At 44.3% G+C, this 141,433-nt stretch overlaps 2 protein-coding genes and 1 long non-coding RNA gene across 11 annotated transcripts; 1 reads left to right on the top strand and 2 right to left on the bottom strand.

Annotated features, from left to right (window-relative positions):
• Positions 1 to 48,253: 48,253 nt before the first annotated feature.
• On the bottom strand, positions 48,254 to 72,992 carry COQ2 (coenzyme Q2, polyprenyltransferase). 5 transcript variants are annotated; one of them, XR_007137566.1, is made up of 8 exons: positions 72,703 to 72,972; positions 67,070 to 67,236; positions 60,762 to 60,883; positions 59,335 to 59,420; positions 58,063 to 58,196; positions 56,588 to 56,776; positions 51,319 to 51,625; positions 48,254 to 49,542 (listed from the first exon to the last, which is right to left on the bottom strand). XR_007137566.1 is itself a non-coding variant. In XM_047799282.1 (7 exons), exons 1-7 carry the CDS (start codon positions 72,953 to 72,955, stop codon positions 53,687 to 53,689), a joined length of 1,116 nt encoding a protein of 371 aa, XP_047655238.1. In that variant the 5' UTR covers positions 72,956 to 72,992; the 3' UTR covers positions 53,278 to 53,686. The 5 variants fall into 5 exon arrangements, 2 of the variants coding, with proteins under 2 accessions (XP_047655238.1, XP_047655239.1); XR_007137568.1 differs by having other exon boundaries at positions 48,254 to 48,369; XR_007137567.1 differs by lacking the exon at positions 48,254 to 49,542 and adding an exon at positions 50,400 to 51,114.
• A 26-nt stretch (positions 72,993 to 73,018) lies between these two features.
• Positions 73,019 to 89,778, top strand: LOC125138045 (uncharacterized). The gene is made up of 4 exons (XR_007137569.1): positions 73,019 to 73,165; positions 75,370 to 75,710; positions 86,126 to 86,271; positions 89,138 to 89,778. It is a non-coding gene; the product is annotated as an uncharacterized LOC125138045 (long non-coding RNA).
• HPSE (heparanase) lies at positions 82,817 to 121,392 on the bottom strand. 5 transcript variants are annotated; one of them, XR_007137565.1, is made up of 13 exons: positions 121,063 to 121,390; positions 108,075 to 108,220; positions 105,730 to 105,855; positions 99,513 to 99,686; positions 97,704 to 97,872; positions 97,344 to 97,391; positions 96,765 to 96,858; positions 96,247 to 96,353; positions 94,977 to 95,091; positions 91,206 to 91,324; positions 89,892 to 90,038; positions 87,322 to 87,468; positions 84,321 to 84,381 (listed from the first exon to the last, which is right to left on the bottom strand). XR_007137565.1 is itself a non-coding variant. In XM_047799278.1 (12 exons), exons 1-12 carry the CDS (start codon positions 121,284 to 121,286, stop codon positions 84,222 to 84,224), a joined length of 1,629 nt encoding a protein of 542 aa, XP_047655234.1. In that variant the 5' UTR covers positions 121,287 to 121,389; the 3' UTR covers positions 82,817 to 84,221. The 5 variants fall into 5 exon arrangements, 4 of the variants coding, with proteins under 4 accessions (XP_047655234.1, XP_047655236.1, XP_047655235.1 ...); XM_047799278.1 differs by lacking the exon at positions 87,322 to 87,468 and having other exon boundaries at positions 82,817 to 84,381; positions 121,063 to 121,389; XM_047799280.1 differs by lacking the exons at positions 87,322 to 87,468; positions 121,063 to 121,390 and adding an exon at positions 111,872 to 112,720 and having other exon boundaries at positions 82,817 to 84,381.
• Positions 121,393 to 141,433: the final 20,041 nt, after the last annotated feature.

The raw sequence follows: 141,433 nt of genomic DNA, 5'->3' as shown, positions 1-141,433 counted from the left end.
TAGAGAGATGCAAATCAAAACCACTCTGAGGTACCACCTTACACCAGCCAGAATGGCCATCATCCAAAAGTCTACAAACAGTAAGTGCAGGAGAGGCTGTAGAGAAAAAGGAACCCTATGACACTGTTGGTGGGATTGTAAATTGGTGCAACCACTGTGGAAAGCAGTATGGAGATGCCTCAGAAAACTCAAAATAGAACTACCATTGGATCCAGCAATCCTACTCCTGGGCATCTACCCAGAGAAAACCACGACTCGCAAAGACACATGTACTCCGATGTTCACTGCAGCACTCTTTGCAATAGCCAAGCCATGGAAACAACCTAAATGTCCATCGACAGAGGAGTGGATCAAGAAGATGTGGTACATATACACAATGGAATATTACTCAGTCATTAAAAAGAATGAAATACCAGCATTTTTTGCAGCATAGATGGATCTAGAAACTATCATGCTAAGTGAAGTCAGCCATACAATGAGACACCAACATCCAATGCTTTCACTGACATGTGGAATCTGAAAAAAGGACAGACGGAACTTCTTTGCAGAACAGATGCTGACTCACAGACATTGAAAAACTTATGGTCTCCAGAGGAGACAGTTTGGGGGTGGGAGGATGTGCTTGGGCTGTGGGATGGAAATCCTGTGAAATCAGATTGTTATGATCATTATACAACTACAGATGTGATCAATTCATTTGAGTAATAAAAAAAAAGACGGAAAAAAATAGTCTCTGGGTTTCTAAAGGAGGGAATTGTTAATACTGAAACCCTTGCTATTTCTATTAGGGGTTTGGCTCTAGGTCCCCTTGCCCCATGAAGCAAGAAGACAAAAGGCATGTGAATCCAGCAGAGTAACTTGAATGGAGCTGAAAACTTTATCACAGAAAGCCACGCGTATGTATTCTACCCCACAGGTCTGCAGTCGTTGCTAGAGAAGTTTCCAGTTACTAAACTTTTGTTCAAAACACAAGTACTGTTAATAACACTGAATTATATCCTTGAACGGTGCTAAGAGACTAGATCTTAAATGTCTTCACCAACAACAAGAAACGGTAGTCATGTGATCTGATGGAAAGGTTAGCTACAGGTGGCAGTCCTTTCCACTACGTAAGCGTATCAAATCAACAGGTTGTACACTCTCAACACACACAGTGTCAGATGTCAGTTATATCTCAATAAAGCTGGGGAAAAGAAACAAGTCCTCAGTGCTGTAATGAATCTCGGTTCAATTTCCTTGATTTGCCTCCGGAGAAACCGTCAGAGTTAATTTGGGTCCATGCATTTTTGTGCATTTAGTCATGTTCACACACTGTTTCATAGTGTGCGCTCTCATTTTTCTAAGCTTAGCTTTCAGTTGGGGAATATGAAATATTTGGATATTTTATTCCTATTAGCGTCTATGGATCAGTGCTTATATGTATCCTAAGAATTCCAGAGGTAAGAGCAACTAAGCTTTATATACAATCTGTCATAAACTAAAATGCAGTATCTTTATCTCTTGGGGGGGTCTTACCCTCTTTCTTTAGTGTATGGTGGAGACTTCCAATGATTACATTTTTAAATATCATGGGGAGTTCCTGTCGCGGCTCAGTGGAAATGAATCCGACTAGTATCCATGAGGATGGGGGTTCAATCCCTGGCCTCCCTAAAAAGCAAAAATAAATAAATAAATATTACGGTAAAAATACAGATAACTTAAAACTTACCAACTCACCTATTATTAAGTGCACGGTACAGGAGAATCAGATTTATTCACATTTTGTGCCATCAATCTCCAGAATTTTTCATCGCACAAAACTGAAGCTCTACACCCATCAAGCGACGACTCCCCGTTCCCCCTCCTCCTCAGCCCCTGGCAACCACCCCGAGGATAACTTTTCTTATTGGGCCAGTTTCCTAGAAGTTCTGCCTGAGCAGCTGTGCTTATCACATCCCTGGGAAATCGGAATCTATTTACCCATGGAAATTAGGGTGTCATTTGGCTAATTCAGAGGATTAGTGATTAGATATAATTCTATGCCAAGAGGAAAGAAAATTCAAGGGTGGATTCATAAACACTAAAAGGCAGAGTTGGGATACAGGCAAAGCAATTTAATTCCCGGGCATTAGTCACATGCCTTGTGCATGAAGGAGTGAGTGGGTTCAACAGCTGGAGGACGCGTAGAGGTCATTCAGGTCAGGCAGTCACTCATTCAGCAAAGATGTATTCAAAACAGTGAGGCCCAACCCTGACCTCGCACTTGGCACTGAGTAAGCTCCCTGGCCTCAAGCAGCTTGCAGTCAAGTAGTCTGGACAAGAGAAGGCAGGTAATAAGCATGTGTTTATTTGCTGCCCCTTCCATGTATTCCCACATGCTACGGATATCCTTTTTACCTCGAATAAACTGAGTTTGATGGCAAACCTGGAGATAGCTGTGTCTGTAATCTAAAAATTACTTTTTTGGAGTTCCTGTTGTGGCTCAGCGGTAACGAACCCAACAATACCCATGAGGATGCGGGTTCGATCCCTGGCCTCACTCAGTGGGTTAAGGATCTGGTGTTGCTGTGAGCTGTGGTGTATGTAGGTCACAGACATGGCTCGGATCCCAAGTGTCTATGGCGTAGGCCGGCAGCTACAGCTCCAATTCGACCCCTAGCCTGGGAACTTCCACATGCCTCAGATGCAACCCTAAAAAGCAAAAAAATAAATGAATAAATAAACACAATTTCTCGTTTTCCACTGTCTTTTTTGCATCAATGCTGAAACGTTCACCACTTAACTGTTTGGCTGATGTGCTCTGAATGTCTACTAAGCACTTACAAATCCACAATCACGTTTGCTCCTTAGAAATGCCCCGGAGGAGGCTATTACTATTATCACTCTTATTTTGCAGAAGCTCAGAAAGCCTGGGTGACTTCCAGAGTCACAAAGCTAGAACAGGTAGAGTCAAGATGGGACTCAGTTGCTCTGATGAAACTCAGTGCTCTCTTGACTCCCTGTACCTTAAGCACAGCTGGAAGGCTGTCAGCCACTTGGGCATCAGTTCAGATATTTATGGAGCCCTTGCTGTGCCAGGCGTCTGGGATAGTGCAGCGAATGTGATCCAAGCGAGCCAGTCCTGTCCTCAGCTCATATCGTGGCCAGAGAAGACAATGACAGACAATCCCAAATGCTAAGCATTGCAAAGCGGGTGCTTTGGGAGAGTAAACCGCAAGAAATCTCACCTAGGCTGGGGTAGGGCAGGAGGTGGGGGAGTCATGCGTGGGCAGGAGTCACAGACAAGTACTTTCTTTCTGAAAATAAAGCTTCAGACCCTGCCCTTAATTGCTGTTGGCTGCAACCAGACACATTCACGCTTGTTTTGTTTTGTGGGCGAATCCAGTTACTACCCAGGTGGGTTCAACTGAATTGTGGGTAGTAAAACCAACCCCACCCAGACCAGTGAAACTGGTTTTAGCGTTTTCACATCCTGTGAAATAAACACCCTGTGAGATATCTGTTTAAACACTCTCATTTTGGAGAAAAAAAAAATGAAAATGAGCTCCGGTGAGAAAGTGGCACTTGACCCATCACCTATTCTGTTAGTGCCACTTTAAGCAAGGGAAAGACATTTCCTCTTTGTGGGGAAAAAACTGCTGTTTGACCTGATGCAAGTCTTGAAAAACTGACCTCTGCATTGCTCTCTTCCCTCAAGTTAACACAATCAAAGGACAAGTTGACAGGAAAGTATTACCAGGAAATCGTTGCAAAAGTCAATAGTAGCACTAGAAGGAATTCACTTGTGTTTTAAAAAAAAGGGTGGGGGACATGTTTCTTCAGCTATTTGCATTCTGGATGTAGTTCCTCAGTGTTCATTTTAATACACGGTATGACCTTTAACCATTGTCACTGGACATTTGCCAGGATTAGAATATGCTAGACACCCAGGGTGGTTCACGCCACCCACTCCGAGATAATAAGGATGCAACAGAGACTTTATTCTTGCCATGCTTCTACAGATTCTAGCCTAAGACTCCAAGAATTTTGCTTTCTGGACTTTCTGGGGCTGCCTCAATTTTGGACAATTCAGTTCCTGCTCAAACCACAGCTCCTCGGAGACAAGGGACCCCCCTTGTCTCATATGTTGCTGTATATCTGTCTCCAATGGAGTGTTTGCATGTTGCACATAATTAGCAGATTATTTATGTAGAGGAGGAAATAATTTCCTCTACTCTTCTAGGTTCTTTTGGACAGTCTACTAATTAAATTGACCTAAGACAGATTAACAGGAAAAAAACAAATCTAATTATATTTGTACAGGAGCCTGACAAAGACAGTGAGACCCAAGGACAAGCCAGGCAACTGCGGCTTATGTGTCATCCTGAGCTAAGGAATGGGATGGGGCCTGGGGCTTCAAAGGGGGAGACGGTCACTCACAGGATGGTAAGAGCAGATGTTTGGTCATTAGATGTATGTCATAAAAGTCACCTTTGATAATAACTCTTTGTCTGGACCAGGCTCCCTAACTAAATTCTTTTAATGGGGAGGTAAATCTTCCTCTTGAGTCTGCTGGGTCTGGATTGTCTTCAGCTTAAAATAATCCACATGCCAGAGGGGCACATTTTGGGGAGTCTTGGTTGTACGTCTGACAGTACAGAAATCACGGTCACCACAGCGATGAGAGACATTTAGCAAAGCCAGAGATGCTGGAGTGTCCGTGAAGAATCACCGCTTCATTCATTTGCTAACCCACTGATACCCTGCATCAACAGTTGGTGAATACTCCTGGTGCCGCCTACTATTGCTGGTGCCCTGGGTACAGACATGGAGAAAACAGGCAAAAATTCCTGCCCTTGTAGAGTCTGTGCAGCCCTGTCCAGCAGGCAGGACAGATACATATGAAAACTAAGCACATGGTATAATAGATAGAAGGAGACGATATGAGAAAAAATTAAGTAGTGGAGGGGGCTAGGAAGTATTGGAGGGGTCTGTTTGTGGTTTTGGACAGAGTCCTCAGGGCAGGTATTTTTGAGCAGACATCTCAAGTAGTTTTGGAGGGAGCCTTTGGGGCAGACAGACTGCAGGTTCAAGGTGGGGTTGTGCCTGGCACTTTTGAAGAAGGGCAAAGAGGTCAGGGTGGCTTGAGCAGTGAGAAGAGCAGGAGATAACTGGGAACAGATCCTGTAAGGGTTTCACAGGTCTTCCCCAGAGTAGGAGTAGAATCAGAGCTGCACACTGGCCTACACCACAGCCACGGGAACGCAGGATCCGAGTCACCTCTGTGAGCTACACCACAGCTCACGACAACACCGGATCTTTAACCCTCTGAGCAAGGCCAGGGATTTAATCCGCAACCTCATGGTTACTAGCTGGGGTTCATATCCACTGAGCCACAGTGGGAACTCCTAATCCTTTTTTTTTGGCCACACTAGCAGCATGCAGAAGTTCCCAGGCCAGGGACTGAACCTGCACCACAGCAGCCACCCGAGCCATTGCAGTGACAACGTCAGATACTTAACCCACTGAACCACATGGGAAACTCAACCTTTATATAACATTTATTAGACGTGAGCACTATTCTAAGTACTTTTGGTATATCTACTCATTTATTTCCTATATCAGCTTCATGAGATAAGTCGCAGTCTCGTTTACACAAATGAGGAAACTGTGGTTCTAAAAAACCGAGCCATCTCTCTGTGGTCACACAACCTAATGAGACTCACTCAATTCAAACCCAGGCAGTTTGGCCGGGGCCCATTTACTTTTCCAGGACACACAGTGAGACTGCATTTTCCAGCCTCGCTTGCTGGTTAGGTTGTGGCCATGTGATAGGGTTGTAGCCAATGGGATAAGGGCAGAAGGGAAGCGTGTTCTGTCGGCTTCTGCATGCAATCCTTTATTCCCTTCCCTCATCTTCCAGCTGAGTGCAGTGAACTTTAAGGTCCTAGGAGAAGATGGAGCCCCAAGATGAAAGGAGCCTGGGTGTTTAATTGGTCACGTGGAAGCCCTGCTGCAGATCAGGAACTTTCACTTGGAATTTACAGTAAGCTTCTATTATGTGAGCCACTGAGAGTCAGGCATTGTTTTGAAAGTCTTGAATTTAGGGGTGAAGGTGGCATGGCCTTCACACAGAAGAGCACCCCGTCTACGCGGGGAGGCAGACGTATACGAAGCAATCCTCTGACAAAGGTGCCAAGAGCGAAGTCTGCTCTTACCAAAAGGAGTTCCATTAAACTAGGAAGTGGAGTCACACTACCCGATGGTGTCTGACTAGGGAGACGGCGCTGCAGAGGAGTCTGTGGTGAGAAGGTCTGGGGAAGAGCAGTGGGGCCACCCAGTCACAGTTGGGGAAAAGGCACGAAAGGCAGAGGCGTCTGGGCCAGATGAGGTCTTCTCTCATCCAGTCCATCTCTGTTTGTTTTTGTTTTTTTGTCTTTTTAGGGCCGCACCCACGGCATATGGAAGCTCCCAGGCTAGGGATCCAATCAGAGCTGTAGCTGCTGGCCCAAGTCAGAGCCATAGCAACGCCAGATCCGAGCTGCGTCTCCTTAACCCACCGAGCAAGGCCAGGGATCGAACCCACAACCTCATGGTTCCTAGTAGGATTCGTTTCTTTTTTTTTTTTTTTGTCTTTTGTTGTTGTTGTTGTTGTTGCTATTTCTTGGGCTGCTCCCGCGGCATATGGAGGTTCCCAGGCTAGGGGTTGAATGGGAGCTGTAGCCACCGGCCTACGCCAGAGCCACAGCAACGCGGGATCCGAGCTGCGTCTGCGACCTACACCACAGCTCACGGCAACGCCGGATCCTTAACCCACTGAGCAAGGGCAGGGACCGAACCCACAACCTCATGGTTCCTAGTCGGATTCGTTAACCACTGCGCCACGATGGGAACTCCCGGATTCGTTTCTGCTGCGCCCCGATGGGAACTCCAGTCCATCTCCTTTTGTGCTCACTCCTGCTTTCCTTCCCCACACACCTGCCTCATGCCTTCAGCTTCTGACCTGATAAGGCAGTATACTCCCGGGTTAGGGATGTTTAGTGTTTTTTTTTTTTTTTTTTTTGGTCTTGTCTTTTTTTTGTCTTTCTAGGGCCGCACCTGCTGCATACAGAGGTTCCCAGGCTAGGGGTCCAATTGGAGCTGTAGCTGCCGGCCTACACCACAGCTCACAGCAACACCGGGTCGTTAACCGTTGAGTGAGGCCAGGGAGCCAACCCACAACCTCGTGGTTCCTAGTCAATTCGTTTCCGCTGTGCCCCGACAGGAACTCCCGCGGTTGGGGATGTTAAAGAAAAAGGTGCTCTGACCCTTGTTCCAACTGTAAGGAGGACTTTATCCAGGACTCTTGGGATAGCTGTCCAAACTGTCACAACTGGGATGAGAGATGAGGCTCAACTCTGAATGCAGAAAACACAGCTGGGGATTTATAGTCAATAAGCAGTCTGAGGAGGTCAGCGGATAAGTGGAAAAGTACTAATGATGCCGGAAAGATGTTGCCAAAATCTGGGTTCTTGTTCATGCAGCTAAAGAATGAACGTTGTGAACATGCAGGCAGCAAGCAAGCAAGTCTTTATTACAGGAAAGCAAACAGCTCCCAGCACAGCTGGGAGGAGGGGAGAAGAGCCCCCCCTCCCCCATTTTCTTTCTTTTTCTTTTTTGTCTTTTTGGCTTTTCAAGGGCCGCTCTGGCGGCATATGGAGGTTCCCAGGCTACGGGTCTAATCGGAGCTGTAGCCACCGGCCTTCGCCACAGCCACAGCAACGCAGGATCCTTAACCCACTGAGCAAGGCCGGGATTGAACCTGCAGCCTCATGGTTCCTAGTCAGATTTGTTGACCACTGCACCACGACGGGAACTCCTATTTTCTTTTCTTTCTTTTTTTCTTTTCTTCTTTTGCTTTTTAGGGCCACACCTGAGGCATATGGAGGTTCCCAGGCTAGGGTTGAATCAGAGCTGTAGCTTCCGGCCTACACCACAGCCACAGCAAAGCAGGATCCAAGCCTCGTCTGAGACCTGCACCACAGCTCAAGGCAATCAATGCCAGATCCTTAACCCACTGATCTAGGCCAGGGTTCGAACCTGCGTCCTCATGGATGCTAGTCAGATTCGTTAACCGCTGAGCCATGATGAGAACTCTATTTTCTTTTTTTAATCCCCCCCCCCCCCAGGACTCTATTTTCTTATACAGGTTTTATCCCTTAAAGATGGGAGGGTACGAGGGCCGGGGGTGGGGGGGTCCCAGAAGGATGTGGTTTCTCCCATTGGCCTTTTGCCCAGTTACCTATATCAGTCCTTGTCCAATAAGGGTCTTAGGGGTGGAAATGTCCCCTAGGTCTCAGGGTTTCTTCGCCCTTCTCTTCTCGCAGACTGAGTCACAGGGGTTAGAGATTAATGTCCCTCTGGGCGTAGGTCCACTCCCTACAGTAAACAAGGCCTGTGGGGACGTTGCTCCTTGGAGCCCTTAAGCCACACATGTTCATCGACTGCCCCATCAAAGAGGGCATCGCAGCCCATGCTCCTCCCTTGCCTCGCTGAGAGAAGACACCAAGGGCAGGGGGATTCTTGCTCAACTGACTTAAAAGGACTCTTGCTGAAGACAGGCCAGGGTGGCGGGGATCAGTGGGAGGATGAGGAATTTTATCAGACATCCAGGGGATTCTCTCTCAACCGACGTAGCAAGATTCCTGTTACAACTGGACTCAGCAAGGACAGGATGGGGACGAGGTTGAGGCCTGGTCGAGAAGAGGGCTCAGAGGAGCTGCACAAAAGTCTGGTTAAGGAGGACGGAGCTGTGATCAGGCGCTTGGGCTCTTGACCTGGAATGCCTGGCTCTGCATTCTCATTCTGTATCATCTTGAGCTAGTTGCTTGGCCTCTCTGTGCCCGTTACACAGGGATAATGGTGATACCTACCTCGTGGGGACACTGTGACAAATACGTGATTACAGACACAACGCACACAGACCAGGGCCTGGCGCAAATGTTAGCTGCTGATGCTGGTGCTGCTTCTCTTCACCCCATGACTAAAGGGGGTCCGCAGAGCGGACCTTTAGGAAGCAGAGCAAGTCAAGCGAGGTCAAGCCCTTCTTGGGGTCTCCGCAGGCCCCTTCGCTTGGGTTATCCAAAGGAACCTGCCAGACCTCTATTGAGTCTCCTGTTTCCTCCTTTTTAAATGAGATCAGTGACTCAGGCCCTCTCCCTGAGAGGCTTCTGTAAGAGTCAGTGGAGACACTTTTGTGCAGTTGTAAAGCTCTATTCAAATGTAAGGGATTATAAAAGGCACCACACCTACCCTTCCTTCCCTTCCTGCCCTGCCTACATTTCACTGGCCTTTCAGTAACCTCTCGCCAGCATCCCCTTCCTTCGACCTCATCCACCTCGATACTCATTTACTAGGTCTTACTCAGGGTTCCTAGCCGGATTCGTTTCCACTGCACCATGACGGGAACGCCCTTTCTAGGCCTTACTCCACTGTCCCCCACGCACCCACCTGCTGCCCACAGGCCCATCAGCCACAACCCAATCTGGACATCAGGTTACCCTCACCCCTGTCCTCTTATATTTCCTCAAAATTTTGAGGAACTCAGACTGAAGAGGTCCCAGTAGCACTGCCAGAGAAAGCACAGGGTGCCCAGTTAAGTTTGAATTTCAGATAAACAAAGAATACATTTTTTTAATACAAGTATGTGCCAAAGGCTGCACGCAACACACTTATACTAAACAATTATTTAGTGTTTATCTGAAATTCAAATTTAAGGGTTTCCTGCTTTTTATTGATTAAATTTTCTGGAGCACTGGGATGCAGTTTTGATCCCTGGACTGGCCTGGTGCAGTGGGTTAAGGATCTGGTGTTCCCGCAGTTGTGGTATAGCTTGCAACTGCAGTCCAGATCTGAGCCCTGGCCCAGGAACTCCATATGCATATGCCATGGGGCAGCCAAAAAAAGTAGGTATGTATATATATATATATATGTGGAAATGGAATTGGGAAGGCAAGTGACAGGGAATTGGAGCGTTGTATGAAAATATCCAGACTTATTACTTTCTTCATCTTATAAAAATCCAGGGCCCACAGGCCTATCACGGTACGAATTGCTCTGACATTCTCTAAGGAAAAGGATAGTGAGAACGTAAACTCTTTTACATTCGCCCAGAGTGGTCTTTCTAGAACAAAGATTTGATCACGTCCCTGCTTTAATCATTGATTTGGCAGGGCTCTGTAAGGCGTGGTACCCAGGCAAAATCCAGCTGCCTTCTTGTTTTGTAAATTAAGTTTTATTGGAACAAGCCATGTTCATTCATTTTCATTTTGACTGTGTCTGCTTTTGTGCTACACTGGCAGAGCTGAGGAGCTGCAACAGACTGTCTGGCCTGCAGAGCCTAAAATATTTATTATCTGGCATTTTATTAAATATAAAATTTCCCAAACTTCCCCCTCCTCCTTTCTTCCTGGTGAAATCCTACCCTAAATGTGAGTTATCTCTCTGCATATACCCTAGAATCCCTGCTTCTTTGTGCTCCCACAATAGTTTACATCTGTAGTACTTTTTGTTTGTTTGTTTGTTTGTTTTGCCATTTCTTGGGCCACTTCTGCGGCATATGGAGGTTCCCAGGCTAGGGGTCTAATCGGAGCTGTAGCCGCCGGCCTACACCAGAGCCACAGCAACTCGGGATCCGAGCCGCATCTGCAACCTACACCACAGCTCATGGCAACGCCGGATCCTTAACCCACTGAGCAAGGCCAGGGATCGAACCCACAACCCCATGGTTCCTAGTCGGATTCGTTAACCACTGAGCCACGATGGGAACTCCTGTAGTAATTTTTTTTAACCTGTTATAATTACAGGTTTGGTATCTATCTCTTCTGTTAGCAGTGGTTTTCTTGGATGTCAGGAACTATATCTTGTTTTTCTTTATAGCTTTCTGAGCTCCTAGCACAGGGAAACACAGGTATCTGTTGAATAAATAAGAGAGGTAGCTACAATGAGAGGAGCTTGGGTGTTAGATCCAGAAAGACCTATTTTGAAGTCCAGTCTCTTCCTCTTCCTAACTGTTCACTTACTCAACATTGGTTAAGCAAATTACTGAACCTCGGTGAGCTTTGTGGGGATAGTAATACCTGGTAAGACTTCAATGAGAGAATGCTTATAAAGCACATGGTATATTGTTCACTCTCTTCCCATCCTTTTGGATGAGGGGAGAGAGAGGAGATACGAAGGGAGAGCAGTGGTTTCCAAGGAAGAGGTAGGTAGAGGAGACCAGGAGGCCAGTTTACCACTCAGCATTAGAAACGTCTGAAGCCTGTGAGTTGTTTGATGGGCCTCTCTCCAGACCATCTCTCTGCCTGCGGTTGGTTCTCTCTGAGCATGGGAACAAGATTAGGTACAGACACAACTGTGCTGGGCCTGGGGATAGTCACCACACCACAAACCAAAGACCTGTCTGGACGGAACCACAAATACACACAAAGCCTCAGGCAGATGTAATGATTAAGATGCTCAACGCGTCCCAGAGTCTCCACAGATGTTTCTGATGACCCTTCTCCAGACTGTGGGCATCTCCCTGCCTGAGCTTCCAAGTCCATTCACTGCACAAAGAGAGCCCTGCCCCGCTTTGCACCTGTTCTTCAGCCTCATTTAGATACAAACTTTCCCCTCTAAAACTAGGAAGTTAACTCTTGGACCAATGGGTCAAGAACAGATCACAAAGGAAATTAGGAAATATCTTGAGATAAATGAAAACAAAAGCACAACATACTAAAACTTATGGCATGTAGCAAATTACAACTAAGAGAGAAATGCCTGTATTTTAAAAATGAAGGAAGATCTCAAATTAACAATCTAAATTTACACCTCAAGGAACTAGAAAAAGAACAAACAAAATCCAGAGTTATCAGAAGGAAGGACTAATAAATACTAGTGCAGGAGGAGGAAATATTTGTGATCTTTTAAAAAAATTAGAGAAAAAAGAAAAAGCAATGAAATAGGGAATATTAAAAACAATAGGAAAAAATCAACAAAATTAAGAATTAGTTTTTTTTTTTTTTTACAAAATAAAGCAATTGCTTTTTATTTAAATCACAAAATGCAAGAACTCCATAAATCAGATTTTTTAAAACACACACACATTTTTTTCTATTTAGATGCCTCCGAACAATGTGGTGGGGCATTATGTCTGTAGCTTCCTTTTGAGAGGGTCAGGGAGAAATTTTTTTCTTTGTACTCTAAGAAGTAGTTTTTTAAAAGAGCCACAAAATTGGCAAGCCCTTACCTATACTAAGAGAAGACTCAAAGAACAAAAATCAGAAATGAACATGGAGACATTTATACAACTGGTACCACAGAAATAAAATGGATTGGAAGAGACTACTTTCAACAATTACATGCTAACAAGCTGGATCACCTAAAAGAAATAAATTTCTAGAAATACATAATCCAACGAGACTGAATAATGAAGAAATAAAAAACTAAACAGACCTATAATTAGCAAGAAGAATGAATTAGTAATCAGAAACCTCCCAACAAAGAAAAGCCCAGGACTAAATGGCTTCACTGGAGAATTCTACCTACCAAACATTTAAAGAAGAATTAACACCAATTGTTCTCAAATTCTTCCCAAAAAGAAAGAGATGGGAACACTACCAAATTCATTATATGAGTTCAGCATTACCCTGATACCCAAATCAGACAGACACTAAAAGAAAAAAAAAAATTACAGACCAATATCCCTGAAGAGTGTTGAAGTAAAAATCCTGAATGAAATACTAGCAATTTGAATTAAACAACAATTAAAAGGTCTATACACCATGTCTAGGTGGGATTTATCTCTGAAATCAAGGATGGTTAAATACACAAAAATCAGTCAATGTAATACACTATATTAATAGAATGAAGGGAAAAAATCACAAGATAACCTTAGTTAATGTGGAAAAAGCATTGGACAAAATTCAATACACTTTTATTCAAAAAATTAGGATTAGAAGGACATAATAAAGGCCATAGGTGGAAATCCCACAGCTAGCATTCTACTCAATGGTGAAAAACCGAAAGCTTTCCCTCTAAAATGAGGAACAAGGCAAAAATACCTACTATTACTACTTCTATTTAATATAGCACTGAATGTTCTAGACAGACAATTAAGCAGGATAAAGAAATAAAAGGCATTCAAATTGGGAAGGAAAAAAAAATATTTCTATTTGCAGATGACATATACGTAGAAAACTCTAAAGACGCCACCAAAAAAAAAAAAAAAAACTGTTAAATCTAACAAACAAATTCAGCAAAGTTGCAGGACACAAAATCAACACACAAATAACAGCTGCATTTCTATACACTAATAATCTGAAAATTAAATTTAAAGAAATAATCTCACTTAAATAGCATCAAAAACAATAAAATACTTGGAAATAAACTTAACCAAGAAGTCAAAAGTCTTACTGTAAACTACAAAACACTGCTGAAACTTAAAATAACATAAATAAATAAAAAAATATCTCATGTACTTAGATTGGGAGACCTAATATTGTTAAAACTTAACGTTACACAGTAGTTCCTGTTGTGGCTCAGTGGGTTAAGAACCAGACTAGCATCCATGAGGATGTGGGTTCAATCCCTGACCTCTCTCAGTGGGCTAAGGATCCAGTGTTGCCTCAAGCTGAGCAAAGGTTGCAGATGTGGCTTAGATCCCATGTTGCTGTGGTGAAGGCTGACAGCTGCAGCTCTGATTTGACCCCTAGCCTGGGACCTTCCATATACCACAGGTATGGCCCTAAAATGAAAAAGGAAAATAAAATAAAATTTAATATTACTCAAAGCAACCTACAGATTTAATATAATCCTCGTCAAAAACACAATGGCACTTTTGCAGAAATAGAAAAATCCAGTATAAAATTCATATGGACTCTCAAATCCCCTTGAATAGTCAAAAAATCTTGGGAGTTCCCATCTTGGCACAGCAGAAACAAATCTGTCTAGGAACCATGAGGTTGTGGGTTTGATCCCTGGCCTCGCTCAGTGGGTTAAGGATCTGGTGTTGCCATGAGCTGTGGTGCAGGTTGCAGATGCGGCTTGGATCTGGCATTGCTGTAGCTCTGGCATAGGCTGGCAACTACAGCTCCGATTAGATCCCTAGCCTGGGAACCTCCATATGCTGAGGGCATAGCCCTAAAAAAGCAAACAAACAAACAAACAAAAAAAACAAAACAAAAAAACTTGAGAAAGAAAATCAAAGTTGTAGTCCTTATACATTCTGCTTTCAAAACATATTATAAAGCTACAGTAATCAAAATCATATAGTACTGGCTTAAATCCATATAGACTAATGGAACAGAATAGAGTGCTCAAAAACAAGCTCTCAAATACATGGTCAAATAATCTTCAACCCCACAATGGCAAAAGGAGAGTCTCTTCAATAAATGTGCTGAGAAAACTAGATATCTTCATGCAAAAGAATGAGGTGGACCCTTACCTTACACCATATACAAAAATTAACTCAAAAGGGAGTAAAGACACAAATGTAAGATCTGAAATTATAAACATCCCAGAAGAAAACAGGTGATACATTATGATATTGTATTTGGGAATGATTTTTTGATGTGATGCTGAAAGCACAGGCAACAAAAGTAAACATAGACAAATATGAATACATCAAACTTTAAAATTTCTGTTCAGCAAAGGAATCAACAGAGTAAAACAACCAACGGAGTAAAAGGACAACATACAGAATTGGGAGGAAATATCTGGGAATCACATATCTAACATGGAGTTAATATCCAGAACATACAGAGAACTCCTACAGCTCAGAAAATAAATTTCAAAAATGGGCAAAAGACTTGAAGAGACATTTCTCCAAAGAAGGTAAAAGTATATGAAAAGATACTTAACATCACTAATGATCATGGAAATGCAAATATAAACCACAATGAGATATCACTTCACACCCATTAGGAGAGCCACTACCAGAAAAAAAAAAAGGAAAGGAAAAGAAGGGAAAAGGAAGAAAGGAAGAAAAGAAAGAGAGTAAGAGAAAGAAAAAGGAAGAAAGAGAAAGAGAAAGAAAAGAAAAGAAAGGGGAAGGGAGGGGAGAAAGAAAGAAGGAAGGAGAGAAAGGAAGGAAAAATTGCAAGTGCTGGCAAGGATGTGGAGAAATTGGGACTCTTGCACATGGTTAACAGGGATCTAAAATGGTACAGCCACCATGGAAAGAGTATGGAGGTTCCTCCCAAAATTAAAAATAGAATTACCATGTGACACAGTAATTCCCTTTCTCAAAGAGGAGACAGGAACTCAAAGAGATATTTACATGTTCATTGCAGACGATTCACAATAACCAAGAAGTGGAAGCAGACTAGATGTCCTCCGATGGGTGAATGCATAAAACAAACGCGTCATGTAAAACGAAATACCACTCAGTCTTTAAAAACAAGGACATCCTGTCATGAGGTACAATATGAACCTTGAAGATATTATGCTAATGAAATAAGCCAGCTACTAAAAGACAAATGCTGCATGATTCTACTTATGTGAGACCTATGATGCGGTCAAAGCCACAGAGACAGAAAGGAAGACGGAGGTTGCCAGGGGCTGGGGGAGATGAGAATGGGGAGTTACTGTTTGATGGGCACAGGATTTCAGTTTGGGAAGATGAAAAATTTCTGGAGATGGATGGGTGATTGATGGCTGCACAACAATGTGAATATACCTAATGCCACAGAACGGCATGCTTAAAAATGGTCCAAATGGTGAATTTTGTGTTAATGTGTATTTCCACACACACAAAGAAAAATTCATTTGAAAAAATAGATATTCCTGAATATCATCCCTCCAAATCCTGGTTCAGCAAGTCTGAGCCTGGAGCTATGCATTTTGAACATGCAAGTGTGGTGATTTGATGAGGGTCAATCAGCAGTTAGAGATGCAGGAAGATAAAATGCTTACCCATCATCTGGGAAGCCTCTCGGGTGAGCCGCCGGTGGGGCTCTGGATGCCTAGGAGACACTTCCTGCTGCTCTGCTGGACTACTCATTTTCTCTTTGCTGATAAACTGGTTAAACACCGCCTGTGCGTCAGGTGCTGCAATTTGGGTGAGGAACACCAAACCCAGTTGTAATCTCAGGGGAGTCAACCCAAAGAAGTGTAGAACCGAAAGCTCGGAGGGGCCCTTGGGGACGTCCAGCACCCCTACTCTTCCTCTCCCTTTCTGAGCAACAGCGCCCGGCTCACAGTGCTGCTCTGGAGCCAGAAGGCAATAAAAGGTGTGCAAGTGTGTTGAATTTTTGTAACCCATTTATTCAGTGTTTACTTTTAGGGTGAGTGCTTGAATCTTGGCTCCATAAAGTGCCAGGACAGAAGTTCTTAATCCTGAGCACATATTACCATGACCTACTGACTTCCTCTCACGGAGATTCTCACTCAGTGGGCCTGGGGAGCGGCCGGAGCATAGGCATTTTTCAAAAAGCTCTCAGGTTTTTCAGCCAGGCTTGATTGTCCCTGGGCTATGACGCACACAGGAGGGAATGGTGAGTTCACCCTAGTAGGATGGAGAGGCTCACAGACTTGGTCACGTTTGTGCTGGACCCTCGAAGGCTGTGCGAGATTGGGGGGTAATATCTTTGGACAAGGTATCAGGCACACATGATACGAAATTTAAAAGTCCAAAAGGATCTATCTTGACAGGTGTATCTTCTTTTCTCTCCTGGTCCCTCCTCTCCGGGGCAAATACTCTTAGCAGTCCTTGTTTATACCACCAGAGGTGGGTGGTTGTTGTTTTTTTGTTTTGCTTTGTTTTTTGTTTTTTATGGCCACACCTGAGGGATATGGAGGTTCCCAGGCTAGGGGTCTAATCGGAGCTGGAGCTGCCGGCCTCCACCACAGCCACAGCCTCAGCAACCCGGGATCCGAGCTGCATCTGTGACCTACACCACAGGTCACGGCAACACTGGATCTTTAACCCACCGAGGGAGCCCAGGATAGAACCTGCATCCTCATGGATACTAATTGGGTTCATTAACTGCTGAGCCACCATGGGAGCTCTCCACCAGAGGTATACTTTACAGTTGCTACTGAGGAACTTAGATTGGTGAGGAGAAAGAGGAGCAGGTGTCATTTTCTGATGCATGATCTTCCACTTGACAAAGAACAGTATCTACGTGGGTGTAGCTTGGCTGAGGAGGGTCATCTGACGAAATCAACAAAAAGGTGATTTTCAGGATGGGGCTTTTTTTTTTTTTGTTTGGAGGGGCAGGTGGTGTTCTTTCCTCCTGTCACGGTACACTCTAGCTTGATTTTTTAAATTATACTTTTTGAGATAATTATAGAGTCACATGCAGGTGTAGGAGATAATACAGAGAGATTCCCAGGTACCCTTTGCTTGAGTGCTTTAATTTTAATTCGAGTGCTAATCAAGATACTTCAAATCCAATTCTCTGGTACGGTTTCGAACAGCTGTGCCTGCGAAATGAAAGTGAGCTGGCAGGGGAGGGCTGGGGAGTGCAGAGGAACAAAGAATTTTCAGTTTCCCCTCGTGGTTGCTGGGAAATCAAAACTGACCTGTCATGCTTACTGCTCCACGGTGACAGGTGCCCCCTTTGTGACATGATCCGAGTGCCTGCTACTGAGGCAGGCCCACACCAGCGGAGGAACGCCAGCCAGGACAGAGGCATCTGTAGAGTGGGTGAGCCAGCCGTTTCCAGCTGCATCCAGAGTTGGCCTGCCTCTTTCACGTCCCATCTTCCTGGTGTTCAGACTCACAGGAATGAACACATGGAGGCAGCAAGCCATTCTTGACTCCCTTGGGTTTCCAGCTTCCTCTGTTAAAAGGGCTTGGCGAACAGGTTACACGGCAACAGGGTAGCTGTGATCCCTTCTCCGCCTCCTCCTTTCTCAACTGCAACGACTAATCGGAAAGACTGATCTTGCCCCGATTCCTCTTCCACTACTTAGCTAGTTGCAAATGCAAACTGTCAGGCTTGAGATTCTGTCAGTGAGAAGCTCCCTGATCGATGCATCCCCTCTCCATGGACCATTTGGGCCCATCGTTTGGTCCTTCTGCTGATGTGATTTATATTTTTACTTCTGGGTACAATAATACTTAGATTTTACATGGGCCTTTTTGGTGTAGGAGCAGGTACAAACATTGGGCTTCATCACATATGTTCCCTAAGACATTTAAGGTATACAACAGGGAGGAAAATATGGAAAACAACCATCAATAAACATGACCCCGGGGTTTGTAATTATGTGAAACAGACAACTGTGCATGTGTGTGAGATTCATACACATTCTCTTCTATATTGATAAATAGCTGGCATTTATTGGGTACTTAATATACTCAGCAGAATGTTAATACTTTATATGCACAGTCTCGTTTAATCCCTACAACCTGTCTGTGATGCATATTATTATTACCTTTATCTTATTGTTGGAACAACAGTGGATGCAAAGATGAAGCAATTGCTGAAGGTACATATGGCTGGTAGGTGTGGCAGGGTTTGACCCTGATCTGTCTGTCACTAGAGCAGAGTCTCTTAAGCTATATTTGCTGTGTACAGCTAGAGAAGCCTTTGAGCCCTTTTTTAGAATAATGATTTAAATGCAAAAAAAAATACATCAAATTACAAAGAAAAGCAATTGTGTTGAAATAAAGTTATGAATTGTGGCAGGCAGACTTGAGGACAATCCCCAGTGATTCACTGTTGGAATTCATGCCCTTTCCCCTTGGGTTTGGGGTTGACCTAGTAACTCCCTTCTAATGAACAGAATGTGGCAGAAATCGGGATGTCATTTCCAAGATTGGGTTATAAAAACACTGTGGCTTCCTGGGGCTTCCTCTCCCTCTTTCTTGGGGGTCAACTGCCCTATTCTGTAGTAACTCTGTGAAGAGACCCATGTGGCAAGAAACCGAGGCCTTCTCACAGCCACGAGAGGGCTCAGATCCTTCCCTGTCCAGCCTCGACAGCACAGAGGCCCCGATGGATGTCAAACAGAACCACTGGCTAAGTCACACCAGAATTCCTGACCACAGATACTGTGAAATAGTAAGTGCTTGATGTTTTCAGTCATGAATTTTGGGGTACGCAGCAATAAGTAACACATCAAATGAAACAAACCACACTGAAATAAAATATACGGGGGACATGTGTGTGGTACTTAGTAATGAGAAAGTAGGCTTAAAATTTAGGCAAAATTAAAGGTAGATGTATATTTTAAGACACATCAGTGTGAAGGTTATTGTTTTTTAGCTTGACATTAAAAAGTAGGACAGGAGTTCCCGTCGTGGCGCAGTGGTTAACGAATCCGACTAGGAACCATGAGGTTGCGGATTCGGTCCCTGCCCTTGCTCAGTGGGTTAAGGATCCGGCGTTGCCGTGAGCTGTGGTGTAGGTTGCAGACGCAGCTCGGATCCTGCGTTGCTGTGGCTTTGGCGTAGGCCGGTGGCTACAGCTCCTATTCGACCCCTAGCCTGGGAACCTCCATATACCGCAGGAGCGGCCCAAGAAATAGCAACAACAACAACAACAACAACAACAACAACAAAGACAAAAAAAAAAAAGTAGGACAAACACTGACAAGTGTAATAACCACATTATCTGGTTTCTGTATTTGATGCTTTGATATCCGAAGCCTCACTAACGCTGGGGAGACTGCCGTTCCAAGGTGCCCTGCTCTAGAGATGGTATGTGACATGCCTTCATATGTGAACCAATCTGCCCAGAGCCCATATCCTCTGCCCAGCTGCTATACTCTGGGCCACTGTCCACCTGCCCTAGTCGCTTCAGGGCCGGGTACCAGACAGCTAGGGACAGACCCTACAGTCCAGGGCCTGCTGAATTCACTATTAGCCAATCCTTACCCTGTTCCTCCTTCCCTACCTGTTTGTTCCCATGGAAACCACAAAGGGCTCTTGAACATTAAGGAGATGATTTCTCTCTTTTTCCCCTTCTATGTAATTAACATGTAAAACCAAACCAAATCATAAAATAAGGTTTGGTTTTCCCTCCGGTGACAAATTTGATGTGTTGAGGAAAATATCTAAGTAGCTTACCAGAAACGTTTCTGAATGCCTCTGCTTTAGCAGTTGTCAAAAATGCATACTTTGTCTATTGGGTAACTCAACACGGGTTGGTATACTGCAAGTGAGGGAAGTCCATTTTCATCTTGGAGCCCATTCAAGCTCTCTCCCCAAAGGAGCAGATGGTCCTAGTGCCAGCACCTGGCTGTGATGTGTCCTTTTCCTGGAGCCATGATTTGCTGAGTTGCCAGGAAGGGGAGGGCTGATCCAGGAAGAGCACACGTTACTGTGAGGTGCCATTCCTGCTTAACGAGGACAACAGGACCTGCATTTCCCAGGCACAGTCGAAGGGCACCGGCTTTGTAGAAGCCACAGATAAATAAATGGTACTTAAGTAGAACTTTGAACCATCGCATTAAAGAAGACGGAGTTCCCGTAGTGGCGCAGTGGTTGACGAATCCGACTAGGAACCATGAGGTTGCGTGTTCGATCCCTGCCCTTGCTCAGTGGGTTAAGGACCCGGCGCTGCCATGAGCTGTGGTGTAGGCTGCAGATGTGGCTTGGATCTGGCGTTGCTGTGGCTCTGGCGTAGGCCGGCAGCTACAGCTCCGATTGGACCCCTAGCCTGGGAACCTCCATATGCCGTGGGAGCGGCCCTAGAAAAGTAAAAAAAAAAGACCAAAAAAAAAAAAAGACCAAGAAAATCTGTAAATAGTCGTAAGAACTATGAACCAAGGAAGCCCACCCCAGTGCATTTGCCATGAGCCTAGACTAGCTTGGCAAACTCCCCCCTCAAAACTGGGGGGGTGGTCAACAGAACTGGAATGGTTTACATGAGAACAGACCTTGCAGACAACTAAGAAGAAAGGTTCCCACCAGACCCTCATGGACGAAATACAGATTTGTGCTCTAAGGCCAGCACTTCTCAGACTTTCCGGCTGAGGATCCATGAAGGACGGAGAAGGAGGAAGACACCTCTGGGAGGTTAGAGGAAATAAGCTGAAGCAGCCTAACTTGAACTCCCTGAGTTAAACATTCCTCTGAAGTCGCATGCTTGACTTTAAAAATATGTGTGGATCTTCCATTTTACTCCATGAACACAGCCACTGTTGACTCAGGGTAAGGTGTTTTCACTTTGCAAGCCACCATGTAAAATCGTACCTATAAGATCTGACCTTTCCCATGCACTTTGCCCACCTTAGCCTGCTACTGTATATCCCTGGGGAAAGAAAGAGTTACCCTAATCTTTACTTATACAAATCAATCAAATAGGTAAATACATTAATGTTCTTTAGATCATGATTTTCAGTGTAAGAGAAAACAAATATAAACATGAAATAAAACCATTTAAAAATTATTATTATTTTACTTTTTAGGGCCACACTTGCAGCATGAGGAAACTCCCCGGCTAGGGGTCAAATCAGAGCTACAGCCACTGGCCTAGGCCCCACCACAGTAACTTGGGATCCAAGCTGCGTCTGCAACCTACATCACAGCTCGTGGCAACACTGGATCCTTAACCCACTGAGCGAGGCCAGGGATCGAACCTGCATCCTCACGGATACTAGTTGGGTTTGTTAACAGCTGAGCCACGGAAGGGAACTCCCCCCAAATTCTTTAAATTTAGATTTGAATTGAAAACATCACCATGTACTTACTGAAAGTATATTCCCTAGTTCTCTCCACTGAAAAAGTCTAGAAACAATGACATCCCAGCAACACATTTAGCTAACACCCACATCTTGGTTTCTAGGAAACACTCCTCAGTATAAAGGATTAGAATATCTTTGAGAAATGGCAGATTCCATGTCTGAGACAAGGACGGCATAAAGTGAACCTGGAATATTCTGTGCACCAGAACATGAGCAAGTGTTTGAAACAAATGATGGAAAATTTAAAAGTCCATAAGAGTTAGCTTGAATGGGCTTCTGTTGGCCAGATTTTGGATAACTTAAGCATTAGAAAAGAAAATAATGAATAAATGAATTACAACACATTGGATAAGTAACAACCCATGAATCTATAGTGTCACTTTGAAAAAGAGGAAGAAATAGAGGATGGTAGGGAAAGAGAAAAAGCAAAAGAAGAAAAGAGGAGGGTGTTAATAACGAAAAAGAATGGCAGTTAATAACAGAGAGAGAATCATGGAAGTGAAAAACTGTTGTGTCCTCCAGGGTAATAAGAGAGTTAGACCACGGCCACCGATGAACTCCGTGAAAGTCTTTTAGGGAATGGAACACCCCCATGGTGCCCAAGACAGCCCACAGAGTGTTTACTGACGCAAAGGGGGAAAGCTCTGTTACCGCGGAGAAACCTGGCAATTACCACCATAGCCAGGTGACCAAACACCATGAGTAATGGGGCATTCTGACCTTATAAGCCTTCTGCTGAGGTGCAGCACGAAGCATCAGCTTCACTGACTATTTCCTCACATAGTGTGTAACTTGGATCAGATTGAATTAAGCCTTAAGACCTAACTTCTAGTTTGAAATTTATAGGAAAGGCAGGGATAGAGAAGTAAGTTAAGTGACTATGAAGAAATAGTCAGAAAAGCCCAGAATTCAAGCCATGCTATAGATCACCAACTTGAATTCTTAAGAAAGTCGATTTTGGGTGGTGAGGAGGTAGAGAAACTAGGGATACAAAATAACCAAATGTAAATGCAACGTAGGATGCTCGCTTTAAAGAAGCGGCTATCAAAACATCCTTGGCTAGTCACTTGTGATGGAACATGATGGAAGATAATGTGAGAAAAAGAACGTATATATGTGTGCGCGCGTGTGTGTGCGTGTGCGTGCATGTGCGTACATGACTGGGTCACTCTGCTGTACAGCGGAAATGGTCAGAACATTGTATATCAACTATAATAGAAAAAAATTAAAATCTTACCAAAAAATCCTTGGGATTGGTAAAATTCAAATATAAATGGTATATTAGATTGTACTGTGGCATTATTACTAATTTTCTTAGGTATGACAATAGTATTAGGTGTGTAGATCACAGAGACCGCCTTTGTTTCTAGGAGGTCAGGACACATGACAGTGAAAAGTCATGATGTCTGCCACTCATTTTCTTTTTGGGGGGGTTCTTTTTTCTTTTTCTTTTTTTTTTACAAAATAAAATACATAGATTTAAACACAATTACATTCACACAGATTATTATATCACGGATCTTAAGAAACAGATTAAGTGACTCCCTCTGGAGAAGTGGAATGGAAAATATGCTGAGACAAATAGGAAATTTATTCTATACTTTATCCCATTTTGTATGGCTTTCATCTTTACTATTTAGTATTATCTATTACGTTTTAATTTTTCTTTAAAAATTAGCATTATATTAAAATTGTGTATATTATGCAACTAAAATTTATAAAGAAAGCCTTATATACCATTAAATATTTTAATAGCATAATAAAAAGAATAACCTAACTGGTAAGAATAGCAAAAATAATACACCCTCTGAAAATAAGTAAAATATAAAATGCATAAATTGGTTAAGAAATAGTGTATCTATATAAATATGTCCTCACAATTTGTTACATCTTATTGATTCTTCAATATCGGCATTACACCATTCTAGGTGATGTGATAAACAAGACATTATAGACTTTACATTGTACCATGGAGAGAAATGGTTATTAATAATACAATTAGGAGTTCCCGTCGTGGCGCAGTGGTTAATGAATCCGACTAGGAATCATGAGGTTTCGGGTTCGATCCCTGCCCTTGCTCAGTGGGTTAACGATCCGGTGTTGCTGTGAGCTGTGGTGTAGGTCGCAGACGTGGCTCGGATCCCGTGTTGCTGTGAGCTGTGGTGTAGGTCGCAGACGTGGCTCGGATCCCGTGTTGCTGTGGCTGTGGCGTAGGCTGGCAGCTACAGCTCCGATTAGACCCCTAGCCTGGGAACCTCCATATGCCACAGGAGCGGTCCAAGAAATGGCAAAAAGACAAAAAAAAATACAATTGTAGAACTATATTATTTAATTGTACAGTTGCATTATTTAATTATAATTATCATAAATTCTTTGATGGAGAGGAAATCAGAATCAGATGTAAGAAGACTTCAGCATTCCAAGAATGATGTCAAATGACCCCCTTCATGGTGGGTTATGCACTTATTTACTGTGAGATATATTTCTTCTCTAGAGATTCCTTGTTTGTGTATCAATTGCGGATTTTTGGTTTGCAGTTATTCTGAAGTTTTGATGTAAGAGTCTGTATGTATATGAGATCGTTTTAAGTTGTTGTTCTCTTAATTGCAAGTTCATCTCCAGTGTCCTGCATTTGGACCCACCTCTTCTCATGATTTATGATTTTGGTGGTATAATTGTGCATGGATGATTTTGTATCTTTACTGTATATATACCTTTACTGGGGAGCCTTGTCATTTGTGGAATTTTTGTTTCCTGTTGCTGTCTTGTCTTTTCTGCCTAGAGAAGTTCCTTTAGTATTTGTTGTAAGGCTGGTTTAGTGGTGCTGAATTCTCTCAACTTTTGCTCATCTGTGAAGGTTTTGATTTCTCCTTCAAATCTGAATGAGAGCCTTGCTGGGTAAAGTAATCTCGGTTGGAGGCTTTTTCCTTTCATCACATTAAGTACATCATGCCACTCCCTTCTGGCCTGCAGAGTTTCTGCTGAAAAAAATCTGCCAATAACCTTATTGGGGTTCCCCTATATGTTACTTGTTTCTTTTCCCTAGCTGCTTTCAAGATTATCTCTTCGTCTTTAATTTTGGTTAGTTTGATTAATATGTGTCTCAGTATATTCCTCCTTGGGTTTATTTTATATGGTACTTGTTGTGCTTCTTGGATTGGAGTAAGTGGTTCCTTTCCCGTGTTAGGGAAGTTTTCGGCTATTATCTCTTGGAATATTTTTTGTCTCCTTCTCTCTCGCTTCTCCTTCTGGCACCCCTATAATATGGATGTTGGTGCGTTTCACGTTGTCCCAGAGTTCTCTGAGACTCTCTTCATTTGTTTTCAATCTTTTTTCTCTTTTCTGTTCTGCATCCGTAATTTCCACTAATCTGTCCTCCACCTCGCTTATTCGTTCTTCTGCCTCCTGTATTCTGCTGTTAGCTGCTTCTAGTGAGTTTTTAATTTCAGTTATTGTATTTTGCATCTCTTCTTGTTTAAGTTTGATATCTTGTATCTCTTTGGTCAGTGTTTCCTGTAAGTTATCCATCTTTGCCTCCAGTTTATTTCCAATGTCTTGCATCATCTTCAGCATCAACAATCTAAAGTCTTTTTCCTGGAGGCTGAGAATCTCCTCATCACTTAGCTGTATTTCTGGGGCTTTTCCTTTCTCCCTCATCTGAGTTATAGTTCTCTGTCTTTTCATTTTTATAGGTTATTGGTGTGGTGACCTTTCTACAGATAATAGGGCTGTAGCCTCTCTTACTTCTGGTGTTTGCCCCCCTTGAGGCTGAAGTCGGTATGGGGGGCTTGGTGTAGGCTTCCTGACGGGGGGCTGATGCCTGCCCACTGGTAGGTGGAGCTGATTCCTATCCCTCTGGTGGGTGGGGCTTAGTCTCTGGATGGGATTAGAGGCAGCTGTGTGCCTGAGGGGTCTTTAGGTAGCCTGTTTACTGAGGGGTGGGGCTGTGATGGTTGTTTGCCCTGGGGCTTCTCAGCACTGACTGATGGGTGGGGCCAGATTTTCCCAAAATGGCCCCCTCCAGAGAAAGGCAGCTGCTGAATATTCCCAAGACCTTTGCCTTCAATGTCCCTCCTTCACAACAAGCCACATTCACCCCTGTTTTCCCAGGATGTCCTCCAAGAACTGCAGTCAGGTTTGACCCAGATTCCCATGGAGACCTCGCTCTGCCCTGGGACCCAGTGCACGTGAAAGTCAGTGCGTGCCTTTCAAGAATGGGGTCTCCGTTTTCCCTGGTCCTGTGGAGCTCCTGTGCACAAGCCCTGCTGGCCTTCAATGCCAGATGCTCCAGGGGCTCTTTCTCCCAGTGCCAGATGCCAGCATGTGAGTGTTTGATGTGGGGCTCAGAACTCTCACTCTGGTAGGTGAATCTCTCTCTGTGAGCCAGTTAGTTTTCAGTCTGTGGAGCTTCCCACCCAGGAGGTATGGGGATGTTTATATTGCAAAATCACCCCTCCTACCTCTTGATGTGGCCTCCTCTTTTTCTTCTGGAGTCGGGTATCTTTTTTAAGGTCTCCGATCCATCTCAGTGGGGATTGCTCAGCTTTTAGTTGTGAATTTTGTTGTTTTTAGGAGAGAAGTTGAGCTCCAGTCCTTCTATTCCGTCACCTTAATCCTCTCTCATTTTTTTTTTTTAATAATTTTTTTATTTTCCCACTGTACAGCAAGGGGGTCAGGTTATCCTTACATGTCATTTTCTTTTTTTAATTAAAATTTTTTTATTTTTATTGAAGTATAGCTGATTTACCGTGTTGTGCCAATGTCTGTTGTACAACAGTGACCCAGTCATACATGTATATACATCCGTTTTCTCTCTACCACTCATTTTCTTTTTTTGTATGTGTCTTTTTGCCTTTTCTAGGGCCACTCCCAAGGTATATGGAGGTTCCCAGGCTAGGGGGCGAATCGGAGCTGTAGCCACCAGCCTATGCCACAGCCACAGCAACGTGGGATCCAAGCTTCGTCTGCGACCTACACCATGGCTCAAGGCAATGCTGGATCCTTAACCCACTGAGCAAGGCCAGGGATCGAACCTGCAACCTCATGGTTCCTAGTCAGATTCGTTAACCACTGAGACACGATGGGAACTCCTCTCTACCACTCATTTTCAAAAAGCTCGGCCAAACACATACATAAAGAGAGAGTGAGAAAAAAAGCAAATATGGCAAAAAGTGGAGGATATATGGGATTTTACTGTCTTATTTTTTCAAAATTTCTGGATATTTGAAAACTAGTACAATAAAAAGGTTGAAAGAAATAATTTTCAGGAGTTCCCACTGTGGCTCAGTGGAAGCAAATCTGACTAGTAACCATGAGGTGTGTGGGTTTGATCCCTGGCCTTGCTCAGTGGGTTAAGGATCCGGTGTTGCTGTGAGCTGTGGGGTAGGTCACAGATACGGTTTGGATTCCGCGTTGCTGTGGCTGTGGCGTAGGCTGGTGGCTACAGCTCCGATTCGCCCCCTAGCCTGGGAACCTCCCTATGCTGCAGGTGTGGTCCTAAAAAGCAAAAAAAAAAAAAAAAAAAGAAAGAAAGAAAAAGAGAGAAAGAATGTTAACATCTTTTAAACAATTTTAACTCTTTTAATAATTTTGAAAGATTTTTGCGATACCAAAAAAGAAGAATACGGAAAGACCGCCAGGTTCTCACCTGGTTCACAGGCTTTGGTGCTGAGTAGGAGATACTACAGTGAACCTTTGAACACAGGGTTGAACTGTGAAGATCCGCTTACACATGGGGTTTTTCCGATAGTAAATACTACTGCACCACATGATCCGAGACTGGTTGATTCCATGGATGAGGAACTGCCTATATGGAGGAACTGGGGGTAGGGAGGGCCAACTACAAATTATACTCAATGTCATGACACCTCTAACCCCCGGGTTCTTCACGGGTCAACTGTATATTAACCTTAAGAACTGAAGAAATACAAACTCTGCTCAAGCAGCCCGGGTAGGGTGCAGTCCTCCAGGGCAAGGTGAAGACGGACCTGGTCAGGGAGGGAGACGATGTGCATTCTACTGGCCTCAGAATCACCTCCTTCCAGTCACCCCAAACAGGGCCCTGCATCAGGGTCACCACAAAGAACCCAGTCATCATCCCGGCAAGGCACTGCCTTGAAAAGCCGTCCCCCAAATTGCTCGGGTTGGCACAGGTGTCTTTGGCTGGTGGTATGGGCCAAACGGTCCCCCTGACCACCAAAGTCTCGGGTTGCAGTTTTAACCTCCACTAGGGCTAGTGTCCTTATAACAGGAAATCTGGACAAACAAGAAGCCTGAGGGATGCATGCTGACAGGGGAGAGTGCACAAGGACCCAAAGAGAAGGTGACCATCAGAAGACACCGTGGCCTCAGCAGACACCTTGATCTTGGACTTCAAGCCCCCAGAACTGTGAGAAAATACATTTCTGTTGTTTGAGCCACCCAGTCTGTAGTATTTTGTTATGGTTGCATGCGCAAAATGATAGAGTACAAGTCATCTTTCAACCCTGGGAAGATTTAGATTTAAAAATAGAAATGTTTATGAGGATAACACCTGTGGTATTAATATTTTTGTGTTAACGGAGAACCTATGCATACTGAGTGTTTTAAGTAGTTGTCATGTTTAAGAGAATTTGTCCTGTTGGAACAAGAGATCGGTCTTGTGATTTCATTTTAAAATGTCAAAGGGATAGAGGTTCCCTTGTGGTGCAGTGGGATTGGCAGCGTCTTGGGAGCCCTGGGCCACAGGTTCAATCCCTAGCCTGGGCAAAGTGGGTCAAGGATCTGGCATTGCTGCAGCTGTGGCTTAGGTCCCAGGGAATTCCATATACCATGGGGCAGCCAAGAAAGGAAAATAAAATAAAATAATAAAAAAATTAAATGTCAAAAGGAGTAGACTTACTCTTTTGCTTTTAAGTCACATTTTTACTGAATCACTTAAGAACTTAAAAATCCCTATTTTTCACGTTTGATTTATTAGATTTTTATGAATTATGTAGATCCCCAGGAAAGTTTTGATATTAAATCAAATAATTATACATTTATGAAGATAATATATATTAAATTTATAAATGTACTTTAAAAGTTTCTAGAAGGTGGAGTTCCCGTTGTGGCTTGGTGGTTAACGAATCTGACTAGGAGCCATGAGGTTGTAGGTTTGATCCCTGACCTCGCTCAGTGGGTTAAGGATCCGGTGTTGCCTTGAGCTGTGGTGTAGGTCGAGGACGTGACTTGGATCTGGCATTGCTGTGGCTCTGGCGTAGGCTGGTGGCTGCAGCTCTGATTCGACCCCTAGCCTGGGAACCTCCATATGCCATGGGTGTAGCCCTAAAATTAAAAAAAATGTTTCTAGAAAGTTTATTTAATAACATTTGTAAATAGCACCAAATAATATTTAAGGCTTTTCAACGTTCTTTTTTTTGGCCATGCCCATGGCATGTGTAAGCTCCTGGGCCAGGGATCAAACCTAGAGCCACAGCAGTGACAACACCAGATCCTTAACCCACTGAGCCATGCGGGAACTCCTCAAAGTGGTTTTTAAAATTTGCTCTATTTTTAAAAGAATAAGAATTCTAAGTTGAACTTAAAATCTTAACATAAATTTTTAGACTGCAAATTTGGTAAATTAAATATTCATTTTAAAAACACAGTAACCTCAGAATGATCTTTGTCCATGCACAAAAGCCAACCTCAGGGGCCTCCAAAGACACTGAGTTAATATTTCAACTCTGTGACTCCTGGATCTGGTGCACAGCGTGCCTTCTGGAATCAGAAAGACCAGGGCAACAACGTTAAATTGCATCAAAGGTCGAGAAAAATGCAGCGTTTCTTCTCTGTAACTGTTCCCTTCTTGTTCTGAGAGTTCTATTTCCTCTGGTGGGCAGATGGGGTGGTAGAGTGAGGGGAGATCCCCAAATACCGATTTTCCAATGAAAGGTAACCAGGGACGGCTTCTGGGTTAACCCAGTCTCTCTTGGGTAAGTGCTCAGTCCTGGCCTCCAGGGGCATTTTTACATCGACTCGACAGGTCCGCTAGGCCTTCTGCTCTATTCCGGACTCATCGAGGCACGAGGAGGCACCCTGCGTAAGGATACCTCCCACTCACCGTCTCCGGGAGCCTTTCCAGGCTCTGTCTCCGAACTGAGCTCTCTGCCCTGCCTGTCTTCTCCTCAAGACCTTTTCCTCAGGATTAAGGTCCGGTCTCCCTGGGCTCAGGTCCTTTGTATCAGACCGAGACCTGCCCTACATGGTAGGGACCTCAGCCTTCCCTTGCTCCTCCCCTGCAGCCCTAGGCCAGGACGTCTCATCCCCAAGCTGAGTCTTGGATCCTGTGACCCTGGACTGGATCTGCAGCTGGGCTCCTGTTTCTTAAAGAGTTGAAGCAAAAATACACCAAATCCCTAAAAAGCTGGGGGAGAAAACCCCAAAAAACCTAGGAGTTCCCGTCATGGCTCCGCAGAGACAAATCTGACTAGTACCCATGAGGATAAGGCCTCGCTCAGTAGGTTAAGGATCTGGCGTTGCTATGGCTGTGGTGTAGGCCGGCAGCTGTAGCTCTGATTTCAGCCCCTAGCCTGGAAACTTCCATATGCCTCGGGTGTAGCCCTAAAAAGCAAAAACAAACAAACAAAAAACCCATCAAATCTGGACATATCCTATTGCTTAAAAATTCACAAAACAGCATTTGGAAAAGATGGGATAAGGATTATGAAGAATGTAAAAGTTATAGGGTACTAATTCTTTTAAAATAAAAATTCGAAATTTCTTCCTAATGAAAATTATTCTAATAACATTTAAATTTGAAATAATTTGGAAGAAAATTAACTTATAGATCAGAGCCACTATTAGCCAAAGGATAGTTTTATGAAAACTGGAGAGAGGCTCTCTCTTCTAAGGAGGGGTGCAGCCCTAAGCAGGACTCATGGCTTTGGCAAAGGAAACAGAGCACAGACTAAATTTAGTCCCCGCTCAGCCTGCAGCTGGCTGACCTTGGGAAATAAACATCCTGCCCAACAGTACGCAGAGGCCTGAGGGAGATGCTGTTTCAGTGCAGAGTTTTATTAACTGACTTTGGGCAAACAGCTCAGCCCTTAAAACCTCAGACATCTCAGAGTTCCCGTCGTGGCTCAGTGGTTAACGAATCCGACTAGGAACCATGAGGTTGTGGGTTCGATCCCTGGCCTTGCTCAGTGGGTTAACGATCCAGCACTTCCGTGCTGTGGTGCAGGCCGCAGACACAGCTTGGATCTGGTGTTGCTGTGGCTGTGGTGTAGGCCAGTGGCTACAGTTCCGATTAGACCCCTAGCCTGCGAACCTCCATATGCCGCAGGAGCGGCCCTAAAAAAGGAAAAACAAAACAAAACAAACCCCCAAAACCTTAGACATCTCATACAACAAGTGATCGGGTCATTACTGAGCTGTGATATCCTTTTTATCTAAAAACACCATGTTCCAGGGGTCACCGATTTTTTTAAACGGGAGTTTTCTCAGAAAGTAGAGGAAGAAAGAACCGAATGCCGGCCGCAAGAAGGAACTGGTCTGAGAAGTGGAAGTGACAGGAACTCGTGGGAAGAGAATGATCAAGTTACTCTAGAGTTCGTGGTAGGGCAGCTGCATGGGAGCAGACATACATCTAGGCTTTGGTAGGACAGATCTAAAATTTCTTGATATAAAGGACTCGCTGGATAGAACCCTCTTCCCGCCCCCACAAAGGGAAGATGATACGTGTTTGGGAGAAGTACTTTAAGTGGAATTCTACATCTTGCACACATGGATGGTTTTGGATAGGAAATAAAGGAGAATTACCTAAAGAGGCCCACTTGGCAGCTGAATAAAATTCTCTAGTAAACTCAGATATGAAAGGATATGCACAAAAGTTGGAAGGGATTAAATTTCAAGTGAGGTCATGGATTGAAAGGCAATGTTCAGGATATTCAACCCTTAGAATGATATGACACTTGTGGAACATTTCAAAGGCAATAAAAAAGACTTAAAAATCAAATCTGGAGTTCCTGTTTTCACTCAGTGGGTTAAGAACCCGACAGTCTCCATGAGGGTGTGGGTTCGATCCCTAGCCCCCCCTCAGTGGGCTAAGGATCTGGTGTTGCTGCAAGGTGCAGTGTAGGCTGCAGATGTGGCTGGAATCTGGCGTTGTTGTGGCTCTGGTGTAGGCTGGTAGCTGCATCTCTGACTTGACCCTAGCCTGGGAACTTCCATGTGCCACAGGTACAGCTGTAAAAAGAAAAAAAATCAAATTTATAATTGATATATTATTTACATACAATATAATGCATACATGTAACTGGACAGTTTGCTGCGCTCTGGTGAATGTATACATCTGTCAAGAATGTTTTCAACAACCTTAGACGGTCCCTGTGTGCCACTGCAGTCAGTCCTCCCCCAGCCTGCCCCAGGTGTCCACTGATCTGATTTCTAGCACAATAGATCCATTTTGCTGATTCTAGAACTTCATATACATAGACTCATACAGTCTGGATCCACCCTTGTGATTTCTTAGAATAACGTCAAAAGAACTGAGAGCAAACAAAGAGCAGAGTTTGTCCCTTGGAGTCAAGGATCCTGAGTTAATCAACAAGTGTATGTGGAATTCCTCTATCTTGGGCTAGAATAAACATCCTGCCTGCAATGAAGGTACACTTTTGGGATCGTGTGTGCAAAGCCCATAGATATTAAAATCGGTGTGTGTTCCGTCTCATAAAACCTCGTCGGCCTATGGTCTCTGCCACGTAAACTTCACAAATAAGGGGGAAGTTATTGAAGAAAGTGTGGATCTACTGAAGCTGGCCTCTGGGGGCTGGTTTGCGAGCTCTGCCTACAGACATCACATAAGGCAGACGGCCACCTCCTAGCCACCAGATTTCAAGGAGACCGGACCTGCTCTGTTGATGCTCTTCGTTTACACGCTATGACAAAACCACCTGCAGCTGAAGATGGACACATTTTGCTAGGAGCATGTCCTAAGAAGCTGGAAAGAGGCCTTGCACTGTGTGCCCTGCCCTGAGCACAAGCACACTGAGGGCTGGAAAATCTAAGGTATGCTCTGCACGGGGAGGATGGCGGACAGAGCAAAGCATCTCGGACCTTCCTTAAGAGCTTCAAAGGCCGTGGATGTGAAATTCAGTGAAACAACCACTACTGCCTCGTGTGGTGGAACAGGGGCTCCCTTGCTCCTGAGCTCAGGACCACAAGCCTCATATAAGATTTGCCATTGAAAAAGCCAAAGAAATCTTCAAGGACAAGGTCCAAGATATTCCGAATATTCTATACGAGGCATTAGAATGTTCCCCTTGGAGGAGAACAATAAACAGGCACCAAGTAGGGATTCACAGAAGTGTCGCCGCTATTTTCTCAACTTTCTCAAGACTGTTCTGAGATCAGGAGACGTGGAGCCCTTCTCTCACTGTGCATCTGATGTGAAGAGTGTGGTTAAGGGACGTGTCATTGAGGACATGGGGGGCGAGCCGTCCTGAGTTATCTGGATACCCTCCTGCCTAGGGACCCAGACCCACCTCCGCACTGGTCATTAAGAGATGTAAGAGAATACAATGACTGGAAAGTGAGCATCTCCAAACTGTCCTTGGGTAGAAAGTTTTCTCCTCCAGCAAGTACTTACATGTGCATAAGAGTGTTCAGCAGGGAAAACACAATGTTTTCCCTAGAACCCCACGTCTTCAGCATTAGTTAAAATTTTTCTTGGAAACAAGGTAGGGGTTCTACTAGGTTATGACTGGAGGACTATTGTGATGCTGTGAAAGACTGTTCCCTATTTTGTCTGTTAATTTTCCCATTAAGACCTCCATGTACTACCTCCTTTCCTTGATCCACAATAAAAATGGGGCTTTTGTACCATCAGCTACCTTCGCAGCACACAAACCTTCACGAGAAAAAGCTTCCTTTTGTGGCACAGCGGAAATGAATCCGACTAGGAACCATGAGGTTGCGGGTTCGATCCCTGGCCTCAATCAGTGGGTTAAGGATCCTGCGTCGTGTGAGCTGTGGTGTAGGTTGCAGATGCGGCTTGGATCTGGCGTTGCTGTGGCTGTGGCTGTGGCTGTGGCTGTGGCTGTGGCCGGCAGCTGTAGTTCCTATTCCACCCCTAGCCTGGGAACTTCCACATGCCTCGAGGTGCAGCCCTAAAAAGCGAAAAAAAAAAAAAAAAAAAAGCTTCCTTTTTAACCTTCCTCAGAAAAAGCAAGAGGCGTTCCCATTGTGGCTTGGTGGTAACAAAGCCAACCATATCCACGAGAATGAGGGTTCAAGCCCTGGCCTTGCTCAGTGGGCTAGGAATCTGGCGTTGCCGTGAGCTGTGGTGTAGGTCACAGACGGGGCTCAGATCCCAGGTTGCTGTGGCTGTGGTATAGGCTGGCATCTGTAGCTTGTATTCAACCCCTAGCTTGGGAACTTCCTTATGTTGCAGGTGCAGCCCTAAAAAAAAAGAGCATAGGGTGCTTTGGAATATCCTATTAGGCACAAGTTCAGGTAAAATTATAAACACGGCTGCTGCCGCCAGGGAGTTTATAATTAGAATCATAATGCATACTGAAACAGTTTATCAGGCTAAAGACTATACCGATCGGCAGAAATAGAACATTCTTCACTTTCTTTCAAAATTATAAGTACTGACATGTGAACCAACTCCTAGATTTTTTTACTACTTCTAAGAAAGCATTGACAATCTCACATTGCTATTCCAGTATCAATGTTAGGTATCGTATAAGTTGATTTGGCAATGATCAGAAGAGACTGACGTTGAGCATCTAAAGTGGCACCTACCCTATTAGAAGTGATATGAATGTAAAGACCCATTAAGAGCAAGGGACTGTTTAAAAATTTACGCCCACCTGACCTGAGGATGTGGGTTCAGTCCCTGGTGCTCAGTGGGTTAAGGATCTGGTGTTGCTGTGGCTGAGGTGTAGACTGGCAGCTATAGCTCGGATTTGACCCCTAGCCTGGAACTTCTACATGCTGTAGGTGCGGCCATAAAAAGCAAAGTTAAAAAAAAAAAAAGGGGAAAAGGAATACTTTGAAAGGCTAGTGAGGATGAAGGGTTAGACCCAAGGCCAGACTCAACCAACAGAAGATGGCTGTAAAGTTTTGTTTTGTTTTTTTCTTTTTAGGGCCGCACCCATGGCATATGAAGGTTCCCAGGCTAGGGGGCAAATTGGAGCTGTTGCTGCTGGCCTACACCACAGCCACAACAACGCCAGATCTGAGCCGCGTCTGTGACCTGTGCCACAGCTCACGGCAATGCCGGATCCTTAACCCACTGAGCAAGGCCAGGGATTGAACCTGCAACCTCATGGTTCCTAGTTAGATTCGTTTCCACTGTGCCAAGACAGGAACCCCCCCCCCTCTTTTTTTTGTCTTTTGTCTTTTTAGGGCCGCACCTGTGGCATAATGACTGTAAAATTATTACAGAGGAGAAGTTATGTTGCTTCTAAGAGGGAAAAGGGAGGAAGAGAGTGGAAGAAAGAGAGTGAGATCAGAAGAAGAGAGGCAAGCAAGACGGCACCATGCCGCCCAGCCCGGCCTCGAATCCTGGTGGATTTGGACCAGGACGCGGCCTGCCCAGACTGCCTCAGGGGAGTCAGCTGTGCAACTCCAGCAGTGATATCATATTACTAGCTCAAAATAACCCAGGGTCGGAGTATTTATACCATGGAAAGTGGTGAGTATCACAAACTGAAGTCATCAGCCCCACCCTTCCTCAGAAAGCCCATTTCCCAGAACCCCTCTGGATCCGGGGCAAGAGTCCACGGGCACACCTGAGAGATACCAAAGGTTAGGCTGCAGACTGTCACAGTAAAGCAAATACGGAAAAAAGTGAGTCACACAGTTCTGGTTTTCAGTGTATACAAAAGTTACATTTACACTATACTGTAGTCCATTAAGTGTGCAATAGCACTATGTCTAAAAAATACACACACCTCGATTTTAAAACACTTCGTTGCTGAAAAAACGTAACCATCATCTGACAACGCACAAACCTTCCGCTGGGTTAAAAAATGAATAAAAAGCAGTACCTGTGAAGTCTATAAAGCAAAGTACAATAAAATAAGGTATGCCTGTAAATAGAAGCCAGCGTAACACATCTAAATACTGACACGCTCTAAGTCGGGTGATGAGCGATTATGTGAAAGAGGCTTGACCCTCCTCCTCTGACCAGTACACGGTTAGAATGACTCGAAAAGGTTGTTTCAGATTTCGCTTTCTCAGACCCTCGGGGCTCCACGAGGGAACGTGGAGAGACAGCTGGCTGCTTGGCTGCGGGGCCCCCCAACCCTGGGCTAGAGGCAGCTCCCCTTCCAATCCTACCCATCGGCTCACTCCACACGGCAAGGGCCCTGTGTGCACGTGCGGCCAGCCTAAACTGCACGTCCACTCACACCTACACCTCTTTGTAAACCTGTGTCCCTCTGGGGCCCTTGGGGACTGTGGCTGTGGACTCCAGCTGGGCTGTCTGCCCTAGGACCGAACCAGCAAGCAGGCTCTGCGAGTCCTGAGGTAGGCTCGGGGCTGTTTGGGTAGATGTTTCTGGCTCACAGGCACCCTGAGCATGGTATAGAAGAAAGTGGTGCAGGACACAGGTGAGCATGCCTTCTGGGCCCCACGGACCCCTTGCCCCGTGGGAGCGTGTAGCCAGAGGAGGTCAGAATCGGGCTCTCCAGAGCAGGGCGCTTAGCACAGGCGCTCTTCCTGCAGGGCTAAGGATATACCATTGTGCTGGCTTGCACCATGGCCCCCTCTCGGGATCCTCCAGATTCCAAGCAAATTCTGTAAAATCATGAAATGCCTGGGTTACGAGGCGTTTCCCTCTGGAAACTGGAGAAGACACGAGTGTTCTCTGGGAAAACGTTTTCCCACATAGGTTATTACAAACTATTGAATAGATTTTCTATGTAGGACTGATTCACTTTGCTGTACACCTGAAACGAATACAACACTGTAAGTCAACTCTACTCCAATAAAACTAATTTGAAAAAAGAAAATGCCATTCTGTCCCCCAGGTGCCCAAGCCAGACACCTGAGTTATTCTTGGTGTTTCTGTCTCTCTCCCAGAGCTCAGCTAAGCATGTTGCAAACTGACCTAAGTCGAACCGACTGTTAACTGTTAGATGCTTACTGAGAGATCCTTACTGGGCGAGAGCCTCCAGCAGTTAGAGGTGGGTGGAGACTTCAAGTTGCTGAACCCAAGATTCATGAAATGTTGGCAGGTCACTCCAGAGTCAAGCCTCAGATTACACTCTGCTCTGCCTCATGATCAGCAAGCAGGACCCTGTTCCCGTAAACTCAGCTCAATCCACTGGGTCCTGTGTTAGCTGAGGTGGGGCAGAGCTGATGCAGCAAAGAGATCCGACAGCAGGACAATAGTTTGGCAAGAGTCTAAAGGGGACATTTCAAGTCAGCAGGTGGCCTCTATTCCATGCAGTTACCTGGGCACTCAGGTTCCTTCTAACCACCCGATACTCCATCACCTCCAAGGCTTTCGCTGCTTGGTCTCAAGGCTTAGGCCCCCAAACCTAAGTGCACATACTCCGACATTCCATCAGACAAAACACAGCCATGTGGCCATATCTATCCACCAAGTGGGCTCTAAGTTTGGTGCAGCCATGCACCTAGGAAGAAGGGCAGAATGGATTTATTTTTGGTGGATGACCAGTTGACACGACCACTGGCATATTGCCAAATATCTTTCATGAAAGAGTTGATCAAGGCAGATGCAAAAATATTCTAGAGGCAGGTTCGGCTCGCTCCTCATAGTGAGAACAGGTAGCAGAATCTTCGGTTTCAGTCCACAGCCGGAGCCACGGAGACTGCTCAGAAGGCTGTGGTCTGCAGGGCTCGTACACCCACACAGTCCTACACAGACAAGAGGCAGAGGTGCCTCTGCAATGCTGGTAGTTAAAACAGGTCCCTGGAACACTGCTCATTTTGCCCATTAAAATTATGTCTGCCTTTTCTTTGGCTAGTGAGCCTAACACTTAGCACAGTGAAATGGAAATAGGTGAACTGCTTGTAATAAGTATTCTGGAACACGAAGACCTGACAAAGCCATTTCAAATATGCCCTGGAGAGTAAACTCCCGATAAGGGGATTTCACTTGCTTATTATAATCTCCAGATTAAAACTAACAAACACAGGCATATCACATTGCTCAGGCCCTGGAATCAGACTGAGCACATTACACATACACACAAAACACAGAAAACTAGCTATCAGAATAAAGATGGTAATTACCAGGTAGGGGTCATTCTGTTCAGTTGTCAATATATATATATTCCCAGAGAGAATACGTAATTCAGGATCTCATGATGAAGAAAACAAAGGGATTTAAGAATGACTAAATCGGAGTTCCCGTCATGGCGCAGCGGAAGCGAATCCGACTGGGAACCATGAGGATGCATGTTCGACCCCTGGCCTTGCTCAGTGGGTTAAGGATCTGGTGCTGCCTCGAGCTATGGTATAGGTCACAGATATGGCTCAGATCCCATGTTGCTGTGGCTGTGGTGCAGGCCAGCAGCTGATTCAGTCCCAAGCCCTGGAACTTACATATGCTGTGCATGTGGCCCTAAAAAGCAAAAAAAAAAAAAAAAAAAAAAAAGAATGACTAATCCATTCTGCAGTTTACACAATTCTATTTTTTAGGGCCGCACTCTCAGCATATGTAGGTTCCCAGGCTAGGGGTGGAATTGGAGCTGTAGCTGCCAGCTTACACCACAGCCATAGCAGCTTGGGAGCCGAGCTATGTCTGTGGCCTACACCATAGCTCACAGCAACACCAGATCCTTAACCCACTGATCGAGCCCAGGGATGGAACCTGCAACCTCATGGTTCCTAGTCAGATTCGCTAACCTCTGAGCCACAAAGGGGACTCCTTTACAAAATTCTAAAAGCCCTCATGTCATTTCCACTTCCTCCCCTCTAAGGAACTGGCCATAACAGCTCACCTCTGTGCCCAGGGGAGTATTTCAGTGATGGCTTGGATCCTCTTTTTGGGGTTCCACACTGCTCTCATCTTACACCAGTTGGAGACATTCATTTCCTCTTTCTAGGTCTTCATTATTTTTATTTTATTTTATTTTAGCTTTTTAGGGCCACACCCACGGCATATGGAAGTTCCCAGGCTAGGGATTGGATCGGAGCTACAGCTGCTGGCCTTTGCCATAGCCACAGCCACAGCCACTCGGGATCTGAGCCGCATCTGTGACCTACACCACAGCTCATGGCAACACCAGATCCTTAACCCACTGAGCGAGGCCAAGGATCGAACGGGCAACCTCATGGTTCCTGGTCAGATTCGTTTCCGTTGCGCCACAATGGGAACTCCAGGAAAGTGGTTCTCATTTTTTTACTTCAGTCTTGGCGCAAAATATAGTTTTCAACCAGTGATAGAGTCCTTCTCAATTCCTTTGCCCATGATTGTGTTACTGCCTGTGAAGGGGCAATACAACGGGTGGTTAAAGCAAGGGCTCTGGATGGATAAGGCGGGGCTGACTCCCAGGTCATGACACACCTCCTGTGTGACACTGTCCTCATTACCCAGCCTTCCTCTTCCTCCATTTCCTTCCTATAAAATAAGTGAATAGCTGCAAAGTGCTTGGAGCAATACCTGGACACAATAGCACCAAATAGGTGTTGGCTACTATAAGTTTCTCCAGACAGACCTGTAGACTGACTCATCCATTTTAGGGTTTTTTATTTTGAGAAGTAAATCAGTAACACATACTTTTATACTTTAACTAGCATTCTTAGCACATCACACACTGTTTCTCCACTGGGCAATTGCAGATACAGGGTCAGAGAGTTGCTGGGGTTGTTTTGAAATTTAAGTTGCTTAAGACTGTGATTCTGGGATAGAAAAAATTACCTTTTCTTTGCCCTTTATCAGCTGTCTCTCTTTTAGACACTTAACTGATTATCAGTCTTTCTATATGAAGGCATAAAGAGATTTTAAAAAAGAGAAGTGAAATAATTTTTTTAAAGAAAAAAGGTCAGCAGCAGGCAGCTGCTGAAAGAAAGCCTAAAAAAGTTTTCACACCACCCATGCACTAAATTTATCTACATACTATCTGCGGTTAAAAGATCTATAAAATGGCTAAAAGATGAATACGATTTGGAGGACACCTCATCAAAAATTACACATAGATTAAAACACACTTGGAGTTCCAATCGTGGAGCAGTGGAAACAAATCTGACTAGTATCCATGAGGACGCAGGTTCAATCCTTGACCTCGCTCAGGGGGTTAAGGATCCGGCATGGCCGTGAGTTGTGCTGTAGGTCGCAATTGCTGTGGCTGTGGTGTAGGCTGGTAGCTACAGCTCCAATTCGACCCCTGGCTTGGGAACCTCCATTTGCCAAGAGTGTGGCCCTAAAACCAAAACAAACAAACAAAAAAAAAACCCCACTTGATTCTGTCATGAAGTGGAGCCAAAATCAGGTAAGATCTGAGGAATTCACCTGTCTCTCTGTATTCTTAGGCAATGCAGCCGCTGGAATGATGGCTGGATTACTGGAATTTGAGGGTTCTGCTTTTCCCAGGATTTCCCTAGTTGCAGCACAGAAAGTCCCAAGTCATTTGTGTTTCTTCTGGGCAAAGCAGGATGTTTGGTCGCCCTACCTGGGAGTTAGAGAAGTCTTACGTGCCAGCCTAGAAAGGTCTGAGTTTATTAGTCCAACGGCACCATGACCAAACAGGAACCAGGTATGCATCTCAACTTACAGGTTCCTAGGAGCCTGTTCCTCCCAAAGAAGAAAACAGGAGAAGCAGCCACAATCTTCCCCCGCCCGCCCCCAACCACAGATTTGCCACTTGGGATCCAGAACGGCCTGTGTGCCCTCAGCACTCACAGCGCGGGGCGAGCTTCAGCGGGGCTCACATGCTCAGACCAAGGTGGGCGGTTTCATCACCTCGTGCCCCAAGTAGAGATAAAAGAGAGTAACGGTTAAGAGTAGGGGCTGGAACTCAAACCCCTCTTCTGCCTGCCCCTTATTAGATATGATGGCCCAGAGGGTCTCTCTCTGTGAGGTTCTGGTTAGGATGGGCCATAAGCAAAACTCTTCATTCAAGGACCTCTGAGTCTGTAAGTTCTGGTCGAGAAACCCAAAGTGAAAGGCAGTAACTTGCCACAAAGACAACTCAAGGGAAGCTTTCGGCTACGAGTCCTAGAGTTTTCTCTGTAATATACAGAAAAAAGGCCGATCAGTGACCACTGCCAAAGATCTTTGTGGGGAGTTCCCGTCGTGGCGCAGTGGTTGACGAATCCGACTGGGAACCATGAGGTTGCGGGTTCGGTCCCTGCCCTTGCTCAGTGGGTTAAGGATCCGGCGTTGCCGTGAGCTGTGGTGTAGGTTGCAGACGCGGCTTGGATCCCGCGTTGCTGTGGCTCTGGCGTAGGCCGGTGGCTGCAGCTCTGATTAGACCCCTAGCCTGGGAACCTCCATATGCCGCAGAAGCGGCCCAAAGAAATAGCAAAAAGACCAAAAAAAAAAAAAAAAAAGAAAAAGATCTTTGTGAGCCAAAGCATTCCGATTGGGGATGTGTCCCTGCTGCTTTACAGCGGATGTGGCTGCACACCTTGCCTTTGACAGCTACATGCTGCCACTTGGCCTCTGCGACCCCAGGGTCCCATCATCCCCTATGACATCAGTGGCACACCCTCTGCCCTCACGCCTAGCCTATAAAAGGGAGCGACCACAAGGCTTTCCAAGGATGTATGTGGCTCCATGAAGGAAGGTGTCTTCTGGGCCTTTTCCTGGAACATAACTGGGAGGCGGATGTGCAGACCACGCATGATAAACCGGGTCCAACCTTCTTATCTCCCTAAGCCTTTGCCTTCCTCCCTCCGCACCATGCCAGGAAAGCTTTCCTGTAAGTGCACTCACATCAGTAAATGCGGCCTGACCTTGTGTTACAGTCCCTAGTCTTGTTTTAACACCTTTAGAATAATAAACTCCCACACACGTTCCTCAGGTTTTGATGAGATCTGTTAGAAAAATGTGGCAGTTCTTTTGGCACATAAATGATTTCTCCTGTGGGAACATGCTGAGGTTTAACCGTAATTACGCATCTAGTCACAATGCTGGGCTGGGTCTCGAGGCGCATGAAAGACCCCTTTCAAGACGCATACCCCCCCTGACGAGCTTTTCACAGGTATTTAAGCAAAGGAAGGTGAATTTGCTTGGACTTTGTAAGCTGCCGTCATAGGAAAGAAAGGCTCAAAAACAACTAGTTCTATCATTGTTTTAATTCGGCAACCCAAACAATGAAATTTAATTTTCAGTAGTACCAGCCCTCTGGGAAAAAGGAAAAGATTCTTTTAAGGCTGTCATGGAAGCTTACTGGTTCTCCAGCTGTGACTTGAGCTGAGGGTTCCAAGATTAGAGTTTGCCATTTGCTCCCTGCACATACTCAAGTGCACTCAGGACCACGGATCTCCTGCCACATCCTGCTGTCACTGCTGACTGCCCTAACGGTCAGGGGCAGCCGCCACTTGGGATGCCAAGATTTTTGCTTCAGTTTGTCTTTGTTACAAATCAACCGCAGGTAAGAGTTTGATTGTGAAGTCCCAGCACACCAGGGATTACTAGCTTCCTACATCCCCCTGGCAAGGAGCTCAACACTGGGCTCAGATGCAAAAGGGATCAGCAAACGAACTTCCAAATCCCGTCTCTTTAGGTCTACCTCTTAGGGCTGCTCCCAATTCTGATCTGTACCAGTCAGACTGCAGCAATGAGAGTCCAAGCACAGCATGAATGGGGAAAGTTTACTATAAAGAATTAGTAACTGTAACAGGTGCAGGCTATGAGAGGTAAAGAGAACTCTTAAGGATATCCCAGGGTTGAGAAACGTGCCTAACAAAGAAACACACTTGGAATGGGTCCCCGTCCTTGAGCTGGGATTTGAACCTGTGGGAGGAGCGGTTGCCGCCCACTGGATGATGACCACGCTGCTGGGTGGCCCTCTGCCAGCTGGTCTGTAGACACTAGACAAGCAGGGGGAGGAGGGCTGAACCTGACCAGGACAGGCAAGAGGAAACATCCTCCGGGGTGCATGCGGGCAAGGAGTGCAGGAGGAGGAGGCTGGCTCCTGGGCCTGCGCGGGGATTCAGGGATCAGGAACCCATTTTCCAGCTGGCCTGCACGGGGCCTGATGTCAGGAGGGCGGCAGCAAGATGGTTACTGGGCTGTGTTGGGGCTGAGAGTTGCCTTTACGTGTACAGTTGGTGCATTGGTTTACCAGGGCTGCCCTAGCAAAGCACCACAGACCGGGTGGCTAAAGCAACAGAACTCGATTTCCTTAGCGTCCTGGAGGCTAGAAGTCCAGGAAAGAAGTGTCGTCAGGGTTGGTTTCTCCTGAGACCTTCCTCCTTGGCCGGTAGATGCCTTCTTCCAGTGTCTTCACAGGGTCTCCCTCTGCGTGGTCTCTTCTCATACAGGCACCTTTTGTTTCAGATTAGGACCCTCCTCATGACGCAGGTAATCTTTTTTTTTGTCTTTTTAGGGCTGTACCCACGGCATACGGAGATTCCTAGGCTAGGGGTCTAATGGGAGCTACAACTGCCAGCCTACACCACAGCCAGAAATGCCAGATCCAAGCCACATCTGTGACCCACACCACAGCCACAGCAACACGGTATCTGAGCCTCCTCTGTGACCTATACCACCACTCATGGCAATGCCGGATCCTTAACCCACTGAGCTAGGCCTGGAATCAAACCCGCAATCTCATGGATACTAGTTGGGTTCATTAACTGCTGAGCCAGGACTGGAACTCCAAACTCATTTAATCTTAACAAAGACCCTATCTCCAAACACCATCACGTTCCAAGGCCCTGGGGATTTAGGACTTCAGCACGTGAACTGCAGGGGACACAATTCAGCCACACTGACGGGAGAGGAGCATTGCTGAGACCATGACCACAGGCTGCTGACAGCCCCGAGAAGCAGAAAGCAAAGAGAAATACACCTGAAACAGGAAAGGGCACCCCTTCCTCCTGCAGAGTCCCTGCAGTACCCTCTACCGACAAAGCTTCGGACTGCGCTCACTGCCGAGGGGAACGCCTACCGGGTCCAGCTCCATCACTGTAGAGCAGATGAGGAGGTTAAAGTTAGAGCAGAGAGGCAGTAACTTGATAACTACAACACTAGATCTTCGTTCTGTGAGATTTCCGATGTTTTCTTCCTAAACTGCCAGGACTGACCAGCTTGCAGCCAAGAGCACTCACACACCTGTTCTGCTCGGCTTCTCACTTTTTCTTTTGACAGGAGTGGTACGTGACTGTGCCTTTGAGTCATCATTTGGGAAACACCAACCAAATTTTCCCCAGTATACGACAATTTTGATAAGTATAAACTACACGGATCTGAATTCATACTGTGGCATGGTTTCGGACTACGGAAACGAAGCCAGAGACCCTGCAATCTGCTTGCTTCACCCCTGTTCCGGGGCTGGTTCTCTTGCTGGCCCCTCTTCCCGGAACAGTCTTGCCCCAGCTCTTACACAGGCCTCCATCCCACCGTTTACCCTCCGTCCAACCGCCACTCAGGACGGCTTCCCCGGCACTGTATCAAAAAGAGCTTCCTTCCCCAGAACTCTCTTTCCCTTTACCAAGCTTTATTTTTTCTTTACGACACTCACCCCATGTCAAATTACATTATTTTAAATAGTACATTTATGTACTTACTGATGCGTTTATTCACTTATTTTGTTGTTATTAAAAGTGCAAGCTCTAGGAGTTCCCGTCGTGGCGCAGTGGTTAACGAATCCGACTAGGAACCATGAGGTTGCGTGTTCGGTCCCTGCCCTTGCTCAGTGGGTTAACGATCCGGCGTTGCCGTAAGCTGTGGTGTAGGTTGCAGATGCGGCTCGGATCCCGAGTTGCTATGGCTCTGGCTCTGGCATGGGCCGGTGGCTCCGATTGGACCCCTAGCCTGGGAACCTCCATATGCCGTGGGAGCGGCCCAAGAAACAGCAAAAAGACAAAAAAAAAAAAAGTGCAAGCTCTAGGAAGACAGGGATATATTTCATTCACCAAGGTATCCTCAGAATATAGAACAGTGCATAGCATACACAGGTATTTGATAAATATATTGATTATACGAATGACTCTAGTTGGAAAAGAGGCGGTTCTTCTGGAACCTAGGTGCAGACAGACAGAACTTTAGCCTCTAATTTAATTAGCATAACAATTACCTGCATTTGCATTGTTCTCGCAACTTGATGAAAATGACTTTCATTAACATTTGCGTGGTTTAATTAACATACACTAAAATTCACCTTTGTGTATGTGCACTTTTCTGAGTTTTGACAGATATATATATATATATATATATATATATACAATTGTGTAAAATCACTGCAATCGAGATCTAGAATAGTTTCAGCATCCCTCCAAACTCCCTCATGCCTTTTTATTTTATTTATTTATTTTTGTCTATTGTCTTCTTAGGGCCGCACCCTCGGCATATGGAAGTTCTCAGGGCTAAGGGTCTAATTGGAGCTGTTGCTGCCGGCCTGTTCCAGAGCCACAGCAACGCCAGATCCAAGCCGTGTCTGTGATCTATTCAACAGCTCATGGCAATGCTAGATCCTTAACCCACTGAGCGAGGCCAGGGATCGAACCTGCAACTGAAAGGATGAAAATACAACCTGACCCTCCCAGAACCCAGGAAGTTAATAAGAAGCTCTAAATGCCAGACCCTGTTCCCTATAAGTAAAAGATCATACTTTTTGCTGTTTTAGGGCTTGCTTTCTGTTCTGTACAAAACTATGTGGAAAGGGAAAAACAGGCCCCTGAGAATGTGCCTCTATGCATAAAACTTACTAACTGCTTGTTTGGCTTCTGTAAGGCTGCTTGCATAAGATAAAAAGAGGAGAAGTTAATCGCCTAACCGACCCCAGTAAGATCGGATGTGCCACAAATTGTTGAAAATCCTGATAAATATATCTTGGTGACAATATGTCTCCCCCTCCCAAAGGGAGGTACAAACAGGTAACTCCAGAACAAGTTTGAACTAATTGGTCCACAAAGCGCGGGCTCTCAACATTTTGAATTGACTGGTTTGTGATATTTTAAAATGATTAGTTTGTAAAAGCGCAGGCTTTGTTGTGAACCCCATAAAAACGGTCCTGACTCCACACTCAGGGCCGCAGTCCTCTACCCCGGCGTGGCGTACGACTGTGGGCCCCAGCGCGCTTGGAATAAAAATCCTCTTGCTGTTTGCATCAAGACCGCTTCTCGTGAGTGATTTGGGGTGTCGCCTCTTCCAAGAGGGGGATTTTCTTTCTACTGGCCTTTCACAACCTCATGGTTCCTAGTTGGATTCATTTCCGCTGCACCACGACAAGAACTCCCCTCATGCCTTTTCATAGTCAACCTCTCCCAGTCTCCAGTTTCTAGCAACCACTGATCTGTTTTCTGGCCCCACTGTGCTACATTTACCAGACTATCACATAAATGGAATCTTACAATACACTGCTTGTGGAGTCTGGCTTCTTTCACTTGCCACAATGCAGGTGAGAGCCACGCACATGGCTGCCTGGAGCAGTAACTTTTGCCTTTTTGTTACTCAGTCGTGTTCCATCTTGCATGTGCACCATAGTTTGTCTACCCTTCACCAGGGGAAGGACCCTTGGTTTTTTCCCAGTTGGGGTGATTATAAACTGAGCTATTGCAAACATTCATGGGTGGGCTTTGGCGTGGGCCCGTCCCCCTTTCTCTCGGGTAGATAACTGGGCAGAGGATTGCTGGGGCAGGAGTAAAGGCAGAGTTAACCGTAAGAAACCACCGAGCTGCTGCCCAGAGTGACAACGCCGTTTGCTTCGCCACCAACAGCCTCATCACCACATGATGTATGTGGCACGGCTCTGCAACTAAATCAGAAATCTCACCTTCTTTCTCGAATTTGCTTGGATTATCCCTATTTCCAGGCTTTATACTTGCTGTCCCTTCTTCCTGGAGCATGTCCACACCTCCTACTGTAACTTCACTCACATCTGGCTTTAGAGGAAGGCTAACCTGCATATACAATGAAGACCAGCCAGAAACAAAGGAAGACGCTCGGAAACTGAGCATGGGAATGGGGGACAATTATGAAACCCTAATACCTTTTTCTAACATTCTTCTGCTTATACTGAGATCTTAACAGTTTTCAATTAGCAATTAATTCATTTGTGCTAAAAACTCTTATCTGTAATATGTTTCCGAATGAATTTTTAGAAATATTCGGCCTACGCCCGGGCCTTGCTGAAGGATCCGGCATTGTCGTGAGCTGTGGTGTAGGTCACAGATGTGGCTCGGATCTGATGTTGCTGTGGTTGTGGTGTAGACCAGCAGCTGTAGCTCCAATTGGACCCCTGGCCTGGGAACTTCCATATGCCATGGGTGTAGCTTTTTAAGCAAAAAAAAAAAAAAAAGAAGTATTCATTGATTATATTACGTAATGTCAGAGACACATAAACTCATTCCTAATGCTAAAATGTTAAATTTGTCCTTATCTCTCAAGGAAATCATGTAAACTAAAGACAATTAAGTGTTTATGAGGCATTCCTGAAACAAAACATCACCTTGGATCCCAGTAATTCTCACTGATAGTGTGCTAGCATTTCTACTGCCTAAGCAATAAAGTAGGACTCATGATAATCTACTTTTGGTACAGTGCTCAGTGCTACTTAAAAAAAAAAACTTTAATTTTAATTTTTAACTTAATTTTTAAAATTTTTGTATACAAAAGATTGGAAGATTACTGTCCATTTATAGTTGTAGAGCTAATATTTTTTAACAAATAACAATCACTTTAATTTTTAAAAGAAGATTCTTAGACTTTTAAACTGGTAAGTAAACAAATAGAAATCTAATCAGCATTTGTGTAATTACTTTCCATTTCTATATGTTGAACTTGTACTATATTAGTGGGTAGGATATTTCTTTTAAAGTTCATCCATAATTTTAACACTTTGTCTATTTTCTGTTCCACATTCTCTCATCCCAGGTAAGTCAAACCATTTAAGAAACTCAGGCCCTGGAGTTCACTTGTGGCTCAGAGGGTTAAAGATCCATCATTGTCACTGCTGTGTCACGTGGTTCAATGCCTGGCCTTAGAACTTCCACATGCCGAGAGCGTGGCCAAAATTTTAAAAAAAAGAAACTCAAGCCCAGGAACTGAATGCTTTTTGTTTTGGGTGCTTTTCGTTTTGTTTTGTTTTTTTGTCTTTTTAGGGCTGAACCCTCGGCATATGTAAGTTCCCAGGCTAGAGGTCAAATCAGCTGTAGCCGCTGGCCTACACCACAGCCATAGCAATGCCAGATCTGAGCCGCATCTGCAGCCTACACCACACTTCACAGTAATGCCAGATCCTCAACCCACTGAGCGAGCCCGGGGATCAAATCTGAGTCCTCATGGATTCTAGTTAGATTCATTTCCACTGAGCCAAGAAGGGAACTCCCAGAAACTGAATGTTAAAATCATTCTCCTAAAAAAAAACCCCTTAAAATTAGCTGTCTCTAAGTGAATAGATCCTCTTAGATGGTTTCTAGAAAAAGAGTTTGGAGCAGAGAAAGGAAGCTTAAAATATCTACAGACATTCACAATATTTAATAAGCACAATATTCTGTGCTGTAAAAAGCATTATGTACATGATTCATTCAAAAAATATTTATTGAAAGCTTACTCAGTGTTAGACACTTTTCCAGGCTCCGGAGATAAGTACTAATCCATACTTGAGGAAACAGCTGCATCCTCATGGCACTTAGATTCTAGATCGTGAGGAGAGACAATACAGGAAATAAGCAAAAGAAATTCTATCATGTTTCACTATGGAGGAAAATAAAGCAGAAAAAGAGAAAAGGAAGTTTGTGGTGACTGCGCAGTTTGAGAAAGGGAAGACAGGATTTAGGTTTCCCTGAGATGGTGATATGTTGGCAAAGACTGAAGGAGGTGAAGGAGCAGCCTTGACGGAGCCTGGAGGAAGCATTCGGGGAACCATACAGAAGCCTCTAGAGTGGGAGCCGTGTGGCAAGGGAGGGGGTGGGGGGAAGAGTCAGGAGACAACAGCCGTATCACACAGGGCCTGAAGGCCATGCTTAGGACCTTGGCTTTACTAGGAGAGAACTCTGGCGCCCCGGGAGGTACTGAGGAGAGGCGTGACAGGTGCTGGCCTGTGTTTTAACGTGTCCCTCAGGCTCTTTGGTGAGACCAGAATGAAAGGGGGCAAAAAGGAAAAGAAGGGAGACCAGTCAGCACGTTGATCCAGGGAGAGGATGGCGACACGGACCAGGACGGTAGCAGTGGAGAGAAAGGTGGGATTCTGCACGTATTTTGAAGGCAAAGCCCAGAGTCTCTTCTCAGGTCTTGGATGTGGAATGTGAGAGAAAGACAGAAGGCATGGACAGTCCCAGGGTTTTGGCCAGACCAACAGAAAGCGTGGGCGCCATCACTGACGTGGCACAGAGGGTGGGGGAGGCTTGAGTGGGAAGATGGGGGGCTCAGTTTTGGAGGCGGCTATCTGGCTTTCAAGGGGAAATGTTAAGGAAGGAGTTCGATATTCAATTCTGTTCAGTTCAAGTTCACATTTAGGCTGTAGGAACACACTCCGGAGTAAGCGATGTACAAGTCATTTACAGTCAAGAGACTAGATGAGATCATTTTCTTGGGCAATCCTTACACCACGGCCAGTGAGGTAGGTATTATTTTAATCCCCATTTTAGATATAGAGAAACCAAAAGTGGAAGGGATTAGTTGGCTCTTAGTAACTGGATGGACATAAATGTCCATTCTTACATCAGTTTCATCTGTCAATAACTTGTTCTAATTACAGGTAAATTGTTTCTCTAGGCCTTAGTTTCCCTTCATGCAAAATTAGGGGATAAATGGTTTTCAAACTGGATTGTGCGAGAATCCCAAGGCTCCCCCGAAGTCCAGCAGGGGCCCTGTCAAATAAGAAACAGAGGCTCAGAAGGAAGAACTGAGGCACCTTCACATGTTAAAGGGTCAAGTCTCTGTTTTAATCTACAGTTTATATAGTGGGGCTTTAAGATTTTATTTGAAAAATTGGTTTCTGTTGCCTATTTAACAGAAGTTAGAGAAAGTCACTGCACTGAGTGGCCGATATGGTCCCTACCTATTCCAACAGTTCCATTTATTCATTCAACAAACAATTCGTGCATGCTCATACTGTTCCAGGCACTGGGCCCTGCTCTTAGGATTCTAGCTCAAGAGAAGAGAAGGAAAGCTAGGAAGCTTCCCATTTTCTGGTTAAAATGGCAAGGATGGGGAGGTGTAACTGGTTATCTCTGTATTAGTTGGCCTATGATCTGTCCATTCATCCATTCTTCACCATCTGTTTATCATCATCTCAACTTATTCATGAAAGAACATCCAGATAGAAAGATAATACCATTGGTAACATGAACTTTAAAGGAACTGATATACTGATTTATATCAATGTTTGTTTTCTGTAGTTATTCACTTTTTTTGTTTGTTTTTAGGGCTGCACCTACGGCACATAGAGGTTCCCAGGCTAGGGCTCACATCAGAGCTGAAGCTGCCAGCCTACACCACGGCCCCGCCAGATCCAAGCTGTGTCTGTGACCCATGCCACAGCTCGTGGCAACGCTGGATCCTTAACCGACTGAGCGAGGCCAGGGATGGAACTTGCACCCTCATGAACACTAGTCAGATTCTTAACCCACTGAGCCACGAGAACGCTGAGTTGTTTTAAATGGCTGCACCCATAATGAAAAGTTCCAGGGGCGAGGGATTGAACCTGACCTGCACCACGACAGGCTTTAAGATACACCACTCTTTAATGCTTACAGAAGCTCAGGTTTGGCAGATGACGTGGGGGCTGAGGGAAGTTCATCACGGGTCTGAAATCTCCCGCTGGCAGATGTTAGAGGGAAATTTCACAGATAGGCCTGTTTGCTCCAAAGGCCAGGCCTTCATCTTCCTACCAGCTGCCAGGACAGTCGTGATGGCAGAAGACTTGCTGACAAAGACCAGCCCGAGGGCGAGAATGTATGCCGATTTGGGGGAATGGTCGGGCCTAATTGTGGAGGCCTTTACAATGTGGAAGTGGTATAAAGCTACTTATACAAAGAAGTACAGGAAGCAGGAGAGGCAGAACTTGAGACGTAATTTTCTGACTCTGTAAGCCAGATTCCCCGAGCTCCCAGCCCATCTCCACCCTCACCATAAACTTATACTTGGTAAGTGTTTCAAAGTTCTTTCACATGCTTTCTATTTTCAACCTCAAGGTGACGCCACAGCAGAAAACTAGGACAAGGGCCCTCTTTCCCAAGACAGGACTGGTGAGTTTACTTGAGTCGTGGTACCCGTCTCAGCCACGTGGGGGACAGACAACTCTGACGGCAGGTGGACGACGGCTGCACTTCTTCCACCCTTGACTGTTTCAAGTCCACGATTTTCGAGGCAAATAATCTATTTCATTTTTCCCCCTTATATGTGCCTTACCATTAACATGACTTTTGCAGCCTTTCTACCTGGAAAGAGGAATGAAAAGCAACTAAAATAATTCAATTAAGCTTAAGTAGCTTTTTGAGAGCAAGAACATCTTTGGAATTTTAACCTAGATTCTCCTGTCCCCATTTATCACAAATGGAGCTTCATCAACTTTAAGATTTGTTCCGTATTAACTTTCAACTGATTTAGGAAAATCAAATGAATTTGAAAAACATTGCACTTACCCTCTTCTAATTGGCACCAGTGCTTGGGGGAATATTTTAAGTATTTTAAAATATAAAGTGATGTCCAAATTATGTCGCCAGTCCTGAATAAATTGTGTAGATTTTGGCAAATTACAGAGCCAGTCCTCAACAGAATCATTGCCTTTTTAGACACTGGAGCTTTTTCCCTGAGTGGGAAAGCCATTCTGCCCCAAAGTTTCCTCCAAGGTCAAACTGTGATGCCACAGCAGGCCTCTGTGTTAACCCGATTCTTTTGGCTCTGCTCCTCTGCCACTTATCCTGGCCGATATTCTTCCAGAGCACACACCTGCAAAGAGGCATTTAGAGATCAACGTTTTCCTGCTATGACAAGTGGCATATTTTTAAGAGACCCAACCCTTTCCTAAGCTCAGTTTTTTTTCATGGTTCTCATTTCATTCATTGTTGAAGATATTCCCGTCTGTTAAACTCTGTCATTTTTTTCATCTTTTCAGGGCTGCACCCTCGGCATATGGAGGTTCCGAGGCTAGGGGTCTAATCAGAGCTGTAGCCACCGGCCTACCCCACAGCCACAGCGAGGCCAGATCGGAGCCGCGTCTGCGACCTACATCACAGCTCACGGCAACGCCGGATCCGTAACCCACTGAGTGAGGCCAGGGATCGAACCTGCAACCTCATGGTTCCTAGTCAGATTCGTTAATGACTGAGCCACAAAGGGAACCCCAAAACTCTGTATTTTTATTATTAATCTATTTTCTAGGAAAATTGTGTAAAATTTTGCTAAGCAAATCTTTTCTGGGGGTGGGTGTTGGCTAATATTTGTAAGAAAACAGCAATCAACCAAGATTTAAATTAAAATTTTAATTTATCTATCCTGGTACAGTGTCAGAATTAGAAAAGTAACCACATTTCCCCCAAAATAGGGCGGTGTTTCTATTTCTTCTCCCCTTCGACTGCTTTGCTGCTGGAGCGGAGGATAGCACAGCCTGACGCCGCCGCCCTGAGTCTAGACACTCACTTTCCGTGCTTTAGTACTTGCTGGACACGGTCGGGCACACTTTTCCTGAGCTGACTTACCAGGGCCGGGCAGGCGTCAGCGCTCTGCACCAGCTGTACCGTCATCTTGTCACGAACGTCATTATTAGGCAACTTTGTATTTACTGCTGCCCACAATCCACATACACAGCCAGCCAACCGCCTCCCACTACCCCACTGTCCATGACAGCCACTTAAATGGAGTGAAGTATACTTTAGGTTGCTGGTGTTCAGTTCTGAAGAGGAAAAAACCAACAGTACAGGAAGTGTAGGTCGCATCTGTATGTGAAATCTCAGGAACAGTGGCTAAGAAAAGGCCTTCGAGAAAGTGACATATAGGAAAAGACTTGCAGTGACGGACTAAGACATAATCCAGGGGGATTCTAGTCAAAGGCAACTGTACATGTAAAGGCCCTGGGCCAGGAGTCTGTCCAGCCTACGGAGGAGCAGTGGGAGGCCAGCAGAGCTGGAGAGGGTGTGAGGACAGTTGCAGACAAAGGCCAGATCAGGAGGGACCAAGCCGGTGACAAGACTTTTAGTTTATACTGGGTGACCTGGGGAGACCCTGGGGGGTTCTGAGCAAAGGAATGACATAATCTTAGAGAGGTCTGGGGAAAAAAATCCCTCTGGCTGCTGTGTTGAGAATATTCTAAAGGGGGTAAGGGCAGAAACTGTACGCTTAACCAACATGCCACTATCCTATAAATTACAATCAGATGAGATAAAAAATAAATAGAAATTAAAACAGTCCCTGGTGACTGCCTGCTCCTTCTGGCCACTTTGGTTGCAGAGACCTCTCAAATCAATGTCAGGGCTGGTAATAACAGCAGTGTGTACAGGTACAGTAGGTAAAAAAGTTTATTTACTTACTTAAACTCCCCTAAAATATAAAAAAGTGGTTTCCTGAGTTACAGCTTTTGGCAGCAAGTAAAGGTCACAACAAAGAACAATAAGCCCCAACTTTCTGGAGCAGCTTTTATTTTCCCCTAAAAACAGAGTCCATTTCCCTACAGACATTCATTTAGATGAGACATACATCAGGCTTCTTCTAAAGTGCCAAAGCTCACATAATTCCCATAACTGCAGACGAGAATGACAACGAGAAGAATGCATTAACTTAAACACTCCAGGTCCTCTCAAATCCTGGAGTCCCTGGTTTCTGCGACGGGGGGGAAGGTGCCTAGGACACCCTCGAACGAAAATCTAGGCAAATACGCTCTAGGTCTTCATCTTCTGGTCTGCAATCCTTCAACATATTTTAAGACTGTTTATTCAAATCTAATTACGTGGTGACAAGACGTGAGAGTGTTCTGTAAAAGTCTGCTTTAAAACATCCCTAAACAAACGCAATCTGCTAACTTTCGATTCTATTATCCGTAAGTTTCTTTGTTTCACCTGTCTCCTTTTCTTTCCACAAATTCCCAAGGACAATCCCTACAAAAAGCATCAGTCCTACTGTTCGGTTGGAGGTGAATTTATCCCAACAATCTTCCGGTCTGTGGATGTCCAGAGTGTAAACCTGCAAGGAAAGAACACACGCTGGGTGGGGACGCGGGGGGGCTTCTTCGCACCACAAATAAGCACATCGACATGAAGGAAACAAGAGCACTCCGCTGCAGAGTTTCAGGCGATGAGAAGCCCTTAACGTATGCACCCCAGACTGTTTCCCAATGTCAAACACATCTACCCTACCTCTCAGTGGGTATCATGTAAGCTGTGTCCTAGAACCTTGCACTTGACAGGTGCAGAACACTCTGAGAGGCAACACATATTATTCTTAATTCTACTTAGAAAGCTCTCCCTTGGAGTTCCCATCGTGGTGCAGCAGAAACAAATGTGACTAGTACCCATGAGGATGTGGGTTCGATCCATGACCCTGCTCAGTGGGTTAAGGATCCGGCATTGCCGGGAGCTGTGGTGTAGGTCGCAGACTCGCCTCAGATCCCACGTTGCTACGGCTGTAGTGTGGCCGGCAGCTACAGCTCTGACTGGACCCCTAGCCTGGGAACCTCCACATGCCTCAGATGCAGCCCTAGAAAGACCAAAAAAAAAAAAAAAAAAAAGAAGAGAGAGAAAGAGTTCGCCCTTACACTGACTGACCTAACATCTGCTTCCCACAAGGCCTACCTCCAGTTTAGTTTCATTGTTTGGAGAACGTTTCTCAACAAGTTACATTTGGGCAGGACAACTGTCCGTTGTGTAGGGCTGTCTAGTATATTAAGACATATTTAATACACCTTGCCCTCACCCGCTAAACGCTTACAGTGGCTCTAACTTATTTATCATAACCCAAAATATCCCCATATATATGAAAATCTCCCTCCCATCCCCACATAAGCCCAGATCTACAGCTAGCGACCCACAACACACTTCTTTTTCTCCATGGTTGGCCTCTAATTTTATCTGGAAAGTCTCATGGCCTGTTTTAAGAATACGCACCCCTCATTTTCAACTTTTTTTTTTTTCTTTTTAAAGGCTGCACGTGCGGCACATGGAAGTTCCCAGGCTAGGGATCTAATCGGAACTACAGCTGCAGGCCTACACCACAGCTCACAGCAACACTGGATCCTTAGCCCACCGAGTGAGGCCAGGGATCGAACCCGTATCCTCATGGATCCTAGTTGGGTTCACTGCCACTGAGCCATGATGGGAATTCCTCAACTATTCTTTATTTTATTGTCTGCAGACTTAAAATCATCATAATTTCCTTTCTCTTCAAATATTAGAACACTATGTCCATCTTAAAGTACTATGTTAAGTACTGGACAGAGGACCGCAAATACAACTTAGAATATAGAGTGGGCTCCAAATAGTTCCTATAACATATGCGATTATCCTCATAATTTTTGCCTTCCTCTGCTAATAGCCAGGTGCTTAAACATTGCTAAACATGCATTACCCTGACCAGACGAACAAGTGACGACCAATCCCACAGAGCTGAGTAAAGACCAAAAGGGGATGCTGAGAAATTCTGAAGAAGAAAATGGTGAGGGAGTTCCCGCTGCGGCTCAGTGGTTAAGGAAACTGACTAGTATCCATGAGGATGCAGGTTCAATCCCTGGCCTCACTCAGTGGGTTAAGAATCTGGCGCTGCTGTGAGCTGTGGTATAGACCACTCATGTGGCTCGGATTCCAACTTGCTGTGGCTCTGGCATGGGCCGGCAGCTACAGCTTTGATTGGATTCCTAGCCTGGGAACCTCCATATGCCACAGATGTGGCCCTAAAAGACAAAAAAAAAGAAAAGGGGTGCTATCTGGAGAATCCCAGAGAATCGGTAACTCATACCCTTTAGCTTTCCTAGTAAAGAAAGCACTGAAGGTGACAGCGCATGTGGTTTACTTTATGGATGTCAGATTTTAGCTTCCTTCAAACCATGTTATGCAAGTTCTGCTCATACTTGCAACAATCTCTATAAAACAGGTGATCTAAATACAGGCTCACTAACATCTTTTCAATTCTGTTTAAAGAAAATAACAGCAATGCTGATGCAAAAATGCAGTCCATTTATAAGCAATCTATTTAATTAAAATTCTATCTAATTCATTCACTTTACAAAAGCCAGTAATGCAGATCTGCCATATAAGCATGTGGGGGCTGGGGTGCTGGGTGAAGATCCTGTTTCCTACCATGTAGTCAGAACTCTGACATGTTAGCATTTCATGTCTTATCTGGCCTTGCTCTCTACGCCAGTGGGACCCAAACATATGAATGATTAGTCTGCTAACCATCAGCAGAAGCCCACATTTAAAAAATGAAGTTGTGTTATCCGTTTGCTTTCAGGGTAATTTAACTCAATCCACAACCTTAAGACATTGTTCAACAAGGTCCTACAGGATAGTTCAGGGAACTGCACTCAATACCCTGTGATAAACCATGATGGAAAACATGAAGGTTACACACACACACACCCGGATCACTTTACTGTACAGCAGAAACCAACACAACACTGTAAACCCACTACGTTTCAACTGAAAAAAGACACTGCTCAAATTTTTCTAAATAGGCATCAGAAACACTTCCAGGAAAATCAGCAGGAAAAAAATCTAGGTTTAGGTTTATATTACTCCTCTAAAATAATACAGCCAGCTTTTCCGTATGGCATATTGGGGCAGGGAAGGGGTGGTTCGAGGCAGTACAAGCCATGTGGTTGTTGTAGGAAGTACCCTGCTTGGCAAACACAGTGGGCCTTTGGTTTAAACAATTTTTACATTTACACCAAGGAAAAATGAGGGAAAGACAAGGAAAAGATCAAACCTGGTGAGCCAGATGGGCTCCCACAGCAGCCAGGGCGATGTAGTAAGGTGCAGTCTGATCACTGTTCACTCCCACCAGGCTCAGGGCCCCCAGCATCACCACACTGAAGCCACTGAGCCACTGCTTGGTGTCTTCCCGGAACCGCAGTGCCGTGGACTTAAGCCCAATCAAAGCATCATCTTTCTTGTCCTAACATTAGAAAGTAGTAAGAAATTGTCTGGACTTTATTGAGATTTAATTCATATACCATACAATTCACCATTTTTAAGTAGGTAATTTAGTGGTTTTAGTATATTTCACAAGGTTGTGCAACCATCACTACCATCTAATTCCAAAAAGAAACTGCCTCTTGTTTTTTTTTTGGTCTTCTGTCTTTTTAAGGCCACACCTACAGCATATGGAGGTTCCCAGGCGCTAGGGGTCTAATCGGAGCTGTTGCTGCTGGCCTACACCACAGCCACATCAACATGGGATTGGAGCAGCGTCTGCCACCTTCCCCACATTTCACAGCAACGCTGGATCCTTAACCCACCGAGCAAGGCCAGGGATCGAACCTGAAACCTCATGGTTCCTAGTCGGATTCGTTTCCACTGGGCCACGACGGGAACTCCAGAAACTATCCTTTAAAGAACATGCCGGAGTTCCCATCATGGAGCAGCAGAAATGAATCCGAGTAGGAACCATGAGGTTTCAGGTTCGATCCCTGGCCTATCTCAGTAAGTTAAGGATCTGGTGTTGCTGTGAGTTATGGTGTAGGTCACAGACGTGGTTTAGATCCTGCGTTGCTGTGGCATAGGCAGGCAGCTGTAGCTCTGATTGGACCCCTAGCCTGAGAACCTCCATATGACGAGGGTATGGCCCTAGAAAGCAAAAAAATACCATACATTGTGAAAATGACAGTAACTCAGAATCATACTCAATCAAAAATGAATGTGTAGGCCAAATCAAAGTTAAATGTTACTGTTAAAATTATCTTGCAGATCTATTTGTACATATCATTGTACTTTTATAACCCTATGCCTTTTTTTTTTTTTTTTTTGCTTTTTAGGGCTGCACCTGCGGCATAATGGAAGTTCCCAGGCTAGGGGTTGAACGGGAGCTGCAGCTGCCAACCTACACCACAGACACAGCCACACTAGATCCTTAACCCACTGAGCAAGGGCAGGCAGGAACTGAATCCTGTGACTTTTAACTATACTTTTACTAAATTTGCAGTCAAACTCTTCGCATAGCTCCTCTTTACTTTGGAGTTCTCAAATCTCAATAATTCCCTATATACATGAAACTTACATAAAAAATTACAATGTTATATTAATGATTATACAGTGTTACCACTGTTACACAACGTAACCACTGTTACTTCTTTTTAAAAAAGTCTAATGAAAAAAACTTTTCCTTTAATTTGGTTCTTCTTTTAAAGTTCTTAAAAAACAACAATAATTAAACCGAAGTTAGAAAAAAGGATATTTTTTTACCTGATGGGCATAGATAGTATCATATATCAGAGTCCACATAATTCCAGAAAAATAAAGAGGAAGGCAAACAGATGGCTCACAGGAGCCCTTGATAGCAGACCATCCAAGCAATGCTCCCCAATTAAAAGTCAATCCTACAATTAGTGAAACAGAGAGAGAAGAAAAGTCTAGATGTACTTTAGAATTCCAAAGGGAAGGAGAGAGGCATCGGCATGTATTAAATGCTTTTACGCTTTAGGTTTGGTGTATGCTGTTTTCTCATGTTTGTTTCTTAAATTCTCTCAAGTCTCTGTGGCAGTTGTGAGCTACATGTTACCAAAAAAGAAAAACAAAACCAGAGAGGCTAATTAACAATTAAAATAACATAGCCAACAGAAAGCATAGTATCCCCCCGATAAACAGGAAGTTTCATGACAACAACTTCTATCCTACCCAGTATGCGGCCTGGCATAGCCAATAAATAGCCGACCCTGGGGTTTGCAAGCAGACCTATCTGAGTCAAAGCCCTGTGTCCTTTCTGCTACTTCCCCTTCAAATTGCAGAAACAAGAATACAGACAAGAACACCTGTTCTTCAAGCCCACCCTCTCTGGAGACTGTGAACAAACATCCACAAGCTGACTGTCTCCATGTGTGAACCTAACCACTTCCCTGCGCTTCAGATGGGGTACCGGACTGCCAGGCCCGCAGCCGCACTGACATGCATGCTCCGGGGACCACAGAGGAGAAGCACTTCACCAGCTGAGGAGGAGGGATTCTGAGAGGAAGAGCAGGCAATGCAGGAGGCAAAAAGGGTTTCTGAGAAAAGATGTTTGGGACCCACTGAGTTTGAGGTATTGAGGGGCTAACTTCTCCCTGAGAAGTCTGAGGAAGGCTGCATAGACAGGGAGCTAAGCTCTGACACACTTTAACTCTTGTTCTCCTGCCTCACTGTGCTTCTACTCCAACCCCCAACGTCTTCAGGGCATCTAGATCAACCACCGAAAGAGAAGGGCAGGGTCAAGGCAGCGAATTTTCCTCTTCATGACATACCTGAGAGCATTTCAGGAAATAATGATGATGACAATCTTAGCAAATGTGCAAGATTTCTTAGCCAATAAAAATGGCTAATTGTCATCCTTTGTGAAAATCTATTCATGAAACAGAAAATTTCATGACAGACTTGACATTTTATCTCTGCCACATTCCACACACGCGTGTGTGTATCACATGTAAGAGTACAGCTTGAGGGTGCTGAAGGAAAGCACTGGACTTATAGTTACTTCAAGCTCACCCAAGGCTAATTGAGGCCAGTAGGTAATTCTTTTCATTAGCGGGTAGGTGATGACAAGAAGCAGGGATGATGCTCCGAGAGCTATACTGAAACCAAGAAAAACATTAAAAAGATTAATATCACCAGCTCGCAAAAACTGCTAAGACAACAACAGTAACACTAATTAGGAAATGATCTACCTTAAACTGTATTTTTCATCATGTAAAATTCTCTTCCTAGACTTTGATTCCTGGACTTTAATTAGTATAAAGGATAATCAGAAAACATTTTAAATGTTACGAACAACCAGACAAAATGCAGTAGCTAACACATATACTACTTTCATGTACCAGGACTGTTTTAACTGCTCTACATACGTCAGCTCATTATAATCCTCACCACAACTCTAAGCGGCAGAGAGTTTTATTCCATTTGTTTTTTTGCAGATGAAGAAACCAAAGCACAAAGAGATAAAATAATCTGCCCACTGTCAAAGAGCTAGTCAGTAGCAGCGCCAAGATGCAAACCTAAGGCAGCTTGCCCCAGAGTCCAACATACTACCCACCATATGCTACGGCCTCTCTAGATTTTGCTTTCAAACATTAGGACAGCTAGTAAACTGAGACATTCTGACACAGAACTAGAGTCAAGATAGCCTCTCTATGTGCGTGACAGGGTACTGTCTCTCTGGAAGATCACAAAGCACCTATGAAAGGATGACGACGTAAGATATTCTGAGGAGCCTCACGGTTCGCCTCACACTACCCTCCAGGAACAACCCTTCAAAGTGCTTTCACCTGACTGAGGTGATAGGACAAGACAATCAGTTTAGTCTCTAGGAAGTACTGCTTACCTGCCAAATCTCTCTCTCTCTCTCTCTCTCTCCTCTCTCTCTCTCTCTCTCTCTCTCTCTCTCTCTCTCGTCTGATTAAAGCACTATGTAAACAGCCCCTCTGAGGCACGGAAGTTTAATTCTCTCTCTCTTTAAAAAGTATGGGAACAAGTCGTCCACTTTTCCTTTCCGTCACTGATTAGGAACGTGACTCCAGGAAAGAGCCAGTTCCTCTTTTTTCGAAGTCAGCATAATTACTCCTGCCTCTACTCACTTCAGAGATATTATTAGGATAAAGACAGTTATACACATGGGTCAATACACACACTCCCATGCAGGCACCTAGAAAACCGAGCAAAGGGCCATCAGTCCTGGAGGGAACATGCAGTGCAAGTGCTGAAGGTGGCGCAGAACAAACAAAATGCTGACCTCGTTCCTTTGGCTAAAAGCGTCCTTGACTTTACAATATGGTGACTTTTTTATATTGCTTACTTTATAGATACTTGATAGGTAATAAATAATTTTGTGACATAGATGTTTCAATTTTATTTGATACCTGCTTTCATTGTAAAGGAAAGATTTTTATACATAATTATGAAAACCACATTTACTATACCTGTAGTGATTCAGACACAGAAGAACACCCAAGGCCAAGGTCAGTTGTGCCCCGAGAAAAACAAAGGATTGAAAAGTTGAAATGTCTCCAGCAGCTATTGGGCGACTTGCTGTTCTTGTAACCTTAACACATTAAAAAAAAAAAAGAGAGAGAGAGAGAGAGAGATACACTTTAGCATCTGGAAACAGCTCAATCATTTATTTAAACATTAGTCCAACAGATTGCCCCATGGTAGGCACTAAGGCAGAAATATGAATAAAAGGCAAATGTTGGAAATACTGCCAAGAATCAAAACTTCACATTTAAAATAGCTTTGAAAAGAACTAGAAATTCCCACCACTCATTCCCTTTTCCTTCCATCTCCCATCCCCATCTCCAGACAAACAAAACAGAACAACTCCCTTATGTATTTAGTTACCCGGCTTAGCAAGTATATGTCCAATTTCCATAGAGAAAAGAGGGACGATAATAGTGAGAATTCTCAGGAAAGAGGAAATCACAGAGCATGTTAGCTAAGGCTGCTATCACATGAACGCTTTCAGTATGAGAAGCACTGCAACAGGAAATCAGATGTGAAGAGAGAAGACAGATTATCTAACTCTGAAAGTGGAAGCGCTTTTGCCAATACGTAGGAATGGGGCTGTGATCTTGCATGAACTGTACCCAAATACAAAGGGCAAACTCACTGGAAGAATATGAACAGAGCAATTATGTGAACAAATTATATGCATGTTGTTCTTTTCTTTCCAAGGGATCATAAAGTCTGACTATTCTACATCAACCACACACACACACACACACACACACACACACACACACACACACACACACACACACACACACACACACACACACACACAAAGAGCATAACCACAATTTTCAGCATTGCCAGAATCTAAGAACTCAGGATTTGGGATCAGAGAGCCCAGCCTCTGAATCCAATTCCATCACTTCTTGGCAGTGTGAATTCTGACAAATCACTTACCCTCTCTGAGGCTTAGGTTACTTCCCTGTTCAAAGAGAAACAGAATGAGGGGAGAGGTAACAAGAGCAGCTACCTCACAGAGCAGATGTGGCGTCTGCTGCAACCAAAGTCACAACTGTAACATAGTTTTGTACCATTTACCTCAAAGGCTGGCGAACTACAGCCTGCGATCCAAACGCAGCTCTGTCTGTGTAGAGCCATGAGCTAAGAATGGATTTTCCTCCTATACAAGTGGATTGTGATGATCGCTGTACAACTATAAATGCAATAAATTCATTGAGTAATAAAAAATTTAAAAAAAGAATGGATTTTTTTTTTGGTGGTTGAAAATAAATTTTAAGAAGAGTAACATATTGTGCCACATGAAAATGTAAACTTCAAATTTCAGTGTCCATAAATAAGATCTTACTGAAACAGAGAAACACTCATTTGTTTACAAATTTTATGTTGCCACCTTCACGCTGCAACAGAGTGAAGTAATTGCCACAAAGACTGTATGGCCCAAAAAGCCTAAAATATTTACTATCTAGTCCTTTCACAGAAAAATTTGCTGACCCAATTTACAGCCTGCTTCACCGTACAGTATGGCAGTTTGACAAAAACTAGAAGGACTCCTCTCGGTTAGTGCCAGAACTGGTTACCCTGTCCTTGACTGGATCCCTGCGGTTTCAAGTGGAAGTAGTCTTTGTGTTCTTATGTTTGCTTTAGTGTATGATTAGTCGTGCAAGTATCTGAAGGTTTACAGTGTGCTACTATTCTAAGAGCTATATACACATCGCATCATTGAATTGCTTTAACAACCATCTTTTAGCCACTCCCAAGTTCTTGGCATTCCTAAGTTTTAGGAAGCTGAGGCAGAGCGGCTCAACAACTTTCTAGGGTCACAGACACTAAGGGAGCTGTCAGTCCAGTCCCACCACCCACAGTACTAACCACAAGATCGCACGGCCCCTCCAGTACAACGGGAATTACCCGACTAAACTTGAGAGCTGAAAATAACTACTCCATCAAAAGACTAAAAATGAGGTACCATGATAATTAAAAAGCAGACTGTGTGGTTTGTATGAAACTGGAATGCTCATGGCTTACAAAACCAGCTCATTAACATTGTTTCAATGTGACTGGACCTAATGCTCACTGCACGGCTAGCAGATTACATACATCATCAAAACACATTACCCGTATACCCTACTAGCAATTAACTCATTATTAATGTATTGGCAATTTATGTAGTCATCTAACATATTAAGCAAAACCCTGAGCCAAAACATATCCTTAACAATATACAGCCTTTAACAAATTGTAAGGTAAGCTTTACAATTTGACAAAGCTTTTTAAGCCATCCTTCAAAAGACATGCACATAACATTTTAAAATCCATGTTAGCAAAACCATCTCAGCAGCTATAAAACACTTATTTAAGTGTTCTGTTGTATGTCAACACAGAATCTGGATTCCTCTAATCAGAGAAAAATGGCATGTGGGAGGTGTAAACTATTAATCAATTCCCTTTTATCTATGGAGGAAAAAAAATCAGAGAAAACTAAAATGGCTGTATTTTGTTTAAAAAGTAGAAAAAGAAACCAGACACCTACGGTCAATTAATCTTTGACAAAGGAGGCAAGAACATAAAAATGGAAAAAGTCTTTTCAGCAAGTGTCGCTGGTAAACCTGAACAGCTGCATGCAAATCAGTGAAACTAGAACACACCCTCACACCATGCACGAAAATAAACTCAAAACGGCTTAAAGACTTAAACATAAGACAAGATACCATCAAACTCGTGGAAGAGAACACAGGCAAACATTCTCTGACATCAACCTTACAAATGTTTTCTCAGGTCAGTCTCCCAAAGCAACAGAAGAACAAAAATAAACCAATGGGACCTAATTAAACTGACAAGCTTTTACACAGCAAAGGAAACAAAAAAGAAAACAAAAAGACAACTTACAGAGTGGGAGAAAATAGTTTCAAATGATATAACTGATAAGGGCTTAATCTCTAAAATATACAAACAACTTATACAACTCAACAGCAAAAAAGCCAATAACCCAACTGAAAAATGGGCAAAAGACCTGAATAGACACTTCTCCAAGGAAGATATACAGATGGCCAACAAGCACATGAAAAAATGCTCAACATCCCTGATTATTAGAGAAATGCCAATCAAAACTACCACGACATACCACCTCACACCAGTCAGAATGGCAATCATTAATAAGTCCACAAATAACAAATGTTGGAGGGGGTGTGGAGAAAAGGGAACCCTCCGGCACTGTTGGTGGGAATGGAAGCTGGTACAACCACTATGGGGAACAGTATAGAGGTGCTTAGAAATCTATACATAGAACTACCATATGACCCAGCAATCCCACTCTTGGGCATCTCTCTGGACAAAACTTTCCTTTAAAAAGACACATGCACCGCATGTTCATTGCAGCACTATTCACAATAGCCAAAACATAGAAACAACCCAAATGTCCATCGACAGATGACTGGATTAGGAAGATGTGATATATATACACAATGGAATTCTACTCAGCCATAAAAAAGAACAAATAATGCCATTTGCAGCAACATGGATGGAACTAGAGGCTCTCATACTGAGCAAAGGGAGTCAGAAGGAGAAAGACAAATACCATATGATATCACTTATATCTGGAATCTAATATAGGACAAAAATGAACTTTTCCACAGAAAAGAAAATCATGGACTTGGAGAATAGACCTGTGGTTGCCAAGAGGGAGGGAGTGGGATGGATGGGGAGCTTGGGGTTAATAGATGCAGACTATTGCCTTTGGAATGGATGAGCAATGAGATCCTGCTGTGTAGCACTGGGAACTATGTCTAGTCACTTATGATGGAGCCTGATCATGTGAGAAAAAAGAATGTGTACATGTATGTCTAACTGGGTCACCATGATGTACAGTAGAAAAAAATATATTGGGGAAATAAAAATAATAATAATGAAAATTTTTTAAAAAGTAGAAAAAGTTGGTTGGTTTCTTTTTTTGGTCTTTTTAGGGCTGCATCTGCAGCCTATGGAAGTTCTTAGGCTAGGGGTCAAATTGGAGCCAGAGCTGCCAGCCTACACTACAGCCAAAGCAATGCCAGATATAAGCTGCATCTAAGACCTACGCTGCAGCTTATGGCAACACCAGATCCTTGACCTACTGAGCGAGGCCATGGATCAAACCTGCATCCTCATGAATACCCTGTCAGGTTCTTGACTCACTGAACCAAGAATAGACTCCCTATGATGCTATTTTTAACCTTTTTCTTTTGAGGTAATTGTAGATTCACATGCAATTTTTAAAGACGTCTCTCCTGTTATTCTTTTTCCGGTTTCCCAAAAGGGAAGCATCTTGTAGCACTTCACAGCACATCATCACAATCAGGACTCTGACATTGGGCTGCTCTAAATGTGTTCAACAATTACTTTGATGTGATATATGCCAATCACTCCTATGGTTGTGCAGAATGAAAAACTGACCAGGATGTGCGAACCACAAAATCAAGAAAACATGCGCCTCCAGGCATGGATCAAGGCATCCTCATCAGGTCACTGAGACAGAGAAATGCCTTTACTATAGGCACCTCCCACTTCCTCCAGCCACACACAAACCCCACAGCTGCAGTTGTCAAGCATCATATACTTTATCTCACAGCCATGCCTCTCTATCTGCTATTCTCTCTGCCTAGAGTGACCTTCACCTTCCAGCCCAGGCAGTATGGAGGTACCTCAGAAAACTAAATATAGATCTACCATATGACCCAGCAATCCCACTCTTGGGCATCTATCCAGACAAAACTTTCCTTGAAAAAGATATACATGTACCCCTATGTTCACTGCAGCACTATTCACAACAGCCAAGACATGGAAACAACCTAAATGTCCATCAACAGATGATTGAATTAGGAAGGTGTGGTATATATACACAATGGAATACTACTCAGCCATAAAAAAGAACACAATAATGCCACCTGCAGCAACATGGATGGAACTAGAGACTCTCACGCTAAATGAAGTAAGTCAGAAAGAGAAAGACAGGGATGCACCGAGGGTTTGGGATGGAAACGCTATAAAATTTGGTTGTGATGACTGCTGTCCACCTATAAATGTAATAAAATTCATTAAGTAATTAAAAAAAAAGAAAGACAAAGACAAATACCATACGATAGCCCTTATATGGAATCTAATATACAGCACAAATGAACATTTCCACAGAAAAGCAACTCAAGGACCTGGAGAACAGACTTGTGGTTGCCAAGGGGGAGGAGGTGGGAGTGGGAGGGACTGGGAGCTTGGGGTTAATGGATACAAACTATTGTATTTGGAGTGGATAAGCAATGAGATCCTGCTGTATGGCACAGGGACCTAGATCTAGTTACTTGTGAGGGAACATGATGGAGGATAATGTGAAAAAAGGAATATATATATGTATGACTGGGTCACTTTACTGTACAGTAGAAACTGACAGAATACTGTAAATCAACTATAATGGAAAAAATTAAAATCTTAAAAAAACAACTCATCCTTTTTTTTTTTTTTAAAGAAAGTTTACTTACTTGATTATTTCCTCAAGCATTTAATGATCTTGTACTTGCTATAGTATAGCTGCTGGACTAAAAAGCAAACAAGACAGACCTCTCCCTTGAGAAAATAAGGGTCTGTTGATGAACAAAGAAATAATTACACATACGCATTAGAACATGCATAAAAAACAATCCAGAGAAACAGAATGTATCAAACCTTAACTGAAGGTTTCTCTGGGGTCTGGGAGAGGAGCTAAGGACGACCTGCACTTTCTATCCTTTCTACTTCTGTACTGTCCGAGTTTCTCAGAATACACAGGTGTTATTTTTCCAAGGAGAAAACGAGAATACACTTATTTTTTTTCTAAGAAATGATTATAGCAAATGCTAACAGGGCAGCCCTGGTTCATTTAAACTAAGAAGTGACTTACATATGAATAGTTACAGCTTCAACATAAAACACTAAGGAAGGAATGACAGTTTTTTGCGACACCTAAAGATTCAGGATGGAATTTTGACCTTCACTCCTAACACCCCTGGCCTTTCAAATTCTAACTCATTTTGTGAAAATGAAGTACACACCTTACCCCCATGGCCATCCGTACCAAGAAAGGAAGTACACTGCACTTCGCAACATCAGCTTTTCAACTGATACCGGCACGTCTCATGCTGGATTTCAGTGAGGACATGAAACGATCCTGTTGCTTTATGTGGCGTAAAAGTGATGCCACAGGCCTACACTGGAGAACTGAGAGGAGCCTCTCTGTTCCTTTCCAGGACAAATCTACCTTTTTATCGTAGTCCTGGTCCCACATGTCATTAATAGTACAGCCCGCTCCACGCATCAGAACAGCTCCAGTGCCAAAGAGGGATAACATGCACCAATCTGGAAAACAACCTGGTTCAGCCGCCAAACCAATGCTCCAGGTACACGGCAGATACAGCAGCCAGGTTCCTGAACAAAAACAAAAACACAAAAAAGGTAACAATTAAAGTTAGTTAACCCTCTTCATTTGAGCACTGCATCCCAAAGAAGGGACACAAAGTCAAAAACACATGACAAAACTGGGAAAATAAACTTGCAACTTATGGAACAAAGGACTATTCTCCCAAATACGTAGCATTTCCAGAAGCTGGAGATCAAGAGCCCAACGGAAAAATGGACAAAAAACATAACAGAAAATTACAAATGGCTCTTATACCAATGAAATGATACTCGACTTTGAGAAATACTCATTAAAATTACACTGAGATAATATTTTTCACCTACCAGATTAGCAAGACCCAAAGTCTGATAACACCCTGGGGAGCTAGATACTTCCATGTATTTCTGATAAGGTTACAAACATCCAACTCCTATGGAAGGCACGCTGAAAACTGTTACCATATACATGTACATGTGTGTGTATACATATGTACATGCATACATATATAAAACAAATACATACATTTGAATGTATATGTTCATAGACCAGGCAGGAAGGATATATTAGAAACTGACACTAATAGTTGCCTTTGGGGAGAACTGGTTGGTTGACAGACTTAAGTTTTTACTCTACACCCTAGTACCTTCTGAATTTTGTATCTAATGCATGTATTATCTGCTCAAAAAACAGTAAACCTCATTGTTGTTAATACAATATAAAAAATTGGTCTTGGGGAAGGCAGGTATTTACTTATTTAATATTTTTCACAAATGGAATTAGGTACTCAGCCTGTAAACTAGATGAAATTAAGCTAAAACCAAACAGACGGTAAGGATAGGAGACTCCACATGTGAATTTAGTAGATATTCAATTTTCAAAAAAAATCTTTCAACAAATGTTTGGATATTGCACCTGCTAGATAAACTCTGAGTTTTCCTTTCCTATTTGGCAATGTAGGAGTGTAGGGAAGCAAAATGTGCCGCCCCCAAATGAGTCCCTTTGGCTGAGGATTACTTTAGGTTGATTAATTTTAAGAAACAGAAACACCCCCTTAACTGCCTAAAAAAATTTAGATAATACGCCCGTTACTAGAGTAGAGCTGTCATCAGATATCTGCAAAAAATATGGGCCAGGTGTGATGGGGGAAACTGGGCAGGGCCTAGAGATCAGACTGTTTACCAAACATTTGCTTTTCTGTCTTCATATGAACCACCCTTCTCCACTCTGAAGTCCCAAGCCATTACCCTGAAAACCCTACTGTGTCTATAGCTAAAGATGATATTTAAGGTGAAAGTATTTTGGCAAGTTACTGAGTCTTCCTGGGTCTCTCCCATGCATACAATGTCATTAAACTGAGCCCTGGTGGCTCAGTAGGTTAAGGAACTGGCATTGTCACTGCTATGGCTTGGGTTCGATCCCTGGCCCCAGAACTTCCACATGCTGCAGATGCAGCTAAAAAAAAACCCCCAAACCACACTTTTGTTTGATTTTTTTCCCCTGTTAACCTATCTCATGTTAATTTAAATTTAACTCTTAGAGTTCACTTGAAAGAGGAATAGGATACGCACATAAAGAAAGATGAGATCCTGTACAAAATGTCAAATGAGAAAGTTCTTATAATCATGTTTAAATTTCATTAAGTTTAAGCTTTGTTCATTTGCAAATATTTATAAAGCACATACTTTGTACCAGAGCTGTGCCAGGAACTGGAAATACAATGGAGACTGTGAGAGCCGGTTGCTGCCATCTCACAGCTTATAAGTCAAAGGGAAGAAACAGAGTTCAACTAACAGTAGCAATAAAATAGCTCAATTCAACAACTGGGAAAGTACAGGATCCTAAGAAGGCATAAAATGGTGTCACCCATGTTAACTGGGGAGGGAGAAAGGCTTTTTCCAAAAGGGGCTTAAAATTACACTGTAGAAAAGGAGAGACTAAAAATGAGAAATGAACAGTCCAGACCTGAATTCAGATTGTCCTGGACAGACTCATAGTCAGTGCGTTCAAAACAATTAACATTCACTAAGTGTTTGTGAAATACCAGCCAGTGTTCTAAATGCTTTATACACATAAACACTTTAATCCTCAAAAATGCCCTTGTAAAGTAGGTACTACTATTATTATTCCTATTTTACAGATGGGGAAACAGATGCACAGGGAGGTGCATCAAAAAATGAGCAGAAGGAATTCCCATCGTGGCGCAGTGGTTAACGAATCCGACTAGGAACCATGGAGTCTCAGGTTCGATCCCTGCCCTTGCTCAGTGGGTTAACGATCCGGCGTTGCCGTGAGCTGTGGTGTAGGTTGCAGACGCGGCTCGGATCCCGCGTTGCTGTGGCTCTGGCGTAGGCCGGGGGCTGCAGCTCTGATTAGACCCCTAGCCTGGGAACTTCCATATGCTGAGGGAGCAGCCCAAAGAAATAGCAAAAAAGACCAAAAAAAAAAAAAAAAAAAGAGCAGAAGGGAGTTCCCTTCGTGGCTCAGTGGTTAACGAATCCGACTAGGAACCATGAGGTTGTGGGTCCGATCCCTGGCCTTGCTCAGTGGATTAAGGATCCTGCATTGCCGCAAGCTGTGGTGTAGGTCGAAGACACAGCTTGGATCCCACGTTGCTGTGGTTCTGGTGTATGGTGGCGGCTACAGCTCTGATTCTACTTCTAGCCTGGGAACCTCCACATGCCGCAGGTGCAGCCCTAGAAAAGGCAAAAAAAGACAAAGACAAAAAAAAAAGAGGCAGAAAATCTAAACAGACAGTTCTCCAAAGAAGACATACAGATGGCCAAAAACACATCAAGAGATGTTTGACATCACTCACCATTAGAGAAGGGGTATGGAGAAAAAGGACCCTATGACACTGTTGGTGGGAATGCAAACTGGTGCAACCTCTGTGGAAAGCAGTACGGAGATCACTCAGAAAACTCAAAACCGAACTACCACTGGATCCAGCAATCCCACTCCTGGGCATCTACCCAGAGAAAACCGTGACTTGCAAAGACACATGTACTCCAGTGCTCACTGAGGCACTATATACAATAGCCAAGACATGGAGACAACCTAAATGTCCTTCGACAGAGGAGTGGATCCAGAAGATGTGGTCCATTTACACCATGGAATACTACTCGGCCATTAAAAGGAAAGAAATACCAGCATTTTTAGCAACACGGATGGACCTAGAAATGATCATGCTAAGTAAAGTCAGTCAGACAATGAGACACCAACATCAAATGCTTTCACTGACATGTGGAATCTGAAAAAAGGACACAATGAACTTCTTTGCAGAACAGACACTGACTCACAGCCTTTGAAAAACTTACTGTTTCCAAAGGAGACAGGTTGGCGGGTGGAGGAATGTGCTGGGGGTTTGGGATGGAAATGCTATAAAATTGGGTTATGCTGATCATTGTACAACTATAAATGTAAAAAAAATCATTGAGTAATAATAAACAAAAAATGAATAGGTTTCAGAAAGAAATGTTCATGATAGAAAAAGTAAAAACTGAGAGAGTAAAGTGAACAAGCATTCTGAGAGCTAAGGGGCAGACCAAAGAGCCCGTGTAAATTGACTCTAGAATTCATTCACTAATGACACATTATTTTCAGGACAACATAATCAGCCATAAATGCAGTAAAACCAGTTACACCACCAATTCAGTGGAAAGAGTGCCACCTGCTGAAACTCCCTGAGTTACTGTAGTTAGTGACAGGGTCAGGGTTGTAGAAGTTGCAATCCTTTCTGAAAAACAATAAAACCCACTTTTTAACAAAACCAAACAATAAATACGAAATTACTCCACAAAAGAAGAATTTATGTAAAGAAATATCAAACCTGGACTTCTACTACCTCAATTTATTGTTTCTAACATACAGGAGGGGCTCAAAAAATGTTCGCTGAATGAATTCTATCAGTACTATTCTAACAATAATAGCTTTACTCACATATAATCCCTTTAGAGTTGCTAATTATGTGGTGGGACGGTCTAGCCCCTTAAGGGAGAAGCCAGAGATTTATGGAAATGGTGATCTTGGATCCCTGCAGGCCTACACCACAGCTCTGTGACACGGATCCCAAGAACAGAAGAGGCTCCAGATCAGAACGGCGCTTGGAAATTTATGCTATTTGTTATCTGTCCCCAAAATTGAAAGGGGTCGTGATGGCAAGACTGTGCCTATTGTTTAGCTTTTATACGCTTTAAAAATTGGCTTTTATGCTTTAATTGCTGACTGTTATAAATTCTTAGCGCTCTGATCCCAAGTTGGCAGTGCATAAAGCTAGAACACCAAAACCAAGGCCTAATTTGGGGTCTTGGCTGGGCAAAGGTGGAGCGACTTTATCTAGGCATTTGAATGTATGTCCACTCACTGCAATGTAAATGCCATCATCCAGATCACCTGGAGTTCAGCCTCTGCCCTCCCTACCAACTGTCCATCCTTCTTCAGTCCAGCTCTTATCTGGCCCTGACTCCCACTATATCCTATGCCCACCTGCGGTTCCACATCAGCTTGTATCCTTAGCTTCCAACACTCCACCCTTGGGTTTTGGCAAAAATATTTCCCTCACCAATTAAGAGCTCTTTCCTTCTCAACAAAATCTACTTGTCCTGAGGTGCACATTCTACTTGATTTTTTTTCCAGCAATGGAGAATCACAATAATTACTCTTTTCCCTGCTGCATCTCCTATCTGTATCACTTATATTTGATCCCATACTTTCCCACCTCACCCAATACTTTGTCTTTTTTAACTAGACCGGGGGTTCTTTGAAAATGCAGCGTTTCCATCGCTTTTTCTAAACCCAAGGCTAAGCGATGTTGAAGGAACTAATTCATTCATTCATTCAGTGCTACTGCCAGGCTCTGTTCTAGACACTAGTTATAAATGTGCCATATGAGTGAGGCTTATTCTGTATTGAACACATTTATCAAACAATAAATGCGTGAGGTTACTTAGTGGCCAGCGCTAAGACGACAAACGGGAGGGTACAAAGATAGACGGAGGTGATATTTTACATGGGAAGATCAGGGAAACCCTCCCTTAAGAGGAGATGGTGAACTAGTAAGTAGTCCCTAAGTGCTGTACCCGCTGCATTTGAATGAATTAAATCTTCGTGGCGCAGGGCAGAGTACTAAAACACTCAGCATCCTCTAGCCCGCTCCGCCAAAAAGCCTTAGTTGCCTCAGCGTCTTTATCATCTCAAATACTTGCTCGGGAGCCTCAATGGATTCTGGGAAGAATGAACCATAACGAATGTGGAAGCGCTTCCATTCTGGAAATCCGCGCAGACGCAGGGATACGGGCACGGAATTTCCGCTCGACTCAACGCGTGAACAAGGCTTTGGGATAAGCGAATTTCTTGCTTAGGACTCAGAAGGGGCGAGGAAGCCGCCTGGTCGCTTGGGAGCTCGCCCCGTTCGGGTGTCTTGGGGGTAGTCGGCTTCCGGGAGTCACTCCCCCTGCGGCGCCGGCAGCGCCCGGGCCGCCGCGCGCGTCCGCACTCACCTATGGGCTTGTCCAACCGCATGAGGCGCAGGTAGGGCTGCAGCGGGCGGGGCGCCGCGTTCACGACTGCCGCCGCCGACAGACTCCGCCGCCGCCCGCGCGGCCCGCGCCCGGCCGAGGGCTGCCGGCCCCACGCGTGGAGGCCGCCGGCCGCGCGCGCCAAGGCCAGCGAGCGGCCACGCGAACCCCACAGCCACGCCTGCGTCCCGGCCCGCAACGCCCGCGCAAGCCCCGCGCCGCCCGCGCCTAGCATGGCGCTCGGGAGAGCTCGGGCGCGCTGGCCTGACGTCACTCCCGCGCGTCTGCGTCCCCGCAGGCATGCGCAGTGGCGTCCGCCGGCGAGACCGTCCGCCGGTGGACCGTCCGTGCCTGTCCAGTCTCGGCGGCTGGGTGGCGCGAGCTTTTTGAGTAACGTGAAATGGAAATTATCGTGGTCACCTTGCCCTGTGAGGGGGTTCTTCAGGTAAAGAAATTCCTGTCATCAAAATATATAATAGAACAAAACCTCCTACTGAACCCAGTATTCGCAGTCAGGCGTTATATTTGCAAAGCTTGAAAGAGCACGAAGAGGCCAAACCAAGAATGTAAATTAAAACCCTGCTCCGAGGTGAGGGTCATTCATTATGCAAGTGAAAATCTTAAATTTGGTAGTCATTTCAAAGGGGTTAGTGTAATCCAGAGGCAGCGAGTGTGTGAGATGCCAAGAGACTGCAGCGAGAACATTTGGTTTGAGCTGCATCATCATAGCCAGCTATTGGGCAGCGTGGGGTGCCAGGCACTGTTACAGGCACTGTATATGTATTGTCCCATTTAACCACTTAGTGAGTGACCGTGGTCAAGTTGCTCATTGGAATTCTTATATTCTAGGGAATGGTTGTTTTTTTTGTTTTGTTTTGTTTTTTTGTTTTTTTGTATAAAGGCTTTAAGTGGCTTCCTTTGAAACCTGAACAGTGATTCTCTGATATCTTGAGTCTCCAGTGGTGGTGTTGAGGGGGTGGCCCTTAATAAATTTACAGAACTCACAATTTGTTTAATTGAAGACAGATTTCAAGACACTGGGAAATTTTATTACATAATTGTAAAGGAAAAAACACACTTCCTCCTGTGTGTGTTTACTCTCAACAACACTGCTTGACTTGAGACCACAGATGTATGTGTTTTCCACACATCAAGCAATTCTGCAACACCTGAGTGTCCTATAATTTTACGTAGTTCTGGCACTATCCATCTGGAGTTTGCATCAGATTTCTGCAGGTTGCTGGCTCAGTCCTGGAAGACCGCCCCTCCCCCCAAAGTCAAAAGTCCAGGTTGTTACTTCTGCTTCTGACCTACCTCTGTTGGGGAGGAAAAAAGTTTTCCTCTGCCCTTCTAGGTTCTTCTGGCTGGTCTCAAAAATAATTGCAGACAGATTGAGAGGAGAAAGTAAAATTTCATTACATATGTATAGGGATTCCAAATATGAGAACACTCAAAGGTAAAAATGCATTATATATGGCCTTCTGGACTACGGAGAAGGGGGAAGGGGTTTGGGACTTCAAAGAGATAGAAGACCATTCACAGAAAGAATGAAAGGAGCAAACGTTTGGTAAACAAATGTTTGCTGGGCTAAGCAGAAACAGTAGGACACAGAGAATCTTAACAAATAGATTCTGCTAGGTTTTTCGCCCTGTCTATCAGGGAGATGGAAAGTTCTAAAGTGTCACACTAGCTCACACTGTACTGTGGTTTTAAATGTTGATAGCTCCTTTCCTGAAACATGTCCTCTTTCTTAAATGTTTTAGGCAGTTGGAGAGGGAAGGAAGTGAAAGCTCTTCCTGAGCCATTTGTTTCTTAAAAAATAATCAGCCTAAAATAGAACCCATGCCAAAGAGGCACATTTGAGGGTGACTCTCCCATACACTGGCTCCCATACACTGGCTATAGATGGGAGGTTCCCAAGACCCCTTCTTTAGTTTTGGTGAATGTGCTAGAGGGATTGACAGAACTTAGGAAAACATTGTACTTACCAAATCACCAGTTTATTATAAAAGGTCATAACGCAGGAACAGTCAGATATATACAAATATCCATAATATATATTCCACATACACATATTATATATACATGTATATGTATGCGTACATAGAAGTCAGAAGGGGACTTAAAGCTATAGCAATTCTAGCCTTAATAGAAACTTGACCTGCATAAACTTCTTCCTTCCTTTACTTTATTTATTTTTTATTTTTTTTTAATTTTTAAATTTTTTTTGTCTATTTCTTGGGCCGCTTCTGCAGCATATGGAGGTTCCCAGGCTAGGGGTCTAATCGGAGCTGTAGCCACTAGCCTACGCCAGAGCCACAGCAATGCGGGATCCGAGCCACGTCTGCAACCTACGCCACAGCTCACGGCAACACCGGATCGTTAACCCACTGAGCAAGGGCAGGGACCGAACCCGCAACCTCATGGTTCCTAGTCGGATTCGTTAACCACTGCGCCATGACGGGAACTCCAACTTCTTCCTTCCTTAAAGTAACAGATTGACAGGCAAATTTTTGCAATCAGGTCACTAAACACAGTTTAGGATATTAGGATATTTCATGTGACAATAAAAGACATGTTTCAAGGAGTCAGAGCAATAGCACCTTGAAGCTTACTTGTGCCAGCTGACTTTGCAACTTACTCTTTCAGCAGTTGGAAAGATGAGCTCACTTCTGAAGACGCATAACTGGAAGGCAGTGATGAACAGTAAGCCAGAGACGGCCACTCTTCTGCAGCCAAAGCAAATAGACTCATATCAGATAAGCACTTCAATTAAAGATTTGTATGCTCGCTTTCAGGGAGGTGGAAAGTTCTAAAGTGTCAGCTTTTGCTGATCCAGCCATCTGGCTTGAGCTCTTCCTGCCTATCCTCCCCCACTAATAAAAGTTGTCATATTTTTCTGGATGGGATCTGCTGCAGAGGGGAAGTCCTTGAAACCCTGATTCAATGGAGGACATTAGAGAGCCTCTGAGGCTTCATTGGATATTAAGGTAAGGGTACTATTTGGGGATATTTGTCTTCATAGGGTATCTTACGTGGCTGGGGGACAGGTAAGATGTTTAGGCCAAAGGTTAGCATGGGCTGGAGGGGCCCTGGTGACCATGCAGCCATCCTCCTCCATGTGTTTTGTTAAATTAATTGAAGCAGGCCGTTAGACTGATGGGCTTCTATGCTCTGGTGGCCTAAATAAGCAAACCCAAGTGTAAACCTGTGAATAGCTCAAGGTTAGGAAATCAGAACGGTAAGGATAACCAGTCACAAAGAGCCAACTAGGTTTTAAGCTGTAGCCAATTAAATCATTTCTTTTTCTTTGCTTCCACACTTTCTTCGTACGTCTTTCCCCTGGATCCTGTTGGGGGAGTATTAACCACTTTCAGTTTGGTTCTGCGCTGTTTGAATAGATAAATGTTCAAATAAACCCTTAACATTTTTAATATGCCTCAGTTTTCCCCTTTAACAGTTTCATGCCTTTCCATCTGGATTTTCAGACTCAACAAAGCCATCTTAAACTCAAATTCAATAGACACTGCCTTGGCCTTTGGAAAGATGTGTTTCTGTAGGCATAACAAGCTCTTAGATTGTCCCCCAAATAGAAATTATCTGTGTCACATGATTCTTAGTTATACTTCTTGGAAGCCTCTCAGTGATACACACTGTCCATTCAAGAGAAAGAGTCCACCTGTGAGGGAAAGAGCCCATCCTTTCCTTAGCTTTTCATCATTTTAAGATTTAAATGTGGAGTAAGGATGCTGTGTGTTGTCCTATCTCAGATGAAAAGAACTCAGAGGAGACACAGAGAAAACTGGACCTTCCAGAGTAGTCAGACCTTCTGCTGCAGCTTGATGCAGAAGTACTTGTCCCAGACCTGGTCCTGCAGTTGTCACCATCAGTGGGAGTGCCCTGATCTGGATGGGCCTCTTCTAGCTCCCTTGCTGGGCTTGTTACTTTAGGGCAATCATTAGACTTGCCATCAGAGTGTTTTTTTGTGTGTGGTGGGGGAAAGAGCCTCAGAGACAGAATGTTTGGGGCATGAAGATGAAAGCTGAGTTTCTGAGTTTGTTGTTTGTTTGGCCATACTCTCTACCACAGAAACTTAGACCTGAGAGCAGCGTCTGCCTGCTCTCACTGCCATGGCATTGGGAATTGTAGGCATAGTCCTTCAACTATGTAAAATTGTTCTCTTTCCTTAAACACTGGCAGAGCTTTATTTCTTTTATGAAATTTAAGTTAATTTCCCTTTGTATTATACTAATTTGTATGTTTTTCTCATTTTGATTATATACTCCTTAAAGTCAGAGATTATAAATAATTTAACAAGATATTTATTGAAAGCACTGTTTTTGTTTTTTGTTTTTTTTGTCTTTTTGCCTTTTCTAGGGCCGCTCCCACAGCATATGAAGGTTCCTAGGCTAGGGATCTGATCAGAGCTGTAGCTGCCGGCCTACGCCAGAGCCACAGCAACCCTAGATCCGAGCCTCATCTGCAACCTACACCACAGCTCAGAGCAACGCTGGATCCTTAACCCACTGAGCAAGGCCAGGGATCGAACCCGCAACCCCATGGTTCCTAGTCGTATTTGTTAACCACTGCTCCACGACGGTAACTCCAAGGCCAACTTTCTTTGTCTTTATACCAAATATATCTCTGTATCCCAGGAGGCCAGGGCTGTTTACAGGAACACTGAGAAATCCAGGAAGGTTTATTTCCCTAAGCTCAGAACTTTGGGTGTGTTCTTAGACTAGTAAAAGCTATGGGAGTTCCTGTTGTGACTTAGTGGTAACAACCCCGACTAGTATCCAAGAGGACGTGGGTTTGATCCCTGGCCTCACTCAGTGGGTTAAGGATCCGGTGTTGCCGTGAGCTGCAGTGTAGGTCACAGATGCAGCTCAGATCTGGCATTGCTATGGCTGTGGTGCCAGCCGGCAGCTGCATCTCCAATTCAACCCTTAGCCTGGAACCTCCGTCTGATTGGGTGTGGCCCTGAAAAACAAACAAAAAAGCTGGTCACACATGGGTCTCGCTGGCCCTGGATTTTATTTACATTCCGAAAACTGTGAGAGTCCTTAATCCTTTCCGTTCTGTCCCCAGTGAGCAAAGGTTTTTCTCTCTCTTTTCTTATGATGCAGACTTCAAGGCTTGTGTGCATAGGGCATTTGATCTGGCTCTTGTTACGCCATGCTAGGAGTAAGAACTGGGGTGTGCAGAGCTACCCTTCAGTATTTGCTTTCTAACTGAATAATGATGCTCTGTCTCTGATCTAAACACCCAGGTGTTCACATTCAGGATAGAATTAATAAGGACACCATAGGAGTTCTCCTGTGGTGCAGCTGGTTAAGGATCTGGCGTTGTCACTGCAGTGGCTTGGGTCGCTGCTGTCATGCAGGTTCGATCCCTGGCCCAGGAACTTTTACATGCTGCAGGTGCAGCCTCCTCCCCCAAAAAAAAGATAAATAAGAAAATTCGACAAAGCGCAAAAGAGACAATGGCCCATTCCTATCGCGATGGGATGATGGTACTTGATTTCACGCAGGAATAATGTGAAACAAGACAAGAGGACTCAGATTGACTCATCTATCCATCACGTAAGAAACTCCATCCTCTAAGGCAGACGAACAGAAACGCGAGAAAGCTACAGAGAAGGGGCGGCCAGAGACATATGTGTAAAGAGAGATGGTGTCCTAGGAACCAAGAGAGATTATTTCAAGAAGTGGTCGGTAGTTTCGAATGCTTCTGATAAAGCAAGAATGGAAAAGTCCATGGGACATACTTGAATCTCTGGCAGCGTCTGGCACAGTCTCGTTCACATGGTAGGAAACGATGTATTTATTGAGCTGAAGTATAGAGAACAAGAAGGAAAACAGGAACATCTGAACTTTGTTACTAACGCTACTGTTCAGCAGATAATCTGTTCCAAACTGTAGAAATTTAAATCTTTCCCATGACTTCTGAGTGTAGCCTCCACATGGAACATTTTCTCAGCTTTCCTTAAGCACTGGGAGCATCTTCCCTGTTGTTACATGTTGTTCCAAAAACGACTGTTAATGACTGCAAAATATTCCCTTATTTGGAAGTACCATGATTTATTTAGCCATTCTCTTGGGGATTTAGACAGTTTTTAATGTTTCACTACTATAATAACTTTCCCCCCTAACTATGCTTTTAGGTAACTCTTCAGCCACACTATTTCCTTGGGCTAGATTCCTAAAATAGCATTGCTTATTTCTGTTTTTACTCACTTACATAGTTCATTTTCATAAATGCTGTAAGAATGGCAGAAAAGTTCCAAATGGCATAAGAAAGGCGTGAAGGTAAGTGTTCTAAAAATCAGTAGAGGAGTTCCTGTTGTGGCTTAGCAGTAAGAAACTCAACTAGTATCCATGAGTATGAGGGTTCAATCCCTGGCCTCGCTCAGTGGGTTATGGATCCCGTGTTGTCGTGTAGCTGCGGCTCCTATTTGACCCCTAGCCTGAGAACTTCCATGTGTCGTGGGTACGGCCCTAAAAAGACAGAAAAAAAACATTGGTTGAGAATGAGAGCAGAAGTAAATTTAGTAGAGAATAGAGATGCTGGGAGGACCAGACGGGTATGAACTTCAGATCTGAAGGTGCGATGATTTATTCTTCACCCAGCACCCAGAGACTAGACTAGTTACGTAACTTGTGGGGCTCAGTGGGAAACAGAAACGCAGAGTGCCTTTTCAAAAATTATTATGACTTTCAAAATGGCAATAAGAGAGACATGAAACCAAGGTCCTTCTAAGGAGAAGGTCTTGAGCGACTTCATAGGTCACACCTATGATACTGGCCTTGCCCAGAGGTTATGGGGTCCCCCCAAGTTGTGGGCCAATTAAAATGTACAGGAGGAGTTCCCTTGTGGCACAGCAGGTTAAGGATCTGGCATTGCCACTATAGCAGCTTGGGTCACTGCTGTGGTGCAAGTTCGATCCATAGCCTAGGAATTTCCATGTGCCTTGGGTGCAGCCAAATAAAATAAAATAAAATAAAATGTGCAGGAGACTGAGGGAAGTACCCAAATATCACTCTTTTAACTTATAGGACAATAGAACAGCACGTAGAGTGGAGCCCCAACATATGGGGTCCCCTCTAGACTTTATTGCCAAAGTGTGTAAGCTCTCAGACAAGGCACTCAACTGCTGTAAACTCTTCAAATATTAGAGACTGGATTATCTCTAAAAAACCCTGCAAGGTTCTGGTCCCTCCATCTGGATTGTGAGTATCTGGGCAAGAGAACTCTGTTTTTTAAAACTTATTACCTGTAGGAACCAGGGTGGTTAATTTTTTTTTTTCTTTTTCCAGCTGTACCTATGGCTTATGGAGGTTCCCAGGCTAGGGGTCATGTTGTAGCTGTAGTTACTGGCCTCTCCCACAGCCACAGCAACGCCAGATTCGAGCCTCATCTGCGACGTGTGCCACAGCTTGCAGCAACGCTGGATTTTTAACCCACTGAGTGAGGCCAGGGGTGGAACCCAAATCTTCTGGGATACTAGTCAGGCTCTTAACCCACTGAGCCACCATGGGAACTCCAGAGGGTGGTTAATTTTATGTGTAGACTTAGCTGAGCTCTGGTGCCCAGATATTTGGTTAAATATCATTCTGGGTGTTTTCATGAGGGTATTTTTGGATGATGTTAACGTTTAAAACAGTGGACTTTGGGAGCTCCTGTTGTGGAGCTCAGTGGTCACGAACCTGACTAGGTTTCTGGAGAGACCTGCCTAATACAGGAACATAGCACCTAGTAGATGGTGAATAAGTCCATTCATTCCACACATGTTTTTCTAAATGATGAATCAACCGAACACTTCACTCCATGTACACCATTTATTATTACAGATAGACATTTTAAAGCAGTTCTCCATTCATCATAATATCAGTCTTCAGGATGAATTTTCTCTGTTATGTAGTTCATTGATTTTTTTATTCTTTTTTTTCTTTTGTTTTTAAAGTTCTTATTTCATCTGATTTTAGAGCTGAGTCATAGAGGTGCTTTAGATTTTTAAAAAGTATCGTTTGACTTCCAAAATGGATGGGTTAAATTTGTAAAAGGGACTTTGGAATTTAAATAATAGAATCAATGACTCTAATGCTTCAGGCCTTAAAAAGATTTTATATGAAGTTCATGTACTTTATGGAAATTGTAATTGGCAATAAAGTGACTATAAAATGGTAGCTGCTAAGAAATACGAGACTAATAAGAGTAACATTAGGAGAAGCATCCATACGGTTCCTGATGTTGCTGGGGGAACTGAGCTCTCATTGCCTTACTGCAGCAAGCTCAGCAGCAAACCTCAATACTGTTTTTTCCTTCTGCTCCATCTCTCCTGATCGCTCATGCCTGCTTCCTGGGATCATCTCCCAAATAAACCTCGAGACCCCTCGTCCTTGTCCGATTGGATTCCTAGCCTGGGAGCCTCCCCGTGCCATGGATATGGCCCTAAAACACACACACACACAAAAGGCTTATCAACCATGAGGTGTTTCAGTAGGTTGATGAGACACATCAAAAGTTTTAAAAAAGAAACTGAAAGTGAGTGCAATTACAGAGCTGACAAGGCTTGAACACGCAAATTTCACAGCAGAACTTGAAAATCCTCATTGTCATAGAGACGCAGTGAGCCACAAGGGCCAAAATAAAGGACAGAAATCATTTTGAGGCAGTATAACAAGTTGCAGAAAATAAATGTATTTGATCAAGTTAAGTGGAAGCATGTAGGTTCCAAAAGTCTCCCTGACGTGACAGGCAAGAAGCTTCCTCTAGAAAAAGTTGAGGAACAGCTTAATAATAAAGCACTCAATGGTCAGTCCTAGGCAGCCGAGCGCATTCCTTCCTTCACACAACTACCCGGCACTAGTAAGAGCCCTCTGGTGATAGTTTTAAAAAGAGTTTTTGAAGATAGACCATACCTTTTCAGGTTTGAAACATTACTACATTTTTCTGTACATTTAAAGTTAAAATATCTAAGCTCGCTTCAAATGTGAATGTTCTTCCCTGTCCTTAAGGAAACATCTGAAAGGCTACTCTGTGCCAGGCCACACGCTAAGGGATACACAACTTCTTTCTTAAAACCATAGAGTCAAGTTAGAAAGATATATAGACGCAATTAAGATGCATCCTAAGTGCCACAGTAAATGTTCAAACTGCTGTAGGAGCAAAGAAATATGACTAAAGCTACTGGAATGATAGAGGAGGCACTGAAACTGCTGTCCGAGCTGCATCTTAACACATAAAAGTTTGCCGCATAGAGAGGCGAGTTGGATGAATACTGCAGATGGAGAGCAGAAGGAGCAGCACCAGAGGTACAGGAGCAAAAGGTGAAAGAGGCCGTATGTCCAGATTTCTCCACCAGAGTGTGGGGCGGACAACAGAATTCATGGGGAAGGTTCACAAGAGCGAGGCTGAAGAAGGTAGGTGCCAGGTTATGGAAAACTTGACATGCTGTGGGAAATGGAGAGCCATTTAGGAGTTTTAAGCAGAGTCACAGATGACAATTACGGGATTACTGTCATGAGACAGTGAGAAATTAGGCTTTGAATTTATCAAGTGGCAGGGGACAGGGGTAAGGAACACAGGCAGGACTGAGCTGTGATCGCGATTGAATCTGCATGATGAGGGAGGGAATCGCATTTGTATCTGATGACCTCTTTTCTTCAAGGTCAGCTCTTGGTGTGGGGGAGGCTGGAAGGTCAGAGAAAGGTAGGAGGTGTAAACAAAGTGGTGAAGGGAAAAAGGGACCGGTAGGCTTAAACTTTATGACGAGAAAATCACCCAAGAAGTTCCCGTTGTGGCTTAGTGGTAACGAGCCCAACTGGTATCCATGAGGACGAGGGCTTGATCCCTGGCCTTGCTTAGTGGGTTAAGGATCCATTGTTGCCGTGAGCTGTGGTGTAGATCGCAGATGAGGCTCAGATCCCATGTGGCTGTGGCTGTGGTGTAGGCACTGATTCGACCCTTAGCCGGGGAACTTCCACATGCCACAAGTGTGGCCCTAAAAAGCAAAATAATAATAATAACAATAAAAGGCATGGTTGTTGCAATCAGGCCTTTTAAAAATTAAAAAAAAAAAAGCATGCAATATTGAGGTTGCAAATATTTATTTCAAATGTGAAAATACAAAAACCACTTACATATAAAATTTAAGGATTTTAAAACATCCAAACCTTGTGCCAACTTTAGCTCCTTATAAATGTGCTTACACTTAATTGAGACAATTAGTTATAGTGGGCATAAATATAAAGAGAATTACATTTCCAAGAATGAAGACATCAGAGAAAAGAATACATTCCGTTACTGATAAAAGCACAGAGCTGTGGTGGTCGGTGTCACAGACTTCCCGACACCCTCTCCATCCAAAAGAGTACTAGGAGGCAATTGTAGGAATCTCACGAGGTTGGCAGGGATTGTGGAGAGTGGCCGTGCAACCCATTCCTGGCCAAGAAGACCTGAGGAGGCGGAGGAGAGTTTGGTGAGAAACCCTCGAGAAAGGTCCTCAAGGTCCATGAAGGAGAGAGGAAAAATGCTGCGCTTCTCTCCCTGGCTGCTGCCAGGTCTGGATGGGCCCGTGGAACAGCCATCGTGCCGCCAGCTTGAGAACAGAGCCAACACTAAAGGCAGCAGAGCAGAAGGATGAAGAAACCTGACTCCTTGGTGACATCCTGGGCTGTGGAGCTCATGCTACCGGGACTTCTCAATATGTGGGATTATAACTATCTTGTGCGTTAAGCCATTGGAATCAGGGTTTTCTGTTACAGCCAACTAAAGCAAGAATTTAAGGTAGATTAAACATTAACAGGTGGTTGTAGTGCATTGAATTAAATTTTCTCCTCTGGGTAAGTCCGTTTCACTTACAGTCGTTTTTTTATTTCATCTGAGGTTTCCGTAGTCCCCTCCCTCTGAACTATCATTGATCGCTTTTCTTTATACTATCACATTACCCGTCTTCCTCTCACATAGTGTCACTGAGGAAAACAAACAGAACAGAGGGACGAAAAGTAGCAGCTGAATTTAATAGCTGTTAAGCTGCAAAGAGAAATGTCTGTCTTTTAGAGATGATTTGAAGGTTGTGGTAGTGAACTTTTTCTGACAGCAGCCCATAGCGACAGCATATGGAGGAAGGAATGGGACGATCTTCCAAGAATTGTCTTTTTAAAAATAGAAACAACTAAGCACTTTCTTAAAATGAATAATATACCCTTTACTTACTTGCCTCCTGGCTGTATGTGGGAGCACTTATAATGCATTTTTAATAATCTCAAATAAAAATAGTACATGCAAAGTCCGAGCTAGTGTTTGACACTGGGTACTATCACTAACTGGTCTACTTAGAACAAAATACTCTGCTGAATCTAGCACTCAGCATCCCAGCGGCTCTAAAGCTCCAGCCAGTTGATCTGTTCTGCATCTGCTCGTGTTCCTGCAGCTTGAGTTTTCCTTTGGTCTTTCATCGATACGTGTGAAATCTCTGGGCTAGTCGATGTCTTTCGTAGTTAAATGCAAGCAGCAACTTTGGCATTTCTTATCACAAAAAAACCATAGGAGAAAGGTGGCAGGCCCAGTGCACTTCCTGGCCGGAGGGGTTTTTCTGTCAAAGCTGGCAAGGTTTGGTCATTCACCATCTTCAGTGTCTGACCATTAAGCTGGACAGATCTGCGAAGGGGAAGGATACATCCAAGTTAGCCAAGTTGTATGTCTTTCACCTGCTCTGTAAAAGTCATGAGATCTTTTTAAGACCAAAAATATTTTCTGATATAACTTGTATTTCATTGCTGTAGCACGAGTTTGACCTAGCAGATCAAACTCTGGTAGAGTTGAGTAGTTGTGACAGAAGCCATATGGCCTGCAAAGCCTGAAATATTTACTCTCTGGCCCTTTACAGAAAATGCAGCACACACACTAAGCAAGATGTTGGAGACATAAAAAGGATTCGAATAATGTATTTCTGGGTTTGTGGCTTTTGGTGATGGACAGTAAGGAATTAAAAAACATTTTTTTTGTGATATGCGGAAGTTTCCAGGCCAGGGATTGACCCCAAACCACAGCAGTGACCCAAGGCACAGCGGTGACCCTAGGGTGGGCCCTGAACGGCCTAGGCCAACCAGGGGACTCCAGAAACATTTTATATAAAGCAAACAAACATATAGAATGCAATATGGATTTCATTAATTTAACATAAAAATACAGTCAATGAAATTTCCTATTTGTAACTATGTCCATACACCCTCCACTCCTCTTCCCTTAGAAGGCATGCATTCATTTTCCTGTTGTCATTAAACTCTTTTGGTAGAATGTGTATTGCTGTGGTGAAACAAAAATTATTTTGTTTAGCTAAACCATATGTTTTCTTTGCATTTCACTGTTGGAATTTAAATTCAATACTGAATGAAAGAATGGAAAAAAGTTAAGGACAAGTGTTATTTCTTATGCATATTTATTTTTATTTAAATCATATTAATCTATGCTCACAGCATCAAATCTCATATAAATAAGAGTTCATAAAGAACAGCTTTAGGGGAGTTCCCGTCGTGGCTCAGTGGTTAACAAATCTGACTAGGAACCATGAGGTTGCAGGTTCGATCCCTGGCCTCGCTCAGTGGGTTAAGGATCCAGTGTTGCTGTGAGCGGTGGTGTAGGTCGAAGACGCAGCTCAGATCCCGAGTTGCTGTGGCTGTGGTGGAGGCCAGCAGCTACAGCTCCAATTCGACCCGTAGCCTGGGAACCTCCATATGCTGAGGGAGAACCCTAGAAAATGCAAAAAGACAAAAAAAAAAAAAAAAAAAACAGCTTTAGGGAATTCCCTGGTGGCCTAGCAGGTTGCTGTAGCAGAGGGAACAGCAGATATAAGGCATGGCTGTGAGGTAAAATTATATGATGCTTAACAACTGCAGCTGTGGGGTTTGTGTGTGGCTGGAAGGGTAGGGCAGTGGAAGATGCATGCTAAAGGCATTTCTCTGTCTCACTGACCCGATTGGGATGCCCTGATTTGTGCCCAGAGGCACATACTTTCTTAATTTGGGGGTTTACATGTCCTGGTCAGTTTTTCATTCTGTACAACCATAGGAATGAGGCTACTGGCATATATCATGCCGAAGTAATTACTGAAGGAGTTCCTTGGTGGCTCAGCAGGTTGAGGATCCAGTGTTGTCACTGCTGTGGCTCAAGTCTGGGTGGAGGTTTGATTACTGGCCCAGGAACTTCTGCATGCTGTGGGAGTGGCCCCCCACCCCAAACGCAAAGCTTTAGTCTGCCTTTAGTTCTACTGATAGTTACTTCCATAATTCTAAATGATCCTTATCTCTCTCTCTTTTTTTAAGTTTCAACTGTAAAGTTGTAATTTGGAAATAAAGGTAGATTACACAGGAACAGGTTACATTGCATAATTCTTCCTTTACAGTGCCTTCCCCAGACGGGAGAAAACAAACTCCACAGGCCTAAGAGTCTTCGAAAGTCATGGTTCTACTGCACAGCAGAGTGAGCATTCAGCTTACAGGCCCAGCATCTTCTGTGTCAAGAGATATGGAAGAGAAGCAGCCAGAGGAGGTAGGAAGTTTAGGAAAGTGGTACTGATGAGAGTGGTACTGCTGGTACCAGGATGCATGGAAGAACTGATGCTTATTATCTCTTTTATCTTTTTCTTTAAAAAAAAAAAAAAGATTTCTTAAAAAAAGATTTATATCGTGAAATTTTTATAATATGAAAACAAGTTTTTATTGTTGGAAATTTGGATTAATTAATGTCAAGAGTTTGTCATGTGTGTAACACATGTATTCTCTGCAGAACACTTATAACAATGCCTTGCATACAGTAAGCAGTGTAAAATACTATCTGTCATCATCATTAGTATTCAGATAAATAAATATAACAAAAGTAGCCTGTTAACTTGTCATAACCATTTTAATATTTTGATGTCTATTCCTTATCTCTTTTCTATGTAAAAATTACTTACACATTTTCATTTACACAGAAGCGAGCGTACAAGACCTCGTCTCTTAAAACTTGTCGTTTTCCCTTTACACATCCTAACATTTGCTCACATCATTAAACATTTATCTACTACATCATCTTAATGGCTGCACGGGATTCTGAGCATATGAGTTTATTCACTTAATTGTCTACTGTTAGACATTTGGTTATTTCCAATTTAGCATTATTATAAAGTTTTCATTTTTAAAGATCTCTCCAACTCTGTCTTCACTAAGTATCAGTCAGCAGAAAAACTGGTTTGCATTCAGTCTTGGTTAAATGCCCAGCTCTGGGTTGTAATAAGGTAACCACGAGTGTGCTGGAGGCTCGTAAGTCTGCGCTGCGGTTATCCTCCCCCGAGTAGCACCTGTGTCACAGCCGCCCCTAGCCAGGTGGGGAGGAAACACCGAGGCCGTCATCAGGAAACCACAAACAAAACAGGCCTCCAAAGCTTCTTGACATGCTGGTAGTAAGAGCGCTTCTGCATGAAGTCGAGGGCCATTTATAAGGGTACACAAAAATGTTTCAGAAACGCTGTAGGAGAGGCCCTAGCATTGAAGGTAAATCTGATCACTGCAAATGAAGACCTCTGTGTGTTAAGATGATAAAACACGCGCAAGATAATACCTGATCCATCCGGCCATACTGTTTAATCAGCTATGAATATAGCTAAAGGATGCCATCAATATACTAAGTGTAAGCTTTATCAAGGCGTGCTGAGTACTTCCTCATCAGGCTGGGCGGTGAAGATAGGGTTTTATTTGACTTCTTACTCTGAAGTCAGTAACATGATGATAAGAAGTAGAAGACATGCTTGTCAAATTTCAGATGAAATAGAGCTGGAAGGAATTAGTAAGCAACAGATTGGGCAGAATTGGGGATGCTAGACAAAATTTATCTGAGATAGCTATAAGATACTGCTTTTAAAATATATTCGCTTCAAATATTTATGAAATACTTACTATGCAGGACCTTCTATGGGTACTCTACGAGTCATTCAATTAAAAATATTTAAGCTGATCATTATTTAGCCTCTGAGATCATTAGCATGAGCAAGAGTCCAGACTGTGCACTGATCGTACTTATCTGGGGTACTTTTGCAGCATTTTAAAGAGAGAAAAATATAAGTAGTATATACTCATCAAAGAGAACTAAGGATAATAAAACAGTATCCACAATTTCACCAATTTTCCAATTATGAAGTCTGAAATGTGTGCTCAGAATGCAACAGGGTTGGTCTAATACACAAATAGAAGAATCACTGAAAAAACTGGGCAACTTTAGCCTGGAGAGAAGACAATCCAGTTGTCCTTCAAATATTTGAGAGTTATTCTGGAGAAAATGAGATATTCGGCATTGTTCCAGATGAAGAGCAGCGAAATCAGACGCCCACCAGGGCCAGCGCAGTAGCACAGGCCTCAGACAGCCAGGTCACACGGGGACTAAGGGGATGAAAGTGGAATTACCCATCCAAAGTAAACAATCCCAGTTCAACTCCACCGAATGGAGAAAAACAGCCCCAAGGAGCCAGAGCACCCAATTTCAAAGAAAAGATAGAAATTCACGTGGTTTCAGTCGTTGTCAATTTTTAAGCATTGACAGCTAATTAATAAAAATTAACACAAAGTGCAGGCCTACCTCCTCTACCAGAAAAAGAGAGAGAGAAAAAAAATTCTCTAAACCCATTTGTCCTCAGGCACGAGGTGTAGTTTCCATCCTCTGCTCTAGAGAAGGGAGCTAAGAGCAGCAGGTAAAAGGCTTGGAGGCCACAAGGAGCAGTCGCCAGGTGCGGCCTTGAGATCCAGCAGAAGAAGAATCAGAGCTGAATGGCCACTGATGCCCCGGCTGGGGCTGGCCCGAAATGATCTAACTCTACAACTATTCTTCATTTACTTCAGAAAAGCTTTTCCCTTATCAGCCTCAGACACAAATCTGCTAAAAATACCCATTTCAAAAAATGTCAACACCCAAACAGAGATAAGTATTATCCAAATATGCATTATTTACAACAGGGAAAGAAAGGTTTAAACAGTAGGAAAACGGGTAGGCAAACCATGGCATTTTATAAGACATGCAGCCCATTAAAAAGTCTACAAGGATTTTCTGGTGGCTCAGCATGTTAAAGATCCAGAGTTGTCATTGCTGTGAGGCGGAGGGTTCAACCCCTGGCCCAGGAACCTCCTCATGCTGGTGGGTGCAGCCAAAAAAAAAAAAAAAAAAAGCCTACAAAGGCTATATATGGAAAAACACTTGGGAAAACGTGTGGATTCCCTCTCCCTTTTTCCCATTAGAGGTTGTATGATTACAGCTAGAGTAAAATAAAGCACAGGGAAAAAAGTAAAGGAATGAGACCTTTAATAATGCTTAATAAAGGATTAATGCTTCTCTGTGGGGATAGGGCTTTGGAGAAAGCCTGCTCTGATGCTAATTATCACCTTTTCAGGTTCTGATGCTAATTGTCACTGAAAACATCAATCATAGAGCATTTGCAAAGATGGGAGGAGATGGTAAGAATTTTTCTGCTCTAATGTGAGAATAGCCGTGATGAAAAGCGTGCCTCTAACACACGTCGGACAGAAATCTTACAGCGTTTGCGCGCCTAACTCTTGAAGGCGTATGGTCATTCTTGGGTATTCTGTTGAAGCTGCCCTTTTATAAGACATATTCAGTGAAGGGATTTTAAAACTTAAATGTATTAGAACTAGCTTTAAGTAACCCACCTAAAAGGCACATTTCCAACCACTTTTTTTCCCTTACTCTAACTAATAAAAAAAACTAATATTGTAAGAGAATCACACCCAACTCACGTGGTATATATGATGTTTTACACCAACCCCATGCCTTCATATAGCAATTATATATAGTTATCTTTGCTTTAATGACTTGCTACTAAGAATTATGTCTTTTTGGAGCAAATAATCTAAATATGATGAGTTGATCCTGATATATCAAATTGTTTTGAAATGAAAACATTCCCCTAAGATAACTGCTGGTTTGCCTTCCTATTCTCCTGCTTTGGACTCTCAGAGCGAGTTACATCTGTATTAGTATGTATTCAGGTATAAAATTCCTAAGTATTAAGAATTGTTTGACCTTTTTTTTCTTTTTTTGCTCCTTATTAACACTCTGTCTTGGGATACACACCAGTAAAATTCACTTTTGTTGAAAATTTGAAATGAACCAGGAAAATTACTCACTTGGAAAGCAACCCATCTGGTCCTGAAGATTGCATGAGGTATTTGTCCACTTGCTTGTCGTATAAGTGGCGTGGTAACTGCAAGCGCTTGGTGACGTTATGGAGGTTTAAGGCATACAGAGTTAGATCTCCCTCTTTATACTGCGGGCTAAAAGCAAATTGATTAACTCAGTAAAAACATTTACCTAATTCGAGCAATTAAATAGTTGATTACGGATGTAATTATGGGTAACACTAAATATTAGCATCTGTAATGATGATGGGTCCTCGGTATCCTTCCGTCTGTGATGATATGAGGCCACTGACGTGGTCCTGCTTTGCAAACATGGTAACAGTCATGCTGTCCACATGACCATTTTCTGGGTTTGTGCCTTTGAGATCTTTGCTGCTGTGTCAGACGGAGCTGTGAGGAAGCCAGTCAGCCCTTATATGTTCAAACATAGGCAAGTGAAATGGTAAAAAGGAAATTTCGTGAGTTCTTGTGACCTCAAACTGTAAACCGTATAGACAGAGGCTTTATCTAGCCTTATGAAAAGACTTAAACCAACAAGGAAATGAAATCTGTTGACACTTTTCCATAAATTTAATCCACCGACACCATTCTCCCACTTCTTCCTACTGCGGCTCACTCACCAGACATAGAGTTCCCACGCGCTTGAATTGGAAACAGGGAGAAGCTTTTCTCACTAGAATTAATCTTTTAGTATCATTCCTCAATCTGTCAAGAAAGACTGAAACTAAGAGGAGAAAAATCTCTGAGATTTACGACGATTTTTTGCCATCTAAGGTCAGAGTACTGGAGTACAGAAATCTCTTTGGCCTCTCAACTCCAGAAATTGGGTTAAAACTTTTGAAAACATGAGGGGGTATTGTACTCCTTTTAATTCTTCTTCCATATTAAATTTATCAGCCATGGTGCCAAGGGATAAGTATATTCAAATAATTATTCTTTCCTATGAGTTCATATTCATATTCTATTCATGCATAGTCATTCAGTTAATGAATCATTCATAAAAAATGAGCTGCATGTTCTTACATTTGTACTATTCTTTATTGAAATTTGGGATATAGTCTCATTATGGATTATGATCATTAAATCATTGTACAAATCTTTGCTGGACTGCAAATGCCTGCGTTAAACCTGCTTTTCTTAGCTAGACTCTGGCACCATATCACTAAGAGAATGGAAAGAAATAAGGAAGGATGACGACCTTAGACCCCTGTGTAGACAGAAGGCGACAGGGCGTGGGCATAGGAAGTCGCCTGCTTACTAATTCGAACGTGTTCATTGGCAAAGGGTGTGTTCCACACTTACTGGTTGTTGTTTGTGCAGTGAAGGTATACCCGGAGTTTGCTTCTTTCTGGACCTCTCACACTTGCTGTTAACACTTTGGTGCCCACCAGTTTCTTGAACAGAAGAGAGAGCCAGTAATCCTGGTTGTGGCGGTTGGGGAGGGAGGAACAAAAATCCATCTTAACTTGTTTCTTTAACAAAAACAGTGTCAAGCAAAGAGCTCCCCTACGAAGAGTGTGACTGCTGTCCTAGAGCTATTTGAAAAGGGGTCATCTTTTGGTCTGTGTTAACACCATGAATCTGAAGGCAGTATCTTGTCTGCTGCTTTTTATCCCTGGAGAAGTATGTTTCCGCAATTCGGAGGGCTGTGCCTGCTAGGAGATGATTCTCGAGAATGCAACTCATTGCTCAGAGACAGTCTAAATGTTTTGTTGTCTATCGTCCAAGATGTCAAAGCAAAGCTCAAAGCAAAACTTTTAGATACACACACAAACACACATATACAAAGTTTTTAAAATAAAATTTCTGTTTAAGAGATTAAAACCATTTTCTCTAGAACCTTATAACCACTCCCCCCAGTAAAGTAATGCATTAGGCAGTGATTATCACTGGTCAAAAAAAGACAGCCAGATGCTATGTGTCTCTCTGACTCTCTCTCTCTCTCTCTCTTTTTTTTTTTTTGCTTTTTAGGGCCGCATCCATGGAGGCATATGGAGGTTCCCAGGCTAGGGATCCAGTCACAGCTGTAGCTCCCGGCCTGCACCACAGCTTACAGCAACGCCAGATCCTTAACCCACTGAGCAAGGTCAGGAATCGAACCCGCATCCTCATGGATGCTAGTCAGATTTGTTAACCACTGAGTCACGATGGGAACTCCCAGGTTCTCTGCTTAAATTCAAATTTTTCACTGGAGACAAGAGGCGAATCAAATGTTTTCAAAGGAAACTTGGCTTTGGTATGGTTCAGTGACTTGGGAATAGAAAGCAAGCAGGCTCAGAGCCAGGATTTGCACAGGATTCTTCAGAGTAACCAGGGAACAGTGTTATGACCTCCAGCAGGTCACACTGCCTCATCTTGGTTTGGAAAAATGGGTGGAAAATACCTACTCTGCCACCTTCCAGGAATGTAGTGCAAATCGAATAAGAAAACAGACATGTACCGTGAGTTTAAGGCTGAGTCCCTTGGATCCTGTAGATGTCAAGAGTATCATTTACTCTTGCAAGTTTTTCTCGCTGATTTGTGAACCTTGAGGAAGAAGTATGTTTCCTGCCTATAAAAAGGGTTCTTAAGCCAAAAGTTTCTGTTTGGCTGAGAAGAGTTAGATAACATAATAAATAGTTGGTCCTATTTACAAAGAGGGACAGGATAAGCTGGCCAATTTCTAGACACTGTACTCAAAGCAAATTGTGAAGAAACTATTTATTTCCCTTCCTTGTTCAAGGTCCATTTAGGAAAGAGCCAGTGTCAATGGAATAGAACAGAGAGCCCCCAAGTAAACCTACACACCTATAGTCAATTAATCTTTGACAAAGGAGGCAAGGATTTACAATGAATAAAAGTCAGTCTCTTCAGCTCCTGGTATTGGGAAGTTGGAGAGATGCATGCAAATCAGTGAAGTTAGAGCACACCCTCAAAAATAAACTAAAAATGTTTTACCTTGCCATGGCTGTGGTGTAGGCCGGCAGCTACAGCTCCGATTAGACCCCTAGCCTGGGAACCTCCATATGCGGTGGGTGTGGCCCTAAAAAGCAAAACAAACAAACAAACAAAAAACAAAAAAATATATATGCACCCCAATGTTTGTGGAAGCACTGTTTACAACAGGCAAGACATGGAAACAACCTAAATGTCCACTGACAGATGAATGGACAAGGAAGATGTGGATTGACACCCAGCCTTAAAGGAGAATGAAATATTGCCATTTGCAGCAACATGGATGGACCTCGAGGTTCTCATACTAAGTAAAGTAAGTCAGAAAGAGAAAGATAAATACCGTATGGTATCACATATATCTGGAATGTAAAATACGACAAAAATGAACCTATCTATGAAAGAGAAACAGACTCGCAGATATAGAGAACAAATTTAGGATTGCTAGGGAGATCGGGAGTTGAGGATTAGCAGATGCAAACTATTATACATAGGATGAATAAACAACAAGGTCCTACTGTAGAGCACAGGGAACTGTATGCAGTAGCCTGCAATAAACCATCATGGAAAAGAATATGAAAAAGAATGTATGTGTGTATAACGGAATCACTTTGCTGAACAACTGAAATTAACGCAAATTGTAAGTCAACTATAATGAAATTTTTTATAATTCTAAGAAAGAAAGAGTGAGGCAGTAGTAGATTTTGGATATTTGTCTGATGAAATTCTATCACATTTGGTTTAACTCATTTTATAAATGACTCACAATGTACTTCGGGAAGATAGATTCCCTTTGGTGCAAAGCCATTTTGCTAAATACTTTTTTTAGTTTTGAACAGTATGCTCCATAATCTTGGGCCACTATAGATTTAAAGCAATGAAATCTATCTACAAACCACAAAAGCCTAGCTTATTTCTCGGCATGTGCCTTTTGCAAACTTTCCTAGCTTTCCTGCAGTGTTCAAATAATTCCCTTAGGAAATATTCTTAGAAAATAGATTTTCTCAAGTGCTATTTGAGACTATAAAAATCAAGATCATACTTCTCAAGACTATATCTATGCTATCCCAATTTTGAGACATATATATCTTCCAAGTGGCTTTTTAGATAGAAAGGCCACCGTTTCCTGATTTAGCAACAGATGTTTTTGGAAGTAGGGTGGAAATGAAAATTTGTTAACAAATATCTTAAAGATTATTAACAAAATAATAATTATTAACAAACTTAGGGTGATAAGTTAAATAAATTATTTCATGGCATAAAAGGGTTTTGAAACTTTGGATACTATCGGCAATTTTAACTTTGATTTACCTTGAAAAACATTTTTTTGATTTTAGTTTGTTGTCTTGGAAATTGGAGTCATAAAATTTCAAAATACAGCCCCCCCTTTTAAAGAATTTTAATGGCCACACGCACAGCATAGAGAAGTTCCCCAGGCCAGGGACTGAATCTGAGCCACAGCTAAGACCTACATCACAGCTGTAGCAATGCCAGATGCTTTAACCCACTGCACTGGGCCAGAGATAGAACCTGTGTCTCTGCAGCAACCTGAGCCACTGCAGTTGGATTCTTAACCCACTGTGCCATGGTAGGACCCACTAAAATGCCTTTAAAAAAAAAAATCCCACACAACATGCCAAATAGCCCACGTTAAAAACATTATTTCTGGGCCTCAATTTCTTCTCTTGAAAACCAAAAATGTTAGAATGGGTGATGTCTTAAGATACTTTCCAATTCAAGGGTTCCTGTTGTAGCTCAGTGGTAACAAACCCATCTGGTATCCATGAGGACGTGGGTTCAATCCCTGGCCTCACTCAGTGGGTTAAGGATCCGGCGTTGCCGTGAGCTGTGGTGTAGGTTGTAGACATGGCTCGGATCCAGCATTGCTGTGGATGTGGTGTAAGCTGGCAGCTGCAGCTCTGGTTAGACCCCTAGCCTGGGAACTTTCATATGCCACAAGTGCGGCCCTAAAAAGAAAAAAAAAAAAAAAGATACTTTCCAATTCATCTTTCCTTGGCTTGGCTACTCATTGAGAGCGCTGAATTTACCAAGAGTATTGGCTATTCATAAAAGGCTACTACAGAGGGCCCTCGGTATAGACTCCAACCCACTCACAGATACAGGAAAGTAGTGGTTACTTACAGGCAAAGGTTCAAAGTTTCTATCTACTAAGTGGTAGGTTCCAGCTCCAAAGAGCACTTGCCTCATCACCACCTCTATGCCCAATGTGGCTGACAGGCCCAGTTTATCCAGCCACCTGGAACAGAGTGAGACCCCACTGTATTCATGTTTGGAAGGCAGAATAACTCCATTTTAATTATATGCTATTCTGATTTATTCCCTGTGTGGGAAGAATTGACAGGAAACCAGAAAAGAGGTATTCATTATAAATAAGGCATTCAGATGAAATGGAGATGCTCGTTCCCTCCACATGTTCCCACACTTGCGCAAAATAACGAGTCCCAGGAGACTGTGAGTATGCCACCGGAGTCCCTGGCAGGGCAGGACAGCGTCCACGAAGCAGAGGAGACGACAGACAGTTGTCTGCCCCCGCAGACAACTATTCTCCATCCTGTGGGATCCCCTCTGCCACCTCCGCACCCTATTCCCACGTGGGGTCTGAAGAAAAGGTTGCTTGTGATTAGCAGTAATAAATAAGTACATTAAAAACAAGTATACAGTAAATACATTTATATTTTATAAATAAATAGTAAAGAAATAAAAGTAGCATCACATCTCAGCTTTTATAAGGACACCTCCCCCTCCACCCCCATCTCTGGTTCGTGGCACAACAACCATCTCCATTCTTTTCTCTGATCCTCATGCCCCCACAGGCGTAAAGGATGCGTGCCTTATTTGGGGCTTTTAAGAATGAGGGTAGGGGAGGAAAGAAAAGAAAGTCCGATGTGAGGATATAGAGCCATAGACTAAGAGCGTTAGCAGAGTTACAGAATGGAAGTAAATCAGTTGGTTTAAAGCAGTCCAGTTTGTGGTGGCGGATAAGGGGTATTGGGTGGTCTTTATGGTCTGGTGTGACCTCATGCTTCCAGGGGCTGATCTTGGGACTCTATGCAGAGAGCTGTGGGTACTGAATATCCTTCTCAGGGTCAAGGCTCTTGATACCCTCTTCTACAATGTACTTCTTTAGGGAAAGGAATCTTTGACATATTTATGGGCCACAATTAAGGAACTTAAAACTTCCAAAGCAGTTCATAACAATGATTAATTTGGGACACATTAAAGATGCCCGACTAGCTTTGGTGAATCATTTTCTTGTGAAATCTGGCGCAGATTTGGGGGCTAAGCCACAGGAACTGTCTTTGACCAGATTTCTGGTGACGCTATTTCAACTGAATAGAAGAACAGGAGACTGCTGCAATCTGGTCCCTAAGCCAAGTGAAACGTCACTCACATAAAGCCAGCAATAAAGGTGTTGGACAGCGAGGGGGCTCCACCCCCGTATGCAGAGCTGGTCTCCCCCAACCACACCTTCTTGTGGGGTCTGGTCTCTTCAACAACCTGCGGAGGAACAGGAAAGTCTCCACGGTAACTGCAAGCAAGCTGACCAAGGATGGTGTTGAAGATGAGCAGCATTCAAACCGTTTATACCTGGACCATCTGCCCAACATAGTTACAAAACACGTGCGCAGTCGTTCCGGTCTGGGTGTGGAAGGAATGTAAAGAGTCCCATTCTTATGGACTGTAAAGGGTTCGTTCTACCGAAAGACTGTTGGAAATACTTTTAAACTTCTAAGCAGCGTACGTAGGTAAGACCTGATGTTAGGGGAATCGAAGGTGAATAGGACCTAGTGCCTGAGTTCTAAAAATTGGAAAAACACATAAACTTCCATGCACCTATAGAACTTAGGACTAACTAGACTGCAAAATAAGGACTCTGGTTTTACCTTAAAAAGAAAAAAATATTATTACCTGGAAAATTTTTTGTGCAGATGAAATAAAAGTGTCCAATACGTCCGGATTTAGAAAATCTTCTTTGGTGGCATCTTGCCCATTCAAGTAGTAGCTAAATTATTCAGAAGAAAATAACAAACTTTACTTTCTGCTTCTAAGTTAATTGACCACCCTTGCCTCTTTTCTACCTCTTCCTACCCCTATGCTATTAAAAAAATTTTTTTAAAGGCAGAACTTCTACTACGAAGAGGACAAAATGGAAGGGGACCAGTTACTCTGTCTTGAGAAGACACAGTCCCAAATACAGGTACCCGTGACTCATCTCTTCTTTGGCAAGCAGATTGGTTTTAGCTACTTATCTGCTCCATGACTTAAATGATAGTGTGCCTCGATCTTACAGAAACCCCCACATTATTTAAAATGTTTAACTTTTTGCTTTATTAATATTAAAATCCCAGGACAGTGCTGCTTGAGACACTGTTTGTTTCTTATCTGCACTATAAAGCCAATTAGCACTAAAATGAAAAATTTTCAAAATTAGGTAATAAGTCAAAGTAGCTCTACTTTCTTAGTATGAACAGTAGGAGACATACTTACTGATGCCATGTGACAGAATCAATCACTTTTCCCCCAGCCTTCAGGAAACTAGGGGAAAAAAAATTTGTTATATTATCACTTAATCCTTACATGCACAACATATGCATAAGAGTTACTTTTCCTAGTACTGGTGATTACTTTGGGATAAGGCAATACAGACTTCCTAATTCTGATACAAATTTTATCATGGTGCCATTTGTCACAAAATCTTTGGTATTCTGAGCCAATCACTGTTTCCTCTTTTGGTAAACCTTCAAGTCAGGCAGCAAATCGTTTAATATTAGGTGGTTTGTTGAGGAGTCTCCACCACAGGAAAATATTATTTTTAAGAAAAGTGGTTCTGCTTCCTCTCACTCTTACCTCTTCAGCATCTTAGCATTCTTTCCTCGAGGCTGGCTAATATCAGGACCATAGAGTTTTGCATTTTTGAAAGCTGATTTTCTTAGAAGTTTGTGCAAGTCAATAAAATCTTCTCCTAACTGAAATCCATCAATGTAAATACCAGCCTTCATCCGGAAACTGTTAGGTTCTGAAAGACAGCAATTCTCAAAATAATTGCTTACCTAGAAATTTTTTTATTTAAAAGCAAACATAAAAGCAGCCTATAAAAGCAACAGAGCATTTTTTAAATTACAAAATTTAGAATTGAAAGTCAAGGAAAGAAAAAAATCTCCAGTTATAAAGAATATATTCCCAGAAGGTATATAACTGAAGTATGAGGAAGTAATAAAACAGTTTGAAACGAATAAGGGGGCTATTAAACGAAAGAATATTCAAGAAATAATCTGTATCCGGTATTTAATAACCCAGCTTACTTAAAAAAGGGACTGTGTGGGGAGAAGACATTAAAAACTTATTTCTACAATGTGATTAAAAGTCTCATTGAGAATATTTACTCACAGAGTATATGTGCCAGTGAGTCTGGAGGTAGCAAAGCTGAAGGGATGGGAGAGAGACATGGAGTGGGTCCGCCCCTCTTGCCCGGTTACCTTACCCTCCTCCTCCTCCCCGGAAACCAGACCTTCTCTTTGCAAAACGGGGCCCACAGAAGGGGGACACAGGATGATATCACTCTTTTATCTTCCTTTGCAGAGCAGAAGGAGGTGGGAATGAGGAGAGTAGAAAAGCAGGGAGGGTAAGAATTGGTTCCCTTAGTTGCTGCAGTGAAGTTGTTGAGCAGCTTAGCTAAGATATGGTTGCCTCTGCCCTTCCTTCTGCTCTATTTGCAGTTCTTCAACTTGCCAGTTATCCTCAGCAAGCCGATCCCCAAACCTGCCGCTGGACTTTCTCAGAATAAATACCAGCATAGACATGCATCAGTTCCTTGCTTGCTCCCTACCTCTAGAGCAGAAGTCTCAAGAGAGCAGGGACCTCCTGCTTGAGCCAGATGGCCTGGGTTCCAATCCGAACTCCTCTAAGGTCCTCTAACGAGTAATTGCCCAGCATCACACAGCTACTTAGCTAAGACCTTTGTGCCTCTTTGGTCACCTATGGAATGAAGATCGTGCCTGTGTTCACCTCAGGGGGACTATAAAGATAACTAAGCTAATATTTCCTAAATGTTCACAACAGTGCCTGGAATGGAGCACATGCTCATCAGGTTGCTACATCTCACGTCTCATTTTGTCTTCGGTCCCATTGGCTGACGTGTGAACAAAGCCCTGTAAATGTCTTTGAATGAATGTGGCTAATCATTAGCATTTTCCTTGGAGTGTGTGCGTTCCTTGCCAGGAAGAGTGAGGAAGGACACAGTCAAGAGGAGGATCCTGAGCCAGAAGGTCTGGCTCGAACCCATCCCGAGTGTGGGGTGGGGTTGCTGGGAGTAACCAAATTGAGAAGAGAGGAAGGAAGGAGAGGTAAAGGCAACCTGCTTGAGTCCAGCCCACAAGCATGAGAGGCCTAAGTGGCCCTAAAGATCCCAAGGGAAAGCGGGAGCCAACGAGGTGTTCGGATGCAAAGGAAGCTGAAATTAGCAATAGGTTTTCGGATGCATAGAGGAGTTTTCTGCCACAAGCAATTCCAAACTCGCACTGTTGAGCACTTGTGCAAATATTCCAAGGCAAAAGGTGTATTCGCTGACATTAAAAAGAAGCCCATAAATAGGAAGAAGTCATGCCAAAGGGAAATCTCCTTATGAATGAAATGTTCCAGGGATGGGGGGATACTTACCATTGCCTAGTTCCCAAGAAATGTTATAATTCTTGGAAGCGCAGTAGTCCAGGAGCAATTGAGCATTGGAACTGTCCCAGTGCAAATCTCTGGTTCGCAGTAAAGCATTTAGACCAAAGATCAAGTCCAGTCCTGAGCAATTAGCAAAAGTGTACAGCATATCCACTGAGCTTCCTGAAAGAAAAATGTTGCCATTTCACTCACAATGTGCCTTTATTTTGCTCAGCCCTTGAATCAGTCCCATGAAGGCACCAGAGGCTTTGGTCTGGCACTCAGGTTTTGTTCAGGTGACCTCAGGCGAACTGAGGAGCTCAATGTGCAGCTCAGTGCTCCACATGCACTGGCCAGACTTTCATCAGTCAACACAAACGCCACTCTTTATGATCTAAACATCTCTGCTCACAGACTCAGTCACAAAAGAACTGGGTAAATGTAATTATATGTAAAATAGGTTTTTGAGAAATTCATGTACATAATTTATTGATTCAAAATAAGTGGAATTTTACAGTAAAAAACTGGCCTAGGGCTCTGTTGGCTGAGGTTTCCAAACTGTGCCAAGGCCCCCTAGGGAGTGAATTCACTGGTCTGGTTTAGCACATAAAAATACAGGACATCTAGTTAAATTTGAATTCAGAGAAATAATAAATAATTTTTAGTGTGTGTCTTATAGGCAATATTTGGGAAATACCTACAGCAAAGAAGTTATTTGAAATTAAATTTTAACCAGGTAACTCTCAGGGACACAGCAGGATCTTTTAAATTCGCAAGGGGTGAGTTCCGAACCCAGCTAGTATCCATGAGGACATGGGTTCGTTCTCTGGCCTCGCTCAGTGGGTTGAGGATCTGGCATTGCCATGAGCTGTGGTGTAGGTCGCAGGTGCGGCTCGGATCTGGCGTTGCTGTGACTGTGGTGTAGACCAGCGGCGACAGCTCCAATTGGACCCCTAGCCTGGGAACCTCCATATGCCTCTGGTGTGGCCCCAAAAAGACAGATAAATAAATAAATAAATAAATAAATTTACAGAGGACACGTCAGCATCTGCTGCACGTGATGAGAATTATTACTATGAGGTTGTTCGGACCTAACAGCTTAATTGAAATTCTTAGGTATTTCTCTGGGGCTAGATGTGCTGTGAAAAAACAATGGGCCATTAAAGCTTTGGAACTCTTGAACTCAGCCTTTTAACCATTGGCTAGCTTTCTAATTCTTCTTGAGAGTGGCAACAGTGTATTTTTGAGTATCACCTTTAATTCAGTTATTACCTGCATAAATCCTGCTGATTTTAATGTTAGAATTATCTGTTACACAGAAATTCATTCTCCAACTCACCTAGGTTTCAAAAAAAACCTCTATCTGGCACACCTACACCCTTTTTCCTTAAAAGTAGCTTTGTTTCAGTTTTGTTTCTGAGTCTTCAACCTGAATGACTTGGTCACCACAGCCGTGAAACCCTAAATGTAATACTGCCCATCAAGGCGTACAGGCAGTAACCACACTAGCAAGTCATTTGAGGGGTTTTTAAACATTTGTTGCGTCACCCCCTTCCACAGAACTGCTGCCTGTCATCAAGGAGTTACAGACGTCAGGTCTGAGAAGCTCTCTGAGCCTTGAGCCCAGGGCTCCATGAGATCTTAGAGTCACAGTAGGGGACAGTGTGGACTTTTGGGGTTATGGAGTCCTCTCCAAAGCCTCACCCCCATTTCTTCTGAGAACACTGTCATCCAAAGAAATAGAGTGCGTTGCCCAATATCCCATGGCTTTTGGTGACAGTACCGCGTTACCAGGCCTGTTACAAAGAGCCTTAGTCACAGCTCTGTGTTAGACGCATACTGCAAAGCGTGTTGTGGAAAGTATCAGGAATCACAGAGCTGAGCTCCGGGCCCCACGCTCCCGCTTACAGGCTGAATGATCAGGGGTGATCCTCTACCTGCATGAGCCTCAGCTGCAGACCTACACCCCATCATCCAGCTACCTCACAAAACTGAGCTGAGATAGCACATGTGAAAGTCTTTGATAACCGTAAAAAAAAAATCCTTACAGATGTAAAGCACTCTTTTTTTTGGTCTTTCTCTCCTGTGGCATTCCCAGGCTAGGGGTCTAATCGGAGCTGTAGCCACCGGCCTACACCACAGCCACAGCAACGCTGGATCCTTAACCCACTGAGCAAGGGCAGGGATTGATCCCACAACCTCATGGTTCCTAGTCGGATTCGTTAACCACTGAGCCACGACGGGAACTGTAAATGTAAAGCATTCTTGTTTCCTAGACCCTCTACAAAGATGGTGGCGTTTTCAAACAACCTAGAATGTTTGCATTTTAGTATTTATGCAGCTTATATTTTATGCTTTCTCTATTTCCTCATTTTCCACATACCCTTGGCATTTAAGTAGCTTAAAATTCTATTATATGCCATGGGTGTGGCTCTAAAAAGACAATGTAACAGTCACATCTCCTAGAATAAGGGCTGTGTATCACTTAGTTTAAATCCATTCTTAAAAATAAAACCCTCGCATGGAGTTCCTGCTGTGGTGCAATGGGATAGGCAGCAAGAGCACTGGGTCACAGGTTCGATCCCCGGCCAGGCACAGTGGGTTAAGGACCCACCATTGGCGAAGCTGCATGTAGGTCACAATTGCGGCTCAGATCTGATCCCTGGCTTGGGAAGTCTGTATGCCACAGGGTGGCCAAAAAACCAAAAAACAAAAAGCCCACCCAGCCCATTCCACCTCAAAATGAAAATAAGAAAACTCCCAGCTTATTATCCAATTCCCAGTCATTATCCAGTCTCCTTATCTCTTAGTGTGTGAAAGGGCGGAAAGATCTCTGGGAAAGAGAATCTCAATGACACATTAAACATTGGCACTCTTACGCCGTTTTTTGTTTATGTAAGTGTGTCCACATCCATTGTGGGAGTGGAATGATGAAGAAAGGTGGAGAAGAAGGAGAGAAAAGAATTAGCTCCTTAAATATGATTGTTTTAATAAGGGAGCCCTCTGTTCTACAGTCACACCCATAATTACATCCTTTTCCTGCCTGGACAGGTTTACAGTGTGAATTTATATTCTCATGACGAATACTTCGTCATCTACCCACGAGGAACTCACCATCCAATGAGTCCCGTAATTAGAAAGCCTACCTGTACCTTCTAGGACACCTGTATTAAAGGGGCAGGCCATTAACGAAGCCGTTAATCCAGTAGACTCTTGCTGTCTCGTCCATCATATGATCTTCGCCAGGTTACTCAGGCACTACCATCCTCAGCCATGGGTGCAGAACCATTTGTGGAGACACATGGCTTCTTAGATACTTAGGCCTCTAATGAGCTGGTGCTCAGACCAAATGCAGTGGATTTCTATCTATGTTTCTCAGTGATGCAGATTAAAATAGAAACGTTCAGGCCGGATGCCAGATGTTTCCAAATACAGATAAATGATCTGTATTGGTCATACATTTTAGCATTGTCAGCAGGGTGGCTGGAATGATACTGACCCAGCTACATAGTATAAGAAAGGCTTTCCCCTGGTGTGGAAAACTGTGAAGGCCCAAGTCCTAGAGGCAGGAAAAAGATGTTGAAAACTTATCGTCTGGGTTCCAGAAAGATCATATGAGGTAGCAAACATTTTTAAAGAAAAATTAGGAGGTTGGGATTAACATATGCATGCTACTATACATGAAATAGCTAAGTAAGAAGAAGGACCTACTGTATAGCACAGGGAAACCTACTCAATATTCTGTAATAACCTATATGGGAGGAGTTCCCGTTGTGGCTCAGTTGTTAACGAGTCTGACTAGGAACCATGAGGTTGCAGGTTCGATCCCTGGCCTTGCTCAGTGGGTTGAGGATCTGGCGTTGCCCTGAGCTGTGGTGTAGGTTGCAGATGTGGCTTGGATCCCTGCATTGCCATGGCTGTGGTGTAGGCCAGTGGCTACAGTTCAGATTGGACCCCTAGCCTGGGAACCTCCATGTGCCGCAGGAGCGGCCCAAGAAATGGCAAAAAGACAAAAAAAAAAAAAAAAAAGCCCAAAAAATTAACCTATATGGGAAAAGAATATCAAAAGAAATGTGCATATATGTATAATTGACTTACTTTACTATACACCTGAAACTAACACAACATTATGAGTCAGCTGAACTCCAAAAGAATTTTTTTTTTTTTTGGTCTTTTTGCCTTTTCTAGGGCCACTCCCGCAGCATATGGAGGTTCCCAGACTAGGGGATTATCGGAGCTGTAGCCGCCAGCCTACACCACAGCCACAGCAACACCAGATCCGAGCCGCGTCTGCGACCTACACCACAACTCACAGTAACGCCAGATCCTCAACCCACTGAGCAAGGACAGGGATCCAACCCACAACCTCATGGTTCTTAGATTAGTTAACCACTGAGCTACTATGGGGACCCCAAAAAATTAAAAAAAAAAAAACATTCTGAGAAAAAAATTTTAAGGTAAATTGGCATGTATTTAAGATGACCAAATAAGAAATGGAAATCTATAGATGACCTAACACCAGAGTCTTCTCTCAGCAGGCCTATACTGTAATGATGTATTACAAATGAGACCTTATGCTGTGGGTCTCTTGGACGTCTGTTATTCCTTTAATGGGATCCGAGAAGGCCCTGTCCTGCCAGATTCTGTTCAAACACAGATCATATTATTAAAGAGTGAGAGAGTTCCCCACCACTCCCTGCTTTAATATGCAAAAAATAGGAGATCCTGTCATGGCTCAGCGGAAACGAATCTGACTAGCATCCATGAGGTCGAAGGTTCGATCCCTGGCCTTGCTCAGTGGGTTAAGGATCTGGCATTGCCACAAGCTGTGGTGTAGGCCAGTGGATATAGCTCTGATTCAACCCCTAACCTGGGAATCTCCATACGCTGTAGGTGTGACCCTAAAAAGACAAAAAAAAAAAAAAAGCGAAAAATAATTTAGAGGACTGCGTTTTCTTTTGGCACATAACCTATTTCTGATATCTTATGTGTTACTTTTTCCCTGTACCTTATAAATAAAAAACATAAAAATCCATTGTATACACTGAAATTCAGATAGTGTAAGTAAAATCTCACAAAGATAAATAATTTACTGTTGGGAGTTCCCATTGTGGCACAGCAGAAACGAATCTGACTAGCATCCATGAGGTCGCAGGTTTGACCCCTGGCCTTGCCCAGTGGGTTAAGGATCCAGTGTTGCCGAGAGCTGTGGTGTAGGTCACAGATGCAGCCTGGATCTGCAGTTGCTGTGGCTGTGGGGTAGGCCAGCAGCCATAGCTCCAATTCAGCCCCTAGCCTGGGAACCTCCATATGCTGTGGCTGACTAGCATCCATGAGGTCGCAGGTTAGATCCCTGGCCTTGCTCAGTGGGTTAAGGATCTGGCAAAAAAAAAAAAAAAAAAAACCCAAAAATTTATTGTCAATGTACTCTTAGAAATGTTGACTCACCCCATTTAACTTCAAGATCATTTATTTTTCAAAAGTCAAAAGAAGACAGTGTAGAGTGTTTGAGTGTGTTATTTCCTTAACTGACATCTGGGGCAGTATCATCCCTTAGCTGGGTGTGAAACATTGACTTTCAGATAAAAATATATTTAATCGTTAGATAAGGATTGCTTATTTCAGTTGTTTTAAAACCCTGCATGACAATATCCCATTGAAACAATGGAAAACAGTTTCTGTGAATGGAAATACATTCCTGGTTAATTGAGCCTAGTCCTGTGTTTTCAAAGCCACAGGGGAAAGAAAATGAGAAAACTGGCTTGATGGCCAGGACGGTGTGGTTATTACACCCAGGACTGCCCTGCCTTAGGGTTTACACCCCATCACAGGGGCTGCTTCTGGGAGGGGGGACGGCGTGGACGGCGTGGACGATGAGGTGCGAGTGGCTTTTGCACCTTACTCTTCCCCCTTTTGTCTTGTACCCTTCCACAAGGAGCGCATCCACGCCTTCCTTGCCGTCCTCCTCCTTCCAAGTAGTAAAGGTCATTATCATCTTTGAATGAATGCGTCTGTATTTTACTCTGTGGCTAGTGGGCAAAGTCAGGTGAAGGAAAAACACCCCGAAGTTTGGGGTTCAAGAGTGCCCACTAACCCTGACTAACATTTGAGGATTATGCAGCTTTACACAACTGCTCTAGAGCTTATTAGATTCAAGGCCAAGTTCAAGCCATCCAAATATTTGAGGGACTGGGACCACCCCCACAGGGGGCCTTTCATTTCTTACTTGAGTAGGTGCTGTTCTTGAATTGTTTCTGATGCTGTTCTCTGAGCAGCAGTTGCTCCTGGAAGGGCCATTCCAACTGCAGCCTCTTTTCCACGTCAGAAGGGATGGATCCAGATTTGCAAACATCTGCAAATGGAATAAATCATTGAGAGTCTATTTTCACAATGATAAGGTTGAAATCCCATGCATTTATTATTAATTATTATTTATTAGCTAATTAAAAAGCAGGAAATTGAGTTTCTGGTTGTTAGGTGTGAGAGCAGAGAAAGATATATTCTTTTACACAGGTCAAATTTGCTGGCTGACCAAGCACCACAAAAAAACAACCAAAAGGCAGATTTCCTAAAAATCATTGGGCATATACTGGGTGCAGACACACTGGTTATAACTTCAAGTTATTTAACAGTCCAGAAGGCATGAAACATGAAATTATTAGAGAACCTCACTAGAAAACAAACAAAACAAAAAACACAGTTCTCTTGAGGTTCGCTTCCAACATACGTAGAAAGTGGTTCTGCACGGACTGCATCTGCTTTGTGGTGATTTCCTCTTGTCAAAATGTCAGGACAGGGAGGGTCGATTCCTTCAAATTTGGTATCATCAAAGCTCCTGGGACCACAGCATGCGCGCTGGTACAAACCCCACCACAACCCTGTCAGGCGGACTGTGCTTCTTTATCACAAGGCGGCAGGGCTGCCAGCGCGGGCTGCTGGGACTGGCTGACCCCCCAGTGACTTCCTTTCTGGGAAGCGGCACGTTCTGGCTCCCTGGCCTCATCCATCTCAGAGCTCACAAAGGATGTTTCAGAAGCCCAGTGATCCCCCTCCCCCCAGCAGGAAGAAAATTGATGAGCAAAGGACAGTTTCCTGTCTAAACTTACGGGACCTTTTGAACACATATGACTGGTGAGAAAGGGCCAAGCCTAAACATATCCCATTGTGTTATTTCAAGAAAACCCTCTTGGCTTTTGTTCATTTTTTCTAATTACTGTCTTATCAGCTTTGGCCCAGTTGCTGATGAACTGTTCTAAACACTTCCTAACTGCCAAAAATGAACAGAAAGGGAGTTCCCGTCGTGGCTCAGTGGAAACGAATCCGACTAAGAACCATGGGGTTAAGGGTTTGATCCCTGGCCTCGCTCACTGGGTTAAGGATCCAGCGTTGCCATGAGCTGTGGTGTAGGTTGAGGCTGTGGCTCGGATCCTGAGTTGCTGTGGCTGTGGTATAGGCTGGCAGCTGTAGCTCTGATTAGGCTCCTAGCCTGGGAACCTCCATATGCCTCAGGTGCAGTCCTGAAAAGCTGCACCTGGGGGAAAAAAAAAAGAAAAGAAACAGAAGGAAAATACACAGTTCCCACTGTGGCTCATTGGGTTATGAATCCAACTAGTATCCATGAGGATTTTGGTTCAATCCCTGGCCTCGCTCAGTGGGTTAAAGATCAGGCGTTGCCATGAGCTATAGTGTAGATTGCAGACGAGGCTAGACCCCATGTTGCTGGGGCTGTGGTGTAGGCCTGCAGCTGCAGCTCCAGTTCAACCCCTAGCCAGGAAACTCCCATATGCCACAGATGTGTCCCTAAAAAAAAAAAAAAAAGAAAAAAAAAGAAATATTGTTCATTAATTAATATATACATCATACGTACATTTTTGTTATTCAGGGATGTATATGGTATTTTTAATACTTGTTAAGACAATGATTTAGCTTTTGTTTCCTGTCTGTATAGCATTTATGAAAGACATAGGGCAAATCCTCTTGACTCCCTAGTATGTTTCTTGGATGAAGCCCACAGACTCCCAATGTCAGAAGCACCTGAGGAGCTCAGTAAACTTGTAACCTGAGGTTGGAGCCCAGGAATCCAAGTATGGACCTTTGTATAGTCAATAAAGTTTGAGAACCACCAACAAATCAAGTCTTAAAATCCATTCGTAGAAGCAAAGCTTATCTCCAGGTTCCCTTGGTATACCTTTCAGCCACATTCTGTTTTGAGAACAAACGGGTTTCCATTGAGTGCTGTGTCTTCCGCAGGAAATACTCTCCTCGGTTTGGTGCATTTCTACCCACAGGCCCCTCTAGGCAGCTCTGTCCTTCAGCTACAGTCATTGCTCTGTTTACAGTACAACTACCTCTCAGTTATGCCCAGCACCCCCCAGTCCCTCGCAAGGCCTCGCATTCATGAAAAATCAGGAGGAAACCTGCCCACTGCTTCCTCCTTTTGTGTCCGTGTCTTACCAGGTCCCCTGGGAACCCTTCATCGTTCCTAACTGTTAGACGGGAACACTTCCCTGAGAATGCTCATGACCAACTCAAGTTAATTCAGATAAATGGTTCATCTTTAAGAAGCCTCACCCCAGTTGACGTCAGATTTCCAGTAATGTCTCTCTTCAGAGGTTGGTTCTTTCTTGGGATCAAAAATGAGAAAGTCCGACTTGGTGCCGCCAAATCTCAGGTATGCGGGAGACAAACCTCTGGCCAGAGTGCGAAGCTTTGGAGAGCTGTTGGGAAGACAAGCAAGAAATTCACATCCTTTTTTCCAAGACGATTCAGTCAAACAGGTTTCCCCCCCTCGTCTCTTGGTGGGCCCATTTCTTAGCGTCTGGCTGTTGAGGCCGTGGAGGGAGGAGTCACAGCGCTCTCTGGGAGCATGTGTCCCTCGGAATCTTCCTCATGGCAAGGCCGCTCTTCCAGGCACCTGAAGGCACCTTGGCGTTCTGACCCAGGCAAGAGCTTACATTTCCATTGGACAAGTAGGATTGTGTTCCGTACTTTCAGAAACCTCACAACCTTTTGTGATGGATAGAGGAAAAGAGGTAAGAGTGGAAACTACAGGAAAGATGACTCTGTACTTCTTTGAAAAATAGATTGGCTTCAAAAATATGTGTTCCTGGAGAAGTTCATAAATGACTTGAGTCTTCCTCCTTTCCCCGGTCAACCCCCACCCCCACCCCAAGGAATACCTCCTTTAAAATTTAAGTCAAATGACTCAGAATGATGCACAATTCTAATTCTGACCCGCTTAGGACACTTCCAGTTAGAGCAAATTCTAAATGCATATCTCATCCAGCCAAAAGTGCACCTGACAAGTGCCTATTGTGTGCTCGGAATGGTATTTGCTACATGGAATGCTACAGAATGGAATTAGAATGACTTGTAATTCCTTCTCTCAGATGGATGAACAAAACTAAGAAAACAGCAAACCTAAGTTACAGGGACACCTGCCATGTATTTCTGAAGACGCATACATGAGATCCTGGCCACATGACTCTCAGGAAACCGTGGTTCACGTGGAACCAATGCTGTGTCATTCTCAAAATGGTCCCATTAATTAGTTTATGTGTGAGTTTATTTTAAATTGGAAAATTATGCCATGAGGACTAATTGCCAATAGTTCCTGACATCCTAGGAATTAAAGACATGAGCTAAAATTTAAAATTTTAATGTGTGCTCCTGTTTTAACTATGTATAGTGCCATGCAAAATTTTTGAAAAACTTCTTTATTTTTGCTTAGGAAGGAGAAATTAAAAGGTGGAAATTGACCAAAAGATATGTGTCCTGCACTAAAAATTTCATCAATTCCTCCCACCACTTTTTCTTTTGTTTGTAACATGAAAGCGTTTTTCTATACTCCCTAGGCATTTTTTGCCTTCATGAGCCTCTTCCTCCATAAAAAATTTAAATTATATTTTATGATGATATTTATGTAAAGAAAAATATGTTAATATTATCTATTAAAAGTTTTCTTTGACCTAAAAGTTCATTTTCTTTGAATCTTAAAAGAACTTATTTTTATTTTTTTTTAGGGCCCCACCCACAGCATATGGAAGTTCCCAGGCTAGGGATCTAATCAAAGCTACAGCTGCTGGCCTTCTCCATAGCCACAGCAACGCAGGATCCGAGCCACATCTGCAACCTATACCACAGCTCACAGCAACTCCAGATCCTTAACCCACTGGGCGAGGCCAGGGATCAAACCCACATCCTCATGGATACTAGTCGGATTTGTTTCCGCTGCACCACACTTGGAGCTCCCAGAACTTGAAAGGGCCCCTGAACTCATTGTGGGTCCTGGCACAAGGAAACGCAAGTCTCTTAGACTTGACTGAAATAGCTCACAGCACCAAAGGACACTGGGAAGGATGAGATCTGCCGTGAAATCCTCAGAACCTCTTGAAAATAAATGGAAATGCCAGCGTAGACCAAGTAAGACTTCAGAAGAAAGCCATTTCCTCTTTGCTACAAACTGAAGTAAAACGAAACTCTAGGAAGGGGGACTAGCACATGACTCTTTAATGGGTACAGCGTTTCAGTTTGGCAAGATGAAAAATTCTGAGGTGGTTGGTGGCGATGGCTGCATAGAACTCTGCATCTTAAATAACCACAACTCATATTGTGGTTGCCACAATGAAAGAAACAACCTGTAGACATGTTATGATTTCAATGATGACAGTAACACACGTACGTAGGAGACAACAGTAGTCATTTTTATGTGGCAAGATGGAAGATAGACTCTTTTCTATTGCTTTTATGTATTTACATGTTTTCTGTAATAAGCACATAATATTTTAATTCGTGCAAGGTGATTTCATGTTTCTTTTTTTTCTTCTTCTTTTTTTTCTTTTTCATGGCTACACCTGCGGCATATTGAAGTTCCTGGGCTAGGGGATGAATCGGAGCTGCAGCTGCCAGCCTACAACCACAGCTGCAGCAACACCAAACCTGAGCTGCATCTGTGACCTACACCACCGCTCATGGCAATGCCAGATCCTTAACCCGCTGAGAGAGGCCAGGGATAGAACCCGCAACCTCATGGTTCCTAGTCGGATTTGTTTCCGCTGTGCCACAACGGTAACTCCTTAAGTGAGGTTCTTAACCCGCTGAGCCCTAGTGGGAGCTCCTCTGTTTCAGTTTTTTAAGAATAGGTGAAAAACCAAGATTCACTTAAAAGAGGCATAGCCATCCATTAATTTATCCAATAAATATTCATTGCAGGCCTACTCTGTCAGGCGTCATCCGAGTTGCTGGGGATACCACAGCAAACAAGACAGAGATAGCTGCTGATCTCTTATAATTTATAGTCTAGTGATATATGTGAACAAGTAAGTAGTCAATTCCAAAGGGAATCCTAACCCAGACTTCGCCCTGGGGGTAGGGGTGGTTAGAGATTTTCAGGGAAGTTAGACATTCAATAGGAATAAATCTTACCGAGATCAAAGAAAGTGTTCCAGGTGTAGGGAAAAGTCTGTGCAAACGCTAGAGGCAGAAGAAGGGGACATGGCAGCCCTGAAGAGCTCAAGTATAGCTGGAGCCTAGCGACTGGGGACATGGGCTTGCTGGGAGAGGACAGACCGGGGAGCAAGCAGGACCCTATCGACTGGGGCTTATAAGCCACCAGGTCCAGGAGTTCCAGCTTTCTCTGAGGGCAATGGGGAGCCACAGAAGGATTTAAAGCAGTGGAGTGACCTCATCAGACTTTTATTTAAGAAAAGAACCTCGGGCTGCAGGTGAATAACTGAACAGAAGGACCAAGACTGTGGTCACATTAAAATGTAAGCAGAAGGTGATGAGCTGAGGTAAGGTAACAAGAGTGGGGATGAAGAGAGGTGGATAAGTTCAAACACGTGGAAATGGAAAGGCCAGACCAGGTGTTTAACTGGATGTTCAATAAGAATCTAAGATTACCCCTGGGAAGCATCTTGGAAGATGTCATTTGCTGAGCTGAAGAACAGGTGATAGACTGGAGATGGGGATGAAGCCAGGGGTGGGGTATGGAATTTGGGATGCCAATGGAACACCAAAACACAGGCCCATCGGGCCCTTGGCCACGGGTGCCCGGAGCTTAGGAGACACACGTAGGCGAGGTGTAGAACGGAGCGTCCTCAGTCTCCAAGCCAGTGTCTAGTTAACCCCTAGCCCACAGGTGCAGAGATGCGGCCCTAAAACCGATGCCAGGAACTTCCCGAGTCACTCCAGGCTGGCCCCCTTCCTGCCTTGGATCCGCCGTCAGCCTCTGACTCTTGTCCTTGATTTGGGCTTTGATTGTGTTTGATGGGAGAGGAAGCTCACCGAGATCTGTGCAGCTGGTGTTCTCTGGGAGAGGAAGGGAAAACAAGCAGGAAGGCGTTGTGGTACCACACGACGTCACATACCTGAGAAGCAGAGCCCGGTTCCCCGGAGCGGTGACTGTAGCACCCCAGGTCACTCTCGACCACATTGCGCTGCCTTTATTTTCTTTGTAGCGTTCCCCACTCTCTGAAATCAGCTTCCTTGCTTGTTTCCTTGGTTTACCGTCTTAGTCCTCGGCCCTGAACTAAGCTCTGTGAAAGCAGCGACTGTCTGGCTCGTCAGCATCTTCTCAACACCTGGATGAGTGCCTGGCACACAGCTGGTGCTCAATAAGTATTTCTTAAGTGAATGAACAGTCGTGTCCAGCTTGACAAAAGGGCAAGTGGGGCCCGTCAAGGGCTGTTTTCAGAACAAAATTAAAACCCAATGCTTCGGCTCCTGCCAAGCAAAGGAAATCTCATGTTTTCAAAGTATTTGTATTAAGGACCTTTTTGTTTGTCTCCTTTGCGATGGACTAGTTTCTTATTTTGAGAATACAGTATTCACGCTCTCTGACAAAAACCAGGGTTAAAGCAGCTGCAAACTTGTCATAAAAACAAAACTGATCAAAGGTACAGTATTTCTAGTATATACAGGAAAAAGGGGGGGTATCCACCCACCATCACCACAATGACATGGAAATAACAAAAGAACACAAAAGCAGCTGCAGGTATTCTGTTTCTAGAACAGTGTGTCAGGGGAAAGAAACATCTGCAGGTATTTTTATTCTCCCTTACGTGTAAAAATAAGCTGCTTATCCCTGACACAGAAGCAAAGGTGTGTTGGAGCCAGCGCCTTGCATTGGCTCGCATCAGCTTGTGAGAGCCAACTGCTACGTTTTGAGAACCAGTTGTTAAACTGTTGGCAGTTGGCAATCGGCCGTGGCGGGAGTATTTATATTACAAAAATCAGGAAAAAAGCATCCATCGGTCTCCTCTCCTCCCAGAGCCAGTTGTGAGAGGCGCCTGCTGCCCGCCCCGCCCCGCCCCCCGCATGAACAGTGATTCAAGCCATGGAAGTGGAGACAACCAACCACCTGGGAGATAATGTGAAATGAAGAAGAAAGCCTAGGTTAGGAGTCTGAGGAGCCTCGGCATTGAGGGCAAACTGGAGGGAGATGGAGTACGTAGAGAGGTAGGGAGGCCCCGAAAAGGAAGTGATGCAGGCCTGAGGGATGAGAAAGTGTTTCAGTTGCCACCCTTGCCAAATGCCTCTGTGTTAGTTTGCTAGGGGTGCGGGCACAAAGTACCGCAAACTGGGTGGCTTAAACAATGGGAGCGTATTGTCTTATACTTCTGGTGTTTGTTGACAGGGCCATGCTCCCTCTGCGGGTACCAGGGAAGGGTCTGCTCCCGCCTTTGTCCTAGATTCTGGCAGTTCCTTGTAGCAGTATAACTCCAGTCTGCACACAGCGTTCCCTGTGTGTGCAGGTTTGTCTCCCAATTTCCCCTTCTTATAGGGTCATTGGTCATATTGGATGGGTGCCTGCTCCATCCATATGACCAATTCTTTGTTTTATTATTATTACTCAAATGCATTTATCACATCTGTAGTTGTATAATGATCATCACAATCTGATTTCACAGGATTTCCATCCCACAGCCCAAGCACATCCCCCCACCCCCCAAACTGTCTCCTCTGGAGACCATAAGTTTTTCAGTGTCTGTGAGTCAGCATCTGTTCTGCAAGAAGTTCAGTCTGTCCTTTTTTCAGATTCCACACGTCAGTGAAAGCATTGGACGTTGGTGTCTCATTGTATGGCTGACTCTACTTAGCGTGATAATTTCTAGGTCCATCCATGTTGCTAAAAATGCCCCATATGACCAATTCTTAACTAATTACTGTCTGCAATGACCCCATTTCCAAATGAGGTCATACAGAGGTAGCAAGGATTAGGGCTTCAACATATGGTGTCAGTGGGGACCTCTAGACATTCAACTCATAATAGAGACAAGCAAGATAAAGATTGAAAAGTATTCATTGGATTTCACAACAAAAGAAGGTCACTGATGATGTTGGGGAAATTGATCTTATGACGCAATGACAGGGACATCATAAAGGTGGGACACGCAGGGAATGGGCAGTAAGCAGGGCTGCAAAGAAGAGGACAAAGAGGGCAGTTATTTCAGAGGCGCAGGCGCTGGGAGGTGTTTGCAATGGGGAAGACTCGAGGATGTTTCTACGCTGAGAAGAAGGAGCCAATACAAGGGAAGAAGTAAAAGATACAGGAACAAGAAGAGATGGTTGTTAGAGCAAAGTCCTTGGGGAGGCGGAAGGGGACAGGATCCCCAGCAGAGCCAGAAGAACTGGCCTGAGAAGAGAGAAAAGAAGCCATGCTACTTCTGCAGGTTTGATGGCAGGAAGAAAAAGAAGTTCCTGTTTAGTGACTTCATTTTCTTTAGGAAACAGAAATGGGGTCAAAGGCTAAGAGTGATGACGTAGAGGTGGGATCAGAGTGTGATGGAGACGGAAGAACGGGAAGGAAATGGACTACGAGAGAGGCAGTGAACAGCATTAAGGGCCAAGGAAGTCTGGAGGCCAGGAGTTTACAGTCCACCATCGGTCCGTGTGGCTGAGAGAGGCCCCTCAACCCACAGGAGCGTAGTAGCCCCGCTATGTAGGGCAGCCACTACAACTGGAAGCAGAAGCAAATACTATAAGTGATTTATTAATATGCCTGACAATTCACAGTTCAATGATATGTTCCATTTCCAGACTGTGGCCACCTTATAAATTCCCAAGAGGGAAAATATAGTTAGACTAAGCTAGGTTTGGGTTTTAGCAAGAAGGAAAAATGGGGCAGGAGATTGAGGATATTATCATAAGAAAGAGTCATGGGATAAATCAAGAGCCCAAATCAGCTGTGGGAGAATTGGGAAAAGGAAGAACCTGGAAGTGGAGGGACTTAACAAACCATTGTGGTGGGGTCCACAGAGTAAAAGAGCTAAGAGGCTAAGGAGTGTAGTCCAAGAATGGGACATTTTAATTTAAGATACCAGATGCTAAAAGCTTCTTAGTGGTAGAAAGTCAAGGCATGGCTGTGCCCTTGTGGCTGATGTGGAATGAAATGGTGTGTGTGAGTAAGCTGGCTCTCCCCAGAAAGTACCCTAATTTTTTGCATTTGCCAATTTCTGTGGTGTAAATTTTTGCATCAAGGCTGATTTCAAGACAGTGGTGTTGACGTCGCTGAGTGCGGAGCTGGGAAGAGGGGCACACAGTTCCTAAGCTGGTGGAAGCTGCTTCCAGCAAAACACTGGAAGATTATTAGAAATATGGGTGTGAAGAAACGAGAGAGTATTCAGTGGACTAGAAGTCATCTAGGACGAGGACGGGACGTGGGAGTGCAGAGGAAACGGCGCGGTCACTGCCGGTCTTCGGTCGGTAAGGAGGAGTAAGAGGGCAGCAGAGGCGGTGGCAGGAGCTGGGGAGAAGAGCCAGGCGTGGAGACAGCAAACCTCGCATGGGCCAGGACAGCCACCTCTAGCATGGACCAGGTTATCCAAACCGAGTTACCCAGAGTTTCAGACACTGCATGGATTATTTCACTTGGTTCCCAAACAACCCAATGAGGTTACATATCATTATTATCCTCATTTTATAGAGAAGGAACCTGAACAAAAGGAGGCCAGGTAATTTGACCAAGGTAACAAGCCAACGGGGATTTGAACCACAGCAATCTGGAGTTCAAACCAATGGGCAGTTATCTAGAAGCTGCGCTGGGGAAAGGAAGGGCTGCGGTGTGGACCAGTGCACACAACTTCTCCTCCAAAGGGCTACTTCAGAGAAGTAGCCACGTCTCCTCTCCACGCGGTGGAGGCAGGAATGTTCTGAGGGGATGGAGCCGGGTACCGAGCCAAGGGCTCCAGGCTGCACAACGAAAGGGAGGGAGGGAAGGCAACGGTGAACACTGTTCCATCAGGGGGAGAGCAGGCCTTAGGGGTCAGAAAAATCAGAGCCTATGGCTTGTGACCGTTCTCAGTTCTGTTTCTCTGGCTGTGGTTCTTTCTCTCAGCAACAGGCCCGCAGAGGGCCTGAAGTGATTTTCAACGTCCATTACCAAAACATGCATTTGACGTTGATAATAAGTGCTTTTCCCCATATAGAAAGCAACTTTGTCAGTGAAGATGTAGGAATCTGATTCTTAAACGTTATTAATAATAGATATTTTTTGAATTGAAAAAAGGGTGAGCTTTACTGAAATAGGCAAATCCTCGTGACAGGCAAGCACAGCCGCATTATTACTGCAAGTTGCCGGGTGGCACCCCTGGTTCGGCTCTGTAGTACTCACTTCTACCATTGATCCGGGTTCTAGCTTTTACCTTGAATTAGTGAACATGCTTGTGTGTGTGTCTTGATTAAATATGGCTGGACTGTCAAGATGGTAACCACTAGCCACAGGTGGCTGGCCCTTAGGTGTGGCCAGTCGGAGCTGAGATATGCTGTGAGTATAAAATATATAGACTCTTCGAAAAAGAATGGGAAATAGCTCGTTAATATTTCACATGGACTACATAATAAATGATAATAATTTGAATATTTTGCGCTAAGGAGAATATATTATTAAAATTAATTCACTTTTTTTTTTAAACCTTTTTTAACATGGCCACTAGAAAACTTTAACTGACACTCTGTAGCTTGCACAGGAGGCCCACATTCTCTCTCTGTTGAGCCGTGCTGGTCTCAATCCTTCCATCTTCGAGGGCGAGGCTTCTGAGAGCCCTGCACACAGTCGGGCTTAGAAAGTTTTGACTGGGTTGTGGACGAGGGCACCCAAAAAGGAGCTCTTTTCTGATTCTCGACTGTTCTCTGGCCCTTAACTGCCGTGTGCGCCACGTTCTCTAATCGTGTATGTGCGGAAAAACCAAAACAAAACACCCAAACCAAAAACATATTTGTCTGCCATCAGGGGAAACCAGAGCCATGGCATCTGATTGAATTTGCTTAGGCTTTTTTTTTTTTAGCCGCCCCAAGTTCCTGAGCCAGGGTTTAGATCTGAGCCACAGTCTCAACTGAGGCTAAAACTGCGGAAGATCCTTAACCCACTATGCCAGGAGGAGGATTGAATCTGAGTCCCAGCACTGCCAAGATGCTGCTGATTCCATTGCACCACCGTGGAAACTCCAGGCCTCTTTTAAAAATTTTTTTTTTTTTTTTGCTATTTCTTTGGGCCACTCCCGCGGCATGCGGAGGTTCCCAGGCTAGGGGTCTAATCAGAGCTGCAGCCACTGGCCTGCGCCAGAGCCACAGCAACGAGGGATCCGAGCCGCGTCTGCAACCTACACCACAGCTCACGGCAACGCCGGATCCTGAACCCACTGAGTAAGGGCAGGGACCGAACCTGCAACCTCATGGTTCCTAGTTGGATTTGTTAGCCGCTGCGCCATGACAGAAACTCCTAAAATTTTTTTAAAATGTATTTATTTTTCACTTTATTGCCACACCCGAGGCATATTGAAGTTCCTGGGCCAGGGGCTGAATCGGAGCTGGCAGCTGCTGACCTGGCTAATGCAGCACTAGAGCCTTTAATCCACTTCACCAGGCAGGGATAGAACCCACACCTCTGCAGTGACCTGAGCCACTGCCGTGGGAACTCCTGCTTAGGCCTCTTTTAAGGTATGGGCACTGATTCTCCTCTTCTCAGGTCAGTGCTTCTTTTCATCACGTCGGCCTTCTCAGATTATCCCGGACATTTTTTTCCTACCATCCCTCCTCTGCTGCCTTTAAAAAATATACACTGCCTCACTTTCTTTTTGTGTCTCTGAAATTAGCATCTGGCTTCGAACACGGCTCCTTCATGTCATGGCATGGCTGGCAGACCACGGGCCAGGTGTTAGATTTCCCTGAGCCTCAGTCTCTTCATTTTAAAATTGGGCATCGTAGTGGTACTGACCTCACAGTTTTCTGTCCAGGACTAACTGAATTAACACCCATGAAGTGCTGGGAACAGGGCCTGGCCTGTGGCCACGGCTCAGTTAGTGTCAGCCGGTTTTATAATCCTCTCCTCCTTGCTGGGCAGCAGCTTTCGTCTGCTCAGCTCCTGCCGTTGTTGCCCAAGCAGCTGCACTTTGGAGGAACTGAAATACTACAATGCCCATCTCATTCTCCATTCCTGTAACAGAGAGGAAGCCCTGTATTGTCTTTTGAGCTGAAAGCTAGATGTTCTGTCTTCTGAGAAGGCCAGGTCACTTTGGGCACGGGGCCAGGCACCCTGGGGAGATGGACCCTCGGACCCTAATTCAGAAGCTCCTTCTTAGGCCAGAGGGGGAGGGAGCTGCTGCCTCTTTGAGCTGCAGTTTTTAAGGCCTCAGGTGAGACCAGTGTGAATGTGCTTGCTGGTGCCTCGAGGGGTAGGCGTGGATGATAGCTTCGGCTCAGGGAAGGGATTGGAGGGGCCAGGAGCCAGTTGGGAGAGAAGCCTGCATGAACATGTCAGCCAAAACCCAGTTGTATTTATTGCATGCTACGCTCCTTTGGTTGTCATTATCCTTTAGCTTTTAACAAAAAGGTGAAGGCCAGAGGGGAAGAAAGAGTGCTATATGGGAAATTAAGAGATGGGCTTAAGAAGAGGCAAAGGTGGCCAAGTGAGTTAAGGCTCCAGGGTTGTCACTGCTGTGGCTTGGGTTCAATTCCTGGCCCAGGAACTTCTGCATGTCGCAGTCATGGCCAAAAAAAAAAAAAAAAAAAAAAAAGAGGCAAAGGTATCATACTCATTAAATCATAGACTGGAAGTTCTGTGTGTCTGAGAGGCTGGGGGATGCTGCAAGGGAGTTGGTTAGCTTCACTGCAGGGTGATCAGGCCTGGGCCCCAAAAGTCACACGCACGTTTTCTTCTGGTCTTGTTTCTCCAGGAAGGGGCGCCCAGGTGCTCTTGCTGGGGGAGGGGGAGGCGGAGGGTATATGCTGGCGGCAGCAGCAGAAAAGGACTTAATTTCTCTGGTTTAAGTAGGTGGTCATTCGCTCAGTCTTTCTGGTTGCAGTAGAGCACCTCACACCCTCTCTCCCCCTCTCACCACCTCCTTCACATCCCATCGAGGCCTGGGGTCCTCAGAATTGGAGCCCTGGAGCTCCGTGTTTCTCCACAGTAATCTTGCTGTCTCTCAACCAGCTGCTGCCTGGTATCAGCTTGCTACCTCTAAGGGAAGGGCAAAAAGTAGGAACTCCTTCCCACAAAAAAATTCTTCCTCTCCTGCCACATGGGGAAAGAAATACACCAAGAACTGGTGAAGGGTTAGCAAATACTCACTGATTTCCAGGAGGAAGCAATTACCTTACATTTTGAGCACTGTCAAACGCTCTGCGAAGTATTTATTTATTTGTTTATTTATTTTTTTGTCTTTTTTTTTAGGGCTGCACGCACAGCATATGGAGGTTCCCTGGCTAGGGGTCAAATCGGAGCTATACCACCAGCCTACACCACAGCCACAGCAATGCCAGATCCAAGCCGTGTCTGTGACCTACACCACAGCTCACAGCAATGCCGTGTCCTCAACCCACTGAGCGAGGCTGGGGATGGAACTTACTAGTTGGGTTCGTTAATGGCTGAGCCGTTTGGGAACTCCTAAGTACTTATTTATGATCTCATCAAATGCTCCTAACAACCCTGCAAGGAGGTGTTAGAACTTCCATCCTACAGGCAGGCGAAGAAATGGAGGCTTGGCTTGGCTAAGCAACCCCTAAAACCCAACCACCCAGTTCGGGCAGAGTTGAGGGTGGTCTGATTGCCAGTCTCACAACCATTAGACTATCTGCTTTTATCTGCATAATCCATGAGTGAAATTAGCGAGAGCAGCTGAGGTGTGGGCACCGGAAGGCCAGCCTGTAGGTGTTCGGGAATGGCAGGATCCCAGTTGTCTGGGTTGGCTGAGGTCTGACCATCTCCGGAGGCTCTCATGACCTCAGTGCGTGGCCTGGATGACCTGGGTCTGTCCCTGCAGTGCCATTATCTTGGGATCAGCTTGCTCTCTAACGGCAGGGGCCAGTGAACCTGCACCAGGCTCCGTCTTTCTCAGGTGAGAAAAAAAATTACAACTAATAAAGCCATGCCACATTTTATAGCACATCATCTCGGAGAGACAGCTTTTTATTAAGGCTCTGAAAGTCACTGCAGTAGTCTCCCACGTCTCACGGATATGATACTAAGAAAAAATTGTTTTAAGAGTACAGTGTGGGAAATCTCTGTATCTTGGACTCATTTTGCTGGGAACTTAAAACTGCTCTTTAAAAGTTTAAACATAAAAGTTTAAACATATATTTTTCCCATTCCCCCCCCCCACACACACACCCTTAACCTTCCTTGCAGAGAGCTTAAGAGAAGAAAGTTTGGTGCATAACGTTACTTATCCTACAGCAAAGTCAAGGACTCAAAGCACTCCAGATGCTTGTCCCCTGTTTCTGGGGCACATGGGAAGTTTCTTTCCAGGATTTCCGCCTAATGCTTGGCCCTTCGCTGCCGCTCAGGCAGCACTTGCTGAATGAATGGAGGCAGCAAAGAGCAGTTTGGGGGCCCCTGCAGGGTGTGAGATGAGGAGGGAGAGAGAGAGAGAGAGAGAGCAAGCTGTGTGAAGGTGTAAAGAGGGTGTTGCCTCTGTCTGCAGGTGCCGAATTGAAACGCAGGGACAGAGTTTTGGGTAAAGGAGAAAAAAAAAAAGAGCTTTATTGCTTTGCCAGGCAAAGGGGGGCAGTGGGGCACAGCAGGCTAATGCCCTAAAGACTGTGCCCCCATTGGAAAGAATTGCAAGGAGTTTTATAGCAAAAAGAAGACAAAAGGGTTTTCAGATAGGGATCAGGATTGGGGCAAGCATGCATTCTTCTTTCTTTGGGGGCATCTTAGCCATCAAAGCTGGAGTCAGGCGATCTCGGCCTGATCCCACCGGTGGTCTTCTGGGTTCTTGCCCAGAACAACAGTACTTGCGTAAAGGGCATATGGATCAGAGATGAGAACAAACTAGGAAAGTTCCTAAAAACATCTCGTGCTAACAATCTTTAAGCCACAGGCAGTTGTGCTGGGGTGCCTACTCTTTAGCTGTGGGTGGTTGTGTTTAGGGTGTAACTAAGGGAGAATGACAAGGAAGGACTCTAAGCCGTTCAATTTCTAAGGCATTTCAAGAAGAAGCCTAAGAATATAACTTTTCTCTCAGGGGTATGAGGCACCTGCATCCAGGAGAGCGGCTCACTGGGCTGGTGTGGATGTCAGGAGGGCAGGAGTTGGGAGAGGGACCCAAGGGCTCGCACTTACCCCAGAAAGGTGAGAAACCTCGGGTCCGTGGCCAGGTTGCCGTCTATGGTTACGGACAGGAACGCTGGACTCACCAGGTGCACTGGCTGCTGGGTGGAGAATTCCAGCACCGCGACGTCCTTAGCTGGTGCGGGTCTTCCCGAGAGGCGGGGGGAGCAGGGACTGAGCAGTCCCAGGAGGAGCAGCAGCGCCAGCGGCAGCCCGGGCTTCCAGCGCAGCAGCATCTCGGGCTCACCTGGCTGTCTCCCCCTGCGAGCAGCGCGCGCCGACCAGCGAGACCTGGCGCACTTCCTCCCAACCCGCCACAGCGGCCTTTTCTCCTTTCCCCCACCCGCTCACGCCTCCTCACCCCTCCCACTCCTGCCCGCATCCCTCCCACTGCTCCCTCTCCGCCCCGCTCCGCCTCCCCGCTCATTCCTCCTTCCTCGCACGCTTTCCACTTACGAAATCACCCACATTCATTTGAAGCGTGCGGACGTGATGGGGATCCAAGCGCGCGGGAGGAGCCCTAGGCATCCCAGAGCTGGCTTCTTGAAGCACAGTGCCCAGTGCACATCGGTGAGACCGCCAGCAGTTCCGGGTCCCAGCCGGTGGCGCCTGGGCTGCTTCTGATCGCAACGAAAGCCTCTAGTGAGCATTCATCACTTACCCCCTCCATCTGGCTTTTGAACTGTCCCTTGAGCTTGCCAAAACCTGATGTGTCCTCAGGCCAGAGTGCTGTTTCCAAGGGGTCTTCCTTTTGCCTGAAAAAAATCGAATCTGGGCATCTAGACAGAGATCATTCCCAAAAATGTCTTCATCAGTTTCTCACAAAAACGGTATGTAGCAGAGCCTCAAAGGACTGGGTCTCTGACATCTCTAACCAAGGACCTAAAGCCTTCATACACGTGTGGGGGTTGTGACTGTCCCTTGAATTTGGAGCCATTGCCAAGTTTCCCCTCTGCACATTTATCTTTAGCCGTTGGCCAAACTTTTCTGTAGTTTTCCCGTGATGCCTTCACTGATATGTAATTATAACAAGCACCATGCACTTAGGGCTTCTTCTGCGCCTGATGGGAGAGGTGCTTCGCCTGTGCTCTCCCTCCCTCCCACAGCACTGGCAAGTGGGTATTATCCTCATTTTGCATGTGAGGACCCAAGCTCTGAGACAGACACGTCCAAGTGTAAGAATCGGGATGGAAAGGCAATTAATTACACAACGCAGAGCAGATAACAGCCGGAAATGTAACTTCCTCAAAGAAGTTTTGCCTGAATCTCCAGGCAGCTGAACTCCCCCATGACACATTCTCACAGCATCCTGACCTTGCTAGAACATACCACATTCGTTAGTGTTGTATTGCTCCACGTTGGCCTCACCTCCTGGATTATTAACTCCATGAAAGCAGAGATGGGGTTTGTCTTGTTTGCTGCATTCACTGAAGCTCATGGCACCATGCTCGGCACTTAGGAGGCATCCAGTGAATGTTGAATAAGCAAGTGACACCAAAACCCTTAGAATTTTTTGCTTAGATTGTACCACCAAAAAGCAGTAAATAAAAATGGATTGTTTTGAAATTTATATGTAACTTGCACAGATCCGTCTACCCTTTTTATTTATTTTTTTCCGTCATGTGGAAGTTCCTGGGCCAGGGATCAAACTGGAGCCACAGCAACCCAAGCTACTACAGTGACACTGAAGACCCTTAACCCAATGTGCCACAAGGGAACTCCAGATCTGTCTATTCTTAAGCAGTTAAAGAGTTAAATGTGGGAGTTTCCTGGTGGTCTAGTGGTTAAGACTCAGTGCTTTCACTGCTGCAGGCCCAGGTTCAACTGGTCTGGGAACTGAGATCCCACATCAAGCCACTGCACACCAGAGGCAAAAACAAAATTTAATGTATAGTTAATTGAAGAAGGTGACAGTTTAAAGACTTCGTGTATGTATACCAGTTACTTAGTAATTTTCCCACCTGAATCAGGTTTAAATCCTACAATTATACATAAAGAAAAAATTTGTGAATAAATATCAGGCTACCGGGAGACCCTAGAGCCACAGACAGGGAGGTGGAAAAGCAGATGTCTGGGCTCTTTTCTGCCTTTGTCATGACCTTGCTGCTACAGCCCACCCCACCCCACCCATGCCTCTGTTGTCACGGGGCAAAAGTCACACCCTTTTCTTTGGAATATTTGGGTGATTTGAAAAACTGACCATTGCAAGTTTTCTAAACAGAGAAGCCTTGTGACATCCTGCGGTGTGGGTCAGCGCGGTCCACACCAGCATTACTGATACAGAAACCGGGAGAGCATAAATGAGGAAGGCAAGAAAAGCAACTTGCATACATGGTGACTGTTGAGACCAGATGAGTCCCTGCCTCCTGGACCTGAGAGTACAAGAAGAAACAGATAGTTGAAGTTCCGGCATTGCTGAGGCCGTGGGGCAGGTTGCAGCTACGTCCAGGGTTGGATCCCTGGCCCAGGAACTTCTGTATGTGCTGAGTGCGGCCAAAAAAAAAAAACCCCAAAAAGAATATCTACAACACTAACGAATGTGGTATGTTCTAGCAAGGTCAGGATGCTGTGAGAATGTGTCAGGGGGAGTTCAGCTGCCTGGAGATTCAGGCAAAACTTCTTTGAGGAAGTTACATTTCCGCTGTTATCTGCTCTGCGTTGTGTAATTGCCTTTCCATCCCGATTCTTACACTTGGACGTGTCCGTCTCAGAGCTTGGGTCCTCACATGCAAAATGAGGCACATAGGAGGAATATGTGGTAATACTAACAAAATTTGTCATTTCAGAGACACTTTATAATTAGACACCTTATTCTGGGGGGTAAGTTCCAGCTTCTATGCATCTTAGCTCGAGGTCTTTTGCATGCATCCTAGCCCTGCAGCTTGGAAGGGTGTGGAATATTGGGCCAGTTTTTCAGCTTCCCAGAGCCTCAATTTCCTCATTTGGAAACTGGCTATAATAATGCGTATTTCACAGTGCTTTTTTGAGACTCAATTAACCTAATATATGTAACACATCTGGCTCCACATGCAATATGAAGTACTCGTTCAACAGATGAGTCGTTTCTGTCATTCTTATTACTCATTTAATCTTCACACTAATCTTGTAAAGTGGATTTGGACCCGGCTTTCTGATTCCAAGTCCAGAGGTTTTCCACCAGCTCACCCAGATTTAGTGACTCACAAATTATGTAACGATAATGATGTAGAAATAAAAATCTTCAAATGAACTAGGACCAGTCCATACCAACCATTTAGCAATTATGAAGTGGCTTCATTTCCATATGGCCTTGGATTGCCTTTCAGGAGCAGCAGTGGGTTTTTAGGGACTCACAGAAGACTGACCTGGCCAGCAACTACAAACACTTGTAAGACAACAGCTGATTGCAAGGCATCTTCAGAAAATAATCATCTTTTCACTTGTCTGTCTAGAAAATTAAGATTTTCCTAATTTGGAGGGCAATTTCTTAGGCATTTGTGGCTCCTCCAGGCTGTGTAAATAGTACACAGATATTATGCTGTTTTCAGTTGTTGGGGTAAGACTTTACTATAGTTTTAATTTCTTTTGTTGATCAAACTATACACTGCAACAAAGAGAAACTAAAAGCAAATATATGCTGGAGGCTAGAAAGAAGGACGTTAACATGTATCGAGCGTATATCATTCTTCAAGTTGCTGTCACATGTTTGTTCATTCTTCTGGACATTCAAAATGTCCCAGGGTCTGTCATGTGCCAAGCACCGGCCTGGACAGCAAGCGGGAGGGTCCCTGCGCTCTCTGGCTCCCAGACTCACTGGGGAGTCAGTTGTTTTTTCTTTCTTGGATGCACCCGGGGCGTGCGGAAGTTCTCGGGCCAGGGATTGCTTCTGAGCCTCAGCTGCAGTCTACACCACAGCTGTAGCAACACTGGATCCTTAACTCACTGCACTGGGCCGGGGATTGAACTGGCACCTCCACAGAAACAAACGGATCAGCAATCAACTGTGCTACAGTGGAAACTCTCAGACAGTTTTTTTTTTGGTTGTTTGTTTTGTTTTTTAAAAATCACGCAAGAGTAGGGGTTCCCGTCGTGGCGCAGTGGTTAACGAATCCGAAGGAACCATGACGTTTCGGGTTCTATCCCTGCCCTTGCTCAGTGGGTTAAGGATCCGGCGTTGCCGTGAGCTGTGGTGTAGGTTGCAGATGCAGCTCGGATCTGGTGTTGCTGTGGCTGTGGCGTAGGCCGGTGGCTACAGCTCCAATTCGACCCCTAGCCTGGGAACCTCCATATGCCGCGGGAAGCGGCCCTAGAAAGAAGAAAACAAACAAACAAAAAAAGATAAAATCATGCGGAAGTAAAATTGCAAGTGTGGTGACCAACACGCCAGAGAAGATGATGTGTTGTACCCGCGTATGTTGGAGGATTTGAACTTGGGTGGGTGGGGGAGTTCCAGTGGAGGTAAAACAAGTGAAGAGCTGCAAGGTCAGTACACAACTGGGTAAGTTTGGTGCTGGTGGTGCTGGTGGTGGTGAATTCCCGTCATGTCTCCTGGGGTTAAGAACCTGACTAGGATCCATGAGCATTTGAGTTCAATCCCTGGCTTCTCTCAGTGAGTCAAGGATCCAGTGTTGCCACGAGCTGTGGTGTAGGTCACAGGTGTGGCTCAGATCCTACGTTGCTGTGGCTGTGGTGTAGACTCTGGCTTGACCTCTAGCCTGGGGACTTCCATATGCTGCAGGTGCCGCCCTAAAAAAGAAAGTTGGAGAGTGGGAAGCATCAAGGCCAAGGAGATGGTGTTTGTAAGGATGAGGGAGCAGGAGAAGGGGTGGAGAGAAGGCTGGGATGGCTGGACATGGAGAGCAAGGGGCCTGGCATCTCGGGGTCTTGCAGTGTCCTTGCAGAAATGGGGGACCATTAGAAGGCCTTCAAACTGGAATGAGGATGTATGATCAGATTTATATTTTAAAAAGGCAAACTGTAGTTCTGTTTCCTCTCTTGTGTAGATGCCTGTTTATAGACTATGTATGTGCATTTCTCTGTAGCTCTAGATGGATTTTCAAATTTTTTTTTTATTAAGCTCCTGTCTATATATACCATAAATATGTATTTCTTTCTGAGTCTGTGGGAAAGTGGGTACTTGGAGCCAGGAAGTGAACCAGGGGTATCAAAGAAAGCAGCAAGTGTCTCTAGAGTGAGGACTCTTAAGTCCCAGAGGTCACACAGAGTAACCAGATAGGTTATTGTGGTGCAGGCTGAGGGATTGTTCAGAAGTCCCCAGAGGAGAGCTGACCGCCCCATTTTGGTCACCTGTCTCTGGGATAATGAAGGCCCTGGTGGAACTGGCTAATTGCATTCATGGCAAAAAAAGCACAATAAAGTGAATTAAGTGGGACATAATATAATGTTACTTCCAGGTTCTAGAAACAGTATAGAGAATGCAAACTTGGGCAGAAAAGGAAATTTCCAGCAACTGTATTGGAAATGGGGTAGTGGTTGAGGAGAGAGGGAGGAGGTGTCCTATCCCAAAATTATATGTAGGACAGACTCCCTACTGTGTTCTTAACCTGGGACCAGGTGTCAGGTAGTTGAGGCCTCTCAAGAAAGAAGTGCTATGAAGTGGGATGAAAGTGTTTCCTGCTTTGTTGACTCCGAAGAAGGAGTTAAGGAGGAAGGTGGCCTATATAGGAAGCAGTCCCGGCGGTAGAACCAATTTAGTGCTGGGGACTTGTGCCTTGTAATGGCTACTGTTTGCACCCTGACTGCGGCCGAGCTGCGTGTTGGAGAGCTCCGTGAGCTGGGTTGGCAGTGGTGCCCACAACTTGCACTAAATGGTTGGGTTGGGCATCGTTGCGCAGTTATTTAAATATTGTATTAGGCTTTGTCATGATTTCATAAAATGGATAGATGATGGAAAATACTGTTGCTGAGAAACGTGGATCCCATTAATTTATTTCATCTGCCACCAGGTGGGAGCTCAGTAAGTGGCCGATAGAGGCAAGCCCTTACCCTCAATCTGAAGCTCTTCAGACACACATGAGACAAAGGCGTGCCCACTTCTGAAGGAAAAACTCATATTAAAGAACCTATTAACACAACATTGTAAACCAACAGTACTTCAATTTTAAAATGTTTAAAAAATAATCTATGAAAAATTGCTGGACATAACCTTATTCCAATCCCAACCCTAACAAGTAAACTTTATTTAAAAACACACTGAGGTATGTGGAATGACTGGCCAGTGGGGACCTGCTGTAGAGTGCAGGGAACTCTGGTCCGTGTTCTGTGATAATCTCTGTGGCACAAAGTGAGTGTTTTCTCACTGACTGCTATGCTGTCATGTGGATGTACCACCTCTTACTTGTCCATTTATCAGTTGACAGAAATTTGTGTTTTTTCCATTTGGGGGCTGTTATGTGTAAGGCGTCTCTGAACATTCATGCACACGTTTTTTGTGGACACATGTTTCCAGTTCCCCTGGGTATGTGCCTTAGGAGTGGAATTGCTGAGTCATATATGACAACTCTATGTTTAGCGTCTTGAAGCAGGTTTTTCCACGGTGACGGTAGCATGTTATGTTCCCACCAGCAATACATGAGGTTTCTAATTTTTCCACATCCTTGCAGACACTTGTTATTATTGTCTTTTTTATAATATTTATCCCAGTAGGTGTGAAGTGACATTCTATTGTGATTTTGATTTCTAGTTCTCTAATGAAAAGTGACGCAACTTTTTTTCGGGTTCTTATTCGCCATCTGTATATTTTCTTTGGAGAAATGTCTAATTCTGTCTGTCAACTTTTTGTTTGTTTGTTTTGCTATTGCCGTGTAAGCGGAAGACGGTGTTTTCTTAAAGACTTCAACACACACATGATTACCTGTAGTTCAATATTTGTTTATGGTTCTTTTTGTTTTTAGGTAAAATTTACATACAGTGTGTTAAAATCAAGACAGCAGGCCCCAAAAGGAGTCACTTATGCTAAACCTCTTGTCACTAAACTGAAACAAGTACAATTTCCGAATCTCCCAGAAATGACATCTTAAACCAGTCAATCAGGAATCACCTGATCAGCGCTAGTTAAGTAACTTGCATGTTAGACCCTGTCCATCCCTAAAAGGAAGTGACCTTGCAATAACCTTTTTTTTTTGCTTTTTTTTTGCTTTTTAGGCCCACACCCGTGGCATATGGAGGTTCCCAGGCTAGGGGTCTAATTGGAGCTACAGCTGCCACCCTTCACCACACCAGCTCTGAGCCACATCTGCAACCCATACCACACCGGATCCTTAACCCGCTGAGCCAGGCCAGGGATAGAACCTGCAACCTCATGGTTCCTAGTCGGATTCGTTTCTGCTGTGACAAGATGGGAACTCCAACCTTTTTGGTTTTTTTGACTAGTACAACTTTCTTGTTCACTCCTTTCTGCCTATAAATATGTTTCATTTTGTGCAGCTCCTCAGAGCTCCGTTCCATAGATTGGATGCTGTCTGACTCATGAGTCATTGAAGAAAGCCAATAAGATCTTTACAGTTTATTCTGTTGAATTTTGTTTTTTAATAAGTGAAATGCACAAACCCTAAGTGTAATGTTGGATGAGTTTTGAGTTTTGACAAATATGTGAAACCAAACCTCTATCGCTCCTAAATTTCCTTCAAATCCATTCCTGGTAAATCCCTCTCTCTGCCACAAAGGCAATCACTGTTCTAATTTTATTCACCATATATTAGATTAGCCTGCTCTAGAACTTTAAAAAAATCACTAAAATATACATTGTGTACTCTTGTGTAATACTCGTTCACTCAACATAATGTTTTTATTTATTAAAATTTTTTCTTTTTGATTATGGTTTATTGAATATAGTTCCCTGTGCTATGCAGTAGGACCTGGTTATGTATCTGTTCTATATATACTTGGCATCTGCTGGTCCCAAACCCCAATCCATCCTTCTCCTATCCCCGTCCCCCTTGGCAACCACAAATCTGTCCTCTATGTCTGTGAGTATGTTTATGTTTCATGCATAAGTTCATTTGTGTCCTATTTTAGATTTCACATTAGATGATATCACATGGCATTTGTCTTTCCCTTTCTGACTTCACCTAGTATGATAATCTCTAGGTCCATCCATGTAGCTGCAATTGGCATTGTGGCATTATTTTTTATGGCTGAGTAATATTCCATTGTATTTATGTACCGCATTTTCTTTACCCATTCATCTGTTGATGGACACTTAGGTTGTTTCCAGGTCTTGGCTATTGTGAATAATGGTGTTATGAACACTGGGGTGCGTGTATCTTTTTTGATTTATAGTTTTGTCTGGATGTATGCCCGTGAGTGGGATTGCTGGTTCATACAGCAACTCCAGTTTTAGGTTTTGTGGGGTTTTTTGTGTATTTTCTAGGGCCACACCCATGGCATATGGAGGTTCCCAGGCTAGGGGTTGAATTGGAGCTGTAGCCGCTGGCCTACACCACAGCCACAGCAACTCGGGATCCCAGCCTCGTCTTTGACCTACACCACAACTAATGGCAACGCCGGATCCTTAACCCACTGAGCGAGGGCAGGGATCGAACCCGCAACCTCATGGTTCCTAGTTGGATTCGTTAACCACTGAGCCACAACGGGAACTCCCAGGTTTAGCTTTTTGAAGAACATCCAGTCCTGTTTTCCATAGTGTATGTACCAACTTACATTCCCACTAAGAGTGCAGGAGGGTTCCTTTTCTCTACACCCTCTCCAGCATTTGTTATGTGTAGACTTTTAAATGATGGCCATTCTGATTGATACAGGCGCCTCACTCCCCTGAGAGAACAGTTATAGTCCTTTACGCTTCTTTTTGAAATGAATGCTTTGAACAGCTTAGAGTCCTTCCTTGTCCTTCTCCCTGACTTAGTTACACCCTGAACACAATCACCCACAAGCTAAAGATTAGGCACCCCTAGCATCATTGCCTGTGGCTGAAGGATTATTAGTACGTGATGTTTTCAGGAACCTTTCTAGATTGTTCTAATCTCTGATCAGTATGCCCTTTGCGCAAGTACCATTTTTCCCGGCAATAACCCAGAGACCACCAGCGGGATCATGATCTCCTGACTCCAGCTTTGAAGGAAGAGGAATGCATGCTTGTCCCAATCCTGATTCCTATCTGCAAACATGTTTTTCTCCTCTTTACTACAAAATTCCTCGCAATTCTTTGGGGGGGGCAGTCTTTAAAGCATTAGCCTGCTGTGACCCTCCTTTGCTTGGCAAAGCAATAAAGCTATTTTTTTCTCCTTTACCCAAAACTCTGTCTCTGCGTTTCGGTTTGTTTCAGAGGCTGAATTCTGGCAACATAATCAGGGCGAGGTGATACCTCATGGTAGTTTTAATTTGCATTTCTCTAATAATTAGCAACGTTGACCATCTTTTCATAGGCCTGTTGCCCATCTGCACAGCGTAATTTTTTTTGGTTAATTCAGGCTGTTGTGTGTATCAGAATTCATTCTTTTCTTTTTCCTAAGCGGTTTCCATTACGTGAACATATCACACCTTGGTTATCGGTTTTCTATGGATGAGTATTTTAGGTTGTTGCCCATTTGGGGCTATTACGAATGAAGCTGCTTAGCGCCTTCTCTCACTCTGTTTGTGGACATATATTTTCATTTCTCTGGGATAAGTAGCCAGGAGTGGACTTGTTGGGTCACAGTCACTATGAACCTGTCGACACTTTCTTCTCAAGTGGCCGCACCCCCACAGGGCGACGCTCCCATAGGAGTCCCTCCCGGTTGTCCCCACCCTCACCAGCACCAGGCGTTGTCATTTAACATGCCCATCATACGCCCGTACAGGGCATGAAATCCCGTCTCATTGTGGTTTCAATGTTCATGTCTCTGACAACTAACGCTATTTTTCTGTGCATAGCTTCCCTTTGAAAAGCTTCCTTTATAAATTGACTTTCCAAATTTTTATCAATTAGATGGTATTTTAACTATGTAAGGGTTGAATGCCTTCAGGGATAGTAAAAACAAACCAATGAAAAAAATGCAGAATTCTCCGCATTCAGATAGTAAATATCTGAAGAGCCAAAGAAATGTACAATACATTGTCAAGAGGGGCCTTGTCTAGGTGGGGTGTCAGAATTGTTTAGGTTGATTTAAGAATGAGAGTCCGATAGGGCTCACACCCAGGATGTGTGCTGAGTGACCAGGGTCCTTTGTGACTTTCGGAGGCCCTGGCCACTTCTGCCTTTGTGGGAAAAAAACATTAAGAATGTATTTTAGGGGGGGTTCCTGTAGTGGCCCGGTGGAAACGAATCTGACTAGCATCTGTGAGAACCCAGGTTCGATCCCTGGCCTTGTTCAATGGGTTAAGGATCCGGTGTTGCCATGAGCTCGGGTGTAGGTCACAGAGGCGGCTCAGATCCTGCGTTGCTATGGCTGCTGCAGCTCTGATTCCCCTAGTCTGGGAACATCCACATGCCATGGGGGCGGTTCAAAAACAAAAAAAAAAAACAAAAAAAATTGTATTTAATTCATGAGAATAAAAATGAGTATAACCCGGAGTTCCCATCGTGTACAGTGGTTAATGAACCTGACTAGGAACCAGGAGGTTGTAGGTTCTACCCCTGGCCTCGCTCAGTGGGTTAAGGATCTGGCGTTGCTGTGAGCTGTGGTGTAGGTTGCAGACTCAGCTCAGATCCCGAGTTGCTGTGGCTTTAGCATAGGCCAGTGTCTACAGCTCCAATTAGACCCCTAGCCTGGGAACCTCCATATGCCGCGGAAAGCAGCCCTAGAAAAGGCAAAAAAACCAAACAAACAAAAAATTATAACCCAAGATTGATTTGATATTATATATTCATTATTGTTATAATAATATTTTTCTTATGATTTTTAAAAGAAATTAAAAGTCAGATATATCTGGGAGTTCCCATTGTGCCGTAGCAGCAACGAACCCGACTAGTATCCATGAGCATGTGGCTTCAATCCCTGGCCTCTCTCAGTGGGTTAAGGATCTGGGCATTGCCATGAGCTGTGGTGTAGGTCCCAGACATGGCTTGGATCCTGCATTGCTGGCCATGTAGCTGCAAGCCCCATCAGACTCCTAGCCTGGGAATTTCCAGATGTTATTCCATACTCTTAGGGAATTATCTTCTTAGATACTTGAGAGGTATCAGAACAACCAGAAGTTTCAGCCTGACCAACTCATCTCACAATCCTGACCTAGGTTGCAGTCCCCTGTATAATTACTACAGTTCTTGATGCCATAATTTAAGGAAAGTGTGGTCATTAATAGGGCTGATTTATCCATTAAGCAGCGTGCAGAGTGGCTAGGACCTGTGATACTTTTAGGTGCCAACAAATATATCCTAATTTCTTTTCTTTTCCTCTTCTTTTCTTTTCTCTTTTCTCTTTTCTTTTCTCCTCAGGCCACACTTGTGGCATATGGAAGTTCCCAGGCTAGGGGTCAAATGGGAGCTGCAGCTGCAGGTTGATGCCACAGCCACAGCAACACAGGATCTGAGCCAAATCTGCCTGCAGCAATGCCAGAACTTTAACCACTGAGGGAGGCCAGGGATCAAACCTGCATTCTCATGGATATTAATCGGGCTCTTCACCTACTGAGCCACAATGGGAACTCCTAAAAGTATAAATATAGCTGGAAATACTTAAGGGAATCCACTCACTTTAAAAATCCATCTTTGGAGTTCCTGTTGTGGTGCAGCAGAAACGAATCTGACTAGTATCCATGAGCATGCGGGTTCAATCCCTGGCCTTGCTCAGTGGGTTAAGGATCTGGCATTGCCATGAGCTGTGGTGTATGTCACAGACACGGCTCAGATCCCGAGTTGCTGTGGCTGTGGCGGAGGCTGGCAGCTGTAGCTCCAATTCGACCCCTAGCCTGGGAACTTCCATATGCTGCAGGTGCGGCCCTAAAAAGCAAAGAAATAAAAAAAATAATAAATAAAAATCTATCTTTAAGGTGAGTGCTAAAATTGCCTAGGTACATAGCGAGAATTATACGCTTTAAAAACTGTGACTTCTTAAAAGCGTAAGAAATAATTTAGATTTTAAATCATTGAAATACTAATTCTGAAAATGAAAACAACTTTCTTTGCGTGGAAACTACCCATGAGGACCTTAAAAAAATACTTTGGCAATCCGTCTTGTGGCAGTGGAGGAAACTTGCCTCAGGTAAGTGGTGAGCAGAACGGGCTGTGTGAAAAGTGGATGCCAGCAACCCAGTGAGAGCAGGAGTCTGCTCCTCCTACTTATTTGCCATTTTGGGGCCTCAGCCCCAAGCTCAGCGGCGTATCAGTGAAGGCTTATGCCCTGGATACTGACGTCCCAATGTCAGAGCTCAGGTCGGTCAGTTTGCTGTGGTCGTCTTACTACAAAACACTCTGAGTCTTTCCATCAGGACCTGAGCTCTCAAATATGGCTTCCCCCTTGGCTAAGACTCTGCTTTTGTGTTATTTATCTGGCTGTTTATTCTACCCGGATTCTTCTTTGTACTCCCTTGGCGCAAATTAGAGTTTTTGGAAGCAGCCTCAAATTTTTCAGTCACTAGGATCCTATTTGCCCTCACTCCCCAGAATAATAAATAATTCCTCAAATGGTGCCCTGGTGGCCTGAATAAATGCCTGCCCCTTCCAAATGGTCTAATTTGCATCCCAAGCATGATTTAGATACCCAGCAACATCCAGGATTCTGTTTTTATTTATCTCATTAGTTCGCTTTCTAGTTACTTTGATAACTATACCCAGAATAGCCATACTGTCCTGCTTGGATAAGGGAAGTACTAAAGCCATGGAGCTAATGTGGGTTATCTTAAGTTGTTATACGTGAATACACATTCACAGGCAAAGCTTATAATACTTTTAAAATGTGAAGCATGATTCTCCTATCTGCAGTCAGTTTAGGAGTTATAGGAATTTCACTTCCTTGCTCCCTGGGGTATTGTTATACACACAACATCATGTCTCTGCCTACTCTTCCTGCCTCTAAAAATGACTTCTCCTCCTCAGTCCACGGGATTGGTTCTGTGCAGCAAATTTGTGAGGTGTGATGGCCATTTTTTTCCCGCCACGGTTGGCTGACCAAGGCTGGGAATGAAAACTAAACGTGAGACAGAGATCCGGGAGGGTGCCCTCGGGTCTGCAAATGGAGGCCCTGTGAACGGGGTTCTGAAGCCACTGCTGTGGGGCAGCCGTCTGGCACCACACGTCTGTAGAGCCCAGGGAGCCTGTCTGCAGAGAGAGAGGAAGAGAGAGACAGAGACAGAGCGACAGAGAGAGAGAGATGCAGATGTGCCGAGCAAAGCAAAGGTGGACACCCACTAGGCAGCCTGGGAGAGACACAGATGATGTCTGGTGGCGTTCTGGTCCTGCTTGCATCTCATGAACCCGAGGGCACATCCTCCTCCTCCCCTCCCCCTCCTCCTTCCCCTCCCCTCCCCCTCCTCCCCCGCCTCCTTCCCCTCCCCCCTCCTCCTCTTGCCTCACCTGTACCAATGGAAGTTCCCAAGCTAGGAGTCGAACTGGAGCTGCAGTTGCCTGCCTACATCACAGCCACAGCAACACGTGTCTGTGACCTTCACCACAGCTCACAGCAACACCAGATCCTTAACCCTCTAAGAGAGGATCAAACCTGTGTCCTCATGGGTACTGCTCAGGTTTGTTACCACTGAGCCACAACAGGAACTCAAGAAAGGGATTTCGTTTAGCAACATGGATGGATCTAGAATCTATCATGCTAAGTGAAGTCACCATACAGTGAGACACCAACATCAAATGCTTTCACTGACATGTGGAATCTGAAGAAAGGACAGACGGAACTTCTCTGCAGAACAGATGCTGACTCACAGACACTGAAAAACTTATGGTCTCCAGAGGAGACTGTTTGGGGGGTGGGGGGATGTGCTTGGGCTGTGGGATGGAAATCCTGTGAAATCAGATTGTTATGATCATTATACAACTACAGATGTGATCAAATCATTTGAGTAATTTAAAAAAACTAATTAATTAATTATTTTAAAAAGGGAAAAAAAATCCATGAACTGAATTCAGGACACACTTTTGTTGTCAACCTCTGAAAAAAACGAGATGCCCAAAAATAAAAACAGATTTTTGCAATTAAAAAAAAAAGGATTTCTAAAAACGTAATTAAGCCCTAACAAAATTACTGCAGGGCCTGGAAGAGAGCGCTCCAGGCTGGGCCTCTGTCCCGAGTCTCAAGAGCATGTTGTAAAAGTTCCCATTGCGGCTCAGCGGTGATGAATCTGACTCGTCTCCATTAGGATGTGGGGTCAATCCCTGGCCTCGCTCAGTGGGTTAAGGATCCAACATTGCAGTGGGCTATGGTGTAGGTTACAGAAGTGGCTCGGATTCCATGTTACTGTGGCTGTGGCGCAGGCTGGCAGCTGTAGCTCTGCTTCGACCCTTAGCCTGGGAGCCTCCGTATGCCACACATGCAGCCCTAGGAAGACCTAAATAAATAAATAAATAAATAAATAAATAAATAAATAAATAAAAGGCACCTGGCAGAATTGGCCCACCAGGGAATGGGAGGCTGAAGCAGGACTTAAAGGCACACTTGCACAGCCTTGATCCACGACCAGCGGCCTCGGGACACACAGGAAGCTGATGATGGATGCCAGACCCAGGCTGTAGAAAACCCCAGGGCAGTACTTGGCAGAGGAGGATGGCTACATAGCATCGAGATGGCCTGCACCGCACATCCACCTTCAAAGTAACCACCACAGCCAAGATGAGCATAAAGCTAGCGCTTACTGATACCATGTGCCATCCCAAGCAGTTTGTGTGACTCCGCTCAGTTCTCCCAGCAACCCTGTTGGGTGGATGCTGTTGCCTGTGTTTTATAGGCTCAGGAACCTGAGGTAGAGAGAGTCAGCCTCTCCAGGGCAGGCGAGTGGTGTGCAGGAGAGGCGGGCTCGCGTCGTCTGGTGTAAGCTCGTTCACGTCTACAGCCCTAGCTGCAAAGACATCTAGGAAGCAGAGCGTGGGTTTTGGTTTTCCCACCTCTGCAGCTCTCCAGGTCACACTAGGAGGCAGCTGGGATGTGCCACGTGGCTGTGCACCACATCCATCCCGCGAGGCAGCTGCAGGCCCCGGGGCTGACCATCGTACAAACACTCAGCAACATGGATTCCAGCCAATAGATTCAATGGCCTAATTGGTCATCTGTTGCCCTAAGATTAGCTCACCACAAAATCCTATCAAAGCAATCCAGGCAGCTTCCACATGGTCTCTGGCACACATTGCTGTTTGAATGAGGTTTAAATGAATTTCTTGCTTGTGTTTATTTCATCGATACTAAATTATAGCCTTAAGCTTGGTGTTTCAGATTTACTCATTTTTTTTTTTTTTGGCAAAATGGCAAGTGCTTTTTTTTTTCAAAATAAGCAGAGAAACTCCAAATAATGCAAGCTCACTGGGTGAGCTCACTGGGTGCCAACAGTCCCCTTCGTTTTTCAGAGCCAAACTCAAAAGTCATCTCTCTCGTGAGGATTTTCCGTTGCAGCTTTGAGGACTTTTAACAATGGTATTCTTTTCTGTAAAAGATTTGTACACGTCTATGTTAGTTTACAAGGGCTGTCATAAAAAAGTACAGCAGACTGGGGGCTTGACCAACAGGAATTTCTTTTCTCACTATTCTGGAGTCTAGAAACCTGAGATGAAGCTGTTGACAGCAATGGTTTGTATTGAGGCCTCTCTCCTTGGCTTGTAGACGGCCGTCTTCTTGCTGTGCATTCAGAGCTCTTCCCTCTGTGCGTCTGTGGCCTAATCTCCTCTTCTTGGAAGGACGCCATTCATATTGGAGTGAGGTCCACTCTAATGGCCTTATTTTGCCTTCCTTATGTCTTTAAGACTCTATCTCCATGTACACTCATAATCTGAGGTATCGGGGTTGAGGGCTTCAACAAATAAGTTTAGGGGGACACAGTTCAGTCCTTAAAAAAAGTCCTTTGCCAGGGTTCCTGTCATGGCTCAGTGGAAAAGAATCCCACTAGGAACCATGAGGTTGTGGGTTTGATCCCTGGCCTTGCTCAGTGGGTTAAGGATCTCACCTCTGAGTTTTAAAGAGTTTGCATTTGAACACCGCTAACCAGTTGGCGTTTGTTGGGGAAATGTGATTAAAATCAAGATCTCTTCACAGCCCAGAAAATCTCTCTACAAAGAAGAGAAAGACAACAATTGTATTATTGAATAAACATAAACCAGAATGCGATATGTATGTCAGGCCACCTGCTGAGAGATGGCAGAGACAGAAAAGCCACCTCATACACTCATAGCCTCTGGCGTTAGTTCGGTTTTGCAATTTGCAGTCAGGGGACAGCTGACATTAGGCCCATCTCCTCGGGGGAGAGTGGGAGAAGGGGGCAGGTGTCGACCCTCAATAGAAAGTGCAGGTTGGAGTTCTCGTTGTGGCTCAGGGGGTTAAGAACCCAACTAGCATCCATGAGCGAGATGGCCTTGCTCAGTGGCTTAAGGATCTGGCATTGCTGCAAGCTATGGTGCAGGTCACAGATGTGGCTTGGATCCAGTGTTAATGTGCCTGCGGTGTAGGCCGGTAGCTGCAGCTTTGATTCGACCCATAGCCTGGGAACTTCCATATGCCCTGGGTGCAGCCATAAAAAGAAAGAAACAAACAAACCTATGATTTTAGTTTGGTTTATAAGCAACACGAAACTGAAGTGCTTAAATAAAATACCCAAATAACACTCAGAAGTGTTTTTTTTTGTTTGTTTGTTTTTGCTTTTTAGGGCCACACCCCTGGCATGTAGAAGTTCCCAGGCTAGGGATCTAATCGGAGCTACAGCTGCTGGCCTACACCACAGCCACAGCAACTCAGGATCCAAGCTGCGTCTGCGACTCACACCACAGCTCATGGCAATGCTGTATCCTTAACCCATTGAGCAAGGCCAGAGATTAAAACTGCGTCCTCACAGATACTAGTTGGATTTGTTTCCATTGCGCCATAGTGGGAACTCCCAACACTCAGAAGTCTCCTAACTCGCAATATGGATGTGACAAATGGTTTCGGAAATGAAAGGAATGGAGCTTATTCTCTTCCAAGCAATTTGATTTACCTATGGAAAAATTTCCTTACAATCCCGGCAGAGACCAGCCAGAGCCCTTGTTTCCAAGAGCAGAATTCAAGCTTCCCATTCAACAGAGATCACTGAAGTGCACTCCAGCGGAACAGCAGCCTGGGATGGGATGCCTTGAACTTGGCCTGCTCACACCCTGTAGACATAGGAACCTAGTAACCATTCTGTGAGTGAAGCCACTAGCCATTATGAATCTGTGTGAATGAAGCCACTAGCCATTTATGCATTTGGAATATACAATGGGAAAGATGTTTCCTCCTGCTGCATCGACAAGCAAGAAGTTTCAGCAGCACCTGTTAGAATCTACTCTTTTTGGGCGTTCCTCGTGGCTCAGTGGTTGAGGAAATCTGACTGGGAACCATGAGGTTGCAGGTTCGATCCCTGGCCTCGCTCAGTGGGTTAAGGATCCGGCGTTGCCATGAGCTGTGGTGTAGGTCACAGATGTGGCTTGGATCCCGAGTTGCTGTGGCTGTGGTGTAGGCCGGCAGCTGATTTGACCCTTAGCCTGGGAACTTCTGTATGCTGCGGGTGCACCCCTCCTCCAAAAAAAGAAAGACAGATCTTGGTGAAGTTAGGCATCCTAGAAATGGGCAAGCTTACTCATAGCTTGGAAAAAATAAGGGGAGCTAGACACCGCATTGGAGTTGCTGATATTTTAACATGTTGAAGCTTTTGATACAAAGGAACTGCAGGTACATTCCCAACGCTTCAGTGCATTCAGCTGACACCATCAGAATGGCCACACTCAAACCCTTTCATTTGTCTAAAATTTCACTTGGTTTAAGGACACAGGTAGAAATTCAGCTTAGCATTTTCCTAAAACTCGAGGCAGCAGTTGCTCGAGCTCCATTCACTGAGTCATCTGTCTTCTTCTCTGTGACCCAAGTGGCACCTGTACTGGCTATTGATTTCTCTGCTTGTCACCCCTCCCCTCTGACTGCTGAAAAAACTAAAACACTGGACACCCAGGATACAGAGGTGGGCAATCAGAGTTTGACCAATCAGAAATCCCCCCGGGGCTTCTCTCCATGCAGGGCCCGAGGAGAGCTCTTTTCGCCTTGACTTGAAGCTGTCGGGCCAGTCCCTCCAGAGCTGCCTGGCAAAGAAGAGGAGGCTGGTTCCGAGGCGCCTTCTGGTTCCCGTCCTATCGCTGCCATGGTTTGAGAATTTGGGTACTGAATTTTCTCTTTTAAGCTAGATATACCTGGGTTTCTAACCATCAAACCTGAAAAGAGCATGTTTACTAAACATTAAGTTTTTAAATGTATTTGAATCTATTTTTGTTCTCCACCGTTTCCACTGGGCTCCCTTTCCATTCTTCTCAAGAGCTGAACTGTTCCAATTTCTTTACATTTTAATATCTTTTGGAGTTTTCTTGTGGCACAGAGGGTTGAGGGTTCGGTGATGTCATGGCAGCGGCTTGGGTTGCTGCTGTGGCGCATGTTCGATCCCTCGCCCAGGAATTTCCCCATGCTGCGGGCGTGGCCAAAAAATTTGTCTTTTAGGGCTCATCTCCCATCCCTCCCCCGGTGTAGCCTTTCCGTTGGACAGACCTCGAGGGACATTGATCGGGGCTGAGAGAGACCACAGGAACAGGGTTTCCTAGTTTCTGTAAAGATAGTCTCCCACCCTGCCGTCTCTAATCTTCAGTGAACGAATTCAAGCGGGATCACGAATCGGTCTGTTATGCACTGGTGCGCAAGAACCAGGACTTAGAGCCTTTCCCACACGGGCAGACTAATAAAACGGCAGCTTCTAGATTTTTTTGGAGGTGGTTGTTTTTTGTTTTTTGAGGGGGCTTCTAGATTTTAACACCCTGAAGACTGGACTCTGGAACACACCTCAGTGGCTGCACCCAAGCCGCCCGCAAGCGAGCCAGCTGCTCTTTTGGGATCCTTTCAGCGGCAACAAATGGAATACGTGCTGTACAGCCCGGGATCCTACCAGGACCTCAGGATGCCGTCCTGCGCCTCACTCGAAGGGGCGAGGTGGGAGGGGTGCAGTGTATCGCTAGGGGCAAAGCCAACGGCAGGAGAAAGGAACACTTAGGACAAAATGGGAAATTCACCCGAGACAATACTGTATAGTAGTCGAGGGCACAGACTTGGACCCGGGATTGGCAGGGTCTAAATCCCTCCTCTGGGCAACTAATCTCACATGACCTTGGGCAAGTTGCTTTAACGACACCACTTTTCCAGCAGCATTTGCTCACTCCACGTCTATCACACTTTGCTATTTCTAGCAATACTTCAAACTTTTTTTGTTGTTATTGTATTTCTTACAGTGATCTTTCTTTGATCAGTGAGCTTTGATGTATCCACTGCACAAAGATTTATGACTTACTAAGGGCTCCGATGATGGTTAGTATTTAACAAAGTATTCTTAATTGTGGTGTATACATACTGTTTTAGACATACTGCTATTGCACATGACAGACCGCAGGGTAGTGTAGCGTAACCTTACACGCACTGGGAAGCCAAAGCACTCATGTGACTTGCTTAGCTGCGTTGTCATGGTGGTCTGAAACTGAACCCACAATATCTCCGAGGTGCGTCCATATTATAATGATCTAAAACGTTAGAGCAGGAGTCCCCGTCGTGGAGCAGCAGAAACGAATCTGGTTAGGAACCATGAGGTTGCAGGTTCGATCCCTGGCCTCACTCAGTGAGTTAAGCATCTGGCATTGCTGTGAGCTGTGGTGTAGGTGGCAGATGTGGCTCGGATCCCCCATTGCTGTGGCTGTGGTGTAGGCTGGCAGCTGTAGCTCCGATTCAACCCCTAGCCTGGGAACCTCCATATGCTGTGGGTGTGGCCCTAAAAAAAAAAAAAAAAAAGGAAAGAAAAGAAGAAAAGAAAATGTTAAAGCCCAAAGAACTTAGACTGTGGATCTATTTGTGAAGTTTCCAATGGATGCCTCACAGGTGAGGAAAACTTTAGCTAAGCCAGTTCAGTACTTATAAATATTGCTAGTTACGACTTTTTCTTAGTTTAACCAGTCATCTACATTAACCTATGAATCTGAAAAGGGAGGGGGGAAGGCTATATTTAAGCTATGTTTAAAGAGAACCTTTCAAATATTCATTTGAGCAGAATTCATTCTTATAGAGGTCCTTCCTTTGCACAGAAAGCCGTGGTAGGTGCTGTGTGGCAGGGAGATGATAACGAAGGACTTGGCCTCCAGGAGACCTCAGACTAGTGGCATTAAAAAGACACGGGCCTAAATGAGGGGCTCACAATACTTAGAGGAGGGAAAGAACCCAAGTGTGGGGTGGGGGCGGGGCTGAACTTGGACAGTGTCAGAGAA

The sequence above is a fragment of the Phacochoerus africanus genome, chromosome 10 (assembly GCF_016906955.1).
Source record: "Phacochoerus africanus isolate WHEZ1 chromosome 10, ROS_Pafr_v1, whole genome shotgun sequence".
NCBI lineage: Eukaryota > Metazoa > Chordata > Mammalia > Artiodactyla > Suidae > Phacochoerus > Phacochoerus africanus.
This window is presented reverse-complemented; position numbering and strand designations above follow the sequence as displayed.

Coding starts and splice junctions, on each gene's coding strand:
- COQ2 (XM_047799282.1), bottom strand. CDS start 72,955: ATGCTAGGCGCGGGCGGCGCGGGGCTTGCGCGGGCGTTGCGGGCCGGG. Junction 60,884..67,069: donor ACCAGGACTACGATAAAAAG/GTAGATTTGTCC, acceptor TAATGTGTTAAG/GTTACAAGAACAGCAAGTCG. Junction 56,777..58,062: donor ATACTATCTATGCCCATCAG/GTAAAAAAATAT, acceptor TTCTAATGTTAG/GACAAGAAAGATGATGCTTT.
- HPSE (XM_047799278.1), bottom strand. CDS start 121,286: ATGCTGCTGCGCTGGAAGCCCGGGCTGCCGCTGGCGCTGCTGCTCCTC. Junction 108,221..121,062: donor AGGTTTCTCACCTTTCTGGG/GTAAGTGCGAGC, acceptor TCTTCCCAACAG/CTCTCCAAAGCTTCGCACTC. Junction 84,382..89,891: donor CCAGATGGGTTGCTTTCCAA/GTGAGTAATTTT, acceptor TCCCCTTCGCAG/ATCTGTCCAGCTTAATGGTC.